The sequence below is a fragment of the Mercurialis annua genome, linkage group LG3 (assembly GCF_937616625.2).
Source record: "Mercurialis annua linkage group LG3, ddMerAnnu1.2, whole genome shotgun sequence".
NCBI lineage: Eukaryota > Viridiplantae > Streptophyta > Magnoliopsida > Malpighiales > Euphorbiaceae > Mercurialis > Mercurialis annua.
The window spans coordinates 11884231-11989249 of record NC_065572.1 but is presented as its reverse complement, the minus strand read 5'-3'; the positions used below and the strand labels follow the sequence as shown (position 1 = coordinate 11989249).

Below are 105019 nucleotides of genomic sequence, written 5' to 3'. Positions count from 1 at the left end.
TCTTCGCTCGCCGGTTTCCGCGACAAAACTCGCTGGATCTAATTTAGAGATTAAACATTAATAAATGTAATAACTCTAAATTCTAGGATAAACTCTAAACCGACTCAATCAAATAAACCACATAACCAAATTTGATTCCGACTATCTCTTTCCGCGTCATCGTATTTCTATACGATACACTCTATCCACATAGTTTATTTATTTCCATAAATAAACATAGAATTATAACTCCATTATAATTCTAACCACATATTCAATTCACATAATTTTCTAAAATTACACTTTTAGAAAATATCAACAAACATATCACAATTCAAAAATAACTAAAAATATTTTTCCGTAAAATATTTTTGACCCGGGACTCGGCCCCCCCTTATTTTCTGCCAAAAACATTTCGGCACTAACTGCTGCCAACTAAGCTTAGGACTGAGCTACCATGCTCTATCACCTTTGCTCATATTCCAGTCACCGTATTCCGGTGGTTTTGGCCGGAAAACTCAAAAACGCTAAAAACGCTTAAAAATCCATTTTAAGCCATTTTAACACCGAAATTCACCAAAAATAATTTCAAATACATTTTTAATTTCCATCTTATAAAAACAGCAGCCCATTATTTTTAAAATAATTATTTTTCATTATTTTAACAATTAACACCAAAATAATCATTAATAATAAAAACCGATTATTAATCCATCAAAACACTTCACAAAAATCATTTAGACTCCACAAATAATTATCAAACCTATTTCATAAATTTTTCATGAATAATTTCTGCCCAGAAATTAAAAATGACAAAAATACCCTTTTTAAACAATTTTTTACCGAATAAGATTATTAAAAATTAAACCCGGTTATTAAACCGTTAAAAATTCTTAAATAAACACTTATTCATCATCATCCACAAATATAACTCATCCATAAATAAAATTATTTTCAGAAATTTAAAATCCATTTATTTACCCTTTTTAAGCGATTTTTAAGCTTTAAAACAATTAAAAATCGAAACCCATATAATTAAATTAACACCCGAATTAATTAACATTTTTAATCCACAAAAATTACACTTTAAAGCATATTTTAACTTCATCATTTAGATCAGCCCAGAAATTTAAAATAAATAATTTAATTTTACGTAAAAATTATTTTAAAACCGAAACCCATTAAACTAGCAATTAAAACCAACTAATTATCCATCAAACATCACATTTAAACCATTCTAAGCATGTTTCCAAGATTCAACTAACATCAGCAACTAAAAGTAAAGATTTGAGCTTGAAATTATACCTCAAACGAACATGCAAATATATGTAAACGATCTACGCAAGTTTCCCGACAATTTTCATTAAGAAATTTTTGAGAGAAAATGGAAGATTAAAATTTTGTGTTGTGAGCTTGGAGTATTCGGCATCCACACTCAAATGGAGAAGAATGTGAATTAACTTGAGCACCAAGGTTTCAAATAGAAATATCTAGATATTAGTTTAGCTATTTCAATTATTTACAAATTTGCCATTATGGCATTCTTGTAAATAATTCGAATTCTAGGGGCAAAATAATTTAACTTTCTCAAATACTCAAAAACATTAAAATATAACATATGGGCTGAATTAAAATATTTGTGGGCCTTTAAAAATATTTAAAATAATTATTTTGACGGTTTTTTAGTGAAAAATCGAAAAATTCACTTTTAACACGTAAAATTGCCAAAAATCAAACTTAAGGCAAAACACACTCCAAATCACATTTTCACACTTATAAATTCATCACGTGAATTTATTCACTATTTTCGAGGTTCTGATCATTTAAAATCGGACACACACGAAAATAAACACTAATAATTCTACGGGGTATTACACTCTTGGTGTGATCGAACTTCTCAATTTCAAATTTTTCCATAGCCATATCAAAAAATTTCAAATAAATCCCAATTCAGAACTGCCGCTGTGATAGTCACAGCGGAATAGCAAAAAATTAATTAGGAAATCAAGCTTATAGAAAAATATAGAATCGAACTAAAACAAACACAAGATTTACGTGATTCGTCAATCACTACTCCACCGGCGAAGAAACGAGTTTTTATTCACTAATAGATAAAGATTACAAAAGAACAGTAGAAATTTTTCTAATACCCAAATCCAACAATAAACCAATATAATTCTTTGGTCGTACTAACTTGTTACACACTTTTAAATTCAACAAGCTATAATTTGTCTATTTATAGAGTTCAAAATAGGTCAAAGGAATAAGGAATCATAATAGGATTAGATTTTCTCTTTCTACACAAAATTGACCAATATAGGTATAATTAGTATCCAATACATATTAGGATAAACTAAAATCTTAAATTAATTTAAAATTCTAAAAACAATCCTAACAGTTTTTTAATATATGTAAAATGACCAAATGCGATAAATATTATGGAGAAGAGGGAATATTATTTTTTCATTTTCAAGAGATAAAGTTGGTATGATGAAAAAAAAACTTATATAGACTTTTTCTACTGGTCCAAAATAAATTTTAATTTTTGCAAATTGTTATATCCTTATTTAAAGTTTGTAATTTTGTTGATAATATCAATTTTTATCAATATAATTATTCCAATTTTAAATTAAATCTATAAATTAATTTCATAATTAACAAATTCATTTTTTAAAATCTTAAAATTTGACTTCTAATATTAAAAAAATAAAAAATAACGTTAAAAATTTAATTCTAAATTCTCTTGGTTGAAAAAAAAAATCAAACTAAAAATGAGTAGAAAAATCAAATAAATCTAGTAGATATTTTATTAAGATAAAAGATTGAAAAAATTAAATTAATTTAAAAATGATTAAAATTATAATGAAATGTTGAAATTAGAACGTCATTAGAGATATTAAAAATTCTAAATAAAATTTTAACAATTTGCAAAAATTTAAAATTATTTTACTATTAATTTTTTTTTTTCATTTGCTTTCTTTTTTTTTAGCAAAGCTACACTAATTATCCGGGTGTTTTACAAAATTGAACCATTGGTTCAATTAGTTTGATCTTTAATTTACGATTCAATTGGTTGATAAATGATGGAGTCTGCCTTCTGAACCGGTGAGTGAACCTGCAAAACAGGGTAGAAGCTAACCGGACGGTGGTTGTCCGATTAACTCTCCGATGCTAAAGTCAGTCTAGAGCTTTGAGCAGCGTTTTGAGTATATGAATGTCATTGTGATTCTAGGCATACCTCGTGCTCCTTTTATAGTAGTCGAATATACCTAGTAGAGTTGTATTAGGCAAGTGAATCCTACTTTATAGGGATTCGGCAATATCGTAGGGATTCTCCTGATTTGTCGTGATCTACCTTAATCTGATAAGAGTCCTATTTAGGAACGTCTTCCTAAATAGTCTTATCTTCCTAAAGTAGAGCTTATCCTTCCATATGTAGTGTTTGTGTCCAAATAGGACAATATTTCCATATTTAGTCGTTTACCCGAATCCCGGACTCGAAGCGCTCTTGGCGGATCACGCGGGATTCGGTCTTTATGTCACCGAATCTAAAGAGATTCGGCATTTCCTTCATATCTTCGGATCTTCAGGAGGAGTCCGGTATCACCTGAGAATGGATCTCCTGTAACTCGGCTCCATTATACTTTTAATAGGATTCGGTATCCATCATTAGCCCCCCCGCAAGTGAGCTGAAGTAGTTTGGCATTTATGCCTTAGTGGATTTTAGCTCTTTTGGAGCTGAGTTCTTTTATACGGGCGAGTCGTTTTGTATTCCGGGCGAGTCGTTTCATATGTTTGTGGGCGACGTTTCATCTTTAGTAAGATTCTTCGTTGCCACGTGTCGTCTATTAGTAGAGGGTTATGACCGGATGAAGGACAAGTGTCTTCATGCGCTATTAGTTGGTCCTTATTTGTAATTATGGGATCTCGTCTTTTCAGTTTCTTTGGTTCATGCTATATATAATTGTTCATTTTGTTACATTTTCCTTCTTCTTCAATCTCTGCTTTTTCTGCAACTGTTAAATTTTCGATTTCTTCAAGCTTTCTGTGGGTTTCCTTCTTCTGCTTTCAAGATTTCTCGTTTTCAAGTTGCTCCTTATCTTTCTTTCGATCCTGCGTATTTGCTTGCGAGGTATTTTACCTTTTCACTAATTTAATTTCTTGGTAGTTTGCAGTTTTGATTTTATTCCTCTTGTTCTTCTTGTTCTTCTTGTTCTTCGTCTTTTTCTTTCTTTTGATCTTTTAGGATTTTAATTTCATCATCACTCCGTGTTTCCCCCCCATTTTAAATTTTTTTAAAATGTCAGAAGTAACTGAGGAGGCGAAGGGTGCTCGTGACGAGTTAGAATATATCCGGAGCTCCTTGTCAAGAGAGCAGATACTTGGTTATGCCGAGGAATTTAATTTTCCTGAGTCATACGTTATTTTGAGACCGGCAAAATCGTATCGGGCGAATCATAGTACCGATTCGCCTTCCAAGATAGTTGTTTTTCATGAACAGCTTTTAGCGGGTCTTAGGTTTCCCTTAGAGTCTTTAATTGTAGAGGTCTGTCATAATTTGGGTGTTCCTTTAGGTCAACTTCATCCGAACGCGATTCGCCTTCTTTGTTCTTTTATGGAATCGTGTAGGGTTCGGATGCAGGAGCCTTCGCTTGCTCTTTTCCATTATTTTTATGTTTTCTCCCGCCGAAAGGGTGAGGAATTTATTTTTGCGGGTGGTCGACCGAATCGGTCTCTTTTTAGTCTTCCATCTTCTTTGAAGGGTTGGACCCCTAAGTTTTTTTTGGTTCAACATTCTTCTTTGCTTCTTTTTCGTGGAGTTTTACTTCTAGTAAAGTTTCGCTTACTGATGTACCTGACCTGGCTGATGGGGAGAGGGACTTCGCCTTGTCTTTGTTGTCGGATTGTCGTCTTGATAAGCCCAAGTACAGCGTTCTTTTAGAACGATATTTGAGTCGCCGTGAAATACTTTTGGCGGGTCTTCCTTTAGAAGGTATTTTTCTAATCTTTTGTTGTTATGTTTTGTTTTGTAGGATGTCGACTTCTCTTGAACATTTTCTTGATAATTTTCATGTCGATATGACTGTAGATATGGGCGAGGTGACTAGCGGCGTTCCTAATCCCTCTACAATCGCCGTGCTGAATCCGACGCCTGATTCGGTGAATCCTGATCTTGATCCTGCTTCTGGCGATCAAGTTCCTGCTGCGACTTCCGAGTCGCCTCTGCTTCCTTCGAAGGAGTCAGGTCCTTCTCTGAAGGGGTTGCCTACCGCCGGCCAGAAGCGTCCTGCTGAGGACCAGGCTGGAGCTTCTGCCAAGCGTCCCAAGAAGAAGAAATCTTCTGGGGTGTCTATCGAGGAGGCACCTCGGTTTGCTGCTTGGGCGGACGCGCAAAATCCGCCTCGTCTTTCAAACGTCGCCATTCTTCATGCTTGCATGGAGAATATTATGATAAAAGAGGACATTGAGTCCATTGATCGCGAACATGGCGATAGTTTGGCTGAGTTCGCCTGTCCTGGCGGTTTTTCGGTATGCTTCTTTCTTTTTTATATTATGATTTGCTTCTCCTTTTTTTTGTTTTTCTTATTTGTTGTTTTCTTTCGCAGGTGGTCCAGTCCATCGCTGTTTTGGAGCGCCGCCGAAGGGATGCGGTGGATCAATTGAAGAAGCTCCAGAGAGATTCCGAATCCTGGCTCTCCGAAAAACAAAAGATGGAGGAGGAGGCTGGCGAGGCGACTGGTCTGATCCAACAGCTGAGGTCATCCGTATCTACCAAGACTCGGGAGATTTCCGCTTTAGAGGCTCGGGTTCGAACTTTGTCCGAGGAAGTCGAGTCTCTACAGTCTTCTTCAGGTGCTCTCACTAAGGAGAGGGATGATCTGAAGAAAGAAGAGGGGCATCTCCGCCGGCGATTGGGTGACTCTGGGAGCTTTTATTCCCAAGTCATGACTCAATACCGGTTGGCGATCGGGGCAAAGCTGCGGGAGCAGAATCCTGGCGTCGATCTTTCTGGAGTCAATCAGTTGGATCCTGCTTCTTTGGCGAAGGAGGTGAAGGCGAAGCTTGATAAGCAGAAGCAAGACGCTTTGAATAAGGCTTAGTTTTTATTTTCTCCTTTTTGTGTTTTTTGCTTTTTTGTATTTTTTGCTTTCGCCTTTTTTTTTGTATTGGATCGTGGGCGGATCCTTTGTAATTTTGCTTCTGTGAATATAATGATCTTTTGACCATTGCTTTTCTTTAGTTGTAGAGTTAATCTAAACTCGTTTGTTATTTTGAGAAGTTAATCTAAACTTCTGCTGGTGTAATTTATTTGTAGGTCCGAATGGATCCTTTTATTTATTTGACTCGGACGAGTCTAAATTATTTTTTAACTAAGATTCAAACGACTCTTGTTAAATTGTATCTATTAGGTCTCGAGCGAGCCTATAAAATTTTGCTTCTTATCGCCAAATCGCCTTTTTATTTCAAAAATGGAAATAAGTACATGCCATGAATTAATCTATTGATAATACTTTCTCAGGTGCTCTATATTCCAATATCTGGGTACCATGGATCCAGTTATTGTCTTTAGTCTATATGCGCCCTTGCCAGTAGCTTCTTCTATAATATAGGGGCCTTCCCAATTAGCCTGCATTTTCTTCACTCCTGCGTTTCCTCTGCCAACTTCTGCGTTTCGTAAGACCAGATCGCCTCTTTGAAATTCTCTAAAATTCATTCTTTTGTTATGGTATCTTGCAGCTTGCTTCTTGTATGTAGCGGCTCGGGCTGCCGCTTCATCCCTTCTTTCCTCTAGTAGGTCTAGACATAGCCTTGTTCTAGCCTCGTTAGTTTCTTCTTCTAGATAGTTTACTCTGATGCTGGGTATTCCAATTTCTACTAGAATTACTGCTTCAGTACCGTAGGCGAGCCTGAAAGGTGTTTCGCCAGTTCCTTTTCTAGGAGTTGTTCTGTATGCCCATAGGACGTTGTATAATTCTTCTGCCCAGTTCTCCTTATACTGAGAAAGTCTCTTTTTTATTCCTTGTGCTATGGTTCGGTTGGTGACTTCTGTCATTCCGTTTGTCTGAGGGTGCGCCACCGAAGTAAATTTCAAATTGATCATCAGTTCTTTGCAAAATGCCTTGAACCGCTTGCAATTGAATTGTTTGCCGTTGTCTGCTATTACAGTGTGGGGTATGCCGAATCGGCATATTACTTCGTTCTTGAAGAATTCCTCTACTTTGGCTGCAGTGATGGTTGCGACAGGCGCTACCTCTACCCATTTTGTGAAGTGCTCTATTGCGACGATTAGGAATTTCACTTGGTGTTTTCCCGTTTCAAACGGTCCAACTATATCGATCCCCCATGTGGCGAACGGCCACGGGCTTTCCATTGATCCTTGAGGTACTGCTGGTACACGACTGATGTTGTCGTGTCTTTGGCATTTATCACACTTCTTGACTAGTGTTTTCGCGTCTTCTTTGATGGTCGGCCAGTAGTATCCTTGGAGTATTGTTTTTCTCGCTATGGTGACTGCTCCTTCGTGTGCTCCGCATATTCCCTCGTGGATTTCTTTTAAGATGGATTCTCCTGTCTGAGGCGAGACGCACCTAGACCATGGATGAGTCAAAGAGGTTCGGTAGAGAACTCCGTTATAAAAAGAGTAGTTGGCAGATTTTCTGATGGTGCGGATGGCTTCGACTTTGTCTGTTGGTAACTCGCCGTGGTCTAGATATTTGATCAATGGAGTCATCCAGGAGTCGGCCTCCTCGATTGCCATGACTTCTGTTTTTCTGGTGCTTGGCGATTCGAGAATTTCCTTTAACTGCATTTTAGCGAATAGATCTCCGAGTTCTGACGCTGATTTGGCGATGGCGTCGGCTTCGGTGTTTTCCTCTCTCGGGATTTGAATGATTTCCCATTGTCCTCCTTGTGCCTCCAGCTGTTGGAGCTGTGTTTTGACTTGACTCAGGTATTCGATCATCCCTGTTTCTTTGGCTTGATATTCTCCCTTGACTTGATTTACCACCAGCTGGGAGTCGCTATAGATCTTTAGGATTTCCGTTCTTATTTCTAATGCGAGGCCGAGGCCTGCGATTAGGGCTTCATACTCAGCTACATTGTTGCTGGCGGCGAATTGGATGTTTACTCCATATTCGATTCTGATTTTTTCGGGTCCTTTGAGGATGGCTCCTGCTCCAGCTCCTTTTTCATTCGACGCTCCGTCTACGTGGAGTTCCCATACCAAGGCTGGTTTGGGTTGGCCAGTCTCGGTTGGAGTTATTTCTGCTACGAAGTCCGCCAAAGCTTGTGCTTTCAGAGTCGGACGAGGTTCGTATCTTATGTCGTGTTCGCTGAGTTGGATGGACCAGTGGACTAATCTTCCGGAAGTTTCTGGTCGTTGGATCGCCTTTCGCAATGGTTGATTTGTTCTTACCACAACGTTGTGACTTTGGAAGTAGTATCTCAGCTTTTTAGCTGTGGTCAATACGGCCAGTGCCATTTTTTCGATCTCGGGGTATCGTGTCTCCGCGCCCTTCAGGACTCGACTAATATAGTAGATTGGCTTCATCTCATTATCTTCTTCCCTCACCAGCACTGTCCCGATGGTCTCGTGCGTGGTGCTGATGTATAGGTATAGTGTCTCCCCTTTCAGCGGTCTGCTTAGCAATGGAGGGGTGACGAGGAACTTCTTTATTTCTTCAAAGGCGTTCTCGCAGTCTTCATTCCATTCAAATTTTTGTGTTCCTTTGAGGGCTTTGAAGAAAGGCAAGCATCTTTTTGCTGAGCAAGACATGAATCTACCGAGTGCTGTGATTCGCCCGTTGAGTTTTTGAACTTCATTTATGCTTCTTGGTGCCTTCATGTCCATAATTGCTTTGATCTTCTCGGGGTTCGCCTCTATTCCTCTTTGAGATATCATGAATCCCAGGAATTTCCCGCCTTGTACGCCGAACGTGCATTTGTCGGGGTTCAGCTTCATTCCAAACTTATTCAGTATGTTGAATGTTTCTTCAAGATCTTTTGCATGGGTTTCTTCCTTCTCGCTCTTGATGATTAGGTCGTCTACATACACCTGGACTCGCTTTCCTATCTCGTCTTTGAACATGAAATTCATAAGTCTTTGGTATGTTGCTCCAGCATTTTTCAAGCCGAAAGGCATTGCCGTGTAGCAGTAAGTTCCTCCCTCCGTGATGAATGAAGTTTTTTCCTGGTCTTGCTCCTTCATCTGAATTTGGTGGTAGCCTTGAGCTGCGTCGGCTAGGCTATACATCGCGTGTCCAGCGGTAGAGTCCACGAGTTGATCGATATCTGGGAGAGGGTAGCTATCTTTAGGACACGCTTTGTTTAGATCGGTGTAATCCACACACATTCTATTTTTTCCGTTGGCTTTCTTTACGATAACCACGTTAGCTACCCATTCGGGGTAGTGGACTTCTCGTATGAATCCTGCTTTCTCCAGTTTTTCTACTTCTTCAGCGATTATTTTCTGTTTTTCTTCCGAGAACTTCCTTTTCTTTTGCTTCACTGGGTTCGCCGCTTCTGCTACATTTAGATCATGAGTAATGACTTGGGGGTCTATTCCGACTATTTCTGATGCGTTAGCAGCGAAGGTTTTGACGTTGTTTTTTAGCATGGCCGTGATTTCGCTTTCGATCTTTGGGTTCATGTTTGCGCCGAGATTTACTCTTTTCTCCTTGTCGAGTTGGAGTTTCTTCGTTTCGCCTTCGGGTGCTGTTTCTTTTTCTTCGATGTCGTGATTAAGGATTTCTTCTATTGCCATTACTTCGCCTGATTCTTTTATTGCTTGTTCGTAGCACTTTTTCGCCTCGGCTCGGTTTCCTTGTATCGTGATAATTCCTTGTTTCGTCGGTATCTTCATGGTTAGTGCTTTTATGCTCGTCACGGCGGCTGAGTCGTGGAGGAAAGGTCTCCCCAGTATCGCGTTGTATGGCAGGTCGATTTCTACGACGCTAAACCGTGTAGGTAATTCCTCGCTTTTCCTTGTCCTTCCTAGCTTGACATCGAGTGTAATTGTTCCGTTGGGCTTAATTGGCAAGCCCCCAAATCCTACCACAGGCGTGGCATTTCTTTTTAGTTCCGCTAGGTCTCCTCCTAGGCTTTCGTAGGCCTTTTTTTGTTATTAGGTTTATTGCGCTTCCTTCATCGATCAGGATTCTTTCAACGTTCCAGTGTTCGATGATCATGGCCACTACCAGAGCTTCGTTGTGCTCTTCAACTATTCTCCCGAAGTCTTCCCCGTCAAAAGTTACTGGAGGAGGAGTTGAGAGTTCTGTTGCTTTTCGTTTTCTCTGTGGCGTTTGATCCTTCAGGTTTACTCTTTCAGAAGTCATCTTCTTCAATGAGATTTGTATTTGAGTTCAGAAAAGCTCCTTCTTTTGAAGTTTAGTTAAGCTTTTCCCATAGACGGCGCCAATTGATGGAGTCTGCTGTAATACCCCAAAATATTTAATTAGCTAATTGGACCACGTGTCCAGTCTGGATTCGCCAGGGTGGCGTTATCAGAAAGTTTTCAGATAAAATTTAGATAAATAAGTTTTAGTAGGTCGGTTTCAGGAAATTATTTATGAGGAAATTAAGGTTACAGTTCAATTCTAAAGTTAGAATTGAAATTAAAAGGAAAAATGTCAAGTAAAGCCCAAAATAGAGTTCAGGGACCAAAGTGGTAATTTAGCCACTTTGTGTCGGAAATGGAAATATTGGATTTTGACGGGAAAGTATTAATATCGAGTTTCGTATTATTTATTGGATATAAATAATACGTATAAGTTATAATAAAAGAATTTATCGATTTAGTTATGGACTAAATCGTACAAAAGAGAAGTTTAAAGGATAAAGGATAATAAACAAAAAGGACAAGAATTAAAGTGGCATTTTAGCCATGTTATATAAGAAATGAGGATATGAATCAGGAGCAGAAGAAGGATCGAGAGAGTGAAGGAAATAACGCCGATTACCGTCGTTTCGCCGCCGTTTCGCCGTTCGACGTCCGAATCGAGTGATTTTCGCGGCGATTTCTTCAGAATCGAATCCTCTATCGATCCTAAGCTTCGTTTCAAGGTAAATCTTCAATAAATTTGGTTAAAAATCGAATATATATGGCTGTTTTAGTGAGATTGTGTTTTAGGATTGAATTTGACGTTTTTGAAGTTATTATAGCGTTTTAATGAAAACCGAGATGCGGGTTTTGTATAGTTGAATGTATAGCACGTCGGGATGGCTGAAAATCCCCGGAAAACGACTTTCCGGGGGCTGTTAAGGGTGTGCGTTCGCACACATTGAGTGTGCGTTCGCACACTCCTTAAAAACTAGGGTGTGCGTTCGCACACCTACTGTGTGCGTTCGCACACTACCCAAAACTTGCCAGATTCAAAATCCCAACGGTCAGTTTATAGATTTGCCTCTTAGGAACGCCTCTGTCAAATTTCATGTCGATCCAACGGTTCAATTGGGAGAGATCGTCGTTTTACTAAACAGTGTCAGTGTGCAGGCAGCACCTGCGCATTGTCCTGAAAACTCCTTGAAACTTCATCGAAATGAAAGTAAACCCTAAAGTTTACGTTTATGAATTAAACGTACAGGTAATTTGGATAAGTAATGGGCGTACCGACGAGCTACCAGGCCGACGAGCTGGAATAGCTACAAGATCGGACAATGCATAGAACCTGTGTGATAGATTGGTAGCATTGCGGTAGATTGGATAGCAGTCACTGTGAGTACATTTTAATTACTCGTTAATATTCATAAAGTCGCGTATTTTCATATACGGACGACTATATGAATACTTATATGTTTAATATATGTTTGAAAAAGTACATGTATGTATGTTTTGAAAATGATTACTTTCCGTACTGCGTTATTTTAAGAATAACATAAATAGATGAAAAGAACATATATGTTTAAAATACTGGGAAAAGGATTAAGCAATATACAAGTATCGAACCAAATATGTACGAGAAAAGTATAGTACATTCCCATATGTACTATTATTCATATGTTTACAAAGAAATATAGTACGTTCCCATACGTACTATTAATTATAACGAATACCATATGTGCGTGTGTTATAGATGTATGATTGTAGATTGCAATGTGCATGTCATGGTCCATAAAGGATCAATACAACATAAAGGAAAATATATAATTAAATAATAAACGTAAAACGAGAATTTGTACGATGGTACAACCAAATATAAGAACTAAGATACAAGGTTGATCTCGGTAGAGGAATCCCGAGACCTGTATCTTACCCATTCTCGATAATAGTCCTCGGGACCCATATGAAGATAAAATCAAGTATAATATATCGAGAATCAATATGAGATAAGAGCAATAATTAAGATATGATATCAGATACATCGGTTGGCATGGCTATCGATGTCAGATGATTAAAAACACATCGGTTGGCTTTGCTATCGATGTCAGATATGTGAAACACATCGGTTGGCTTTGCTATCGATGTCAGATATGAAAAACACATCGGTTGGCTTTGCTATCGATGTCAGAGAAGTGATTACATCGGTTGGCTTTGCTATCGATGTCAGAAAGATAAAATCAGAGAAACTTAATGAGAAGAATAAAGATAATCAAAACTATAACAGTAAAGAAAACATGTCAAGTATACACGTAGTATAAACGTACATAAGACATAAGAATGAGGCAAGTATATCAAGTACGTCTATAACATAACCGCTTAGTTTATGATACGTACCTGACCTATAAAGGTATGAGTGAATATATGAAGTAAGATCATATGAATTATGATCCAAAAAGAATACTTTCTATATAAAGAGGTTTTCAAACGTTTTCACTCTTTATGTAATATTGCTTGTAATTAAATGTATTCACTCAGTTTTATACTGACCCCGTTGTCACTCCAATTTTTACAGGTTAAGTTAGGTACGACATGGAGATTGAAGCTTCCGAAGTTTTAATTCTCGGAAGTAGTACGAGTCATGAGACTAAGTTCTCATTCTAGCAAGTCCGCAGTAGTTTAGAATAGTCAGACTATATTTGTGAAGCGCTTTAACTCTGATATGTATTTCAAACAGGGGTCATGTATATTTTGATATTATTATTATATATGAGATATAAGTTGATTTGCGAAAAATTAGTATGTATTTTCAGGCTTGCTACGGGTTTTGGAGCTACCACTCCCATTCCCTAGCGCCGGTCGCGGCTCAATATTTTGGGTCGTGACAAAGTTGGTATCAGAGCAATGGTTTAGCATTCCTAGGCCATTGTTCTTTTGTTATTGGAGTTTAGGAAAGAGTTAGTCATTACCTAGGCACTACTGCGGATTATAGGGATTTCCAGTCATGTCTTTTGAACGTTATCATCGATTTCATCGGTTTTTCAAACGTTTTATAAAAACGTCCTTCCTTATATGTGCTAATAGGACTCAAGTTAGATGTGTGCGCGAGCACAATAAATGTTTGTGTTTACTCGAATAAACAGTACGCTTTCGAGTATCTATAGTCTGCGAAGAGTTGTATACTCTCGAGACTCATATTATATAAGAATAACGTTATGAATCGTAATGGTTTTGAATTGATTGGATATTATATGATTGATGAGATATGCGACGCGCTGCAAAACGCGATCACTCAGGAGAGTGATATGCTCACAGGTATGTACGCCTGAGATAATATATACGATATAGGAAATGTGTGTTTGTGATTGGTTGTTATGAATAGAACTTGCGCTTATTGATTAGATGCTGCTTAATTTTGCTAAGTCTACAGTGAGCGGAATGCTCGCAAGACTTAAAATACGCGACGTCATCGAGGAAAATCTAGGGAATATTGATTTTCTTTGGATTTGATCGACATAGAATGTTCATAGACGTCCGTAGCATAGGAATGAAACATATACGTATGACTATATGTTCTTAATGTTCCGCTAAATTTACAAAGAGCGGAATAAGTTATCAAGTTTGTGACATGGCCAAGTTAGGCCAAAAAGGAAATTGCTTGTGATGGTTTGTTTATGTTATGTTTTAAGGGACATATCGAGAGTTCTATACGAATAGAATGGATGAGCAAAGAACTATACAAGCGCGTGCAGTCGCACAACTCGTAAACGAGACCCGCGGGGAGGCCAGAGGTGATACGGGCGAATATGACCCGGCCCAATCGGCAGGTAGGGGCCGTGGACGGGGCAGAGATCAAAAGGAACCTGGAGTAGGCCTAGTCAGGAACGTGCAGGCACTAGGAGTGCCGCAACCACCTAATGTCGATGTCAATCGACTGGCCGCAGAAGTAACTGATATGCTGAGTTGTATGCTAATAATAAGATAGTGATACAAGGACAGTATCAATATGAAAAGGCAAGATACAAGATAGAGATTTGACATTGGCATAAATAAAGTTAAGATTAAAGGAGTTTGGTGGATGGGACGATCTATTAGATTTTCTAGACGGAGTAGAGCTAATTGCTCGTAGACTTCAAGTAGATGAAGGATAAACGGTAAAATCAATAGAGGTATTGATGAAAGATTCAATCAAAGATTGGTTTCGACAAGTAATTGGACCAATAAAGGGTCAAACAATATGGATGGAGTTAGTGACCCGATTTAGGTAATTCTTTTTATTGTTTGCTTTGATTAAGGACAAGCAAGAAAGCTAATGTCGTTAATTCGAGGAGACAAACCAGTCCAAAGATAGGTTATCGAGTTTAATCGATTAAGTGGATTCGCTCAAGACTTAATGATAGATTAAGTGTGAATCTATACAGGAATCATGAAAGGATTAGGAGTACAATTTATGGAAAGATTAACTCAGACTGATAGAGAAGTTATTCAGCTTGTCAATAGTGTTAGACAATTGGAAAATGCACTAGTCCATTTTGACAAGGGCCAAATAAGAGGTGAACATACGAATTATGAATGCTACAAGTTTGGATGAACACGTAAAGAACTCGAAAGGCGACGTGGCCAAATTCTTAAGAGAGGTAGACATGGGAAAGTAGCCTTCATGGCTAGGACTATTAGTTGCAATCGGAGTAAGGGAGTTCTAGTTTTGCAAAACCCATATGCCGCAATGCGGTAAAAGGCACATAAGTAACTGTTAAACTGGGACGGACATATGCTTACGATGTGAGCAGTGAGATTATTACGTGAGGCAGTACCCACATTTTATGAAGGAGAATACCGCGAATAACAAGAATCACCCGTCTCCGAAGAGACATAGTATGTCGTGATGGTTTTTGGTTAGATACAACCAGATAAACCATATAGAAGAAGCAAACATCGCGAAGATTGATCGCTAGAAGCTCAATAGTGATCGAATCTTTTGTGTTAGTCTAGTGTAAACACGAACACTTAGGACGTACTTTTCGAACGACGTCGAAAGCAGACGAGTAGAACTACATCTTTTCGTGTGCAAAAGATGTATGTAGATTACGAATGATAGTACGATAAACGATAAGAACAAGTAGTAATACAGAGTCTGATGTCAAAGAAACTTACGTAAAACCCGTTTTATGAAAAGAAAAGTATTTGATTGAAATGAGAAGTTTTGAAAAGACATAATTGTGCCCGGACACGAATCATAAAAACATCGCATTGACATGAATAGAATTGCATCACTACATCCATATTGCATTCACTAATAGGACATGCATCATATACATTGTGTATGTCTGAAAATGAAAAAGAGGAGTGTCATTGCAACTCTTGTCATGAGAGAAGTCATCACACCGGCGCACAATTATGACATGATTTGTGAAATGAAAAGTATCGTGATTTAAAATGGATGAGTTTTTAACGTAAGTAAGCTTTGACAGTGACTCTGTACATAGAGGCATAGAACAAGACTGATCACCTTGTTAGGCCTATATGAAAACAAGCGTATGTAACACGACAAGTATATAGAACGACGGGTAATGTAATTCGAATCGCAACGTATCGAGATTTGAATTGCAAATCTCTAAGGCGGCCTTATATATTAAATACAAGAACAACAACGCTACTTTACAAACATGTAAAGTGATAGCGACCACATTTAAACTCGAAGCATGTTTACCTCTAGGACGAGGAAATCAAACATAGAAGTTAATTACGTCAGGGGATATGAACCCGACGAACAAACAAACCTTGTTCAAAAAGGTCGAATAAAGAGAATTGATTCATAATGAATATGAATCAAGTCGTAGTAAGAGGGTTAAGGATTGTTAGCATAGGAAGTTACTCGATAAGTATATCGAGATACTGTCACCGAAGAATAGTAATAGATAAGAGACCGTATGAACCTAACTGCAAAGTCAACAGTTAGTGAATGATTAATCAGAGTATCGCAGCGGAAGTGTGGAAGGAAAAGAATGATAGGTTATGAACAAGGACTTGTTAAGGAATATAAATGAGATATTATCGTAAATGGTCGACAAAAGAGAATTGATTCATACTAAATATGAATCCAGTACTAAGTAGTAAAAGAAGGAACTTATATATAATAAGTGGAAAACAAGATCAAGCCGTGACAACGACCAAATAAAGAAGAGTAATGGATTGTCTAAACGAGGGAGGCTGGTGACGAAAATTATCGTCCCTAATGATAAAGTATATATGTGAGTACAACTGAACTCACTATCGAGGAAGAACAAAAAGGTAAACCATTATAGCAATTTGTAAGAATACGATTAAACAAGGTATTTAAAGAAGGTATATGAAAATTCGAGGACGAATTTTTATAAGGGGGGAAGAATGTAATACCCCAAAATATTTAATTAGCTAATTGGACCACGTGTCCAGTCTGGATTCGCCAGGGTGGCGTTATCAGAAAGTTTTCAGATAAAATTTAGATAAATAAGTTTTAGTAGGTCGGTTTCAGGAAATTATTTATGAGGAAATTAAGGTTACAGTTCAATTCTAAAGTTAGAATTGAAATTAAAAGGAAAAATGTCAAGTAAAGCCCAAAATAGAGTTCAGGGACCAAAGTGGTAATTTAGCCACTTTGTGTCGGAAATGGAAATATTGGATTTTGACGGGAAAGTATTAATATCGAGTTTCGTATTATTTATTGGATATAAATAATACGTATAAGTTATAATAAAAGAATTTATCGATTTAGTTATGGACTAAATCGTACAAAAGAGAAGTTTAAAGGATAAAGGATAATAAACAAAAAGGACAAGAATTAAAGTGGCATTTTAGCCATGTTATATAAGAAATGAGGATATGAATCAGGAGCAGAAGAAGGATCGAGAGAGTGAAGGAAATAACGCCGATTACCGTCGTTTCGCCGCCGTTTCGCCGTTCGACGTCCGAATCGAGTGATTTTCGCGGCGATTTCTTCAGAATCGAATCCTCTATCGATCCTAAGCTTCGTTTCAAGGTAAATCTTCAATAAATTTGGTTAAAAATCGAATATATATGGCTGTTTTAGTGAGATTGTGTTTTAGGATTGAATTTGACGTTTTTGAAGTTATTATAGCGTTTTAATGAAAACCGAGATGCGGGTTTTGTATAGTTGAATGTATAGCACGTCGGGATGGCTGAAAAGCCCCGGAAAACGACTTTCCGGGGGCTGTTAAGGGTGTGCGTTCGCACACATTGAGTGTGCGTTCGCACACTCCTTAAAAACTAGGGTGTGCGTTCGCACACCTACTGTGTGCGTTCGCACACTACCCAAAACTTGCCAGATTCAAAATCCCAACGGTCAGTTTATAGATTTGCCTCTTAGGAACGCCTCTGTCAAATTTCATGTCGATCCAACGGTTCAATTGGGAGAGATCGTCGTTTTACTAAACAGTGTCAGTGTGCAGGCAGCACCTGCGCATTGTCCTGAAAACTCCTTGAAACTTCATCGAAATGAAAGTAAACCCTAAAGTTTACGTTTATGAATTAAACGTACAGGTAATTTGGATAAGTAATGGGCGTACCGACGAGCTACCAGGCCGACGAGCTGGAATAGCTACAAGATCGGACAATGCATAGAACCTGTGTGATAGATTGGTAGCATTGCGGTAGATTGGATAGCAGTCACTGTGAGTACATTTTAATTACTCGTTAATATTCATAAAGTCGCGTATTTTCATATACGGACGACTATATGAATACTTATATGTTTAATATATGTTTGAAAAAGTACATGTATGTATGTTTTGAAAATGATTACTTTCCGTACTGCGTTATTTTAAGAATAACATAAATAGATGAAAAGAACATATATGTTTAAAATACTGGGAAAAGGATTAAGCAATATACAAGTATCGAACCAAATATGTACGAGAAAAGTATAGTACATTCCCATATGTACTATTATTCATATGTTTACAAAGAAATATAGTACGTTCCCATACGTACTATTAATTATAACGAATACCATATGTGCGTGTGTTATAGATGTATGATTGTAGATTGCAATGTGTATGTCATGGTCCATAAAGGATCAATACAACATAAAGGAAAATATATAATTAAATAATAAACGTAAAACGAGAATTTGTACGATGGTACAACCAAATATAAGAACTAAGATACAAGGTTGATCTCGGTAGAGGAATCCCGAGACCTGTATCTTACCCATTCTCGATAATAGTCCTCGGGACCCATATGAAGATAAAATCAAGTATAATATATCGAGAATCAATATGAGATAAGAGCAATAATTAAGATATGATATCAGATACATCGGTTGGCATGGCTATCGATGTCAGATGATTAAAAACACATCGGTTGGCTTTGCTATCGATGTCAGATATGTGAAACACATCGGTTGGCTTTGCTATCGATGTCAGATATGAAAAACACATCGGTTGGCTTTGCTATCGATGTCAGAGAAGTGATTACATCGGTTGGCTTTGCTATCGATGTCAGAAAGATAAAATCAGAGAAACTTAATGAGAAGAATAAAGATAATCAAAACTATAACAGTAAAGAAAACATGTCAAGTATACACGTAGTATAAACGTACATAAGACATAAGAATGAGGCAAGTATATCAAGTACGTCTATAACATAACCGCTTAGTTTATGATACGTACCTGACCTATAAAGGTATGAGTGAATATATGAAGTAAGATCATATGAATTATGATCCAAAAAGAATACTTTCTATATAAAGAGGTTTTCAAACGTTTTCACTCTTTATGTAATATTGCTTGTAATTAAATGTATTCACTCAGTTTTATACTGACCCCGTTGTCACTCCAATTTTTACAGGTTAAGTTAGGTACGACATGGAGATTGAAGCTTCCGAAGTTTTAATTCTCGGAAGTAGTACGAGTCATGAGACTAAGTTCTCATTCTAGCAAGTCCGCAGTAGTTTAGAATAGTCAGACTATATTTGTGAAGCGCTTTAACTCTGATATGTATTTCAAACAGGGGTCATGTATATTTTGATATTATTATTATATATGAGATATAAGTTGATTTGCGAAAAATTAGTATGTATTTTCAGGCTTGCTACGGGTTTTGGAGCTACCACTCCCATTCCCTAGCGCCGGTCGCGGCTCAATATTTTGGGTCGTGACATCTGCCTTCTGAACCGGTGAGTGAACCTGCAAAACAGGGTAGAAGCTAACCGGACGGTGGTTGTCCGATTAACTCTCTGATGCTAAAGTCAGTTGTCACGACCCGATTTCCGCCTCAAAACTCGAGCCGAGACCGGCGCTAGGGAATGGGAATGGTTGTTCCGAAACCCGTAGCAAGCCTAAAACCTCTATAAATTTTTCGCCTCTTAAATATAAATATGTATCGTACATCGCGTACGACCCGTTTTCAGAAAACACCGTTAAAACATTTTTCCGTTTAACGTGGAAAACACATTCTGAAAATATTCATATAGGCGATATCGCGCTTTCAGAAATGCTGGTTGAATAACCCTAGTTATTCTGACCCACGCGCATTTCTGAAAACCGGTGCGGTGGTACAGGGACTTAGCTCACGTGCCTTGCCTCGCAGGCAGCCCTGTTTCAAACCGCGCACCCGAACAATATGTTTAATAAAATATATCGAACACTTTCCTTTTCAAAGCGTTGTATCAAACATATTTAAAAACATGCACAGCAGGCACACAAACGTAAGGCCAGCTAAAACTACACACAGTGTCTTTGCAGACCAAAGACACGAAGCTTGGCCACCCGTAGGGGACACCATAAAACACCATATGCCTATTGAGTAGCCACTTATTAGAGCTAGACAAAGTCAGGTTCCTATCAGAGTATATAGACAGAGGAACCATGACGTGGCTACAGGCATATCAAACCTATATACACTATTGCAGCATCTAAGAGTTTAAAGTGTTATTTACATAATAACAGAATAAGCTTCCCTGATGGAAAAGGATGGAAGCTCGACCAGACCCGGTAGCTAGGTACCTGAAAATGATAAACAACAACGGGGTCAGAAATATAAATATTTCTGAGTGAGTAGATAGGTTTACAGTTAAATACCAAAATCGCGTATAGACAAAATGTCGATATATAAAAATATTACCAGTCCTCGATCCAAATGAAACCCTAATCCTGATTACGTTATAGTGCTATCATATATATAATGCATATGCACAACTCTTGTTTAATACAGGATGAGCTGTATACATATGTATCACAGCCATCTTGACTCTGTATAGGGTTGCTGGGCCGGAACTTAAATCACTGCCACCTCAGGACTACCCATTAGGTTTAAGCCGCTTTATAAGCATATGGCTTAAAACCTAATCTCAATATGTATGCTTATAATATTTACCTCTCATCTAGTTCATTAACACCGGTGATCACACAGTCCTATTGTTGCCCAATAGATAGCTCGTTTCAGTGGATCTTCCTTGGCTAAGTTTCATACTTAGTGCGATTTATGGAGTTTAAAACAATTGAATACTAATATTCAAAAGTAAACAAATGAACTCACAAACACCGCTAGGTCTGGAACTTAATCCTGTGGTTGTGGTCAGACTGCTGGCTAGCTGGTCGGACTAAACACACAAAGCAAACAGGATAAAACACATCAATATATGTTTCCTATAAAACTTCTAGGTCCTTAAACCCAGATCTAGGTCAAACATATAATCATTTAAACACATAGCACTTATGGTCTGTTTTTAAAACCATATTATAAATTCTCGTTTTGAGAAAACGTTCTAACTTCTCTCTAGAAGTTATTTTAGGTATCACAATACCTAAAGAAAACCATTTATAGTATAGACCTAATTGTCAAAACAATTCTCGGTCATATACTAAGCATTTAGCAAAACCGATTGCTAAATCTTCAAAACCGTTTAAACGTTGACTTTAACTCTTTTAAAGTCCATTATAAACGTTTAACTTTACTTTTAAAATATCATTTTAAAAGTATATAAGTTTAGGTTATAAAACCTTTTCACTTTCTTCTAACGCAAGTTATCGTTTTTAAATAACTAACTTTAATTAAAAACATTTATTAAAAATGTTTTAGGTTCGGTTGGAAAACACCTCGGGTTATTAGGCGAAAGCACGTCGGAATCGCCCCCGGAAAGTCTCCCGAAAACCGAAGAAAATTCAACCCCAGACCGCTCGTTGGGGCAGCTGTGCGTTCGCACAGCTTAGTGTGCGTTCGCACAGCACAGTGTGCGTTCGCACACTGTGCTCGCACAGCTCACTGTGCATACGCACAGTGGGCTGTACTTCCGCACAGCCCCAGAATTAAAATTCCGGGACTTCCCGTCCTGCTTAAACGTCCAAAAACGCAATTATAACGTTCACAATCACGTATACACAATTCAAAATCAATACGGACGTTTAAAACGATAATTCGATACGGTAACCGTTTATAAACGAGTTTATATTCGAAATAAATCGATATAAACGTTTAATACGGATATACTACCTCGATTACTTGAGTAATCGTTGAAGAAATGGAGTTAGAATCGAGAAACGGATCGAACGGCCGAAACCCTAGGTTTCCGTCGCACTGAGAAGCCTAAGCAGCTCTCTTATTTTCTTTCTGAAGAAAGAAATGAAATGTTGCCTTCATTTGGTAACATTTGAAACATATATATACATATTGGCTAAAGTACGTTTTAGTACTAGCTCAATCATGCACTTTAAACCAACTTCTAAACTAGTCGTCCGTAGCCTAAACGGAAACGACTTCCAAATTTCGTGAAAATTTTACCAAAAACCAAATAAAATATAACAAGAATAAAAATATAATTTTTATTCCCATCCGACTTATATTTTATTCTTAATAAATCATTTTTGATTTATTAAGCCCGCATTGACTGCGCTTGATAAAATTTCTGCTTCCAAATTTTATCAAATTTTCACGATAACCTTTTTAAAATATTTTGCGAATATTGGCACCAAAAATATTCGCTAGGGACTTATGAATTATTCTACACCCAATTCATAAATCCATATTCTCTCCGTTAACTATATAACTAATCAAATTTAAATTCTAAAAATTTAAATTTGCAATCCTATAGCCATATTAAAAATTTAGGGACACTTGTAAATTAAATTTATCTTTAAATTTAATTTACCTACTCCCGTCTAATAAAATATTAGACACGTGGCTATATTTTAAATCCTTAAATTTCCGGGTTATTACATTCTCTCCCCCTTATATAAATTCGTCCTCGAATTTACATATACTTACTTTTCATTTATAATCCAAATTTTACTTATACTTAATCTCACTTCATGCTTTGAAAAGCATAGCACCATTTTGACTGGCATCCTCAATCATATCCCTCTTCCTCGCTGTTGTTCTTATCATCTGTTTGAACCTTCCGTTCAGCAACAGATTATCCACTTTGTATACTCTTCTTGATTCTATAGCTTGTATAGAATACTTTTTACTCCTTAACTTAGCGTCCTTCAACGCATTCCAAGAACTAATCTCTAGTCTCTTTCTTGCTAAGCGATCCAAATAGGTTGGTATAAGTTAATACCATTTAACTTACTCCAGGGTTATCATAAAACTAGGTTACCTTTGCTAGCTTCTGATAACTCCTCTTTTAGTATATCACCTTTGTCGCACATCTTTATTTACTTTATTATTTTTCTTTCTTTTATTTTCTTTTCAACCTTAGTTGTTTGTTTATGGCTCATCTTATTATTGAGATGACTTTTAGTATGTTTTATGATTATTGTTTCATAATCTAACTACTCATCTTTTAGTTTCCTTACATTTCTATACCTTGTATAGAATGTCCTTTTATTTACTCCTCAATCTATAGTAACTTCCTGTTACAGATTGGGTAACTGATCTCCTCTCTTTCCAGAGTGTGGTTGTATAGGTGTAGGTGTGGTTATAATCTAACTACCTCACTATGAAACACCTTCTAACGTCCTTTACATACACCGCAAAACTATATTTCCATTGCTAGTTTTCGGGATATCCAATGTTAATTAGACTTCTTAACTTCTTCTTCATATACATATCTTCCTTGTTCACAGCTAACAGTTTTCATAACTGTGCTATAGCTGTTACTATCGCGTTTAATTAACTGATTATCAACGGTAGCTCTATTTTCAAACCGTTTTACACTAAAACAAAATGTTCATTAAATATTTTCTACTTTTAGTCGGCCATGCATTATGCATTTCTGGCCCGACATTCAAAATACATGTACATTACATGTATATTCCGTTACCAGTCAGCCTCGACTTCACAGTCATATGGCCCGGTTCTCGGAATTTATCTTCTGAAATTACTGTCTCAACACAGTTTTCAATTTCATTTTGTATACATATATGGAGCTTATGTTGATAATTTCAAGCTAACTAAAGTTTATACTTATTATTGTGATCACTTGCGCTTTTGGCTCACTGCCAAAATTTACACAAGTTTCACAGCATCACCTCCATCTTTAAGCATCATATCCCTCCCCGTTCGTCAATCGCAACGGTTAAAACTTAGATAACCGTCCTGGGATTATCCTATCCCAATATCAAACCAATCTAACGGTTCGATTACTAGTTACTGGGGTTTTACTACTCTTTGTTAGTTTCCAGACAACATCTGAAACTCAATTCTTTAGTTCACTATTTTTATCTCTTTCTTACCTTGATAACATTTTCATCTTATGTTAATCCAAGGTTTATTATACTGTTTAAGTATATTATTTATTCATCAAATAATTAATAATTATTTATTAATGAATACCTTCATTTGACACGACTTCACAAAGTCTGTCTGTCGTTAACATAATCAACGACTCTCTTTATTCAGATCAGAACTAGTAATGTAACTACTTGGTTCTGAGAATTATTTTCCTTTTCATCATCTTTCTTTTAGTTAATTCGCTGTCGTTTATTGGTTAAGTGCTGAGGTTTACTCCTCCCAGACTTATGAATTTTTGATTTATCTAACCACTCGTTTGGATTTAAGAGATATGTCTATTACTGACATCTGCTCTGTCTGTAAGACCTATCTCAGATCCATTTTAATTAAACACATGCGTATGACTTTGTTCACCGACAGTTACTTGAAGTCAAACTAACCGAGTTGTGTTTAATTAGATCCTACTCTCTCTTATCTTAATCGCAATTATCTTCTATTATCTATTCTTGAACTTCTATTTATCATAAAAGTCCATCACTAGACTTATCTCTTAGTCTATCTTAGAGTAAGAATGTAAATTCTCACTTCCTACTCTTCTCAATCCTTAGTAACTTCTGATGTTTCGGAATGAAACATTAGAATCCAGATCTTTATTGTTTATTATGAACAATAAAAATCACATCTTATCTTCACTATCTTGTATCCTACCTTGACTTTATTACAGAGTTTTCGTTCGAGTATGCTTACATTTTAAAACAAATACAGTTTGTTTTGTAAACAAATTGTTTCTCAACAATTTATTTCACAACAATTTTATTTTATAAACGAATGGTTTCTCAAAACAATCGTTTCAAACATATGTGCATATACACATATTCACCCACATATATAAATATATGTGTGTACCAGCTGGATTTTTCTTTAACTTTATCTCTTCAAAACTGTGAATCTAACAATTCACATTTTAAAACTTTTGTACAATTGTGGCTCAGGGTGATGACATCTCTCATCCCCAAAGAGTTGCTATATAATCCACTTTCTCTTTGATATACTAATATACATGATGCATGTCCTATCAAAAATCATTTTGTATAAGTATATGGAATTCAAGTATTCCTTTTTCTATAGTGATTGTTGCAATATGCATTCATGATGCATCTGAGCACAATAATACATTCTTTTAAAACAAAACTGCAATACTCACTTGTAAGCTTCTTTCAAACTACTTCTCCGTAACATTTCAAGTTTCTTAATCCTAATAATTTATTCTCACATTAGGATTATTATTACTTCACATCATTTGGTTGTTTATCAATAATTATTGATTTCTATTTTTAAGGATGCGCGTTTCTAACATCCATAACTTATCAATTCTCATTTCTCATTCATCTTTTAATGTTTACTTATATGTGTATTTCTTTTTGTTTAAGGATATAATTTATATCTGTAGTTTATGTTTTCCAATTCTAACGTGAATATTGAAAACACATAAACATACTAACTTAAACATTAAACACATAACTAAACATTACCTGACGATGATCGCGAAGACGGAAACGCCTCACGAATCATCGGGCCTTTACCTCGCCCTCCGCGGAATTTCAGTTTTCCCTTATCCTTTCCCCCTCGCGGAACAAAGTAGGGGTTGTAGTGCCTTGCGGGTCCAGAATTTCCTATCCTAGGAAATGTAGCAGTAGGTTCTTCAGGTTTGGTGTAATAGTACGGCTGGAGGGGTATGTCATTCCTCCTCAACTTACTTTCTATCTGCTTTGCACGCCCAGCCAGATATGCTACAGAATCAGACTTTACCGCCATGAGTTCCTCGAACTCAGGCCCTAAACCTTTGACGTACCTACTTGCAACTTCCTCACCATCACGAACTAACTCAGGTACTTCTTCACATAAACGCATAAACTCAACAGTATATGCCTCCACATTCAAATCTTCCCTAGTGTACTTATCCATATAATCCCTTAGCCTATCCAAACTTTGGTTTTCTTGCACCTCCCACTCGCTCACGTATTCCCATGACTGATTCGGCGAGTGTCTTATTTGCTGTTGAACCCTCCTTAGATGGTCCACCTCAGCTAAGAACTCTTTTACCTTAAATCCCAGATAAGCTGATGTAGCAGTCGATTCAGACACAGAGCTATGACTATTTCCAGTACTGTTTATATCTTCATTCAACATTCTCTCTAATTCCTCTACTCCAATAGCATCCTCCCATATGTCCATGTCACATGCTGATGTTGAGTCAACAGCCTCTATGGGAACAGATGTATCAGGTATAACAGGCAAACCTGGTACATTATGTGGATCAGACCCCACATACGTATGAGCTCTACTAGGCCCAGACATACTGAAACACATGAAATTTCAGCATAAGTACCGTATGTAATAGTTGTAGAAAAATCACATTTTCATATAACAGGTATCAACTATTAAACCCATATAAGCAAAACATATAACAATCACTCACAATTCAGAGAAAATCTAACTATTTTCTCGAACAAAAATTCAGAGAAAATCTTCGCTTTGTCCTGTGTTCAAACAGAACCATTCTCCTCAAATACTGGTCATCTGTTCTGACCATTTCGCTCCATGATTGTAACGTGTTTCCAACTTAGAAACATCTCACATGTTCCATCAGTTGTAACGTATCTCTAACACAAGAACAACTCATGTGTTCCTGATCAAAACATCAATACACACTACACACATGTATAGTTGCTATCTATAGCTGAATGTATTCAATAACTGACAACTGATCAAGACATGACTCGAATCCTATGTTGCTGCAATAGTTCACTAGAAATTCTTATGACTTCTAGTACTTCTACTTAACATATATCAGCAACAATACTTCGGGCATTCAAGTCCTAAAACATTGCTCTGATACCACACTTGTCACGACCCGATTTCCGCCTCGAAACTCGAGCCGAGACCGGCGCTAGGGAATGGGAATGGTTGTTCCGAAACCCGTAGCAAGCCTAAAACCTCTATAAATTTTTCGCCTCTTAAATATAAATATGTATCGTACATCGCGTACGACCCGTTTTCAGAAAACACCGTTAAAACATTTTTCCGTTTAACGTGGAAAACACATTCTGAAAATATTCATATAGGCGATATCGCGCTTTCAGAAATGCTGGTTGAATAACCCTAGTTATTCTGACCCACGCGCATTTCTGAAAACCGGTGCGGTGGTACAGGGACTTAGCTCACGTGCCTTGCCTCGCAGGCAGCCCTGTTTCAAACCGCGCACCCGAACAATATGTTTAATAAAATATATCGAACACTTTCCTTTTCAAAGCGTTGTATCAAACATATTTAAAAACATGCACAGCAGGCACACAAACGTAAGGCCAGCTAAAACTACACACAGTGTCTTTGCAGACCAAAGACACGAAGCTTGGCCACCCGTAGGGGACACCATAAAACACCATATGCCTATTGAGTAGCCACTTATTAGAGCTAGACAAAGTCAGGTTCCTATCAGAGTATATAGACAGAGGAACCATGACGTGGCTACAGGCATATCAAACCTATATACACTATTGCAGCATCTAAGAGTTTAAAGTGTTATTTACATAATAACAGAATAAGCTTCCCTGATGGAAAAGGATGGAAGCTCGACCAGACCCGGTAGCTAGGTACCTGAAAATGATAAACAACAACGGGGTCAGAAATATAAATATTTCTGAGTGAGTAGATAGGTTTACAGTTAAATACCAAAATCGCGTATAGACAAAATGTCGATATATAAAAATATTACCAGTCCTCGATCCAAATGAAACCCTAATCCTGATTACGTTATAGTGCTATCATATATATAATGCATATGCACAACTCTTGTTTAATACAGGATGAGCTGTATACATATGTATCACAGCCATCTTGACTCTGTATAGGGTTGCTGGGCCGGAACTTAAATCACTGCCACCTCAGGACTACCCATTAGGTTTAAGCCGCTTTATAAGCATCTGGCTTAAAACCTAATCTCAATATGTATGCTTATAATATTTACCTCTCATCTAGTTCATTAACACCGGTGATCACACAGTCCTATTGTTGCCCAATAGATAGCTCGTTTCAGTGGATCTTCCTTGGCTAAGTTTCATACTTAGTGCGATTTATGGAGTTTAAAACAATTGAATACTAATATTCAAAAGTAAACAAATGAACTCACAAACACCGCTAGGTCTGGAACTTAATCCTGTGGTTGTGGTCAGACTGCTGGCTAGCTGGTCGGACTAAACACACAAAGCAAACAGGATAAAACACATCAATATATGTTTCCTATAAAACTTCTAGGTCCTTAAACCCAGATCTAGGTCAAACATATAATCATTTAAACACATAGCACTTATGGTCTGTTTTTAAAACCATATTATAAATTCTCGTTTTGAGAAAACGTTCTAACTTCTCTCTAGAAGTTATTTTAGGTATCACAATACCTAAAGAAAACCATTTATAGTATAGACCTAATTGTCAAAACAATTCTCGGTCATATACTAAGCATTTAGCAAAACCGATTGCTAAATCTTCAAAACCGTTTAAACGTTGACTTTAACTCTTTTAAAGTCCATTATAAACGTTTAACTTTACTTTTAAAATATCATTTTAAAAGTATATAAGTTTAGGTTATAAAACCTTTTCACTTTCTTCTAACGCAAGTTATCGTTTTTAAATAACTAACTTTAATTAAAAACATTTATTAAAAATGTTTTAGGTTCGGTTGGAAAACACCTCGGGTTATTAGGCGAAAGCACGTCGGAATCGCCCCCGGAAAGTCTCCCGAAAACCGAAGAAAATTCAACCCCAGACCGCTCGTTGGGGCAGCTGTGCGTTCGCACAGCTTAGTGTGCGTTCGCACAGCACAGTGTGCGTTCGCACACTGTGCTCGCACAGCACAGTGTGCGTTCGCACACTGTGCTCGCACAGCTCACTGTGCATACGCACAGTGGGCTGTACTTCCGCACAGCCCCAGAATTAAAATTCCGGGACTTCCCGTCCTGCTTAAACGTCCAAAAACGCAATTATAACGTTCACAATCACGTATACACAATTCAAAATCAATACGGACGTTTAAAACGATAATTCGATACGGTAACCGTTTATAAACGAGTTTATATTCGAAATAAATCGATATAAACGTTTAATACGGATATACTACCTCGATTACTTGAGTAATCGTTGAAGAAATGGAGTTAGAATCGAGAAACGGATCGAACGGCCGAAACCCTAGGTTTCCGTCGCACTGAGAAGCCTAAGCAGCTCTCTTATTTTCTTTCTGAAGAAAGAAATGAAATGTTGCCTTCATTTGGTAACATTTGAAACATATATATACATATTGGCTAAAGTACGTTTTAGTACTAGCTCAATCATGCACTTTAAACCAACTTCTAAACTAGTCGTCCGTAGCCTAAACGGAAACGACTTCCAAATTTCGTGAAAATTTTACCAAAAACCAAATAAAATATAACAAGAATAAAAATATAATTTTTATTCCCATCCGACTTATATTTTATTCTTAATAAATCATTTTTGATTTATTAAGCCCGCATTGACTGCGCTTGATAAAATTTCTGCTTCCAAATTTTATCAAATTTTCACGATAACCTTTTTAAAATATTTTGCGAATATTGGCACCAAAAATATTCGCTAGGGACTTATGAATTATTCTACACCCAATTCATAAATCCATATTCTCTCCGTTAACTATATAACTAATCAAATTTAAATTCTAAAAATTTAAATTTGCAATCCTATAGCCATATTAAAAATTTAGGGACACTTGTAAATTAAATTTATCTTTAAATTTAATTTACCTACTCCCGTCTAATAAAATATTAGACACGTGGCTATATTTTAAATCCTTAAATTTCCGGGTTATTACATCAGTCTAGAGCTTTGAGCAGCGTTTTGAGTATATGAATGTCATTGTGATTCTAGGCATACCTCGTGCTCCTTTTATAGTAGTCGAATATACCTAGTAGAGTTGTATTAGGCAAGTGAATCCTACTTTATAGGGATTCGGCAATATCGTAGGGATTCTCCTGATTTGTCGTGATCTACGTTAATCTGATAAGAGTCCTATTTAGGAACGTCTTCCTAAATAGTCTTATCTTCCTAAAGTAGAGCTTATCCGTCCATATGTAGTGTTTGTGTCCAAATAGGACAATATTTCCATATTTAGTCGTTTACCCGAATCCCGGACTCGAAGCGCTCTTGGCGGATCACGCGGGATTCGGTCTTTATGTCACCGAATCTAAAGAGATTCGGCATTTCCTTCATATCTTCGGATCTTCAGGGGGAGTCCGGTATCACCTGAGAATGGATCTCCTGTAACTCGGCTCCATTATACTTTTAATAGGATTCGGTATCCATCAATAAATAATAAAAATACACACACACAGATGTGTGTATATGTCGGTGTGGGTGAGTATATCTGCATATGTGGGTGTATTATGTATTAGCTTAACATATTATTTGACCCCTAAATTATACCATTTTATTCTCTGCGACCTCTAAACTAATTTCGTGTTATTTTGGACCTCTTAATTTGTTCTATTTAACATCTCATTCGGAATGTGCATACCACGCGCGATGATGTGGATAAAATTGCTAACATGGCTTTGCTGACATGAGGTTAAATAGAATAAAAAAATAGTTAAGAGCTCTAATGGAACACTAAAATAGTTTAGAGGTCAAAAAATATATTAAGCCTATTTTTTTTTTATATAAAATAAAAAGTGATGTACTTTACATATTATTTGAAAAAATCATTTAAGACTTTAGAAATCATGAAATTTAGCGTGTTTTCCAATTTTAACACAAATTTTTAAAATTCAGAATTGATTTGAAAAGTCTGAAATTGCAAAAAATTAAAAGTTGGTGTATTAAAATTTTTAAAATTGAAAATTCGTGAAACACACTAAAAATTATAATTTTTTAAAGAATTTAGTCTTTTTTTAATATTATCACAACATAGTAAATTTATATACTTTATAATATCGTTAAAAATAGACAAACTTCATTTATCATTATTGAAATGTAAACAAATATTTCATGTACAAGAAGTTATATTATGTAATTATTTGATTAAATTTTAATTTTTTTTTTTATTTTTCTAGAAGATTAAATGGAAACAAAATTAAATAATTGTATTTTCGAGAAGGTTAAATAGATAAAAATTAAAAGTTTGAAGGTGCAATAGAAAAATAAAATAAGTTCAGGAGTCAAATAGAATAAAATAGTGTATTTCGGAGGTTCAATAGAACAATTTATGCATTTTAATTATTTTTCACGCGCTTCAAAGCGTTTGAAAACACGCGCTTTTGCCACGTTGGAGGAAAAATGTCAGATAGGCAAAAAAGTTGCAGTTGACGGGTTAAATAGAACAAAAAATAAAGTTAAGAGGTCTAATACAATATCAAATTAGTTTAAGAATTTTAGAAAATAAAAGTGTATAGTTTAGCGGTAAAATGATGTATTAAGCCATTATTTATCAACCATATATACATATGTATGTATACATACATATGTATGTATATTACATATGTATGTATACATACATAATATACATACATATGTATGTATATATACATACATATGTAATATACTTATGTATGTATATATACATACATATGTATATATATACTATCGTTTTTTACGCGTTTCGTACGTGACTCGTAATGTGACTCGTCAAATAATAATAATTATATTTATTATGAATTAATATAATTATGTTTATATTTATATTTAATTAATAAGTATTTTTATAATTACAAATTATATTTAAACATAAAATATCAAATAATAATCAAAATTATAGTTAATTAGAAATGATATTGCGAATATATGTAATAAACTCAAAAAATCAGATTATAATACTCGAATAGTGAGGCTCATAAAACTACTTAAATATGCAAGGTAAGAGTCTGATTATATAAAGTACAAACAGTAATAAGAAATAACTTACTTTACCAAAATTTAAATATTAAATAAAGGGTCAACTCGCCCCCTAAATTTATGACACGTGATCATCTAACAAACAACTAATCCCAAAATTTTTCAATTTTAGATCAAATAATTCATAAATATTTTTAAAAAGTGTGTAAAATATAAATTGGAGGCGAGAGATGTAAAAAAGTAATTAGATATTTTCTTAATTGTTGCAATATAATTATTTTAAATCTACTTTTTAAAATAAAAATATAAATTATGGGGTTATTTGATCCAAAAATAAAGAATTTTGGAGTTAATTGCTCAAAAAAGTATAAATTGGATTAGATGACCCCGTGTCACAAAATTAGGGGGTGCGTTGATCTTTTTTTCTTTAAATATTTGCAACGGCACAACTATGTGATTAGTTATGTCCTTTAACACAATCGTATAGTATGATCTAAAGCTAAGTGTGCGTACTGCTGACCAAAATTGCATTAAAAGCAAATATTAGTGATTTTTATAAGTAGTTTATATTAATTAGTATTTTAACTCTACTAATACTCATTAAAATTGAATTAGTTTATATTCTAACTCTAATAATTAGCTCAATAGTTTTTTTTGATAATTATTTCAATAGTTCTTTTATTAATAATTATATTTTATAAAGTATAAACAGTAATATAAATGTGTCTATCCCACCATATATACTATATATATATATATATATATATATATATATATATATAACTAAAAAATTAAAAAAATTCTTTTATTTGAGAATTTTTGATTTTTCAATCAAACAAAACGTTTGTATGACAACCAATTTGTATCACAACCAATCTAAAAAAACCTTAAATGAAGAAAAAAGTCAAATCTATCGAACATGAATAAATAGATCCACAGAAAAGATTAAATTATCTCAGATCGGATTATATTTCTTTGATACACTGTTGTCAATGTAAATATGAATATATTGAGGAAAAAAATACACAATAACGTATACATATATATATATATATATATATATATATATATATATATATGTATATATATATATATATATGTATATATATATATATATATGTATATATATATATATATATATATATGTATATATATATATTCCAGAATAAATCAAGATCTTTAAAATGTTAATTATATATGCAAATCTAATTGATGAAGTAATTGAAATACTATACTCTAACAAATAAATAAAATATCACAAGGTTTGTATGATTTAAATTATTTTAATTTTTGCATGCAGTTTTTTCTAATTTAAAGTAGTTGATTTTTTTATTTTTATTTTTAATATTGAAGCAAACTAACCTCTTATTTTCAGTATTGCTAGTCAGAGCATCTCTAATAGTACTCTTTATTTCAAAGAGTATTTTTATTAAAATAAAGAGCGTTTAAATAGAAAGAGCAGTATTTTTAAATTAACTTCAATAAATTCTCTAATATTAACTCTTTATTTTATTTTTATTTTTATAAATAATACTAAAAAATAAAAAATATTATTAATATTTATTTATTTATTTATTTAGTTTTTAAATTTAAAAATATAAAATAATACATTTGAAATTAAAAATAACGATTTTATTTTAAATTTTAATTTTTATCTTTTAAAAATAAAGTAGAGAGTGAAAATGGCTCTCCACATGCAAGAGCATCTCCAATGGCCTCTTTAAAATTAACAAATTCTCTAATTTAAAGAGTTTTGTCAATAAATTAAAATCCAATGGACTCTCTAAAATTTAAAATTAGAGTAGAGAGTGAAAATGACTCTCTACATATGGAGAGCCATTTCACTCTCTCCTTCATTTTTAAAATGATAAACTTTTAAATTTTAAAATAAGTTGGTTATTTTTTATTTGAAATGTATTATTTAAATTTTAAAATTTAAAAACTGAATAAATAAATCAATATTATTAATATTATTTATTTTTAAAATATTTTTAATATTTTTTATTACAATAAAATAAAATAAATAGTAGATATTATAGAGTCGATTGAATTAAATCTAAACACATTAACTCTTTATATTAAAAATACTTTTATTTTAACAATTATGCTCTTTAAAATAAAGAGTACCATTGCAAATACTCTAAATTTAAATTTTAGAGAGTCCATTGGAGTTTTAATTTATTAATAAACTCTTTAAATTAAAGAGTATTTCAATTTTAAAGAGTTCATTGCAGATGCTCTTAAACCAATATATTAAATAATTAAACCAATGACCGAACTGGTATGGTTTTCGGTTCAACCAATGGAATAAATTACATCTATACAAATAAATTTTAAGCTTGGGCCATGAGTTAGGTTTAATCAGCGATTCAGTCTGTATCAGTCGGTTCAATTGGATTTTTAGATTTCTTAATAACTGAGTTAAACAATAGGTCTGGTTCCAATGGGCATAATCTATTTTTATGTCCTTGTATTTTTTACTTTTATTTTATTGGTCGCTAATCAACTTTACTTTTTTAGTTAATTCTTGTACTTTTCACTTTTTATTTACTTACTCTTTGAATTTTTATTTTTGTCCAAATTATTTATAAATTATTTATTTATTTAATTATTTTTTAAAATTTTATTTTTTGTTTACTTTACTCTAATCTAATTCTAAGAATTAAATCATTGTAAAATTTGATTATAGTAAGACTAGGTAAATAAAAAATGAAAAATATAAGTACTAACTAAATAAATAAAGTAAATAAAAAGTGAAAAATAGCAAAAATTATAGGGATCTAAAGATAGATTAAGCCGTTTCATTATTAAAAAACTAATTCACCCATTAATCCTTCCTCCTTTTGTTTTTCTCTTATTCTCTTCTCCCACAAGCATAATGCAACAAGTGTTTCACTAATTATGATGTAAAAAGGAAAGAAAAGAAGAAAAAGTTAACTATATATGATTTGTGGGGTCTCCTTTTCAAGTTGGTATATATAATATTACAAACCTTAAATCTTGACCATTTCTTCTTGTTTCAACCTCCAACTTAACAATAATGTGCAAGAATTGGGTTGTTTTTACTTTCATTTTTTTAGTTCTATTCAGTGAGTTCTCTTCAGCTTCTGCTACCCCTCCTGCTAGTAAGCTCTCACTTAACCAACCCAACACTTATAATTAATATTTTCTTGTTCTTGATCACTTGATTATGCTTATAATTTTGGCTTAAATGCAGAAATTTTAAGTGGGGTTTTATCCAATGTGGTTTCTGCTCTAGTAAGTTGGCTATGGTCACTCAAATCCACCACTAAAACAGGTAAAAAAAGAATGATTCTTTTCACTAAATTCTTATTTATATTGCAGTTAGAGACTAATGGGTGTTAATATTTCAGCTGTGTCTAGCCGTTCAATGATGAAATTTGAAGGTGGGTATTCAGTTGAGACAGTGTTTGATGGAAGTAAGCTTGGAATTGAACCTCATTGTGTTCATGTTTCTCCAAGTGGAGAGCTTTTCATTTTGGATTCTGAGAATAGTAACATTTACAAAATCTCTACTTCATTGTCTAGATGTAAGTTGCTTCTCAATTTTGCCACTTTTTTTTGCTTTTACACTTAATATTTTGATTGTGATTTGGTAAATTTGTGTTTAGTTTAACCTCAAGGTTCTTAGCTTCATGTTTCAGTCATCTTTGTTTGATTCCTTTAAATAAAGTGGTAGATTTCATGTCTGTAATTGGTTCAAAGGAAAAAGAATTGTAAGATAATCAGGAATATGTTTGTATATGCTTTTGTTTAGTACAAGTCTCTACTTTTTTAAGAATGTTAATTCCTTGTTAACTTAAACATTAACAACCCGTTTTCACATTTTTCGCTTTTCAAGATTATGTCAACTTTAAAAAATAAATTGTTAGATGAAGAACAAATGAAGTCCCTTTTTGCTTTATTCTTGTTTTGAAATGTGTCTAATTCAATTCACTATGTACTGTTTGATGATTTTTCGGAAGGTGCTTGAGATTATTACTGATATCGATTAAGGAAATGCAGATAGCAGACCGAAGCTAATTGCTGGATCGCCTGAAGGGTACTCTGGACATGTAGATGGGAAGCTAAGAGAAGCAAGAATGAATCATCCGAAAGGCCTTACAGTTGACGACAGAGGAAATATATATATTGCAGATACATTGAACATGGCTATCAGAAAGATTGGTGATGGAGGCAAGTCTGCGGAATTGAAAGAAAACTTTTCGACTGATATTTTTATAGGCAATTCTAGTACTGTCTTTTATTGAAATATATGTTGGTGCAGGTGTTACAACTATCGCAGGAGGAAAATGGTCTCGCGGAGGTGTCCATGTTGATGGTCCAAGTGAAGATGCAAAATTTTCGAATGATTTTGATGTAGCTTATGTTGGAAGTAGCTGCTCTCTTCTGGTCATAGATAGAGGGAATCAGGCAATTCGAGAGATTCAACTTCACGAAGATGACTGTAACTATCAAAATGATGGCAGTTTTCATTTAGGTCTAGACTGTAAAACTTGCATCATGTTTCCTTTCTCGTAGCGATCATAAATATTTATACATGGTGTTCTATAATTGCAGGACTAGCAGTACTTCTTGCTGCTGCATTCTTTGGATATATGTTAGCATTGCTGCAGCGGAGGATTCAAACGTTATTTTCTTCTAATCATGTAAGGAATCCCAAGTTTACATCTTGCTGTTGTCATCTGAAAAGATTCCGCATTAATTTTGGGGATTTTTTTTGTAAAAACACTTGCTTTTCTTTGACAGGATCCAACAGCTTATATGAATAGAGGTGTGCCAATGGCACCATATCAAAGACCTCCTAAGTTTGTCAGGCCTCCATTGATTCCAAACGAAAATGAAGCCGAAAAAGCAGATGAAGGCTTGTTTGGTTCGCTCGGGAAGCTTGTGTTTAACACTGGCTCAACTGTAGGTGAAATATTTGGGGGACTATTTTCAGGGTTTAGAAGGAAGCCTGTTCATTACCAGTTCCAACAGCAGTATCAACAACAACATTCGGATCAATGGCCAATGCAAGAGAGTTATGTGATTCGAGATGAAGATGGGCCTCCGTCCCTAGAAACAAGAACCCCGTCATCAAAGAAAACCTATCCATTTATGACCAAGGACCTAGAGAAGCACCCCAAAATGAAGCACCACAATGGCTGGGATGACGATTATCTTCACCAGCAGCAGCAACAGAAGCAGATTCAGATGCATATGCAAATGCAAATGCAAATGCAGCAGCACCAAAGACAGCAGCAGCATCATAGGCACCATACATCTAACCCCAAAACATATTACGAAAAGAGCGGCGAAACAAATGAGATTGTATTCGGGGCAGTTCAAGAACAGGATGGCCGGCGTGAAGCTGTAGTGATAAAAGCTGTTGACTACTCAGATCCTGGATACAATCACCATAACCTTCGACCTCGATTCAACTATGTTGGTTATTCTCATGGGTATTAAATTAATGATTTAACAATAGTAATGGTGGGGAAATATGCTAAGTTTTGCATGTAGTCTAAGTATAAGCTCGGTTCTATAATGAAAGCTTCAAAATAGGTGCCCGAGGACATTAGCTTTTCGAAGTGGTGATCTGAAGCGAGAGATCGAAGAACTAAAACCGGAATATCCGGTCATCTATTACATCTGAGTCTGGAAAGTAGATTTAGGAACATAAGCTTGTTTCTATTTCATTTGTTTATTTATTTTTTCTTTTTTTATCTTGTTCCTATCATGTATTATTCTATAGCAGAAATTTAGTATTAAAATGTTTAAGCACTAGTGAAAAATGTATGCTCAAGAGAATCAAATGGTTGCTGATATATTATTACATAGTAAGTTTATATTGTGATTAAACAAATAGATATATTGTTGAATTGCATTCAGTGATATGTCAAATTCTAGAATGAGTACAACTATAAGAGCAATTTATGTAATGTCAGAGTGCAAATCCTTTTGGAGTAGCTGAGGATTATATGTTTGCTGGCACAATCACCTAGGTATGTGATTTCTATATCTGCAGTGTGTTTGGATCAACACAGTTAGAAGCTATGGTGATGTCTAGGGGTGTGTAAAAAACGGACCGAAACATTCAGTTCGGTTTGATATAATAAAATTTTGAATGTTTAGTTTGATTAGTTTTTAACATCAAAAAATTTCAATTAGATTTTAATGTAAACTAAACTGAAAAATTGACCGAATCGACCAGTTTTGGTTTGGTTCGGTTTGAAAAATATCTATTTTTTCAATATTTTAATTCGGTTTGGTATTAGAAAATAGGAAAATTTCGATTCGGTTTGAAACGAATGCACTGTGATGTCAACTACATAATATTTGACTGAGAATATCTTTCTCAAACTATATATAAAAGCACGAAAAGGGATGGGAGTAGGCGGCGGCAGACACTTTTATATTAATATCCTTAATATTATTTTAACTATTAATATAATTGATCAATCATATTTTTTTTTTGACAGTAGAAATTAGATTTTCATTAAGGTAAAGCTGTTTTATCAGCCAGAATGTAACACATCAGATCTTGAGGGACAAACCCCCTACAAGAAAAACAATCTAACCTCTCATACAAAGCTTTCCTAGCTAAAGAGTGAGCAACCATGTTGAGTTTCCTATTGATATAAGAACAATCAATACAGTCTCCTCTGCTAAACAAGTTCAAGCAATCTACAATTATCAGATTAACATCATTACAGAGCCCGTCATTGTTGTTGAAAGAATCCACTACTACCTTGGAATCAGAGGAGATTCTAAAGGGAGTTAGATTTGCTTCCTTAGCTCTTATAATTCCATCTCTCACTGCCATTGCTTCACCAACCTCCACACTCACCCTTCCTTCGTAGCGCTTGTAACCCGAGCCTTTTACGTCTCCACGCCAATCTCTTATGACATATCCTGAGCTGAATTTGCCATTTTCATTATCAAACCCGGCGTCCACCTGCACACAGTATGACCCCTCCCTTGGTGGAATCCATCTGGTGTCTCCTTCACAGCCTTTGGGACCTTTATCTGGTCTGTTCCTGTTTTCCAGCTTGTCTTTTACCTGCTGGTAGTCCTCTATATAGCTCAGCGCCCACTCCAACACTTGGTGAGTTGGTTTTCCTTTTTTTCCAAAAATCATATTGTTTCTATTGCTCCAGATTATCCAAAGCATCATTCCAAAAATCACAAAATCAGCTTTTGTCAACCTTTTAAAAGCCTCTACCATCATGTCTTGAATGCTCCATCCTTTTCCTGGTTTCACCTTTGCTGCTCCTTCCCAAAGGCTCCAAATCTGCTGTGCATAATCACAAGACCAAAACACATGTAAAACTGTTTCAGGTTCTGAATTACATCTAGGACAATAATGATCAATTTTCATTCCTCTATTAATAAGGTTGCACTTTACTGGCAACCATTCATGAAACAGTTTCCATACAAAAAATTTAACCTTCGAGGGGAGGTTCAAATTCCATAAAAAAATTCCACCACCTCAAATTGTTGTCGGCCTCTGAAATAGTTGGACCATTTAACATTTGAATGGCTACATGGTATCCACTTCTGACTGTATACACCCCTTTCCTATCATAGTGCCATCTTAACTTGTCTTCTTGAGTTGTGCATGCTAGAGGAATATTACATATAACTTCAGCATCTTCCTTAGAGAAGTTTGCTTCAATCAGACTCCTATTCCACCCTCCAGAATCTGATATTAAGTCATTCACTTTTGTCTCTAAACTCAACTTTGGAGTACTCCACACTTTGAAAGTGGATTCCCTTGGGAGCCATTTATCCGTATAGACATTGGCAGTTTTTCCATCACCAACTCTCCATCGAATCCCATTCTGTAAAATCTCCCTCGCCCAAATTATACTTCTCCAAGTGTAAGAGGAGCTTCTGGGGCATTGGGCACTCATAAAGTTACCGTCTTTGTAGTATCTCCACCTTAACACTCTTGCCAGTAGGCTCTCTGGTTTTGTAATTAAGTTCCATCCCTGCTTTGCCAACATGCTCTTGTTAAAACAGACTAAATCTTTAAATCCCATGCCTCCCCTGCATTTAGCTCTGCACATCACTCTCCATTTCGACCAGTGAATTTTTTGGTGCCCATCCACACTACCCCACCAAAACCTATTGCAAAGCTTTTCAATCTTCTCAATTAGACCCAGAGGAAGCTTAAAGCAATTCATATAATAGTTGGGGATTGATTGGATTATTGCTTTAATTAAAACCTCTTTGCCCCCTGATGAGAAAAGGTTGACCTTCCACGCTTGAAGTTTCTGTCCTATTATGTCTAGAATAGCCTGAAAGCTATCCTTTTTGTTTCTTCCCACAGTGGATGGGAGACCCAAATATCTCTCATGGCATTTTACAACCTCTACCTGAATAATACTTTGAATCTCGTTTTTCATCTCAGACTGGATTCCCTTCCCAAAACAGAGAGCAGATTTATCAAAATTGATAACCTGCCCTGAAGCTTTGCCATAAATTTCCAGGATCCCTTTAATCTCTTTAACCTCGTCTACATCTTCCCTTGCAAATAGAAGGCTGTCGTCAGCAAAAAACAAATGCGAGATCTGGCAATCTTCCCCAAACAACATACCATGCATTTTCCCTTCTTCTACTGCATTGTTAATTAGACAGGACAGCCCCTGAGCGCATATTAAGAAGAGGTAAGGTGAAAGGGGGTCACCTTGCCTGAGCCCTCTTCTTGGCTGAACATGTCCTTTAACAGAGCCATTAATTAGGAAGGAAAATTCTACCGATGTAATACAATTCAGAATTTTTTCCACCCATCTTCGACAGCAGCCCATACTCAACAACATCTTCTCTAAAAACTTCCACTCCACCCTATCGTAGGCCTTCGACATGTCTAGTTTTAATGCTAAAGGCACATTGGTCTTCCTGGTTGAGTTCTTTATCAAATGGACACATTCAAAGCCTATTAAAGCGCTATCTATAATCTGTCTACCGGGGACAAAGGCGCTTTGCGCCACACTATAACACAATCCAAAATCTTCCTAAACCTGTTTGCAAGGGACTTAGACACAATCTTATAGATCACTGAACATAAACTAATCGGCCTAAACTCACTCATATTGACTGCCTTTTTCACCTTGGGAATCAGGGCCACAATAGTTTTATTTACACATTTTAAATCACAACAACCATTTAAAGCATTTAAACATACCTTGGTTATATCCGTCCCAACTATATCCCAGTATTTCTGGAAAAATAGAGCCGGGTACCCGTCAATTCCTGGCGCTTTCGTAGGTTCCATCTCCTTTAGGGCCTGCACCACATCCCCTGCCTTGAATTCCGCACAGAGCATTTGGTTCATTTCCCCTGTGATGACTGGTTTCACCAATCTTGTGACTGCTTCAATTTCTTCATCACTGGGCCCAGCTGAGTCAAAAAGATTACCAAAGTAATCCTGAATAATAGATTGCACTTCACCTGGATTTTCCTTCCAGTTACCTCCCGCATCATTCAACCCTGTAATTTTATTTCTGGCCCGCCTTTTCGATGCCTTCCGATGAAAGAAGCCAGTGTTCTTATCTCCAAAAGCGAGCCAATCAGCCCTAGATTTCTGTTTCCACTTAATTTCTTCTTGAAACAGCATCTCATCTAGACTCTTTTCTACTTCCCTAATCTGGTCAAAAGTGATACTTGGGTCATTAGAGTCCACCAACCTTTTTAGTTCATCTCTTTTCTTTGTTATTTCCTTTTTCATATTGCCATAGAAATTGCGTCCCCATCTTTTGAATTCCCTTTCACAGACTTTAAGCTTTGTTTTGATATCCTCCAAATCGTGGGTAGCTGTCGATTTATTCCAAAACTCATGCACCACTTCCTTGAAACCCTGCTTACTAGTCCATACTTCCTCGAAGTGAAATCTGGACCCTTTTTTATCTCCCTTTTTACTTTCCCCTTCCTTATTTTCACTACACATGAGGATAGGCTTATGGTCAGACCCCCACAAGTCCAGCTGTTGGACTGAGTAATCCGAGAACATATTCTGCCACTCGAGGTTCATGAGAAACCTATCGAGTTTCTCTTTCACTGCCCCTAAAGATCTGTTACCCCACCAGGTGAAACCACCTTCATTTCCCCCTGCATCAAAGACCTCACTGTCTTCCAACGCCCATTTGAAGTTTTGCATTAGATACAGGGGCTTTTCTGCTCCCCCACTCTTCTCTTCTCTACTAAGGATTTCATTGAAATCTCCTCCAACTAACCATGGCCCTTTAAACATCTTGCTTAGCCTGGTTAGAAGAGTCCAGGAATGCACTCTTTGGGATTGCTTTGGATTTCCGTAGAAACCCGTAAACCTCCAAAACCCCTTAGTCTCATCTTTTATCATGCAGTCAATATACCAATTAGAAGAACTTATAATTAAAACAGTCAAATTTTCACTCCAGAAGAGGGCCAGACCTCCTCCCTTCCCATCACTATCTACACCAAACACCTCTGCCATTTTCAGCTTCTTCCTTAAAGCCTCCAGCTTACAAGCCTTTGACTTTGTCTCCATCAGAAACACCATCCCTGGGTTTATTTTGTGAACTCGATCACAAAGGCTTTTGAATGTCCTGGGGGAACCCAGACCCTGGACATTCCAACATAAGGTTTTCATTGGATTCGGCGGTCCTGCTGAGCAGGTACCGCCGTAGCATCTTCCGTAGTCTCTCCAATCGTCTAGTCTCTCTTAAGAGATAGTTCTTCTGGATCCCTTTCTTCTCCCTTCCATTTACCATTCTCACCCACTTTTGCTTCTTTGACATTTCCAAAGCTGTTGTAATTAGTTATATCAAGAAGCGGTGCCAGCTTTGAAAATTTATTATTACCTTTCTGAGCCTTCTTAAAGGCCTTCCCTTTGTTGTTGGGCTTCATAATCTTTTTTAACTTTGGCCCGGTTATAGGCCCTTCTCTCCCTTTTAACTTTTCCTTTAGGCGCGCCAAAATTTCTACTTCTTGGTTCTCGAACTCGTTTGCAACGTTCACCTCCACCAAATCAGTCAGTGCAGCTACCTTACCGTCTATAGCCCCCTTCTCCAGTATTGTGTCTTGTGCCATACCCTTATCCCCTGCAAATACTCCTCTTTTAGTCATCTCCTGATCTATCCTTTCTCGATTTTCCCCCATAATCATGCTTTCTTCTTTCTCCTTCCTCGAAGAGCTCGCACTCTCCATCAATGGCGGATCATAGCGAAAACCTTCTTCCTCTTGTCGTACTCCATTTTCCTTCCCCGTTCCCATGCGAGGTCTTTTCCCTTTCCCTCCAAACTTCTGGATTGGCCCTGCTCGAATTAGCTCCGAGTACTTGTAACTCGTCCCTTCCCCCATTATTTTACATTCTAGGCTAGGATGGTCAAGCATTCCACATTTTAGACAAATATCCGGCAGCCTCTCGTATCTCAGTGCCGCTATGATCACCGTGCCTTTGTCATCTATCTTCACCCCCAGTCCCCTCTTTAGAGGCTTTGTGATCTTTATTTTAACTCGGACTCGAATAAACTTCCCCAAACAATCCCCTGTCGCCCCGTGGTCGACTTCCTCCACATCTCCAATCTGGCTGCCTAGAGACTTTCCGGCCTCTTTATTCAGGCACATTAGCGGCAAGTTATGGATTTGGACCCAGAACGAAACTGAGTCGAACACAGCACTTTTGAAATCCCCCATCCCTTCAGGGACTTCCAGAACTATGAGATGGTCTTGGAAATTCCAAGGGCCACCATTTAGGATTCTTCTCCTATCCTCCAACGACCCGAAGTGCACCACGAAGGTGTTCATCCCTACCACCTCTACAACCAGGGATTCCTTTGTCCTTCATATGAAATTAAGTGTACCAATCATTCCTTCCCTGTTAATTCTCTTAGTTGACAAAATTTTGCCGAACAAAGAGTGAGCTACTTTTTGTTCGCCAACCAACCTCGCTTCAGCTCCAAGGTTGCATTCAACAATGTCTTCTTCATCTGACAATGACAATGATTCACACAAGGCTGAGATATCCATTATACCAAAAACCTGTTCTTTTCTAAAAGATGACTTTTAGAGAGAAAACCCTACTCTGCTAACAGAGACATAACAAAAACTCTATTTAATATACTCATATTCCTGCTTTCACAATTAGTCTAAATAATCTATATAAAAAAGAATTTAACATCACCTAAATTACAATCACAAATTGTATGGATAATGTCTCTTGGAGTTATATAAATTCGTAAAATTTATAATGAAGTTTATGTTTTATCTTTTAAAAGACAAAAATTGCCCCTGGTGGTTCAAGGATATTAGAGGTAATTAATTCTGAAGATCACTGAACTTTTGAGTTTTTTCGTTTCAGTCACTAAACTATTTATTTTTTCATTTTAATCACTGAACTTTCATTTTTTTTCATTTTGGTATTTTCCGGCCAAAAATGCTTAGGTGGCAGCCGGAATTAAATTTTTTTAACCTGAAAACTTGCCATATATGCATTATTTGATCTAAAAACTCATTTTTAAAGTGAAATTATGTATATGTGATAAATTTTCAAAATAAAACTTGTAAAATCCGCTTGTCACATGTTAACTTCCGCCTGCCACCTAAGCATTTTTAGCCTGAAATACCAAAATGAAAAAAAAAAATGAAAGTTCAGTGATTAAAATGAAAAAAAAATAGTTTAGTGACAGAAATGAAAACATTCGAAAGTTCAGTGATCTTCAGGATCAATTACCCAGGATATTAGAGATAAAAGATTTTTTACTGATTACATGGCATTAGAGCATTGGGTATTAGATATCATTACATTGAAGATAAATTCGTAGAATATTTTGCTTAAGAAATAGCAAGCAAATCATTTTTAACCAAAATTTGCACTCTGCAAACATACACTTAAGCGTTATGTATTTAAATTTTTAATTAATTTATATTTTATATTAAAATTAATATTAATGTTAATTTTAACTCAATTTCAATAATTATATAATTTAATGTATTTTTATTACTTTTTTGATGAATTTAACATAAATAAATTTATTTTTTGTTTTATTTCATTTCTATAGTTTCACATATATAACTTTTCAAAATTAATTATTAATTTATTATGGTATATGTCAACTAAATTAATTTTTTCATCAAATTCGTAAAAACATAAAAAATATTTCGGATTTATTTATTGCTTTTTTTATATATATTGTAATATTATATTCATTCCTAACTAGAAATCTAATTAATTTAATATCGATTGTAAATAAAATAAATTGGTATAATTATGATTAATTTAATTATTATAAAACTGACGAGTCATATTACAAGTCACGTGCGTCGCACGTAATGCGAAACTAGTACATATAAAAAATTATAAAATACTTTATATTAAAAGAATTAAATAATTATAGATATAAATTTATTTTAATTATGCAGAAGGTATAAAAAAGCCCTCAACTTTTTCTCAAAAGTACAGATCATCCCTTTTACTCTTTTAGGGCACAATTAAGCCCTCGTGTTTTTAAAATTGAATAATTAAACCTACGTTATTTTAAAATCGAACAAATAAACCCTTTTAGTTTATGTTTGGGACACAAACCCCCTCAAATTTTCGGTAAATATTTTAAACATTGAAATTATTTTTGAACTTTTTACCAATATGATTGTGAGAGACATGTCATTCATTAACGAGTATATTCTAATGATGTTGGAAGAAAGGGGTTATTTGTTCTATTTGAAAACCAAAAGGGCTTAATTATATAAAAAAAAAGGCTGATATGTACTTTTATAAAAACTATGTGTGCTTGAGGAGGTGGTTTTCCGGCCTCTTGGCCGGAAAAACCATCTCCTCCAATTTTATCTTTTTATTTTTTTACTTTTCTATCCCTTTATTCAATAAATCTCTCCTTTTGGAGCTTTGTTTGGTTGAATTAATATTTTAATATAATTTTTCTTATTGCATGTCGAATTTTTTGGATCATTTTTAAAAAAAATTAGTGTTTGTTGGAGCTTTATATTCAAACTTTGATGATCTAAGAAGTTTTTATGTGGGTATGGTGTTTGTTTGTTCTATATTTATTGGGACTTGTTGAAGATGCGGATGAAAGTAGGGAGCAAGCGAGTTCAAAAATAAAATCGGACGAATTCATGGATCTAACCCTGCTCTTTTGAAAAAGTGCTAGGTTTAGACTATGCTCTTTCGATTAATTTTTGCTTGTTTTCTATAAACTTCATATTTGATTTTGTTGTTAGTCCGCATTTTAAAAGTTCATATGGTTAGATTTTGTTAATATGACTTTCATCAATTTGTAAACTATATCCTGTCTATCTAATTTATAGCTTTGAAAAAAAAATGTAAAACATGAAAAACTATAATCGCTATTAAACAATTAATTTAGCCATAAGAAATAAAATTTTAACTCTAGTTACTAATAAATAATTAATAATAGATCTAATAAACAAAACTCAAATATAAACATAGTTAAATTATTGGCGAAAAAAGATCAGCATACATGTCTTTAAATTGATGATATTGTATTAGTTTATATATTGTTGTTCATTCTTCAGAACACATCAGCTGGAATAGCTCAGTTGGTTAGAGCGTGTGGCTGTTAACCACAAGGTCGGAGGTTCGACCCCTCCTTCTAGCGTTATTTTGTATGTATTGTTTCTTTTAATTCAACGCCCGCTATAATTCAGAAAGCTTTTGACTTTTGCATAAAAGTATCAAATAATTGAAAATATTCTGCAAAGTAGGGATTGACTTTTTCTTCATCTAGAAAAGTTTAAAATTAAGTGAAATTTTGCAAAAGAACTGAAAGGTAAAGATAATTATAGAAACACATGAGTTTACAGTTAGGGGTGTAAATAAACCGAGCTGAGCCGAGTTTTGAAGTGTTTATGTTCGGCTCGTTTAGCGAATAAGGTGTTCATATTCGGTTCATGTTCAGTCAAGCTTTAAACAAAGTGTTCATATTCGGTTCATGTTCAGTCAAGTTTTAAACAAAGTGTTCATATTCGGTTCATGTTCAGTCAAGCTTTAAACAAAGTGTTCATATTCGGTTCGTTTAAATTTTATAGTGTTCATGTTCGGTTCGTGTTCAGCTCGTGTTCGTTCGTTTAGCCGCTAAACGAACAAGTTTGCGAACGAGCTCACGAACGATCTCGATAAGTACTAAACGAGCTCGTTCGTGAGCCCGCTCGTTTAGCGGATAAAGGAACGAACACAAACTTTTAAACGAACAAATACGAATATGAGCTGAATAAATTAAAAACAATCTAATCGAACTCGTTCACGAATATGAGCTGAATAAATTATAAACATAATTATACAAATTAATCTAAATATGAATTAGTTCGCGAACACCTAATCGTGTTTCTAAACGAATTTGTTCGTGAACTAGATACGAGCTCGTACATGAATTTGTTTACGAATTTTTAATCGAGCTCGTTCACGAGTTTGTTCATGAACTCCTATTTGATCTGTTCGCGAACATAAACGAGCCGAACACCACTATTTTCATGTTCGACTCGCTTATATTAATAAATATAAAATCAAGTTCGAGCTCGGTTCGTTTAGAATACGAACGAACATGAACCGAGCTCCTATCGAGCCGAACACCGAGCTGCTCGCGAACGGCTCGGTCATTTACACCCCTATTTACAATTTATATGATTTTTAGTGTATTTTAATACACTAATTTCGCATTGCGTGATATGCACGTGGCTCGTAACGTAACTCGTCAATGGACATATTAGTAAATTTATTATAATTATATCAATTTTTTATTTATAATTAATATTAAATTAGTTAAGAATTTTGTAAAAGTAAATATAATATATTCGGTTATGAAAATATTTTCCATACTGAATTTGTTCTTCTTTTGGTTTTATAATAACCATAATTAAATAATTAACTTAATTTTATTAATAATATCTTTAAAAATAATAAGATCGAAATTTAAATAATAATATATTGATAAATACAGTATTTTAATTTTGTAATTCAATCAAACTAAAAAATAGGTATTCCTACTAATTTGGAGACAATTTAGTTATTTTTTACATACTAACAACTAAATTGGAAATAATTTAGCTACCTATTCTAATTAGGACTTTAATTACAATAGTGATTAATTAAATAATTAATTAGTTAATGACTATAAAACCTTTATTTAGTAGTAAACTGAAAAGGGTTATTCAGTAAATTTGCCTGTCCCCCCTCCCCATTCGTGCTTTTATATATAGTATAGACTAGTTTTGCATTACGTGCTATGCACGTGGCTCGTAACGTAACTGGTCAATGGACATATTAGTAAATTTATTGTAATTATATCAGTTTTTTATTTATAATTAATATTAAATTAGTTAAGAATTTTTGTAAAAGTAAATATAATATATTCGGTTATGAAAAAATTTTCCATACTGAATTTATTCTTCTTTTGGTTTTATAATAACCATAATTAAATAATTAACTTAATTTTATTAATAATATCTTTAAAAATAATAAGATAGAAATTTAAATAATAATATATTGACAAATACAGTATTTTAAATTTGTAATTCAATCAAACTAAAAGATAGGTATTCCTACTAATTTGGAGACAATTTAGTTATTCTTTACATACTAACAACTAAATTGGAAATAATTTAGCTACTTATTCTAATTAAGACTTTAATTACAATAGTGATTAATTAAATAATTAATTAGTTAATGACGATAAAACCTTTACTTAATAGTAAACTGAAAAGGGTTATTCAGTAAATTTGCCTGTCCCCCCTCCCCATTCGTGCTTTTATATATAGTATAGACTAGTTTTGCATTACGTGCTATGCACGTGGCTCGTAACGTAACTCGTCAATGGACATATTAGTAAATTTATTGTAATTATATCAGTTTTTTATTTATAATTAATATTAAATTAGTTAAGAATTTTTGTAAAAGTAAATATAATATATTCGGTTATGAAATTTTTTTCCATACTGAATTTATTCTTCTTTTGGTTTTATAATAACCATAATTAAATAATTAACTTAATTTTATTAAGAATATCTTTAAAAATAATAAAATAGAAATTTAAATAATAATATATTGACAAATACAGTATTTTAATTTTGTAATTCAATCAAACTAAAAGATAGGTATTCCTACTAATTTGGAGACAATTTAGTTATTTTTTACATACTAACAACTAAATTGGAAATAATTTAGCTACCTATTCTAATTAGGACTTTAATTACAATAGTGATTAATTAAATAATTAATTAGTTAATGACTATAAAACCTTTACTTAATAGTAAACTGAAAAGGGTTATTCAGTAAATTTGCATGTCCCCCCCCCCCCCCCCCCTCTCATTCGTGCTTTTATATATAGTATAGACTAATTCCGCATTACGTGCTATGCACGTGGCTCGTAACGTAACTCGTCAATGGACATATTAGTAAATTTATTATAATTATATCAATTTTTTTATTTATAATTAATATTAAATTAGTTAAGAATTTTTGTAAAAGTAAATATAATATATTCGGTTATGAAATCTTTTTCCATACTGAATTTATTCTTCTTTTGGTTTTATAATAACCATAATTAAATAATTAACTTAATTTTATTTATAATATTTTTAAAAATAATAAGATAGAAATTTAAATAATAATATATTAACAAATACAGTATTTTAATTTTGTAATTCAATCAAACTAAAAGATAGGTATTCCTACTAATTTGAAGACAATTTAGTTATTTTTTACATACTAACAACTAAATTGGAAATAATTTAGCTACCTATTCTAATTAGAACTTTAATTACAATAGTGATTAATTAAATAATTAATTAGTTAATGACTATAAAACCTTTATTTAGTAGTAAACTGAAAAGGGTTATTCAGTAAATTTTTCTGTCCCCCCACCCCCCATTCGTGATTTTATATATAGTATAGACTAGTTTCGCATTACGTGCTATGCACGTGGCTCGTAACGTAACTCGTCAATGGATATATTAGTAAATTTATTATAATTATATCGCTTTTTTATTTATAATTAATATTAAATTAGTTAAGAATTTTTGTAAAAGTAAATATAATATATTCGGTTATGAAATTTTTTTCTATACTGAATTTATTCTTGTTTTGGTTTTATAATAACCATAATTAAATAATTAACTTAATTTTATTAATAATATCTTTAAAAATAATAAGATAGAAATTTAAATAATAATATATTGACAAATACAGTATTTTAATTTTGTAATTCAATCAAACTAAAAGATAGGTATTCCTACTAATTTGGAGACAATTTAGTTATTTTTTACATACTAACAACTAAATTGGAAATAATTTAGATACCTATTCTAATTAGGACTTTAATTACAATAGTGATTAATTAAATAATTAATTAGTTAATGACTATAAAACCTTTATTTAATAGTAAACTGAAAAGGATTATTCAGTAAATTTGCCTGCCCCCCCCCCCCCCCATTCGTGCTTTTATATATAATATAGATTAAAAATAATAAGATATAAATTTAAATAATAATATATTGACAAATACAATATTTTAATTTTGTAATTCAATCAAACTAAAAGATAGGTATTCCTACTAATTTGGAGACAATTTAGTTATTTTTTACATACTAAAAATTAAATTGGAAATAATTTAGCTACCTATTCTAATTAGGACTTTAATTACAATAGTGATTAATTAAATAATTAATTAGTTAATGACTATAAAACCTTTATTTAGTAGTAAACTGAAAAGGATTATTCAGTAATTTCACCTGTCCCCCCACCCCAATCCGTGCTTTTATATATAGTATAGATTAACAAACGGCCTAATTACTTAAGAAAACCCACCTTAAAATATTTTTTCATTTATACCCTGATTTAGGAAAAAGCTAATTTATACCATTTTTTGATTTTTCGTTTTCAACAGTAGACCCAAAATTTTATTTTTTGACAATTTAATTAATTAAAGGATGAAAACATTAAAAATAATTAAAAAGAAGGGTTATATCATCTTTTTACTGTTTGAAAAAATACAAATAAATACTTCAACTTTAAAAATGTTCAAATAAATCTAAAAAATTAATTATATTTAATTTTTTTATTAGAAATTAAATAAATTAAAATATATTTTCGACAAACCACCGCATTCTTTCAATTTCTACACCGTCACACTTTTTTTTTTTAAAAACTAATTTTTTTTAATTTTTTTCGAATCTCTCGAAAGGAGAGCACACCATGGAGGAGGAGCACATATCTGCTCCTCCTTCACATGAAGAAGGAGATGATCTGTGCTCCTCCTTCCATGTCAAATTAAATAAATTTGATTTTAAATTAAATAAATTTATATTTTTTCTCTAGTTAATTTTAAATTAAATAAATAAATTAATTTGATTTTTAGAATTAATGAATGATTTTTAGAATTAATTTGATCTAAATTAAATAAATTTGATCTAAATTAAATAAATTTATATTCTTCCTCTAGTTAATTCTAAATTAAATAAATAAATTTATAATCTAATTAATTCTAAATTAAATAAATTTATTTAATGTATTTATTAAAATTAATTAAAAATTCTATTTAATTTCATTGATTCTCAATTTATCTCGAAATTTAATTTATTAGTACAATTTATCTTGAAAAAAAAATCTCGCGATGATTAATGTTTAATTTATCAATGACTTCTGCTGAGTTGGCAGAAAGTGGCGTTGAGATGTCAGTTTTTTTTGTTTGATTTACAAATGACTAAAAAAGATATAAAGTATCCTAAAATTGGATAAATTATTTGAATTTAAAAGAATTAAATATAACTAACAAAACTCGTAAAATTCTGATATTTTATTGAGATTAACACTTTTGGGATTATTTTCTAAATACCTGATTTGGGTAAAGTATTTACACCATTTTGGCTCATCTTTTCCTTTTATTCTATGTTACCTAATAAGCTAACTTATTTACAAAAAATACCTACTATATAAAGAAGTCTTATCTCATTTTAGGTTAAACTTTTTTATAGCCAGCTTTTCTTTTCTATCTCTTTTCTCTCTTCTTCTCTCTTCTTTTCATCTTTTTTTTTTCATTTGATTTTCAGTTTATCTCCTCCGATTATTTTTCCGTTCGTCTTTCCGGTCGCGCTCCCGTTCGCCTACTTCCGATGGATTTCTCGTCGTTTCCGGTTGTTTTTCCGTTCGTCTTTTCCGTTTGTGCTAGTCCGTTCGTCTTTTCCGTTCGCGCTGTGGATTTCTCGACTCGTTTTTAGATTTGTGTAATTTTTTAGATTTTTGTAATGATTTAAATATTTTGTAAATAAATTATTGTAAATCTATAATTTTTTGTTTATAAAATTGTTTTATTATTCATATAATTATTTATTTTGTCTTCTCTTATTCATAAATTTGTTTATTTCTACTGATTTTGAAAAGTAAATATTGATATATGGTGCATTTGTAATAATTTTATCATATCTTTACGTTTTAGTGTATTTTTGTTGTATTAATAGTGTATTTCTGCCGTTTTTTAGTATATTTTTGGTGCATTTACAGTGTTTCTGGTGTATTTGCAGTGTATATGGTATATTTGCAGTGTTTCATGGTTAAACCACAAAAACACTACAAAATGCCAGAAATACACTACTTATACACTACTTATACACTATATATACACTAATTTTACACTATATAAACACCATAAAAACACTACTGTTACACTATAAAAAAATAAAATAAAAAATTTCAGGAAAAAAATATATGAAAAATAAAAATTAACACTATATATACACTTAGGGGTGAGCAAAAACCGAACCAAACCATTAATCCGATCCAAACCAACCCGAAATTAATTTTGATTTGGTTATGGATTGGTTTGGTTTCAAATTATAAAAAAGTATGGTTTTTGGTTTTGGTTTGGTTTCAACTAGTGGTTAACCGAACCGACTGAAAAACCGAAGTTTACAATAATATTATTTTTATTAATATTTATATATGTTTAAATAAATATAAATTTATTTATTGAAATATTTATATAAAAATATAATATATGTGTATAGATACATATATGAAAATAAAACATATAAACTAATATACACATATAAGTAAAAATTATTATGCATAATTTTAATTATTACGTATAATTATATATATTTTTTATCTAAATCTATATTAACCAAACCGAACCGAAACTGATGTTAAAATTTGGTTAACCGAACCGAAATTTTAAATAAATATTTGGCGTGGTTTGGTTTTTATATTTTCTCTTAAAATATGGTTTGGTTTTGGAGTTTCTAAACCAAACCGAATCGAACCGAACCATGCTCACCCCTATATACACTAATCTTACACTATATAAAAAAAACTGCCGGTCGGTTCAGTCGACCGAACTGAAAAAACCGAAATTGAAAACAGTAAAAGGTATTTATAAAATTAAAAAAAAAAGTATTTTTTATAAATTAAAAAAATTAAAAAAGAAAAGTCAAAACTTACAATGTAAAATTGTAAATAAAATGTCAAAACATGTATTTTGGGAAATTAGCACTTTTGATAAAGATATTATTTTAATAAACTTAATCGATGAATTTTCGATTTTCAATTTTTATATTTTAACTCATTGTTATTTTATTTGGTTTACAAAAATAATAAAAATAATAGTAAGAAAATAAGAATAATAATTATAATGATGGAGAATAATAAGACTGAGCTGTTCCAATAAAATGAACAAATGCTTCACCATCTCATGCAAAAACCAACCTGTCATAACACCAACCCAACAATACAAACCCGAATCTCCACCGAAGTTTCCGTTATAAAACCAAACTCCTCTCCTCCTCTCATTCCCTTCAAAACCTCCCATCTCTCACCACAACTTCCAAGGCCCACGCCGGCCTTGGAGGATCCCAAAATCATGTCGCCGAATCAAACCGCCGGCGTTTCCACCGCTGATGAAGAACCGGCCTTCGCTCAAAGAAACTGCTGCTTTTGCTTCCCCTTTCTAAACGCTGAATCGCCCGCTTCTTCATCCGGCTCGATTTTCTGGCAGCGGATTAACCCTCTCGAGTCCAGCAACCCCGCCACCCCGGTGTATGCGTCGTCGTCGGACGATGACGGGTGGTGGATCCGGGGGTGGAAGAAGATGCGCGAGTGGTCGGAGATTGTGGCCGGGCCCAAATGGAAGAATCTTATAAGGAAGATCAGTAAGAAACGGAGACCTAATGGGCATGGGAGTGGCACGTTCCGGTATGACCCGTTGAGTTACGCGCTTAATTTCGATGAGGGGCAAAATGGGCAAAATGGTCATTTCGATGAGGATTTAATGGGTCGCGGATTCTCGTCCAGGTATTCTTTACCTCCGTCGTGTAAAACTTCTCTTGATTTTGATCGGGAAGGTATTGTTTTCACGTGATTTTTAAGCGATTGGGACATTTTTGAGCGGTTGTGGTTTCATGACCGCCGAGCGTGGAGGTTAGACGCCGCTGAGAGAGTGGGAATATATAGGGAAAACGTAAAGAGGTTTGACTATTTGTGTAACTTGCATAAAAGAGTTTTAATTATTAGTTTTTTTCGTTGAAATTGTTGTCATTATTTTGCTGATCTCTAGACTAGGAGAAAAGGAAAATATTTTTTGATTGTTTTTGCTGATAGTAAAAAAGTTTAGTAAAAAATATACATAATTATAACTCAATTTCGTAGTAAATCCAAGGACTTGAAGACAGTTAATATAAATTCACGAGTTAAATTGTCATTTAAGTAATTTATGAGCATGCAAAACTCATTTTTTGCCATTCCTAAGACTTACCCTTTAAGTCATCAGCAATTCTGTCGGTAAAAGGTTTTATTAAAATACTTATTTACCAAATGTGAATTGATTATATATTAAAAATAAGATTCAATTATATTATTATATATTTTTTTTAATCTTATTATGTAAAAGTTACATGTTCCACTATAATTTTAAATTAATTATAACAAACTAGTATTTACATAAATGTAACTCGTTATCTATCTATAATCTATCTATAACTATTCTATAAGTGTGAAGGGGGGGGGGGGACAGGCAAAATTACAATGTTAGCCTTTAATAAATTAAAAATTTACAAAATTAGTACAAGTTCAATTCTAAACTAAAGTAGTTAAGTAGGAGTCTAGCTAAAACTAAAAATAATTAATTAGGAGTCTAACTTTAAAAAAATATAAATATAATTATTGATTGTAATTCTCATTTTGGAGAGTTTGAGCTAAACTACAAGTTTTAAGTGGATGATGTTGATTAAATTGACCCTTATCCAATTTTTTTAGAATCCGGAGTATTTTCTAACAATCTTCTTTTGTATGGACATTGTAATTTAGCTTAACCTCATATTAAAAAACACCATGTCAGTAACTAAATTTTAATCTTCAATTACTAAATAGTTTATAAATATAATTAAAGATAATAAATTTCACTTTGAAGAGTTTAAGCTAAACTGCAATTTATAAGTGGGCGATGTTGATTAAGTGGACCCTTACCCAATCTCTTCATTGCTCAGTATTTTACACCAACTAGTCGTAAACCCGCGTATTTGCGCGGATTTAAATTAATATTCAATTTAAATATTAATTTATTTAAAAAATATATAGAATATGTGAAAAATTATAATTTGCAAACTAATAAAATAAATAAATGAATAAATACATACTATAATATTCCAGCAATGAATTTTTTTATTAGATATATGATACATTTTTTCTACTTTATAAATTTATATTCATTTTATATTATAAAATATAATACAAAATATGTGCTTAGTAATAAGGCCTAATGTCTTAAAAAAAACCCGACCTTTTAGCCTGTTTTCAATCATACCCTGACGTTGAAAATTTGTCAATTTTACCCTATTTTGCATTTTTGTGTTTCAATTGTACCCTGAAAAATTAAATTAACGTCTTTTGCGTTTGGAAATTTGTTTAAAACATTCTCCATGTCTCGCATATATTAATTGTATATTTTTAAAATTTATTTAAATTTAGTTAAATTAATTAAGAATTTAAATTAGTGTTAATTTGATTATGGTTTTTAGTTAGTTTTTAAAAATAAAGGACTTATTTGTACTTTTTTGAATAAAAAAGAATTTAATTTCATGTTTAGACTTAATTAATTGAATGATTTCATCATTTAAGTAAAAAAATTAACAAAAATTAAAATATTGGGGTACAATTGAAAACGGAAAATTCAAAAGTGGGTAAAATTGACAAATTTTCAACGTCGGGGTGGAACTGAAAAAAAGTTTAAAGGTGAGGGGTTTTTGAGTGATTAGGCCTAATAATAAAGGGTTGCAAATTTATTCTTTCTTTTATAAGACTTTTTTGGATTATAAAGTACTTGCACTAATTATGCAAAAATCTGTTCAAAAAAGTTTATTCACTCCAATTATTACACACTCTATTTGATATAAATTTTAGGTCAAATAGATTTAATTGCTATAATATGGACGTTTGCAGCTGAAGTAAGAATGAATAATTTATCTTAAAAAAAAATTTAAAAAATCCATTTTAAATAAAACACTTATTTTATTATAATATTTTTACTAATGGATATTAGAGAGTCCCATATATGAAAAAATGTTATAAATAAAGTTGAACCGAGTAATATTGTCATTTATAGAACACCAATTTATTCTCTAACCAATCTGAATAAAATACCTATTTACTCTCTAATTTCTAACAATGAAACTTTGCAGCACAATCAATGGATAGCTACACAAAGTATGGTTTTCGACATTAGTGGTCAATAAGGAAAAATTACAAGCCAATAAAAATATTTCAATATGGTATTCCTAAAAAAAATTACAAGCCAATAAAAATATTTCAATATGGTATTCCTAAAAAACTATATTTTCCCTTTATTAATTAATTGGCAGATAACAATCTTAATTAAAAGATTATTTTGTCTAACTTCAATTAAAAGCTTATTTTGTCTAACTTTAACTATTTACCCCATGTCATAGAAAATCTGAAAAGAAGATCCTTTAAAAACATCAGGTTTCCATGACTCCATCCAAAATTGTACCTACTCTTTGGAACTTCAAGTTCCTTCTTTTTTTTTCCAGGAAGGTTGGCCAATCTTGATGAAAGATGTAGAAGAAAATAAAAGTAATTACAGAGTATAAAACTACTACTAATGCTTATGTACTGTTTTATATATATCATATAGATAAATGAATATGAATGTATGTTTCTTATATATAATATCATATTTAATATTTTTATGTTATTTAATTACTTATTTTAGAGTATTTTATTTTTTTGTTAACATTTTAGTTTTAGAGGAAATATTATTTAATATAACGAGTCATTCTCGATAATTTAATTAATATTTAATATATACAACGGGTAATATAAATATCATGCACAATTTAAGTTCTCAAATTAAATAAAAAACAGTTTATAATAATTTACAAATAAAAGTCCTTCATATTTAATTTGTAATAATACAAAAGAAAATGTCTTACATTTGATGAATGAGTATAAAATTATTCAATTCCTAGCATAGAGCACAAAATCAAACATCGAATTTATTCATAATATTTATAAGAATAGAAAACCTGATGTTTATGTTTTCAAGTGGTAATACTTGTCCAACAGCTTTTCAGAATATTTTCCAAACTTTTTAGAACAGTTTGCCAACTTCAGCTCTTTGTGAATATGCATATCCTTGGGAAAGTTGAGTTTTTCATCCCAATCAGATTGCATGAATAATACAAATGTTGATCGATCAACACCAGAAGCCTCCACTCTTTTAGGTGCCCGGAAACAGTGAGGTGTTGCACATATAACCGTTTGATAGTATTTAAGTGGTTTCACCAACTTGGAATGCTATCTCATCTTCTCCATAGACAACCTTTACTATTTGATCAGTTCGTATTCTAATGTAAAGACCAGCAGCACTATCAGGGCAAGGTATATCTACACCATGATGTCTCTCTTAAAAAATGCACAAGCCAGACCTGTTAGCGAACCGTGGTCCATCCACACCAAGATGATACAGAAGGACCATTTTGGATAGACTCACTCTGTTTTGCTGGGAAATATTAAAGCAACCTGCCCTTGTGACACCGCGAGCGGAGAAGTATCTGTTATAGGCCTTCATTTTTATTTGTATTCATCCCCTTGGATACATATTTATCACAATGATAAGCTAGCATCGATCCAACATCAACAATCAGCTTTCCAAGCCTTTTGAAAGCAACTTACAGTTCTGGCAAAATGTTATCAGGCCATATATTAGGTCCGCAATAATGAGGATGTCGTTGTATCAAATAAGCATCAGTAGCTGGCATATCAAATAAAAGTAATTACAGAGTATAAAACTACTACTAATGCTTATGTACTGTTTTATATATATCATATAGATAAATGAATATGAATGTATTTTTCTTATATATAATATCATATTTAATATTTTTATGTTATTTAATTACTTATTTTAGAGTATTTTATTTTTTTGTTAACATTTTAGTTTTAGAGGAAATATTATTTAATATAACGAGTCATTCTCGATAATTTAATTAATATTTAATATATACAACGGGTAATATAAATATCATGCACAATTTAAGTTCTCAAATTAAATAAAAAACAGTTTATAATAATTTATTAAAAACTAAGTATTACATTAAACAATTTAATTAATATTTAATATAATAACGGGTCATATAAATGTAGCTCACGTGCGTAGCACGTGGCGAAAACCTAGTACTATATATAAAAGCACGGATGGGAGGGACAGGCAAATTTACTGAATAATCCTTTCCAGTTTACTACTAAATAAAGGTTTTATAGTCATTGACTAATTAATTATTTAATTAATCACTATTGTAGTTAAAGTCCTAATTAGAATAGGTAGCTTAATTATCTCCAATTTAATTTATAGTATGTCAAAATAACTAAATTGTCTCCAAATTAGTAGAAATACATATCTTTTAGTTTGATTGAACTACAAAATTAAAATACTGTATTTGGTCAATATATTATTATTTAAATTTCTATCTTATTATTTGTAAAAATATTATTATTAAAATTAAGTTAATTATTTAATTATGGTTATTATAAAATCAAAAGAAGAATAAATTTAGTATGGAAAAAATTTAATAACCGAGTATATTATATTTATTTTTACAAAAAGTCTTAACTAATTTAATATTAATTATAAATAAAAAAATTGATATAATTATAATAAATTTACTAACATGTTCATTGAGAAGTTACGTTACGAGTCACGTGCATAGCACGTAATGCGAAACTAGTTATAAAATAAATACGAATATAAAAAATATACTCTACCATAGGGTTTAATGATACTATATGGTGTAGCTAGTCTATTATATGAAAGGTTGGAGTTTTTTAGTAGTTTGTTTATTACCATATTTACATATTTTTAAAACAAAAAATTTCAAGACTTAAAACAATCTATAAAATTAAAAAGTATTTTTCCAAAATTCAATGATAAATATTACAGTACAACAACACGCTAGAATTTCTCAGAACTCAGACTTGTTTTAAAATAGGTCAAATGTTTTAAAAACCCCCGACCTTTTAACCCCTTTTCAATTATACCCTGACGTTGAAAATTTGTCAATTTTACCCTATTTTGAATTTTTGTGTTTCAATTGTACCCTGAAAAATTAAATTAACGTCTTTTTCGTTTGGAAATTTGTTTAAAACATTCTCCATGTCTAGCATATATTAATTGTATGTTTTTAAAATTTATTTAAATTTAGTAAAATTAATTAAGAATTTAAGTTAGTGTTAATATGATTATGGGTTTTAGTTAGTTTTTAAAAATAAAGGACTTATTTGTACTTTTTTGAATAAAAAAGAATTTAATTTCATGTTTAAACTTAGTTAATTGAATGATTTCATCATTTAAGTTAAAAAATTAACAAAAATTAAAAAATTGGGGTACAATTGAAAACGGAAAATTCAAAAGTGGGTAAAATTGACAAATTTTCAACGTCGGGGTGGAATTGAAAAAAAAATTAAAGGTGAGGGTTTTTTGAGTGATTAGGCCTTTAAAATAAAGAAAACAGAGTCCATATAGATTACTCTACAAATTTTCCCAATTCCTTATCCTATTTGGAAAATTCGTACTCAAGTCCAAATCATATACGATCAAATTTCACATAATTTTCCTCTATTTAAGTTTCAAAAGATGGTGCTTTTGGTTTAGTTTAAGTGCAGACGATGAAGAATTTTATTATTATTCCCGATGAGGTGATTGAGAATATATTCATAAAATTACCAGCCAAATCTATACTCCGATTTAAATCCATCTCCAAATATTGGCATTCGGTTCTCAGCAGCCAACGTTTTGCTGCATCTCACAGCCATTATCACCATCTCAATGAGAATGAATATTCTCTTGTTTTAATAGAGGATGATGCCATAAACATTGTAGATTATTCCTCCCTGCAAATTGGAAAGCAACCATTAGATGAAACTAAACCAGTGCCCGTCTTCGCGAAGAAACACTCTTTTCCTCCGCCTCTACAGATATTTCCGTCGTCCTGGCGCGACGGTTCCAGCGGTAGGCTGTACGTCTATTCGGGCCGGAAAACAGAATTCTTCTGTTATTGCAATGGAATGCTGTGCATCGACTCAACTTATTTCTTGCATTATGAAGGCAATGATGTTAATGTTCCGTATGATGACAGATTCTTGCACGATCACGTTACGGTGCTATGGAATCCGTGCACGAACGAGTACAGAGAATTGCCAAAATTAGCTGGTTATCCAAAACCTAATAGTGCCGTCAGCTTAAGGTTTCTAGGGTTTGTTTATGACTCAACGAACAGCGACTATAAAGTCATAAGAGTCGAAAGCCATTATTCGGCTGAAATAATTACAACACTCGATGTATTTTCACTTAAATCAAATCTTTGGACAAGAATGGCCGACAATCTTCCGTATATTGGCCGTGAGGCCATGATAATAAATGATGATTTCTTCTGGTTGAAGCGTAATAGAGGAATACCAGATCTTAAAACCTACCGGGAAACGATGATGATGCTGCATGGTCAAATTGATGTAGACGAAGAAGAATATTTTACGAGACTGAGAACCAAGGAGAAACTGTTTTGCTTCAATTTTACGACGAAATTAATCACAGAGCTAGAGCTACCTCATATGGGTGAGAATTGCAACTACTCTCAAACAGAAACGTTTGCAAGTTTAGCTACGAATTGCCTCTCTTTCTTGGCCAACAATGGTGATCTCTGGTTATTCAAAGACGGAAGTTGGATGAATTATGTGACGATCCATCCAAGTTTCCCGAGAGAGATTGGTGGTGTTTTTTATATGAAGCCACTTTTTTTCACCAAACATAATTCCATTGTTATGCATGCCTCAATTACAGATTCTACAGATGAAGTGTCTGGAAGGTCTTCTGTACAGGTTATCTATCACCCACAACACTCATCCTTCACCGTATACAGGGTTCACGGGCTCCAAACTCCGTGTGATCGAATCCTTTTCTATAACCACACTCTTGTTTCGCCTTTGTAATTTTTTTCTTTAATTTTTCAATCAACATTTTTGTTAAGTTTGTTCAAGGGAAAAAACAATTTCTGGATATACTTTTTTTTTTGAAAAAAAAGTTTCAAAAAAAATTATTTTGAAAAATAAATTATACAACTTATAAATATTTTTATTTATTATTGTAAAAAACTCAAATACTCTTGATTTAAAATTTGTTTGTATTCAATTTTATCCATTAAGTCATTCTTATAAATTTATTTTGCTCCAAATTTTTTTTTGTCAAAAATTACCCATATTTTTTTTGAGTGAAAATTATATTTCTTGGACGGATTAGATTGAGTATTTGGATTGGGCAACTATTTGCTACCTCTAATCCCACTAACTATTTACATGTGCCTATTGACAGTGCAACAGAGAAATGTACGCTAAATAATCTATATTCTATATATTAAAAGTGAAATGAAAATTCCTATATATTGTACAATCCTCTATACTATAGAATTGAAATGATGTGAATATCAAAACGATATGTATGACTTGGATTTGATGCCAGACCATATAATGTTTAGGGTCCTCATCATGGGTGAATAATTAATGTGACGGTGTAAAAATACATGAAGTGATATGGGTTGTCTTCTCATTTTGGAATTGGTGTCTTTTGCGCATTGTGCCATTTTATTAGCTGTTGCGATTCATTTGTCCCGGGCTTCAAATATTTTTGGTTTCTTTCATATGGGGCCAAATGTATTAGCTGTTATAAATTTTTTTTTCAGTCTGTTTTTTATCCATCAACTTTTACGTCCTATCACACTGCCTTCCAAGTTTCCAAAAGCCTGTGGCATTAGAAGTGATAATAAATATTTTGGCCTTCCACTACATGCCTACGAATATAGACTTAAATGTTGAGTTCATATTACAAGGATTAAAATATACCTTTCTTCTCCCTGAAATACGGTAGATCTTTGCTTTGGCGGGTGCTTCTTTAAGTTGCTGTCTTTTTTTTGGCTTTTCAATTCCCCAAAAAAAGTAGACTTCATATTCGCACGCAGTATACTAGCCTTCGTTTTAACTTATAAATAGGTTATTGTACCAGCGGTACTCTCACATTACCCACTTCTGCATAATAAGGTTAGATTTTTTACTATTTTAGTTTTCAATTATTTTGGTGCGTTCTTTAAATGATATTTTTCTCTATACAGATTTATCATAATTGTTGTCGCAAAATCAATTAAGATAATACCAACATACAACAAATTATTATTTTTTCGGGTTTTTTAATGATCGTCATATGATTGCTACTCTTTGTTTTGATCCTTTACTTATCTGGAAAATTGGTTTATTAAAAATTGAGAAGCATTATTAAATTAGGGGGACATAATTTCAAACGTAAATAGCTCCATTTGATACGTAAAAGGTGAATGGCAAATCCATGTATATTTTACTATTACCTGTGCGCCATGAGTTGAATAGGGTTTTGGTTTATGGGTACGTCTAATGTTATTTATTTGTAGGCAAAATTATTAATTGTGTCGAAAAAATTCAACTCTCATGTCATGGCATAACATATACACCACCTTTTATAATAAAAAGTGGTTTTTTCGGTGAATTACAAAGTTTCTTAACAATATTGAAGTAGATAGCATGTAGGATCCACTACTTTCAACACTTTTGGTTCATAATAAGATGTGTTATCAAATATATCAATTCTGCACTTGTCTTTTATAATTACCTTTTTAATTGGCAAACTCATTTTTCTAATACATGGTGATATGATTTTAGCAAGTTTTAATACTCTTTTTTTAGGGGAAAAGAAAACCACGCATGTACTTTTTTTATAATATAAAAAGTACTTTTTAACATTATTTAAAACTTAAATAAAATTTGACCTTAATCATGTAACAATATGATAAATTATTATTTAAAATATAAAAATTATTTATAATTATTAGCAAAAGTAACGACTTTAATTTTGATGGTGCAATAAGTTGAGCTAATTAAAATTATCATATAAAATAAATGTTGTTTTTTGAAAAAAAAAAACTAAAAATATAATTACGTAAAACTGTAAAATTTATGGACAAACTGAATTTCTGTTAATTAGTACTGTCTACAGATCCAACAGGTACAAGGTTATAAGTATAACACTCCAATTTTAACAGTAAAAGTATAATGATTCAGTGCTGAAATCACAATTTTATTTTAATCCTTACAATTTTGTCATTTTTCCTCTTTCATCCTAATATTTTATTCGTTATTATTAAGTTTCTGGATTTTTAATTGTGGTCGGGCTAGGTTCACAAGAACTAGAAGTGTTTACATGACACTTTAATATATATGATTTACATAGTTTTTTTTTCTTTCATACCTCAACTTTGTTAATATTTAATTCTTGTGCTTTTATTTAAGGGGTAATTGTAAATTCATAATAAAAAAAAGAAAAAAAAACATAAAATAGGGATGGTTTTTATAGTTCGGTTTACTGTTGAAAAAACACATAAAATTTCCAATCACAAATCTTAATAGGAGATATACAAAAAAAAAAATACATGATTTAATTACATTACTTGACTTTTCATTTACTGTTTTACATTTTCTTCAAGAAATACTGAAACTGAGGCTAACACTGCAGATCATATGAGTCGGCCAATCGAAGCACCTGCACAAATTTAAAACCAGAAAATATTAAGATCATTAAAATGAAAAACTACAACAAATAATTAAAAAAATTACAGTTATAAAAATTCTAGAGATACACGTTAAAAATATCAAAAATCAAGTTAACATCTACCTGAAAATCTAGATTTTTTTTCGTTATATATCAGATCTCTGACCATAGAACAAAGCACAAAAGTTGGATCTATTAAACAAAATCAATATTAATAGAAAATATAAATAGCACCAGATCTGCAACAAATTTTTAAAGAATCAAAAACGTACCTTTAATCACTGTGGATCATGGACAACCTTTCCTTTCATGTCTCCTTTAAGTTATCTCTTTTTCTCACTTCCCGAGGAAAAGAAATATAATTTTTTTTTTTGCAATTAAGCTAGCCGTGCCATACAATTGTAAATTGGTTAGCGTTACTGAGCTCCTTGCAAAATCCCCGTCCTGATGTTATTTTTCTTTGCCTGTGTCATTATCTTTGCGTTCTGTTTCCATTCTAATTTTTTTGTGCGCTATATACTATATTCTAAAGTTGACGTATAAGAACTTGTACATTGTACAGTTTTCCGCAAGTCATGGGTTAAATTGAAATTGAATTGTAGTGTGTCTAACATAATGTGTTGGTTGAAATGGTTATTGATTGTGATGAAAAAAAATTCAACTCTCATGTCCTATCATTACAAATACACTCACCAATATAATGTAAAGTGGGACCATTTTCTTTGAATGCCAAAATGAATAACATTGGTGGAGTGGCTATAAGGTAAGACCCATTACCTATCTAACTTTACAAATTTTGTTCACAACACATAAAACTCAGAGAATTAAATTTGAAAGTTTACCTTTTGTTGGTCACTCATAAAAATCCACCCATAACCCTCTCCAATCTCTAATTCTTCACACATTAGTTTCAAAAACCAAGTCCAATAAAACTCGTTCTCACTCTCAACTACTGCCCAACAAATAGGATACATTTGACTATTTTCGTCTTTTGCAACGGCAGTCAATATAGCCCCACCCAAGAAAGTCTTCAGGAAGCATCCATCAAATCCAATTATCGGTCGACATCCTTTGAGAAACCCCTTCTTCAACGCACCAAGGCCTATAAAAAAAACCTTGGAAAACAGAGCCTTCACCAAATAGAAACTCAAATCTTCCATCTCGGTCAACCCTCATTAACTCGGATTTATAAGACCGTAATGCGGCATAATGCTCAACCACGGACCCTAGAAGAAGCTCTAAGGCCCTCTCTTTACCTCGGTAACATTTTCAATGGCTTACTTTCAAGTAATACTTCTTAAGCAAATCAGTCGCCATCTCTTTCGGCTTCATATTAGGATTTCTTTTGATTCTCACTTTAAATTCATCGACGATCCAAAAATACGTAGCTTTCCTATTCTCAACATGTCGAGCACATGAATGCTCACTTACAAGTCTTTTGATGCAAAAGGTTGTATCTTTTCTGTCCATGCTTCCAAAGAATTTCCATGGGCAGCCATCCCCGTATCTCATTCCAACTTGATTCTTATTGGTCCTCGTATTTCTTATATTAAAGCCATTTAGTATGACCCATTTCTGCATAGCCTCTCTAGACTGAAGTGCACTTTCAAACCTCATACCCAATTGCAACTTAAACTCCTTAAGATCACACTTAGGATCATATAAGATCTTCCTCTGGTTCACAAGCTTTCCGTCCTCATCAACCTCATCGTCGCTGCATATTAAGTTCACATCACAATCAGATTCATCATAATCACTTCCATGTCCCCTTTCTTGGTCAGCACACTCTACACCATCCTGGAATTCATTTGGTAGATTAGTTTTGCTTATCGACTCCTCGTTAACTTTTGAGCTATTTGCTGAAATCCTGTATTTAACTAAATTGACCCTGGCCTGAATGTATTCTTCATCGTCTGATAGTTCATCGTTGTCAAGCCCGTCGTCAGTATCACTTTCGCCAACTAAAAAATAGTCAGAGTCTAACTCACTTTCATAACTTCCAGCACCTAAATCTCTCATATCTTCAATGTTAACATCAATAACATTTGCAGCACTCACATCCCCAGCCAGTACATGGGTTTCAGTATCATGGTCTACATTGGTTTGAGCATCATCTACAGGGGTTTCAGCAGCATCTACAGGGGTTTGAGCATCATCTACAAAGGTTTGAGTGTCAATCAATTGTCTTTCCCTTTCTTGTTCAGTCAGTATAAGGGTTTGAATGATATCTATTTTCTTTACCCCTTCCACATACAACCGAAAAAATACAGGCCAAGCCTCTGTCCCTATGTACTTCAACATATCCACAACATCACTATAGTTTTCTAGAACTCTTAACCCATAACTTATTTTCAGACCACGAACCACATAGTACAGTTTAAAATTAGAATACCTTAACTTCAAGATATTAGCTTGAAAATCAAAAAACTCAGCCTTAACTTTGCTAAACCCACTCTGATACATATGTCACCCTTGAAATATATCTTTTCATCCCCAAAAGTAACAAAGTTCCCATTGTAATTGTAATAAACACAGAAACTGGAGGGATCCATTACCAGAAGCAAGCATAAACAAGAATACAGTACCTACACTTTTAGAGACCTAATTTCAGCAACATTGCAGCGGAGAGCTCCAGAAAAATGGCACCGAAGAACGTTTAAGGGAAAAAGTGAAACGGAGAAGGAAAAATGGTTCGTGTTTAAAGGAAAGAAGAACGTTACAGGGGAAAACTGAACGGAGAAGGAGAACGGTGATGCCTTAATTTCATGGTGATTTCCATTCTGAAAGAGGAGAAGTAAAAAACGGCGAGGTAAAAGTGTTGTCCTAATTTAGAGTGAAATCGAGTTTTAGAATGGGGAGAGAAAAAACACAGCGTTTTGTTTTAACCAGGTGTCCAAAAAATTATTTCTTAAAACGATGCCATTTTGTTTACAAAGAAACTATGCGTTTCGTAGTGGGCAGGGATTGGTACAGTGTGGCACTCTCAGGCGTCCACGTAGGCTGTTCGAAGCCGGAAACACAAATGGTGTGTGATGTTTCTGTGCATTTAAGCCAAATTTATAATATATTATTTTTGTTTTGTTTTATTTTATTTAGCAAATCTGTTATGATTCTTTATTTGGATACTTCGGTGTTTTGTAATCGAATTATGTATCCATCGATTTTAATTTATTTTATTCGGTAGCGAGAAAAATGATGTATATGCTAAAAGAGTGTCAACCTAGTTGACATCTTCGGGTGCGTTTCCAAATTTCTTGACTCCAGTCTTTTATTAAAAAAAATATGTGTTTATTTCATATTCAATAGTAATAAATTTGTTGTAATCATATCTAACCTGTGTCCTGCTTTTTAAATTAAAATATTTACACCCTTCATCATTTACAATCAAATTTTTAAAATACTTTTTAAGATATATTTTATATTTAAATATTTTTAAATAATACATTGAAATATTTTATATTTTAATACACTTTTTTTTAAAAAAATCATTATTTTTATAATTTTGCCGCAATTGATAAAAGATGCAAAAATAAATTTTTAAAAGAGCAACGCAAAAATTTGAATACAATGCCTTTCAAATTAAGACTTAATTATAAAAATTTAAGAGTTTGATCACAATTGATAAAAGACGAAAAAAATTAAATTTAAAAAATAGTTCAGTATGTTTTTAATTGATTTTTAAAACTAACCAATTGAACCGATCTAATATGTAAAACCATGGATGGGCAGTCCCATCCAATTTTACCACCGGTTTGATCTTTGATAACCACCCATCACCCAAATTTTATATTTTGTGCATCACTTCACTCTTTGTTTGATTATTATTATTTGGGAGAAGGTATAAAAAAATGAGTAAATTACAAAAATATTCTAAAAGGTTCACAATTTTTCATGGGGTACATAATTTTTGGACAACTTATCATGCGGCACCTTTTTTCCAATGAAAATTTCATTACCACGTACTGACGCGGAACAAAGCATAGCACTGCTAGTGCACTGTTCATAATAGTGCACTAGCAGTGCACATGATTGCTAGTGTACTGTTCAGTCCTACATATCTTCTTTTTTTGTTTTTTAAATAAAAATAATTATTTATTTATTTAATTATTTATTTAAAATAATTTAAAAGTTTGTCTATGTAAATTTTAAAAATACTACTATTAATTTTGGTGCACTAGCACACGCATGGGTTCGTGATTTTAAATACATTTTAATTTAATTTTAAAAAATATAAGTATATTAAATCTTAAAAAATATAAATATATTAAATTTTAAAAATATTAAAATACACAAATGATACAATTTCAAAAAGATATAATTTTATAAATTATTTATCGGATACATATTTAATATATACCGAACACGGGTTTAATGCATATCCTGTATATATCATGTATAGATTATGTATCAGAAATGTATCGATTAATATATTTAAAAAATGTATATATCATGTATAGATTATGTATCAGAGATGTACCGATTAATATATTTAAAAAATGTATATATCATGTATAAATTATGTATCGATGTATCTATTTAAATATATTAAAAAATATATTTATCATGTATAAATTATGTATCAACGATGTATTTATTAAGTGCATGTTAAAATATATTTATTGTGTATAAATTATATAATGAAAAATGTATCAAATATTTATAAAAAATATATGTAATAAAACTAAAAGAATGTTATAAAAAATGTTATTATGTATCAATTATGCATCTATTAAGTACAATTTAAAAATGTATTTACCATGTACTCCCTCCGGTTCATAATATTGGTCGTATTTGAGAAATTGTTTTGGTCCATAATATTTGTCACTTTAGAATTTCAAAAGAGCATTAATTGTTATTTTCCATGTTTGCCTCTCATTAATTTATTGAAAGAATACAATAAACAAATAAAAATAGTGGTAATAAATATAAACTACTTTCGTTATAGGGTTAACTTAGTAAAATTGTCTATAAACTAAGACATATTAAATGTTTTCTTAATTCTTGTGTCAATATTAAATGCGACAAATATTATGGACCGGATGGAGTATAAATTATGTAATTAAAAATGTATTTAACATACATAAATTAGGTGTTGGGAATGTATCAAATATGTATCACATATGTATCAAATTTGTATAATACATAGAATAAAACTAAAAATTAACGTATAAAAAAATAAGAAAAAGGTTCGAACGATCGAATATGTATCAAATATATATCAAAATTGTATCAAATATGTATTTGAAATGCATCGAATAAATAACTGGAGAAGTATTAAATATTTTTTTCAAATGTCTTTTTTGATTATTTTTGAATTTTTTATGTAAATAAAATCTTCAAAATATAAAAACAAACTGATCGAAAATGTATCAAAAATGAACCAGAGATGTTTAATTCACCGTATATCCAAGATGTATCAAAGATGTATCGATAATGTATCAAAAATGAATCAGAGATGTTTCCGTTCAACAAATATTCCGGTTAAAAAGCTAAAAGAAACGGTAAAGTGGAACAAATATATACAATTTATTAACTATAATTATGGATTGAAAAAATAATTTGAATAGTAAATGGAGAAATATAAAAAAACATAATGAAAAGCTTAATTTAAGAAGTATTTTAGCCTTTGAATTAATTGACATGTCTTCTCCAGCCTCCACCCACCACCACAACCACCACCACCCAATTCCATAGCTACATAGTTCAATTAATTCAACAGATAAAGATTGACACATTTTTCATCATTACATTAAAGATGAGATCTTTATTATCAGATGTAAAAGCTAATCTGCCTCTATAATGCACAGTCCAAGTGAGTACAAGAGCAGCCACTACAACTCCGATTAACCTTTACCCTAGCTAATGAAAACCTAAAACCTGCAACTTATGAGATAGACTCCAAAACATAAAAAAAAAATCAAAATCAAAAGGAATGATAAAGTGAATTTGCATTTTTACAAATCCGCCAAATTGAATCCGAGAAGTCCACGACCTCTCTCTAAATCCCGTTCAATCTGACACTGAATCCGTCGTCCCTTCCCTCACTCATTCCATCCTCTCCGGCGAAGGCTTCTTCTTTAACGTGGCTTCACACGCCGCCACTAACCAACTCTACATACCTGAACTCGACCGCATCGTCTTAAAAGAGACCTCTTTTACATCGATGTGAAGCTATTTCAAACCCAGAACCACTCCGACGGGAGTGTGATGTTGGTTAGGAAGTTAGGACTAGGGATTATGGGTACTGTACATGTGTTGGAGATTTACGAAGATGGTAATGGAGAACAACAGCTTTCTTCAAACAAAAAAAAGTACGTGTTTGGTGAAAACTTTTAAAGAAAAGTTATAAATTTGTAATAAAATTTGTACGGTTGTAAAACATAGAAGATAAAATGTAGCGCGTGAAATTGGAACTAATTTTTGGCCTATTTCTGTAATTTTCTCTAAAAAAATCCTCTAACTTTTTTAAAAGTACATATCAGCTCTTTTATTTTTTTTGAACTCAATTAAGTTCTCGTACTTTTAAAATTGAACAATTAAACCCTCGTTGTTTTAAAATCGAATAAATAACCCTTATAGTTTACTTTTAGGACACTTACCCCCTCAAATTTTTAATAAATATTTTAGACATTAAAATTATTTTTGAACTTTTTTCCTTATGATTATAAGAGACATATCAGTCATTAACGAGTGTTTCTAATGGTGTTGAACGAAAGAAATTATTTATTCTATTTGAAAATAAAAAAGGCTTAATTATACTCAAAAAAGTAAAGGAGTTGATTGTATTCTTATAAAAACTACGAGGATTTTTTTTACCTCTTACCTTATTATTATTTTTCTCGAATTTTGACTAGGACAGTGTAAACAGATTCTCAAACTGGCTGCTGCCATCGCCAGCTTTCAAGTTTATGACTTTAATCTATTGAAAATATAAATCAAGATTATTTAATTAGAGAGGATTTAGTTTCAACATGAGCACATGGGGGAAGGAAAATTAAAAATAAAAAAGAGTCCCCACAAACAAAAATTGCCACTAGAGCCAAGATTTGAATTAAAGGTTTGATTCATAAAGAATGAAAAATTATGTGTTGGTGCTTTCATGGATCCCACCATCACTGCCCCTAACCAGAACAGCATCAGTCCCCTCACAAAGATTTTTAGTACACATCATTTCAAACCCCAAATCACTTGCATCAGAACAGGTGTGAGAGCATATGAATCTTATTATTATGGCTAAACTCGTTTTTAGGTCCCTATATTTTCATAATTTTATTTATTTGATCTTTTCCAAACTTTTTGTTTGCACTTATTTGGAATTTTAAAGTCTTTTTTGGACGGAAAATGAACGTGCATTATGCTTGCTGTAAAACGAGCGTGAGATCAAACTAAATGTCCATCTCACTTGACATGTTGGGAAAGTAAACCACATCATTAATCTTGAAGAGAAAAATTTGTAAACGTAAAGGCCTATTGACTAAAAAAACTTAAAAAGGGACTCGATAAGCAAAAATTTGTGCATAAGGGCCTTTTTGTCATTTTGACGTGAAATTTTGTAACTACCTACCAGAGAGTGAGCCACACACTCACAGTTTCTGTCAACTAGGGAGCCATTAAATAAAGTCTTAAATGCACCAAAAATCACTAATTTTCGCGTGTTTTTGGTATTTAATATAATCTTTTAATTTTGGCAAAAAAGTACATGAACTTTCAAAAATTTGCAATTAAAGACACCGACACTATTTTGGATGTAAAACGACACTGTTTTATATTAAAACAGCGCTGTTTTGGGTGAAAAATTACACTATTTTTCAAAGGAAAACACACATGGTCGTAATTGCAAAAAAATTAAAAAGTTCATTTTAAATATGCCAAAATTAAAAGATTATGTAAATACCAAAAACATGCAAAAGTTGATGATTTTTGATGCATTTAAACCTTAAATAAAAAATAAAAGTACATGGATCTAATGATATCAAACTTTTAATTTCATTAAGCCTTCCATTACTGAAACATACACATAAACTTCTCGAACATTTCTCACTCTCAGCATTTCATTACCATTCTCTGTCTCCAGAGACAATTCTAAAAACTCTGAAACTCTATCTATAATCTATTCTCGTAAAGAAATATTGTTTTCACATTTCTCATTTCAACATTTACCGTTTTCAGCATTAATGTTTTTGTGCTCCATAGTTACAACCTCATCTAATAACTTAAACTTAAACTTTTAGGTGGAACGATTATTTAACATAAAATCAGAGCAATACGATGAAACATATAGAATTTAAACTTAAACACAATGGGATATTAATGTTTCAAAAAGCTATAATAAGAAAAAAAGGTCCCTCGCGTCATATTAGATCATATTCAAGCATAAGATTTCTATGATGAGATGATACAAATAGAGAAGGGTAGGGAAGAGAATGATGTCTGGTTTATCAAAGAAAAGGAGATGTACTGAACTTAACTTACCTATACGTTGTCATCGCGGATCATAATTTCCGAGAAATGCAAATATTCAAATTCAAAAGAATACCCCTTCATCATTCACAGTGATTCAACGCAAAAGGCGAAACTAATGCAAAGATCATATAAACATTTCAGCAGTTCAGCATTTACTTTCTAATAGTCTAACTGATAATTTAGTATTCAGCAGATAACATAAATGATTCACTTAGTCTTCCCCGACAAGGTATATCGAACAGCTGATTTCTAATGTAGAACATAGGGCATCATGACAAACCATTTAACTATAAGATGAGCAAGCACAAGACAATATCTAAACAAGGGTATTAGATTTTGGTCAATTTTTACAAAAGAAATGCTTGAAATTTGATTTTGAATGAATCAAAATTGTAAGCACAAGCATTACATAAACAATATACCACAGCCAAGTATTTCAATTAGCATCCCCAAAAAGTTTTCAAACAGAAAAAAGAATGAAGCTCTAATCAATTGATTAAAGAAGAACTGTGAAATAAAAATACCTCTCATTTCTCTAGTGTTCTGCCCATCCATGGCAAATCTACGCTAAGTGAAGGCGGCATATCCATCTGAGCTTCAGCGGAGCTCGAAAACTTTCCCTTTTTAGACCAAAGCCAGATCTTAGACACGGAGAAGCTCTCACGTTTGTTCACTCTGCTAATCTTCTTTCCCTCAAAGTCCACGTCCACAGAAACATTACCAATTCGTTCACTCCCGTTTTCAAGCCTAACATCGCTGTTACGTCTCTCATTGCACAAGGCAACTCGGAGGTCTGAATCGCCAAGCACATATTGATATGAACCCATCGAGAAACATCTTCTCGCATCTAAGTTACTGCTACTAGTCTCTCCTCCTGCTTCCCCCGCTCCATCATCTAGCCTCCTGAACTTACCAAGCCTAACAGGCAAAACCGCCTTTTCAACAACAATAACCGGCTCTTCAATTTCGACGGTCTTTTGACTAGTAGAGAAACCATTTTCCCCATTACAAGAACAACCATCATCTTCTCTCAAATCATCACAATCAAACATGGGATTATCCATCGAAAACCCGGGATTAAAAAGCGTCCCTCGACAAAGAGGACACGTCGAATTTGACAACAACCAAGTATCTATGCAATTAATATGAAAAGCATGACTACAAATAGGAAGCAACCTCAGCTTATCTTTCTCAGTAAACTCACATAAACAAACAGCACAATCAAAGTGCTCTTTCAAACCAACAATTTCTCTATACTGAAAAACAGGAAGAGCATCAATAAAAGCCTGATCCAAACCCGAATCATGCAGATGAAAAAGCTGCTGTAATTGTCTTTGGAGAGCATCAGGGCCAGAGATTTCAGGGTATCTACTATTATTATTGTTAGATTGGGAGGCAGCTGATGAAGATGGATGCTTTATAAGGAATCTAACAAGCAAATGAAGCAAACCAGATACAAAAAAAAGTACAGCAAGAATCACTATAATAAAAAGAACAGCAGGGCTAATCCGTGTACCAGAAGATGATGAACTTGATTCTTTATGAGCAGTAGTATATGATGGAGGAGGAAGAGGCGGTGGATATGTCAAGAACCCATCTTTTTGGTGGATTTGATAGTGAATCCATGACATTTTTACATGTTTATGCCCCATTAAACTTATCATAATACATAGATCATAAGCAGAAGAACCAACAACTAAATTTTGTAGCTCAAAAATCAAACACTAACCCAGCTCAGTTCTTCAGATCAAGAATGCAACCAAAGAATCATTTTTTCCTTGTATAGAGACAAAACCAAATAAAACCCAGAATTTATTTTCAGTTTTTCTTCTCATCTACTCAAATTTGAATATGCTATGCTATTAGTAGGAGCAAGTGGGTATTTATTTGGTTTATAAGGGATTTCTAATACTAAAGGGTTACTTCAAATGAAACCCTCAAAGTATTTTTGACATGCATAAACTCAACATCAAACAACAATAAAAAAATAGAAAAAAAAGTTCAAACTTTAAAATTTTACCTAACCTGATTCTTCTTCTTCAAGAGAATTACTTCACCATTGTACATGAATATTTTAAAAAACTAAATATTTTTTTAAAAAAAAAGGGAAAAACCCTTTTATTTAAAAATAAATAAAGAAAAACCCTTTATATATTAAAGCAAGCCTTTTTCTTTTAGAAAAAACTCAATTATATAAAGCAATAAAATAAAAATAAAACTAAAAAACTGAGTATTTTGTAAAACAAAAGAAGGTGGACATATTTGGTGGTGGAAGCTGAAGAGAGTGGCAAGTGACAGTAGAGGATGCCAAAAAGTGAAAGTTAAGTGCCATGGAAGCGCGTGAGTGTCAGATTGGTCAACCATGAGCGACAAAAGTGTAGGTGTCCTATGTGGGCTTTTGTGGTGGACCTGGGCTCAATTCACTAAGTAAAGTTTTGTTTTTTTTTTCAAATTATAAAAAAAAAAGTTTTGTTTTTTTCAGAAAATTAAGTCTCCACTTGTGTTATGGGAATTAGGGTTTTTGGATAATTAAAATTATGAAAATTGGCTGACATGACGACAACTATACATAAGGCTTGATCAAATAGTGGACAATTATGGAAACATTGAAGTCAAACATAGCAGTGATAACTAAAATTTAGGCCATCATAATTCCAAAGATTACTTAATTTCATTTATAATCCGAAGTAGATATAAATTTGAGGTATTCAGAAAAATAACAGAACCACTCCTCATATCTTGAAAGGAATTGGACATTTATTTCAGAATCTGCGCCGTTTGATTAGCAAAACGTCTCATAAAAATAAAAACAACAATATATAACTGCTTTTCTAACGACACACAATCACGAACTAACAAACCCGGATCAATAAAATTTAGAATTCTAATTTTTAACCATCGCTAACTCCTGCTGACCATGTCTTTAATAAAAAATAGGAATTATATCAAAAATAAATTGCAATATTTTTAATATTGTTGATTCGCTCAAAATAAAATATAAACTTAAAATTATAATTTAATAATAATTGTTGTATCTGAAATTATTTTTGATTTTTTTCAAAGTTATGATAAATTTTATCATTGTTATAGCTTTATATTTAATTTTTTGGTAGTATTTAAATTAATATTTAAAATATACATATGGGTGCATGTTTATTAATATTTAGTAAAAAAATGCAAAAAATAATTTATAGAAATACATATCAAAATGTATCTAAGTTATAATTATTTAAAATCAAATTTTTTATTTTCTACTAACGAATTATAATAGTATAAGCGTTGAATAGCATTTTTTTAAGTTGTGGTTCAATTTTTTTTATAACGCTCTCCCTTCCCAATCACAACAACAAAGTATTTTGTTTTATTTTTGAATCATATCTCATAAGCTGCTTATACAAAAAATGTAAAAATAATTAGAAAAATAACATACATTGAAATTTTATCTTATTTTTAACATTTTGATATCTTTGATAGAAAAACAAAATAGTGGAAGAAAATAGTATTCTTTCCTTAATTATCGTATTGCAGTTGACTTTGCACTCGATCTCTTATCATGATCATATCCTTAGAGATCGGTCTCTTTAGTTGTTTGGTCAACTCATAGAAGGATTCGGTCGTTATCTTCATTTAGCGAAATCTGTATGGGCTTGCCTTTAGGTCGTCGAATCTTTGAGGATTCTGTGCCGATGTTGCTTGTTTACTGCAAGGCGGATCCTGAGATAGAGCTTGGTTTGTCGAATTCTCTTAGAATTCGGCTCGTCCTTTATTGGTATAAAACGTGTTTTCATCAATAATCAACATAACAATTTTTTTGAAAAAAATACAAATTACAATATGCTTTTTCCCCCCTCATGTAAATTATGAACGAATCTAGAAGAGATCTTCTATACCCATGGAAGATACTCTCATAAACGACAATAAAGACTCGAATAAGAATATTTGACTATGAAGTAAGAACCTTTTTCCTACTCCATAAAGGAATCCCTTTTCTTCTAGTACTCTACTAGTTCAGATCTCACTACTATAAAATGAGCTGAGATATGCCTACACACAGACCTACATTCAATACATTATTTTCCAGCTTAAGCCTAAACTGACTTAAGTATAAGAAAGCTAATTGCACAACAACCCTCTATTAGCTATTTACCTTCGGGGCCATCTGTGGAAAAGGCTCAAAACTTCGGAAAAGGAGCTTTCCTTCAAACCATATAAATTCATTGATCAGAATGATTACCGATGAAACTGATCCTGCATTCTAGTCTCTGGTAGATCCAGGCATCTTCCTCAAAGCCAAAAATAAAAAAATCAACATGATAACGAGCAAGCATCACCAGCAAAACAAAATAAAAGACGTAAAAGTTTGAACTGCCAAATTTACCAGCAATAACTTTTAGCGCGGATGATTTCAAGATATCCAAGAAACCACACAACGATGCACTAGTAGTGTATGTGATTATGGATAACCAGAAAATGGAAAAAATTCTGGTAGACAAAGGAAGAGCTATAAATCTAATAACTCAAAAGGCTTACAAATGCATAGGAAGAAAATCCATAAAATTAAACAAAACCAAAATTCCGCTCACAGAATTTGGAGGACCTCCTATCTTCCCATTAGGGGCAAAATCTCTGACGGTGAAAATTGGAAAAGAAGAAAAAGACCAAGAAATATAGATGTTGTTCAACTTAGTGGGTATTGACCTTCCTTACAATGCAATTTTAGGAAGATATTTTCTCTATGATTCAGTGGTTGTAATCAGCGTAAAAACGCTAATCATGAAGGTACCAACAAGTAAAAGAATTGTGACCATAAGAGGAAAATAAGAGATTGCTCAACAGTGCTATGAAAAGTCGATAGCCAAGTCGTTAGAGACTTTTCCTACCGGATAAATACTGAACCACGATATTGTAGAAAAAGACTACACTCCAAAAAGCTCAATGTTGAAATTGAAGCTAGATGAAAAGGAGAAAGTAGATATAGGGGCCAAAATAGCCCCCGAAATCAACAAATAAATCATAGCCATATTAAAAAGGAAAACCAAGACATTTGCCTCAAAGGTCTCAGAGATATTAGGGATCGATTCACATATCATCACCCACGAGCTCAATGTATATGAAGACGCGACGCCAGTTAGGCAAAATAAGAGAAAGTTCTCTATGGAAAAACAAAAAATTGTCGCTGATGAAGTAGAAAAATTGATGAAAGCAGGATTAATTATCAAAGAAGTTCACTACCCTGAATGGGTCGCCAACGTGGTGATGGTAAAAAAGCGAACGGGAAAAATCATATGTGCATAGATTACACAGACTTAAACAAAGTGTAATAACCCGGAAATTTAAGGGATAAAATATAGCCACGTGTCTAATATTTTATTAGACGGGAGTAGGTAAATTAAATTTAAAGATAAATTTAATTTACAAGTGTCCCTAAATTTTTAATATGGCTATAGGATTGCAAATTTAAATTTTTAGAATTTAAATTTGATTAGTTATATAGTTAACGGAGAGAATATGGATTTATGAATTGGGTGCAGAATAATTCATAAGTCCCTAGCAAATATTTTTGGTGCCAATATTCGCAAAATATTTTAAAAAGGTTATCGTGAAAATTTGATAAAATTTGGAAGCAGAAATTTTATCAAGCGCAGTCAATGCGGGCTTAATAAATCAAAAATGATTTATTAAGGATAAAATATATGTCGGATAGGAATAAAAATAATATTTTTATTCTCGTTATATTTTATTTGATTTTTGGTAAAATTTTCACGAAATTTGGAAATCGTTTCCGTTTAGGCTACGGACGACTAGTTTAGAAGTTGGTTTAAAGTGCATGATTGAGCTAGTACTAAACTGCACTTTAACCATTTCCTATATATATAACACTTGCTTTGAAAATAAGAGGCAGAAGCCTCATTTCTTTCTCAGAAGAAAGAATAAAGAGCTGCTAAGCTCTGAACGTGCGGCGACGATTAGGGTTTCGTCCGTTCGATCCGTTTCTCGATTCTAACTCCATTTCTTCAACGATTACTCAAGTAATCGAGGTAGTATACCCGTATTAAATGTTTATTTTGATATATATCGATATATTTCGAATATATATTCGTTTATAAACGGTTACCGTATCGAATCGAACGTAAACGTATTAGTTTTACGTTTCGAACGTGAATATGGATAGATTGGAATGTGTATACGTGTTAGGGGCGGAAAAATGGAGTTAAAGCACGTCGGAAAGCCCGGAAAATTGACTTTTCCGGGGCTGTGGACTCGGGTGCACGAACGTGCACCATTTGGTGCACGAACGTGCACCATGAGAGGGTGCACGAACGTGCACCCAAGGTGCACGAACGTGCACCATCTGGGGTGCACGAACGTGCACCAATAGTGCACGATCGTGCACTACCCCAAGGTGCACGATCGTGCACCATGCCGAGATGTCGATAAGGGGGGACTTTTCGGGGCTTTTTGCCCTAAGAACTTGACGTAGTTTCGTTGATTCGAAAACGTTTTAAAACGATAACTTGTGTTAGAAGAAATTGAAAAGGTTTTATATACTAAACCTAAAGACTTTTAAAAGGAGATTTTAAAAGTAAAGTTAAACGTTTATAATGGACTTTAAAAGAGTTAAAGTCAATGTTTAAACGGTTTTAAAGATTTAGCAATCGCTTTTGCTAAATACTTAGTATATGACCGAGAATTGTTTTGACAATTAGGTCTATACTATAAATGGTTTTCTTTAGGTATTGTGATACCTAAAATAACTTCTAGAGTGAAGTTAGAACGTTTTCTTAAAACGAGAATTTATAATATGGTTTTAAAAACAGACCATAAGTGTTACGTGTTTAAATGATTACATGTTTGACCTAGATCTGGGTTTAAGGACCTAGAAGTTTTATAGGAAACATATATTGATGTGTTTTATCCTGTTTGCTTTGTGTGTTTAGTCCGACCAGCTAGCCAGCAGTCTGACCACAACCACAGGATTAAGTTCCAGACCTAGCGGTGTTTGTGAGTTCATTTGTTTACTTTTGAATATTAGTATTCAATTGTTTTTAAATCCATAAATCGCACTAAGTATGAAACTTAGCCAAGGAAGATCCACTGAAACGAGCTATCTATTGGGCAACAATAGGACTGTGTGATCACCGGTGTTAATGAACTAGATGAGAGGTAAATATTATAAGCATACATATTGAGATTAGGTTTTAAGCCAGATGCTTATAAAGCGGCTTAAACCTAATGGGTAGTCCTGAGGTGGCAGTGATTTAAGTTCCGGCCCAGCAACCCTATACAGAGTCAAGATGGCTGTGATACATATGTATACAGCTCATCCTGTATTAAACAAGAGTTGTGCATATGCATTATATATATGATAGCACTATAACGTAATCAGGATTAGGGTTTCATTTGGATCGAGGACTGGTAATATTTTTATATACCGATATTTTGTATATACGCGATTTTGGTATTTAATTGTAAACCTATCTACTCACTCAGAAATATTTATATTTCTGACCCCGTTGTTGTTTATCATTTTCAGGTACCTAGCTACCGGGTCTGGTCGAGCTTCCATCCTTTTCCATCAGGGAAGCTTATTCTGTTGTTATGTAAATAACACTTTAAACTCTTAGATGCTGCAATAGTGTATATAGGTTTGATATGCCTGTAGCCACGTCATGGTTCCTCTGTCTATATACTCTGATAGGAACCTGACTTTGTCTAGCTCTAATAAGTGGCTACTCAATAGGCATATGGTGTTTTATGGTGTCCCCTACGGGTGGGCCAAGCTTCGCGTCTTTGGTCTGCAAAGACACTGTATGTAGTTTTAGCTGGCCTTACGTTTATGTGCCTGCTGTGCATGTTTTTAAATATGTTTGATACAACGCTTTGAAAAGGAAAGTGTTCGATATATTTTATTAAACATATTGTTCGGGTGCGCGGTTAGAAACAGGGCTGCCTGCGAGGCAAGGCACGTGAGCCAAGTCCCTGTACCACCGCACCGGTTTTCAGAAATGCGCGTGGGTCAGAATAACTAGGGTTATTCAACCAGCAATTCTGAAAACGCGATATCGCCTATATGAATATTTTCAGAATGTGTTTTCCACGTTAAACGGAAAAATGTTTTAACGGTGTTTTCTGAAAACGGGTCGTACGCGATGTACGATATATATTTATATTTAAGAGGCGAAAAATTTATAGAGGTTTTAGGCTTGCTACGGGTTTCGGAACAACCATTCCCATTCCCTAGCGCCGGTCTCGGCTCGAGTTTCGAGGTGGAAATCGGATCGTGACACAAAGGGTGCCCAAAGGATAGCTTGTTAGTGATATGCACTAGGTCAATCATGTTTGACCATGTTTTGACTTTATCATTTTATTATTTATTGATTGGCAGTTTTTTATCATTTTATATTAATGATTAAAATACGTGAATGGTTAATTCTTTCTAAGGTCATCGAGTATGTGACTTGATAGTAGAACCCTTAGGTTTAATAAAAGAATTATATACCATCTATCCCTAGTCTTAATAGAACATTGAGACTAGTATGATGTTGACTGATGATTATGTTTTACTAATCATGTATATAAGATATTAAGTCAAATCATAGGTGCTATTTGAGAAATAAGGCACTGGATGACCCACTGTGAGAATACTACATAGATCACTGTCATAAGTAATTCTCATTACAGTTCTATTAGTATAATCCTTTGACCTTGAAATCATCATGGATTTCTACATAGCTATTTCATATTTTGATACAGTCTTACATTATCTTTAACAGGATAATGGAATAGATTGTCATTGGATATGAAAGTAACTATGTGAGAAATGTGAGTGACTGAGAAGGAATTTGTCCCTCATTTATTTGAGTAAGATGTCTATGGGCCCCTTGAAGAAGATAGACTGAAGAAAATGCATGGCCATGCTAATTGATAAGAAGTTATCATTTTCAGTCTACTTAAAGACAAGAAACTAATGATTGAATGTTATAAGGATGACATAACTATGCCTTATATTCAATCTGGATATCGAGAGACAAAGGGATTAAAATATTATTGTAAATGGTTAAATCGGGTTATCGATATTCATATAACTTGGGTAGTCATAATGTCTTGCTAGAGGCCACTTATGACTTGTGGGCTGAAATAGGAATTTCGAGCCTACTGCCAACGTTATATGAACCTACAGGGTCGCACACTAAGAACAGGCCAAAAACAGTTATGGATTGTACAAGCCCAATGTGATTAAGTGATTAATGATATATATATATATATATATAATTCGTAATATATATATATATATATTAATAAATATATATATTAATTCGAAATTTAAGGATAAGTGTTTTCCTTAATTTATTATTTTTGGAAAATAATAAATATAGTAATTAATATATATGGATAATTATCAAAAAAGAGTTTTTGATAAACATAAACTTGTAGAATTGCAATGAGATTGAAATTCGAATTTGTCTCAAACCCTAGTGTTATTTATCACTATAAATACTCATTAAGCAGTTGGTTTGAGAATCACGAAATTCATTATTCACTAAATCACTAAAATTCGAAATTGCTTGTGAAGCAATAGTGCTAGCACACAAGCACTAGTTTTGGCTAAGGTCTGTTCGTGTGGATACTCGTAGAGGACGCATTCTTTTGGAGGCGTTTCTGATCCGAGGCCAGGTATCACCAAAGTGAACCACCTCCTTCCTTCCTACATTGCTGTTGAATTCGACATACAAGTAAGTAATTATTTTGTTAATTCGAATTACATGGATCTTGGTTTGGGTTTTTAGATAAATTTTTGAAATTTCGCTGCGTTATGAACCCATAAAACCCAACATAGCTACCCGCTACAGGACATAGAGAAACTGGTCGACTCAACCACGAGACACTTTAATGTTAAGTCTCAACGACGTAGCACAAGCTATCATCAAATACCGATGAAAGAAGGTAAAGGAAAGACATCATTCATTGTCGACAAGGGAACATATTGCTATAGTGTGATACCTTTCAGTTTGAAAATGACGGGGCCACATACCAGAGGCTCATGAACTACATGTTCAAAGATGAAATCGGAAAAAAAAGTTCAGGTTTACGTAGATATGACTTGATAATAAAAAGTGCAAGGGCGGAGTATCACCTAAAAGACTTGGAAGAAACCTTTAAGATCTTAAACAAGTATGGAATTAAACTCAATCCCGGAAAATGCGCGTTTGGAGTCGAAGAAGGAAAGTTCTTGGAATTTATGATATTCTAAAGAGGCATTGAGGCGAACCCAGACAAAATAAAAGAAATAATGGACATGACACCCCCGAAGACGATAAACGTAATACAAAAACTAAAAGGACGAATTACCGTCCTCGGGAGATTCATGCTTTGCTCTGCCAAAAGATGTCTCCCGTTCTTTAAAACCCTCAAGGGATCACAAAAGTTTTAATAGGACGGAAAAACTTGAAAAATATGGTGCCACGTTTTTGAATTGTGATTAAAACAAAAAAAAAAACATGAAATATGAAAATATATAGTAACAAACAAGCATTTTGATATACAATATATCAGTTATTTAAGCAAAAATATGTTAGATATGAAAGCCCATTAACAAAGACACATGTCTCATATCAACTACTATTGGAATAAATACGCTCAATTATATCCTAATTATCTCCTTCGGTTCATAATATTCCTCGCTTTTAATTTCGACACAAAAATTAAAAAAATAATTACTATGTTTTAATTTATAAACACTTTTACTAAGACATTCCTATTTTGAAATTCGTTGACTTGTGTTATCAATATTCTTTTAATAAACTAATAAGAAGTAATTTTGGAAAATGACTATAAATGCGCTCTCTTGATATTCTAAATTGATAAGTGATATAGATAAAAAAAATCAAATACCAAAAATATAATAGACCAAAAAAAGTATAATTTGGATCGAAACAATATAATCGCCATTCTTTTTTTGAAAATTATAATTGCCAATTTTAATTATGAATGCTTATAGTTAGTTCAAATCTTATTTTCAATCGCAAAATTGTAAAATACTAAAAGTTCATATTAAACTTACTAAAAACACTAAAATTCGTGATTTTTAAAACAATTAAGTTCTCTAAATAATTAAAAATATTAATACATTATTTATAAAAAAAATTATATTTAATCTATCCAATCAGATGTTAGAAAAATTAAAAAAAATATATGAAGAGAGAGAAATTATGTTAGATTTTCTAACATTTAATTGGATAGATATATGATTTTTTTATGACCAGGTCTGATATAGAGTGATTTGCATCAAAAAAACAGATAAAAATTATATAATCTGTAAAATGTGAACAAAAACATTGAATATTGATCTCAATTATATTTTGCCTTATTCAAGGAATGAATATTGATGATAATAAGTGTTTGAATATGAAGTTTTAGGCCACAAACATATAAGTTCTCAAATTAATGATGCTGTTCTCTACTAGCACCATAAAACATTTTCAAGTGCCAATTAGTGCTCATCCAAATTCATGTAATATTTCTGGTGGAACTCAATCCAGCACATGAAACCAAAAAATTCTGAGCTAGATTCTTGCAATGCTTTTTCTATTCTTAATTTTCCATTCAATTGGTTAATCTTATTTTTGCATATGTTATTATTAATTTACTCCCTCCTGAAACGTAGTTGATAATTATTTTTTTTTGTTTTTCTTAGAAAGCCTAACTTTTGAAAAAAAAAAATCAGTGATTTTTATTAACTTTAATCAATTTGTTTTTTCAATTTTTATTTAATTTGAAATTTTTTATTATAATTATAGGTATAACCTATCTTCAGAACCATGTACTTTATAATTCTTTTTACTTCATTTTAAAAACATGTTCTTATTTATTTATTCGCTGTATTTTATCATTTTTTTTACTTAATCCTTGAATAAATTAAAGTTATGAGGTGTTGTGCGTTGTCCATTAATATTCATAATTATGTTTTTCTAACATTACTGTCGTATGAAATTCATTAACAAAAAAAATTAGAATAATTGTTACTATATGTCTCTACTTTTTGCATTTTTTTTCAATTTACACACAAGTTAGAAAACGTTTTACCTCACATCTCAATCTTTTCAAACGTTTCATCTTATAACTCGGTTCGCGTTTTAGGCGTTATTTTCCATCGTTTTTTACTGTGTCAATGACCAAAACAATGTCGTGTTGAGTTATGGCTCATATTGTTCCTATTTGCATTAGGATATATTGTTCCTATTTAGATTAGGATACTTAATCCTTTGTTTAGCATTGTTTTCCTTTTAGGATTTATAGTCTAGTTCCTTATTGGATTAGGACTTAAATTATGTCTTAAGGGTTCACTATAAATAGAGGTGATGACCCTATTGTAAACTCACAACAAACATATAGAATAAATTCTCTCTCTGCCGTGGAGTAGATCGCATTGATCGAACCACGTAAAAAATCTTGTGTGATTCTTTTCTCTTCTCTTATTTATTTTCTGCTACGCTAACAAGTGGTATCAGAGCCTAGATTTTAAATCTGAGATTCTAGGTATTTTGTTGATTGAAGATGCCGCTTCATAAATTTGATATTGAGAAATTCAATGGTTCGAATGACTTTACTTTGTGGAAAGTCAAGATAAAGGCTGTTTTGGTTCAACAAGGATGCGTAGCGGCGTTAGGAGGAGAAAGCAATTTACCGGAAGGTTTGTCTGTGGGAGAGAAGGCAGATATTATGTCAAAGGCACATAGTACGATTCTATTGAGTCTTTCTGATGAGGTGTTGAGAGAGGTTATCGGTGAAGGAACTGCTGATGCTTTATGGGGAGCGTTGGAGAGCAAGTTTCAGAAGAAATCTCTTACAAACCGGTTGTATTAGAAACAACGTTTGTATACATTGAGGATGACGGAAAATACTCAGGTAAGAGATCATGTTAATAACTTCAATCGAATTGTTATAGATTTACAAGGTGTTGGTGTTTCGATTGAAGAAGAGGATCAAGCACTCATTCTTTTATGTTCTTTGCCCAATTCATATGAAAACTTTGTTGATACAATGTTATATGGTAGAGATTCGATTTCTGTTAGTGATGTAAAGGATGCTTTGCACTCCAAAGAACTAAAGAAAAAGGTCTCTAACTCTAATGAGGAGGAATCGGTTTCTGGTCTTGTGGTGAGTCGGGGCAGGAGTCATGAGAGAGATGGTGGGAAAGGAAACAGGTCGCGTTCCAAATCGAAGTCTAATGGACGACGATGCTATCACTCCAAGGAGAAGGGGCACTTTAGAAGAGATTGTCCGAAGCTGAAAAAGGGTGGCGAAAACAAGGAATCAAGTGGTAATGCTAATGCAGCTGTGGTACAGGAGAGTTCTGATGAGGAAGAAAGCGGTGATGTTTTGACTGTGAGTACATCAAGTTCTGATAGTACCTGGGTCCTAGATACTGGTGCATCTTATCATATGTCTTCTAGAAAGGAATTGTTTAATTCTTTCAAGGAGTGGAATGGCACTGTAAAGGTGGCGAATGATAAGGAGCTTGCTGTCAAGGGTAGTGGTTCTGTTCAGATCAAGATGTATGATGGTATGGTTAGAACATTTGATGCTTGGTATATTCCTGAATTGCGGAAGAACTTGATTTCTGTGGGTACACTTGACAAGCAAGGGTACAACCACTCAGGTGGAGATGGACAGATCAGAATTTCTAAAGGTGCATTGACTGTGATGAAGGGTGTGCTACAACACGGCATTTATATTCTCACAGGAAGTGCAGTAGTGGGAACTGTGGCGGTTGCTCGGTCCTTGGAGGTACATGATGGTAAAACCGAGTTGTGGCATCAGAGGTTAGGTCATATGAGTGAGAGGGGGCTATCCATATTGAGTAAACAAGGGTTGTTAGAAGGAGCGGAAACGGGAAAGCTGAAGTTCTGTGAAACTTGTATTCTTGGCAAGCAACGCAGGGTGAAATTCACTTCTGGAAGGCACACTTCGAAAGGCATCCTGGATTATATAAACTCGGATTTATGGGGTCCTGCTCGGGTTGAATCCCACAGGGGACTCAAATATTTTGTGACCTTTATTGATGACTACTCGAGAAAGGTGTGGTTGTATTTTCTGAAATCGAAGGATGAAGTGTTTGGGCGGTTCAAGGAGTGGAAGACCATGGTTGAAAAACATACTGGAAAACAGGTCAAGACACTCAGGACGGACAACGGGTTAGAGTTTTGCAATGCACCATTCGATGACTTCTGTAGAAAGGAAGGTATAGTGAGGCATCACACTGTACGGTACACGCCACAGCAGAATGGGGTTGCAGAGCGGATGAACCAAACACTACTACAGCGTGCTCGGTGCATGCGGTTAAACGCGGGTCTTCCAAAGCGTTTCTGGGCTGAAGCAGTTAACACTGCTTGTTATCTGGTGAATAGATCGCCATCTACTGCAATTGATTTGAAGACACCTCAAGAGGTATGGTATGGTAAACCCTCTGATTATTCTGGCTTGCGTGTTTTCGGTTGTGTTGCCTATGCTCATGTTAATGATGGTAAACTTGAGGCGAGGGCAATGAAATGCATATTTCTAGGGTATGCGACTGGAGTTAAAGGGTACAGACTGTGGTGCACAGAGATGGATAGAACTCCAAAACTGATTATTAGTAGAGACGTAACCTTTGATGAATCTACTATGTTTGGCCAGAAAGAGGAACTTGGTGATCTTGCAGGAAAAACTGATCTGGGTGCTAGCCAGAAGGTGGAGTTTGTAGCTCCAAATAGGATTACTACTGATCCTATAAGCGAGCCTAATGAAGAAGTGGTAGAAGAGAGTATAGCAACAAGGAGAGGAAGAAGGCAAATCAGAACACCAATGAGATATGTGGATTGTGTTGATACAGTTGATACTAATCCTATGGCTTATGCTTTGGCAATAAGTGAGATCATTGATTCTGATGAGCCGCAGTCGTATAAAGAGGCAGTGCAGAGTAGAGAAGCATCTGAATGGTTAATTGCCATGAATGAGGAGATGCAGTCTCTTGAGAAGAACAGTACATGGGAGTTGGTACCTCGACCAAAAGGAGTGAAACCGGTAGGATGCAAATGGGTTTTCAAGAAGAAAGAGGGTATTCCTGGAGTTGAATCAGCTAGATTCAAGGCGAGACTTGTAGCGAAGGGTTTTTCACAAAAGGAGGGAATTGACTACAATGAAGTATTCTCACCTGTTGTGAAGCACAAAACCATTCGGGTTCTTCTATCTATGGTGAGTGCGTTGGATCTTGAGTTAGAACAACTTGATGTGAAAACAGCGTTCTTGCATGGGAGTTTAGAGGAGCAGATTTATATGTCACAGCCGGAGGGATTTCTTGATTCTGATCACAAGAACTATGTGTGTTTGCTGAAAAAGTCCTTGTACGGTTTGAAGCAGTCTCCTAGACAGTGGTACAAGAGGTTTGATGCTTTCATGCTTTCTCATGGGTATGTTCGAAATCAGTTTGACAACTGTGTTTACTCTAGGAAGCTGTCTGATGATTCCTTGATCTATCTGTTGCTATATGTGGATGATATGTTAATTGCAGCTAAGTCTAAAGCTGAAATTAATGACTTGAAAGCCTTGTTGAGTAGTGAGTTTGAGATGAAGGATTTGGGTGCAGCCAAGAAGATTTTGGGCATGGAGATTTGGAGAGATAGGAAAGAAGGCCTGTTGTATGTTTCTCAACAGAAATATATTGAGAAGGTGCTGCAATCTTTTCAAATGGAGAATTCTAAGCCAGTAAATACTCCTTTGGCATCGCATTTTAAATTTGATGCTAATGCACTACCTAGTACTGATGCTGAGAAGGAATACATGAGCGATGTTCCGTATTCGAGTGCAGTTGGAAGCTTGATGTATGCAATGGTCTGTACAAGACCTGATTTAGCACATGTTGTTAGTGTGGTTAGCAGATTTATGAGTAATCCGGGAAAGACTCATTGGGAGGCGGTCAAGTGGATTATGCGGTACTTGAAGGGAACGAGTGGCATATGTCTGGTTTATGGTTCTAGTGGTGGTTCTGATGGAATTGTGGGTTACACAGATTCCGACTATGGAGGAGATCTTATTCGAAGGAGGTCCTTAACATGTTATATCTTCACCCTATATGGATGTGCTATTAGTTGGAAAGCAACTTTACAATCTACAGTTGCTTTGTCCACAACTGAAGCGGAATACATGTCATTGACGGAAGGGGTCAAGGAAGGTATGTGGTTGCGAGGTCTAATTGATAGCTTGGGTTTAGAAATTCAGAAGCCTGTGCTTTATTGCGATAGTCAAAGTGCTTTGTGCTTGGCGAAGAATCCGGTATATCATGAGAGATCAAAGCACATTGATGTGAGGATGAATTTCATTCGGGATGTCGTGGAAGACAAGAGATTTCTTATAGAGAAGATAGCCACTGGAGTTAATCCAGCGGATATGTTGACAAAGTCGTTGCCTACTGAAAAGTTCAAGCTCAGCTTGGACTTGGTCAATGTACGCAGTGCATGAGGCCCTTAAGGGGCATGGATGGCAGAGAGAGAGAGTTGGTCTTGGTTAACTTTGACTTTGGAGTAATTTTAAGTCAAGGTGGAGAGTTTATTCTGTGATGCAATTTGGTGGCCTTTGTGATTTGCTGAAGAAGGTTTCAAGATTAATCTTGTTGGATGTATTCGCCAAGGTGGAGATTGTTGAGTTATGGCTCATATTGTTCCTATTTGCATTAGGATATATTGTTCCTATTTAGATTAGGATACTTAATCCTTTGTTTAGCATTGTTTTCCTTTTAGGATTTATAGTCTAGTTCCTTATTGGATTAGGACTTAAATTGTGTCTTAAGGGTTCACTATAAATAGAGGTGATGACCCTATTGTAAACTCACAACAAACATATAGAATAAATTTTCTCTCTGCCGTGGAGTAGATCGCATTGATCGAACCACGTAAAAAATTTTGTGTGATTCTTTTCTTTTCTCTTATTTATTTTCTGCTACGCTAACATGTCGTATAAGACACTTAGACTAAATTCACTATAAAATGAAAGATTGATAAATATGGTGCCATGCCTTTTTAATTGTGCTTAAAAAAATCTAGATATATATAGTAACAATACCGCAAAAAACTATTTTTATATATTAGTTATTTAAGCAAAAAAATACATTATATTTGAGAGCTCATTAACAAAAACATATGTCTCGTATCAATTACTATTGGAATAAATATGCTCAATCATGTTCTAATTATTTCTTCCCATTCATAATATGTCACATTTAATTTTGATACAAAAATTTAAAAAAAAATTACTATGTTTTAATTTTTAAATATATTTACTAAGGCATTCCTCCTATTTTTAAACTCGTTGACTTTTGTTATCTTTTTTGTGTTATTATATTCTTTTAATAAACTAATAAGAAGTAATTTTGGAAAAATTGTTATAAATGCTCTTCTAAAATACTAAAGTGATAAGACTCCCTTCGTCTATAAAAAATAGGCTTATTTTTATTTTGAGCGTCCCAATAAATTATAGACTTGTTTACATTTTTAGAAAGTAATTAACTAGATAAATGTCTAAAATACCCTTAATTGAATTAGTTTTAGTCAACTAAATTAAAGTGATTATGGCTTTGATAACAACAATAATTAATGCTTTTTGATAGTTTCAATATTAAAAATAATTTTATACTCCCTCCGTCCCAAAACAATAGTCCACTTTCCTCTATTCACACAGTTTAAGAAATACAATTAATGCTATAACTTTTTACAAATTTATTTTTATTTTTTCTATCATACCCTTATTAAATGTTATGATTATAAGCTAATAACAATAGATGATACACTTTAAATAAGGGCAATATAGAAATTAAACACTTTAAATTGTGATTTACAAGGAAAGTAGAGTATTGTTTTGGAACAAAAAAATAAGAAAAGTGAACTATTGTTTTGGGACGGAGGGAGTATATAATTTATGAGTGATTTTGAATTATTAATCAATAAAAATGCATTGAAAAGAAAAACGCATTAACTATTTAATAAGAATATTACAAGGAGTTAGTATTATTCTAACTTAATAAACTAAATTTTTAATATGTGTGTAAATGAAACAAGTTTATCTTTTATGGACGGAGGGAGTATCAATAAAAAGAAAATTCAAATACAAAAAACATAATGGAATAGAAAAAATATAATTTGGATAAAAAAACAATATAACAGCCTTTTCTTAAATTATAATCGCCAATTTTAATTGTGAATACTTATAGCTAGTTTAAATCTTATTTTCAATTGCAAAATTGTAAAATACTAGTTAAAAAAATTATATATTCGCACTATGCAAATTCACCATCATCAAACAAAGAAGTTCTGCCCGATTAATGTTCATTCGCAGACAGAAGATTCAAAAGTAACAGATTTATCTTCTTCCTCCTTAATAGTATTGATCATCGAAACAACTTGGTTCATGGCAGGCCTATTCTCCGGGTTTTTGCTAACACATTTGATAGCAATCTGAAGCAAATTCAGCATCCTTTCTTCACTCGCACCTTCTGCCGTAAGCACCCTATCGAAAACTTCGACGGTCCATTCCTCTCGGACCACGGAATGCACCCATGTAGTCAGATCAACACCGTTGGTCTGCACTAGTTTTCCGGTTAGTAGTTGAAGCAGAATCACCCCGAAACTATAAACGTCTGCTTGGAACTCATTGCCGCGCATTGATGAAGACGAAGAGTTGTTTTGATTGTCGTCAATAACCATTAGTCCGTACTCACTTATGCATGGCTCCATGTTGGTGTTGAATAAAATGTTCGAGGATTTTAGATTTCCGTGAGCGATGCCTTCGGTGCGAAGTTCTTGATGCATGGAGGCTAATGCCTCGGCGATTTTTGATGCAACGTTGAGTCTGCTGATCCAGTCGAATGATTGACATGTTTGAGTTCCTGAACCACGCCAGTATAGCATAGAAGAAAAAAATTAGAAATATGTAATGCATTTAGTTTGATACGACGATATAAAATTGAAATTACTAAATTTTTTAAATTATGTGTGAAGAATTTTTTTCATTTAAAATTAGACAAATAGTATAAATTTTAGGCTTAATGTCTTAAAAAAACCCCGATCTTTCATTCCCTTTTCAATCCTAACATGACGTTGCAAATCAGTCAATTTTACCCTATTTTGCATTTTTTTCATTTCAATTGTACCCTAAAGCATAAAATTGACATTTTTTTTATTTGATAAAAATTCAAAAATAATCTCTAAATTGACCTTTTTTGCATTAGATTAACTTTTTATATCAAAACGATCATTTTTGAAGAACTTTTTTGAATTTTTGTCAAATAAATAAATGTCAATTTTATGCTTCAGGGTACAATTTAAATGAAAAAATATAAAATAGGATAAAATTGACACATTTTCAACGTCAGGGTAGGATTGAAAAGAGGATAAAAGGTCGGGGTTTTCTAAGGCATTAAGCATAAATTTTAAGTACTTTTTCATTGATGACATCACTAGAGTATTTTGGTATAAATTCTAATTTAAATTTACTCAATTTAGAAATAACATTAATAGAAATAGTTTGTGAATTATATAATTTTTATTGATTATCTTACTATTATATAGTTCTAATTAAGAGGAAATAATTATTCTAAAAAAATAATACAGCAACTTTATAAAGTAAAAAAATTAAAATTAAAATTCATAATGTTTTAAAGAGATCGGTGAAAGTTGGTTACCCTGGAGGAATTTATGAAGACTTCCAAACGGTTGAAACTCATAAACCAAAAGCTTTTCTTGTTTAGAACAATAGAATGCAAGAGGTGGCAATACATTAACATGGTTCACTTTGTATATATTCTGCATTCTCTGCTTGAATTCACTGCTTGAAATTCCCCAATCTTTAATCCTTTTTACTGCTAACACCAATCCATTCTCACACATTACCCTGTATAGACTACCATGGTTTCCTCTTTCGATCAACTCCGCCGGAGCTTTCAATAGCTCCTCGAAGTTGAATCCGTTCACTACCGGGCTTGTTAGAACCACCAGCGACGACGAAGAAACCGTAGCGCTGTATTCGGCTTTATGTTCGGTTGAAACGACGACGTCGCTCGACTTGCCTACACTTTGTTCATCAGAAACCTTGCTAACTGTATTCATTACCTTGTCTTTTTTCTTGTTTCTTTGACTCAGCTTGTAAAGTATGGCGAGGAAAACGAGTAAGCCGACTATTCCGTATCCTGAGTACATGAGAATCTGATCTTTCGATATGTGATCGGAATCTTCATTTGTAGATGAGATTGCACAAATTTTGTTTATCAGAGGCCCGCATAATCCAGGATTGCCTCTGAAGCTACTTTCGTCGAAAGATCCTGTCTTGACAGGAAGTGGACCGGTGAAATCGTTGAAGGAAACGTTGAACATTACGAAATTGGTGAGATCAAAATTTGGAATTTGGCCTGTCAGCTTATTGTACTGAGCAAGAAAAGTCGTAAGACCTGAAATCCGCGTCAAATTTGGAACGTTATCGGAGAAGCTATTAAAGGAAATGTCGAGTCTTTCCAGATTGATAAGTGTCGGTAGTGAGTCAGGAAGGTTTCCGTAAAATTGGTTCTGTCGTAAAAGCAGGCGTGTCAGGTTTTTGCAGTTTGCGATTTCAGCTGGGAGATGTCCACTGATATTGTTCTGATCAAGCTTGATGTGCACAAGAGACAAAGCCAGAGCTGGCACATTGCAGAGAGAAGCAGCATCAAATACTCCGGAAAGACGAGACTGGTTGAGATAGATCCTCTTGACGGAAGTTTTGGTCTGAGAATCGCAGATCACGCCTCTCCAGCCATCCAGACAGGGATCGGTGGCGTTCTTCCAACTTGGATCAGGTTGGCCATTGGTGCCATTCAGCTTTGCGAGGAAGTTGATAAGTGAAGTCTTGACTGTTTCCTCCACAGCAGAATTCGTCCTGCCGAGGTGTAGAGCGAATGAAATGAAAACTAGCCAAATTAGAATTTGCTTCATTTTGAGCGACTCACAGGAAACAGGTTCGGAATATAGCATCTCGGAGAGTTTATAATGTAACAAGTGATGATTTCCAGCAGACACCGGAGGGAATTCCTATGATTAAGTGATTGCTGGAATTTGTTACACTGTGAATTCGGCTGAATTCACAATGGAATTTGTCATCCTAAGACAAAAATAATGAACCATTTGGCTCCAACTGGAGATTGAAAACAAGGTGCCGGCCACCTCAAATTTATTAATTGCCATGTCATTTTCATATGGGAATATAAGAGGGATATAATAATAAGGATGCCAAGAACTGAACCAAACCGAATAAACGAAATAAATCAACAATTCCATTTGTTCGGTTTAACATTATAGAAAAAAATAACAGAACCGAATCGACCAAGCAGCCTGATGTCATTGCTGCTTGCCAATCTGCATAATTCATACGGCATATCTTGTTGAAACTTCAACTATCCAGCCAGAAACATTGGAAAATCAAATTTATCAGACAGCTGTAATTTTGAAAAAAAAGCATAGAATATTTCAATTTTCACTATATTCAATATCCCAGTGTAGAACTTTGTAATACATGCAAAGGTATAATATTGTATCTGAATTTTGAGCTCTAACTAATTCTTCATAAATTTACAAGCAATTCAATAGATGACTGACTAGAAATTAACAAAATTATAAAATGGATATCAGAATATGGAAAGACTGCCTAAATTTGAGTTTATCAGAAAGATCCTTCTCATGGATCTGCTTCACCAGCAACATTGTCATCACTTGATGCGCTTTGTCCATCACTTGCATCTTCTTCATCACTGATATCTTCATTGCTGTCTTCTGTAAGAGTCTTTGAAATATTTTCCTTTTTCGCAAAACGTTCACAGTATTCTGTTAGCACAAAAAATTATCAATACACATAATTTTTGGCAACCAAAGGTTCAATTTGTCCATTGAACTTGGTACAAAATATCAAGTAAGGCCATATATGCGATTCTGAAGAAAACAACACCCCACACAGTTGGCATTCTAACTCGTTTTAGCCCCTCAAATAAGGTGGCAAAAAATGATAGAAGCATTATATATAAATTGGAGCAGAAAACTATTAGATAATTTAGAGTTGAAAGGATAAAATGAGCAAAACAAGCGAAAAAGCCAGGTTTGAGGGTGTGTTTTTTTCTTCCAAAGCCACGAATTTGGCCTTGAATTTGTTTTTGCGCCAAGTTCGAGAAGCAAAATGAACCTCTGTTAATTTTCGGCACAACAAACTCAATCATACTGAAGTGGCAACTAAACATATCAAGATTTCCTAAGCGTACCAAACAAAAGAAGATTTAGGACTCTCATTATACAGCTATAGGAGAGGAAAATGAAGAGATGTGGTTTCACCTTTCACTTTTTCATCATACTGCTTCCTATCTTTCATCATCAGAGATGCTGCTTCACCATTTAGTGGGTCTGCAGGGTTCGGATAAAGCAGCAGTTGTGGAAGAAAAACCTCAAAAATGTTCAAAAGATCTGCAGCCAGAGAAAGCTGAGGTCAGATAACCAAAAAACTATACATCGAGTGAGACAAGGCAATGTAAGAACATCGCTAATATTGCACCTTATCTTTATGTATAATAAATGTGATCCTTAGGCAAGGTTATGGAGTAATTGAGCTTGGATCCAGAACTAACTCAGTTCAAGTAACTTAACAGTCAGTAACTCGTCCTTAATTAATTTATCATAGTCTATTGTTAAATGGTAAGAAATGTTTTTTTTTCCCTTTTCCGTTCAAGGAAAAAAACTCGAATCAAGATGGGTAAATGACGGAATTATTCGATTATATTTTGTTATTTTCCCATCAACGCTCCCACAATTCAGCTCTATAAGTCATTTCATGACACAGAAAACATTATTTATCACATGTCCATTGATATTTATCAAGAACTGTCGCATTACATCAGGTATCTCATTGCTACATTCTGATTTTAAGAGGATAAAAGAAAGACAGGTATTTTATATAAATTCTGGATGATAAATCTAGTTGTTAAGTTCTGGAGCCCAAGATAAGCATAGGACACTGTTGTAGTGTGTGTGCATCACTATAAATAGCATGTTACAGATATATAAGGTAAGATTATATTACCAAACATTGGACTCCATGACTGGTTAATGACATCCAAGCAAACAGAACCAGACCTACAAAATACAAAAGCAAATCCATTATTAAAATAAAAGCAAAAACAAAAATCACGAAATAAATTAGAGATAATTCTCAGAACTCAGAAAGAAATGCTAAATATATTAGGGGGTGGGAAGGAAAAAATTGCATTTTTTCTCCTTATTGAACGCGACTTTTCTTATTAGTCAAACAACCTGATATTTACGATTCAATACTTTCCTAGTAAGCGAGCAGTATTGCAAACAAAAAGTCAACGGCGGATGGATCCAAGTAGGGAAATATTCATAAAGAAGCAAGATGCAGCTAAGCCACTATATTACTTATGAAAAGTAAAACTAATTAACAAGTATTCAACTTCAGATTAGCAGCCTATAGAATCAAGATCAATTGAACAGGAACTAATTGTCCAAGAAATCTTACAACTCATCAACATTAGGGTGGTAAATTTTATTCAGAAATCCAATTGAAGGAGATTTGTAAGGGTAACCATCTGGCAGCTCTACATGGATCTTCCAAAGACCACCTTCATAAAGACCTGCAACCATTAAAATAGAAGAATTTCGTAAAAAATAAAATAAACACAATCTTGCAACAAAATCCACTCCACCAAATAAGAAAGATCATAAAAGAAAGAACTCTTTACAGCATTAAGCAGTTGTAATATTATCTCAGGTGAATTAGGTAAAGTATTTAGTTCACAAATCTTGTTATGCCGATTTTGGGCGCCTTAATCCTAAATGTGCATTATCATATTTGTGCACACTACGAATTCGAAAAATAAAGACAGACATGGTTAGCAATATGCAATGTCAAAGGCAGCATTACTTTTCGACTATAAAGAACGAGAAACTTACTTTCTTTTGGCCCATGGAATTCCACATTGAATTCACTAATCCCATCATTGATTGGCTCCACAGTATAGTCACTCATCATCCTGGTAATCAACACATCACAAAGCCAAGAAACACCATTATCATTCACAGTGACTATCTATAAACAAACATGACATCAATGGCAGTAAATTTTACACCATTCAATCACATTAACCAAACAAATGATGTTGATGAGAGTGTAAGTAGGCACTTACAGTTTCATAACATCCATATCTCTTCTCTTGCTCGGTGAAGACATCCTTTCATTTAATACACAATTGTTCTTGCTAATCAGCCTGCCATTTAACCAGGTTTAACACAAAGCTTTAATTTAACTCCAACAAACAAATCATAGCAACTTCAATTCTCACTCTACTCATCAAGAACATGAAAGAAACACATTATCATTTCAAGATTTTCTATGTAAAAAATGAAGTTTCATGTCCGTCCCGTATCCGAAACATTTCCGAAACAGTACAAATGAAACTATTCAGTAGGTTAAACTAAAGAAAGAAAAGGCAGAAAGAAAAACATTCATCAAGATCCAAGAAAATTGCAGTGAATCAATCATTCATATTCGATTCGATCAATCAAGTAATGAGAAAACACAAGATCAAACGAATGTTAATTCAATTAAAAAAACTTGGGGAAATTAAAAAACTAACCCAAATTCGGAGTGAATCTATGCGTTTGTAATTGGAATTAGGTTATGACTTTTAAAATTTAAATTGGAGTTTAGATACAGAGCGTTAATTAGGAGCAGAGATCAATAAGCAGAAGAATTGCACAGAGGGGGAAAATGGAGGGATACACGTGTTATGTGTTTCTAGCACGTGCCACGCGTAACCCTGAATTTGTACGTTTTTTTTTTTATTCTTTACCTTAGTTGGCGGGTTTGCCTTTTCTTCACAAAATTAACCTCCTTCTAGTTTATTAATGGCTAAAGACCCATGTTCGACCCTAATATATGGGTTGGAGTTTATCTTGAACCTTAGGGTTTTTGTTTCTTGTTAGGTCCGGCTACAGTTCGTGAACCGGCTGTTTCAATTTGAAATTGTCGATTCACGATTTTTGGTAAATTACCGAGGTTTTGGGGCTGATCAGGATGTGATTGAAGATCTGAAACTCAAGAAAAATGAAGTTAAAAAATGTTGAAAAGAGTTTATAATTGTTGGCTTCGACGCTCAATTCAATTTTAATAAAGAAAAGAAGAGAGAAAAAAAAGAGTAATTGGCGTGTGGAAAAAGGAAAAATACCTTTTCGGATTTATATATAGAAGGCCTATCAACCAATGGATACTTCTTCTTTAATATCGCTCAATTGTACTATTTTGTTATTTTTAGAGAGTGTGTTATATGTAGGTAGCACGGGGGACACTTCATATGTATTCGAAAATTTTATGGTCCCTTCTTGCCTTGTTGAGCAAGTAGTGTCCCAGATACTCATAATTAAGGTATTTAAGAGAGGTGTTTAGTCGTGTTTGTTTACTGTGGGGGTACAAGTACGGCCTAGATTTACTTTGTCGATCGTGGATATCTCAGTACAACTTTATTATACTAATTGGGCCTTTTGTGACCGATCCCTTGTCTTTAGGTCAGTTTTGCTATTGTTGGACTTGGTGTCATTTGAGTTTGTTAAGGTTGTTTCACTCCTTGGTATATGTTATCACTAGTTCCTCTTTTTGTATATCAGATATTTATGTCCAAGTTGTGTTAGTTTGTCCTTGTGTGTCGGTGGTCTCAGACTATGCTACCCGGCGTGAGTTGTTTAGCAGGAATAGACCGCTAGTTAGGGAATATGGTGATGCTTTCTTTTTAAAGATATCAAGTATTATGCCTGACGGGACAAGTCATGCATGAAGTGAGATTTTAACAGTTGTACCCATGTGTTTGAATTTCAAACATTGTTTTTTCCTTTTGACAGTTATTTATAGCGGCTTTTTGCCTTTCTTTGTCAGTTGTCACGCTTGTCATTATTATTTGTTCAAACGAGGTGATTTTTACCTTTCATTTTCCCCTTGACCCTGTAAATTATCTTTATTTTATTCTCACATTTCTAAAAAAATCTTTTTGCTCTCAAATGTTTCTTTATTGTTTTCTATATTTTGCTCTTCTATTTTTCTTGATCCTTTCTTATTTGCTATATTCGTTATAATTTTCAACTTTTCACCATTGAGTTTCTTCTCTCCTTTATTTATATTTATCCTATTTTGGCTATTATGTTTTGATTATAATAATTCTAATTTAATTTTTACTTTAGTGTTCTTGCTGTTTTTGAGATTATTATGTGTTGTTCGTTGTTTATGAGATGATTATGTGTTGTTCGCTTTAGTAGGTTTGGTCTTTAATTTGCCATTTTTGTGTTCTTTTTTCTAGTGTTTTAGGTTTAAGTTGTTCGACGTGTCTTCTAATTAGTTGGTGAGGTATGTAAGTCGGGGGTCTAGAGGTTCTTGGGATTTTAACTACTAGTGGAGACGAAGATGTAGTAAACGACTCAAAAAGCTCTGAGAATATTGTGTCCAATTACTGGGGTAGATGTTTCGTAGTAGGATGATAAGGTAGATAAATTCCAGATGGCGTACGAAGCTAGCAATGTGATCGTAGACCTTTTGAAAGATTACTGGTCTCGTTTCAGTATCCCTGAGGAATACACTTTATGTGTTCCTCTTCCTGGTTATAGAGTTAAAACTCCCCCTTCTCACAATACTATTTTAGTGTTTTTTAAATATTTTCATTCAGAGTTTAGGTTTCTTTTATATCCGGGCTTTGTGGAACTTAACATATGTTATGGTATCCCTTTAGATTAATTCCATTTGAACGACATCCGCCTGATCCTCTAGACTTTTGTTAGGTATTGTTGTCGTGTCGGTAGAACCTACCATGAAATTATGGGTTTTCCAGTGTGGAATTCATCTTGCTAGCCATCATAGATCGTCAATTTTTCTTTATAAGAAAAAACGCAAGTTTGAGTTAGTAGTAGGGACTAGCTTTATAAAGAATTGAAAAACTGATTACTTTTGGATTAGCCTTCCTACAACGGTTTGTGATATCTTTAATTGTTATGTAGATGGTGGTCGTAAGATTACCAAGAAACTCCTAACCTTGGGACCAGCAGATGAGGTGTTTGATGCGGAATTCAAGGATGACATCGAGATAAACGGCCGGTTAACGCGTATCGGATGGTTCCTAATGTCGTTACACCCGGCCTACTTGTCTCTACGATTCTTACTTACATTTATTTATATCTCTTTTTATATGTTATCTAGTTACGTATCGTTTTTGGAATTGTGTTTTTTCTTTTTAACGTTGTATTATTTTTTATGTTGTCTTCGGTGCAGAACCTCAAGGCCGTGAAAGCAAGTATATATAAGAAGGCTGATGTCACAACCCATTTTCAATGAATCGCGACCGGTGCTAGGGTATGGGTAATGTAGTATCAAAACCCGTAGCAAGCCTTTCGGTTAACAAACAAACACATAAACCTGCAAGAAACCAATGCTCGGGGGCAACCGAGACTTCAGCCTACTTCTAGCAGTTCACAATATTCACAATAATATTATAAATGCTCGTTCAACTACGAGTCTCCAAAATGGCATAAAAGCAAACCAGAGTAAACAGTATAAACATGCCAAAGTAATATATCCAGTCAGAGCAATCCGACAAACAACTAGAATAAAATAAAGACGTCTAGTTACTACTGCGGTCTAAGAATAAAACAGTTTCATAGTTTTACTAAAATAAATGGAGCCTCCGAGGAAAACAAGAAACGGAGATCATATAACTTGCTCTAATCATAAGCCTGTAAAAATTGGAAAAACAACGGGATCAGATATACTGAGATGAGTTCATACCACTATTTATATTTATTAAGTGGAAAACCTTTAAAACCGTTTAAAACATTTAATAACAACATTACGATAAATAGTTGTAACCCTAATCCATAATACTAAATATATCCATAATTCAATAGGCCTGGTCCCGAGAGCTGAGGTACACCGGATTACCACCGACCGCACTTAATCCATATCAGAGTCCCGATACCTGAGCTACACCGAGTTACTCTATGTGGTTTCAAGAGCTATGCTCACACCGAGTTACCACATTTACACAAATACCTTACCCGTATCAATACCGGTGCGCATGCAGTCCTAATGATGCCCATTAGGTAGCATGTTCCAACTAGAAGGCATAATGACAAAAACAGTTCGAAATATACGTATACTGTATATAAATAGAAAAATAATAATTTACTTGATAAAGCGGTAAATAGTAAGTACAAACACACTGCTTGCTAATCCACATGATAACCTGGCAAGCAACTACTCCTGGTTCGTCTCCGAAGCACAAACAGTCGACGCGTCTAGACAATAAAAGTAATTATTAAAATCAGACTCTAACTCTAGAGAGTACTAGACACCACATAAGACTAGCACAAACAACACGTCGAAATAAAACATTGTAGAGCAACACAAAATACCCAATAGGTAATAACGCCCACTTAATACAAGTCTATTGAGTTTCTGCTTTAAAATCCATTTTCATAAATATTATTTAATAATATTTAAATAATAATCAATTTCCAAGTAGTGGGTTAGCCGAGTTACCAATAACTACCAAGCTAACTTCACTTGTCGGGTGACCCAAGTCTAACCCGACTCAAAACGTTTATCAAATATAAACCCGAATTTATATTTATAAAATAATTTGGTAAAAATAATAAACTATATAAAAACAGAACTCAATAACTTCAATTTCAAGTAACCCGAGTTACAAACAAAAAGCTTAAACAAATAAGTTAAAAAAACGTTCAAGGGCTAAATTGTAATTTAACCAATTTTGATATTCGAAAACAAATATAATTACCCGAGTAATTAGATTAACTTAAGTTGTAAAATACTTATGGTTTACAATTCACTAATTTATAAATCAAAGCTAAATTCGAAAGTTATTATCAAAACAAAATCAATAGGTAAATAACTAAAGGGATTCATTTGATTTAACCAAAACAGTTTAATGGTTTTAACCCTTTAGCCATAAACAATTCAAAACAGCCAATAACCACTTGATACCTCATCATCTTCCTCATCAATTAATCATAACCCAAATCATACAAATACAGTAAATGAAACTCATAAACCGAAGCTCAAGAACTCATCAAATCTTCAACTCATTAACAACCGCATCTTGAATCAAGAACAACAATCAAGAACAACTATAATCAAGATGATAAGGGTTAAAAACCAAAACTTCAAACAGAGAACTCAAGCTTAAAACGAGAGTAAGGACCGAAACAACCTCAACAACCAATAAGCCACGATCTGAGATTAAACGATTAACTGACCCAAAACCTAGATACTAAACAACATTAAGCAACAAAATCAAAGCAAAATAAGATGAAAGGAACATAACAAAGAAAAATGGTAAAACGCGGCGACTAATACGAGATTGTTTACGTACCGTTTCAAATTCCGAGACTTAAGAATCGTAGAGAATTGAGTCTCCTCTCGTTGGGACGAATCAGAACTGAAAATAACGTTATAAAGAAAGAGAGTGATTAGGGTTTGATAAAAATACAGGGGAGATATTAGGATTTATAACGTGATATTTACAGTGAGGGAATTAGGGTAGAGATCGCATGAAATCAGGGAGGAAACATGCCCCTTCACAGCTGTGAAGCCGGTCTCGTTCGAGACCGAACGAGATACAGGTCGCGTTTGAGACTTTTGGTTCAACCAGAAATTGGTTGAACTACGACCCAAACCCGAACATAAATCAAACCAAACTTTGAATCGAACCACGAGAACTGTAAACGAACCTAAATTACCACCGGAAACTCACCAGAAAAATTCAAAAATTTTACGGGTTACTACAGCTGACAAGGTGCCCCCTTAAGATTGTGACCAAGTCTGCTTTTGCTTCTACACTGGCTGCTGCTTTTCCCTAATCCTTCGCCAGAAAAGGGTTGACTTTACTTCTTTTGACCCGCCGACTACGGTCGATCAAGCCAGTGTTGAGATGGAGTTGGTGGCATCCTCTGTTACCCGGACCCGTCACTTTGGGTTGTCGTGCCCGTGTCGACCCGACACGACACAGGATATGGGTCGGGTACCTTATGATGCAAACGGACCCTTGAAAAAAAAAATAAAAAAAATGATTTTGATTTTTTACAATAAAATGGTATTGCAGAGACAGTGAACCTTATTTGAGAGTCATAGAAAAGGATAAAATTTTGATGTGATAAAGTTTTGAAGAAGATGGATAATTAATGGAGAAATATTGTTGTAGAGAAGAAGTCCTAAAGGTTGAAAAAGAAGAAGTCCTAAAGTTTGGAGAAGAAGAAGAATTGGTTTTATCTTTTAGATAAATTAGGGTCAGCTGCTTTGTTTTCTTTAAAAGTGGAAGCTGACAGGTTGTAAAGCACTTTTTTCTCTTGAAAATTATAATAATATATTTTTATAATATTAAAAGAAGAATTCCGGAAGGTGTAACCTTTAATAAAATAATTTAGCTCACTCAATAGGAAAATAAAAAGTCCTAATTAAATATGCATTTAGGAAAAATAGAAGTCTTATAATATAATTCGAAAAAAAAATTACTATTATTCGGACAGCAGAAAATTCCTGCTGCCCGTGACGTGGCATCTTCACAGACTGACATCTTGCATAAACCTTTTGAAAAGAGTGATGGTCAATTATTTAGTTTAATTCAAATATTTAACCCAATAATTAATCCATATTGCGTAAATGAATGAGAACAACTAGGTGGTGTGGCCTAGTGGTGGGGGCTCTTTCCCATGATTAGAGGTCTTGGGTTCAAGCCTCCACACTCACACCTTAAGAGATTTAATCTCTCAAGGAACACACATAAGACTCCATTGATAATGTGGTGACATTAAATTTCTAACTACTAACATCGAGACTCTAGCAGTCGATTTACATACAAGGCAAAAAAAATGAGAATGAGACCACTTTTAATAAAATATAAAAATAGTACTTCAAGCACTCAACTAACTAATAAATCTTTAAATTTTAAACATGCGACTTGACCTGTTGAAAAAGACCACTTTTGTACAGTTAGCTTTTTGTATCCCACATAAAAACAAACTGAGATGCAAATACTCAGTTCAATGACAAAAGATAATACTCCACTATTCTTTATTAATTTTACTAAACAAAATTCCACAATATTTATCAAACATAAAACTATAAAAAAATAATATAATGAGCTGTTTGTTCATCAAATGTTCATAATTCATTCGAATTATTTTCTTCAGCATTTCTGATTGCATTCTGCAACGAAATATAATTATTAAATATTACTCCCTCTGTCTCATTTTGTTTGTCCACTATACTATATTTAGATGTACCAAAATGATTGTCACAATTGTATTATATACACATATTTTCCTCTTTTACCCTTAATATTAATGGATATTATTCTTATATTTGTGTTGGCATTTAATGTTATTATTATTGTATTGACTATTTTGTTTTTCAATATAGTAATTCTCAAGAACTAAAAAAGGGTATAAAAGGAAGAATTGTTAGTATTTAATGTTTTCTTAATATGTGTGAAAATAGGAAGTGGACAAATAAAATGGAACGGAGGGAGTATTAATATAATAAAATAATCTAATTTTTAAATAATTAATTACCTGAAGAAGTTGAGTATATGAAAAATTATTTTACTCTGTCATCTCTTGAAAAGTAATAAATTTTGAAGATAATTGTAATCCGCTAGATTCCTTCAATGAATTATAATATAAATTAATAAAACAACATATTTAGTATTTTTTTTAAAGAAAAGTATCAAGTGTGCACCTGAGTCATATTTTCCAATCCATGTAACTCTATATCCAATTTTCTTGTTCTACAATGACGTGTGTCATATCTGCAACATTGACAATTGTAGTTTTAATGATAAATACAGTTCATGTACAAAAAAGGTTATATAAAAATCATATAAAACAGTGAGTCATATAAACTGCGGTTTTGATTGTTTTTTAACTTTTATTCTTTTCTCTAAAACACCTTATATTCTTTTACTTGAACGTCCAACTGTCGCTTTTGTCTTGACTCCGCACGTCATTGGAGAAGATGTTTTATCATCTTTCGAGTTAGATAAACAAGTCAAATGACTATTTACCTTCATTTCTTATAAGTCCTTTAACATTTTTTTGAAATCTTCACATGCATGCTCATACATATCTTCACGTTCTGATGCAAGTGGTAATATTTCTCGAAAATTATGACTCAAAAATAAATATGTTTTTCAAATCGACTCTTGCAGACTATTTTCAACCCTGATACTATAATTTTCGTTGATCATTCGTACTTTGCATCTCTTGTCCACCTCTTCGAGATGTATTATGGTGGAAGTTGTTTAATATTTTTCTTATCAAGAACTTTCAAAGTGTGAGCACATAAAATTCCAAGAAAGTAAATTTCATGCAGCTGCACTTAACTGTCTTTGTTGAAATTTCTAAAGTAACCAAGTGTTCTTTATCTTTACTAC

General features: G+C 33.5%; 7 protein-coding genes, 1 non-coding gene and 1 pseudogene across 9 annotated transcripts; 4 read left to right on the top strand and 5 right to left on the bottom strand.

Annotated features, from left to right (window-relative positions):
• Positions 1-34864: 34864 nt before the first annotated feature.
• On the top strand, positions 34865-37726 carry LOC126674731 (uncharacterized). The gene is made up of 7 exons (XM_050369221.2): positions 34865-35004; positions 35097-35177; positions 35254-35430; positions 35906-36076; positions 36168-36380; positions 36461-36549; positions 36650-37726. The coding sequence occupies exons 1-7, from the start codon at positions 34920-34922 to the stop codon at positions 37349-37351; spliced, it is 1518 nt and encodes a 505-aa protein (XP_050225178.1). The 5' UTR covers positions 34865-34919; the 3' UTR covers positions 37352-37726.
• A 655-nt stretch (positions 37727-38381) lies between these two features.
• Positions 38382-42515, bottom strand: LOC126672268 (uncharacterized). The gene is made up of 3 exons (XM_050366217.1): positions 41073-42515; positions 39333-40902; positions 38382-39289 (listed from the first exon to the last, which is right to left on the bottom strand). The coding sequence occupies exons 1-3, from the start codon at positions 42513-42515 to the stop codon at positions 38382-38384; spliced, it is 3921 nt and encodes a 1306-aa protein (XP_050222174.1).
• A 3911-nt stretch (positions 42516-46426) lies between these two features.
• TRNAN-GUU (transfer RNA asparagine (anticodon GUU)) lies at positions 46427-46500 on the top strand. Its single transcript has one exon. It is a non-coding gene; the product is annotated as a tRNA-Asn (tRNA).
• Positions 46501-53748: 7248 nt separating this feature from the next.
• On the top strand, positions 53749-56948 carry LOC126672267 (uncharacterized). Its single transcript, XM_050366216.1, has 3 exons — positions 53749-54229; positions 56828-56861; positions 56930-56948. Exons 1-3 carry the CDS (start codon positions 53749-53751, stop codon positions 56946-56948), a joined length of 534 nt encoding a protein of 177 aa, XP_050222173.1.
• A 483-nt stretch (positions 56949-57431) lies between these two features.
• Positions 57432-58159, bottom strand: LOC126672266 (uncharacterized; annotated as a pseudogene).
• A 1728-nt stretch (positions 58160-59887) lies between these two features.
• Positions 59888-61439, top strand: LOC126674351 (uncharacterized). Its single transcript, XM_050368790.2, has one exon. The coding sequence runs from the start codon at positions 60063-60065 to the stop codon at positions 61380-61382; it is 1320 nt and encodes a 439-aa protein (XP_050224747.1). The 5' UTR covers positions 59888-60062; the 3' UTR covers positions 61383-61439.
• An 11357-nt stretch (positions 61440-72796) lies between these two features.
• LOC126675028 (RING-H2 finger protein ATL46-like) lies at positions 72797-74578 on the bottom strand. The gene has a single exon (XM_050369593.2). The coding sequence runs from the start codon at positions 74145-74147 to the stop codon at positions 73011-73013; it is 1137 nt and encodes a 378-aa protein (XP_050225550.1). The 5' UTR covers positions 74148-74578; the 3' UTR covers positions 72797-73010.
• A 16255-nt stretch (positions 74579-90833) lies between these two features.
• LOC126672265 (probable inactive receptor kinase At2g26730) lies at positions 90834-93913 on the bottom strand. The gene is given in 5 exon segments (XM_050366214.2): positions 90834-91399; positions 92195-93398; positions 93601-93650; positions 93653-93774; positions 93870-93913. Coding segments are annotated over 5 exon segments (1980 nt in total). The 3' UTR covers positions 90834-90839.
• An 87-nt stretch (positions 93914-94000) lies between these two features.
• LOC126671159 (ubiquitin-conjugating enzyme E2-23 kDa-like) lies at positions 94001-97421 on the bottom strand. Of its 2 annotated transcripts, none has more exons than XM_050364882.2 (7): positions 97388-97421; positions 96722-96802; positions 96489-96568; positions 96055-96169; positions 95599-95651; positions 94857-94985; positions 94001-94358 (listed from the first exon to the last, which is right to left on the bottom strand). In XM_050364882.2, the coding sequence occupies exons 2-7, from the start codon at positions 96763-96765 to the stop codon at positions 94213-94215; spliced, it is 567 nt and encodes a 188-aa protein (XP_050220839.1). In that variant the 5' UTR covers positions 96766-96802; positions 97388-97421; the 3' UTR covers positions 94001-94212. The 2 variants fall into 2 exon arrangements, with proteins under 2 accessions (XP_050220839.1, XP_050220838.1); XM_050364881.2 differs by lacking the exon at positions 97388-97421 and adding an exon at positions 97172-97325.
• Positions 97422-105019: the final 7598 nt, after the last annotated feature.

What these genes read in the sequence shown, in the direction of transcription:
- LOC126674731 (XM_050369221.2), top strand. Translation starts at nt 34,920, where the DNA reads ATGTGCAAGAATTGGGTTGTTTTTACTTTCATTTTTTTAGTTCTATTC. An exon ending in TTCTGCTACCCCTCCTGCTA is followed by an intron (nt 35,005 to 35,096) that starts GTAAGCTCTCAC and finishes GCTTAAATGCAG; the next exon opens with AAATTTTAAGTGGGGTTTTA. An exon ending in CAAATCCACCACTAAAACAG is followed by an intron (nt 35,178 to 35,253) that starts GTAAAAAAAGAA and finishes TTAATATTTCAG; the next exon opens with CTGTGTCTAGCCGTTCAATG.
- LOC126672268 (XM_050366217.1), bottom strand. Translation starts at nt 42,515, where the DNA reads ATGAAAACCTTATGTTGGAATGTCCAGGGTCTGGGTTCCCCCAGGACA. An exon ending in TTGGGACGGATATAACCAAG is followed by an intron (nt 40,903 to 41,072) that starts GTATGTTTAAAT and finishes AAACAGGTTTAG; the next exon opens with GAAGATTTTGGATTGTGTTA. An exon ending in ATTTGAACCTCCCCTCGAAG is followed by an intron (nt 39,290 to 39,332) that starts GTTAAATTTTTT and finishes AATGGTTGCCAG; the next exon opens with TAAAGTGCAACCTTATTAAT.
- LOC126672267 (XM_050366216.1), top strand. Translation starts at nt 53,749, where the DNA reads ATGTCGCCGAATCAAACCGCCGGCGTTTCCACCGCTGATGAAGAACCG. An exon ending in TCTTGATTTTGATCGGGAAG is followed by an intron (nt 54,230 to 56,827) that starts GTATTGTTTTCA and finishes CCCATGTCATAG; the next exon opens with AAAATCTGAAAAGAAGATCC.
- LOC126674351 (XM_050368790.2), top strand. Translation starts at nt 60,063, where the DNA reads ATGAAGAATTTTATTATTATTCCCGATGAGGTGATTGAGAATATATTC.
- LOC126675028 (XM_050369593.2), bottom strand. Translation starts at nt 74,147, where the DNA reads ATGATAAGTTTAATGGGGCATAAACATGTAAAAATGTCATGGATTCAC.
- LOC126671159 (XM_050364882.2), bottom strand. Translation starts at nt 96,765, where the DNA reads ATGTCTTCACCGAGCAAGAGAAGAGATATGGATGTTATGAAACT. An exon ending in GATATGGATGTTATGAAACT is followed by an intron (nt 96,569 to 96,721) that starts GTAAGTGCCTAC and finishes GTTGATTACCAG; the next exon opens with GATGATGAGTGACTATACTG. An exon ending in ATTCCATGGGCCAAAAGAAA is followed by an intron (nt 96,170 to 96,488) that starts GTAAGTTTCTCG and finishes TAATGGTTGCAG; the next exon opens with GTCTTTATGAAGGTGGTCTT.